The 144179-nt window shown below is 40.6% G+C and overlaps 1 protein-coding gene across 4 annotated transcripts; it reads right to left on the bottom strand.

Annotated features, from left to right (window-relative positions):
• Positions 1 to 24576: 24576 nt before the first annotated feature.
• On the bottom strand, positions 24577 to 140016 carry ZNF608 (zinc finger protein 608). Of its 4 annotated transcripts, none has more exons than XM_010590331.3 (10): positions 139728 to 140016; positions 135339 to 136433; positions 90931 to 91186; positions 38823 to 38910; positions 35864 to 38321; positions 33514 to 33931; positions 32765 to 32937; positions 30417 to 30570; positions 25557 to 25638; positions 24577 to 24994 (listed from the first exon to the last, which is right to left on the bottom strand). In XM_010590331.3, exons 2-10 carry the CDS (start codon positions 136242 to 136244, stop codon positions 24988 to 24990), a joined length of 4542 nt encoding a protein of 1513 aa, XP_010588633.1. In that variant the 5' UTR covers positions 136245 to 136433; positions 139728 to 140016; the 3' UTR covers positions 24577 to 24987. The 4 variants fall into 4 exon arrangements, with proteins under 4 accessions (XP_010588633.1, XP_003404520.2, XP_010588643.1 ...); XM_003404472.4 differs by lacking the exon at positions 139728 to 140016 and adding an exon at positions 137429 to 138330; XM_010590341.3 differs by lacking the exon at positions 135339 to 136433 and having other exon boundaries at positions 139728 to 140015.
• Between the last annotated feature and the right edge of the window lie 4163 nt (positions 140017 to 144179).

Below are 144179 nucleotides of genomic sequence, written 5' to 3'. Positions count from 1 at the left end.
GTAAGCAAACATAAAATAAATAAATATAATCACTTGTTGATGGCTCAGAGACAACAGTCAATATTAAGTCACATTAGGAGGCAGACCATAATGGCTTCAGCAAGCTCCCAAAATAAAGAATCAAGAAACCTTCCAGAAGAAGATAATTTCTTGGAATTACTGGAGGTAGAATTCAAAAGATTAATATACAGAGCTCTTAAAGGGATCAGGAAAGAGATCAGGCAAAATGTAGAACAAGCCAAGGAACACACAGACAAAGCAATAGAGGTACTTAAGAAGATTAGAGAAAAGCATAATGACAAATATAATAGGCTGAAGGAATCCATAGAGAGACAGCAAACAGAAATCCAAAGGATTAACAATAAAATTACAGAATTAGACAACTCAACAGAAAGTCATAGGAGCAGAATTGAGGCAATGGAAGTCAGAATTAGTGAGATTGGAGATAAAGTACTTGACACCAACTCATCTGAGGAAAAATCGGATAAAAAAATTTAAAAAAATGAAGAAACCCTAAGAATTATGTGGGACTTTATCAAAAAGGAAATTATGAATAATTGCAGCACCAGAATGGGGAGGGGGGGAGACAACGAAAAATACAGAGAGAATTGTTAACGATTTGTTGGCAGAAAACATCCCTGATATCCTGAAAGATGATACGATATCTATCCAAGTAGCTCATTGGACCGCATACAAGGTAGATCCCAAAAGAAAGTCAACAAGACATAATCAAACTTGTCAAAACCAAAGATAGAGTATTTCAAGAGCAGCTAGGGATAAACAAAAAGTCTTCTATGAAGGAGAGTCAATAACATTAAGCTGAGACTACTTAGCAGAAATCATGTGGGCAAGAAGGCAAAAAAATTGCCAGCCAAGAATTATATATCCAGCAAAACTGTCTCTCAAATAAGATTGATAAATTAGGGCATTCCCAGATAAACAGAAGTTAAAGGAATTTGGAAAAACAAAACCAAAATTATAAGAAATACTAAAGGGAGTCCTCCAGTTAGGAAATCAATAACATCAGATAACAACCCAAGACTAGAGCACAGGATAGAGCAACCAGATATCAAACCAAATAGAGAAATCACAAAAATAAATCAAACTAAAACACTGAAAGCAGAGAAACAGACACATCAAGCAATATGTAAAAGACGACGGCATTAAAAAAAAGAGAGAGACTAAATAATGTAGTAATAGATCTTTCATATGAAGAGGAAGTCAAGACAATATAAAGAAATAAAAGATTGGTTTAAATGGAAAAATAGAGGTAAATATTAAGGTTACTACAAGGGAAACTAACAATCCTACACATCAAAAAAAGTGAAACCAATTACATTCTACAAAAAAAATTTTAGATGGTCCTTTTCCAATAGAGCTTAAATTGACTTTCAGAGTTATATATCGATTGAAAATCCTATGCCTTTTTTCTACATGAACAAATACTGGAACATTTTGATTAAAGCAATTAACATGATAGCATTCTGCCCCAGCTAGCTGAAATCATAGAAATGGTAAAAGTAAAGTATATAAATATTGTATCATTCAAAATCCATTCAAATGGGCAAAAGGTCATATACAAGGAACAGGTGAAATAAAATATCTTAGAAGCCCTGGTGGTTCAATGGTTAAAACACTTGGCTGCTAACCAGTAGGTTGGTGGTTCGAGCCCACCAGGGGCTCCTTGGAAGAAAAGACCTGAAGATCTGCTCTTGTAGAGATTACAGCCTTGGAAATCTTATGGGCAGTTCTACTTTGCCCTATAGAGTCACTATGTGTCTGAATCAACTTGACAGCACATGACAACAACAGAGAAAGAAATAATATATTTCCTCTGGCCTAGCAAACTTCTCCCATTAAACTCCCTTCCAGAGCTGGCTGTATCTGTTCCCAAAGCTGACCCCTGACCATTCTGCACCCAGCCTCTCCCTGCACATCCTGGGGTGGTTACCTCAAACTGCACTTTCTTTACCCCTTGGTACCATGAGTAGATTGAAAGAGCTGGTAGGCAAACGAGTGAAATTAATAGCTATAATTTGCCCCTCCTCCACCCATAACCCGTATTCTCAGCTCTTTTTATACTATACCTCTCTACAAAGAACCTGCTGGCACCTACTTCTTTAATTTTTTCTACTACTTGCCTTTTCTAACACCTTCCAAGCATGTGATAAAGTTTTAGGATCATTTAAACAGACAGAAACTTCTTCCCCTTCAGAGTAAAAACAAAAGACTTACAATAGCTTATAAGACCCCAATAACATTCCTCCTCCACCACCCAACACACACTTAACATCTCTTGGACTTCATGAAACACGTATTTGTCGCACTGAGTGTATTCACTTCTCCTTTAAAAGACAAGAAAACAAATGAGAGTGATGCAAATCATTAGATGTGTTAAGCATAGATAATTATTTACCTGGGAGATATGTTAGAAAAAATAAGTAGAGCATATATGTGTGAACCTAGATAGAGGGGAATGGAAGACCCAAATAAATACTAAATATTAATGATGTACTTAATATACATGAGATGCACGAAGCACTGAATATTTATTGTATCCTAAATATACATGAGGATATGAGGCACTCAGTATCCACGAGGTCTCGTTTCAGCCACTCACGGGTGACACCCATGCAGAGTTCTACCTGCCCTCTGCCCTGGGGATGCAAATAAAGTCTAAAGCTGCTCCTGAGGTTAACGCTACAGCTCTTGGCCAAGCTCTGCAATGGCAAGCGCGTGTTGACTCCAGGCATCTTTCATTTTCCTTACCCTGTACTCTGGCCCCTGCATCACACAATCAGTGGAGAAGATTAGGGCAGCAGAAAGACACAGGACATACGAACATCATGTAACACAGAATTCAGGTGGTGTGGCCCTTCCATTTGCTCGTAGCCCAGTCTAAGTGTGTTAACTCATTCCATGTCTTTATACCTGTTTCTCACTGTATACATTAAATTAAATTGCTTCAATAAAGTGTGTGATATATGCAAGTTAATTCAGAATGTGAGCTTTCGGGTCCATGAGTGTAAGACTGCTTGCTTGACTATGTATTGATGGTACGGATGGAACTGTGCTTCCCCCAAAATATGTGTTGTAAATCCTAACAACCTCCAGGAGGGACAGTCCTAGGTCCTATAAGCCTGGCCCAGCTTTCCCAAGTCTGGCGTAGCCACATTTGGTTATTCCAAGGACAGAAATCCAACAGATTTGGGATATGAATTTGTAGTACAAACTAAGAGCCTGGGTCAGTTAGGTGATGGTAAAATATGGGCCAGAGTCAGCTCCATAGCAACCTAAGCCACGTTCCATTACAGGAGCAGGGAGGGCATGAGCAGGAAAAAGCAGGCAGTCTGTTAACCGAAGCAGAATAGAACAGCCCCATCAAAAAAGCAGAGGAGAGAGATTAATGTGAGATTTAGGGGTTTTCCAGATACTGTCACTGACTTGACTGTAATTCCCTTCCTATCCTTGGGTATTATGAGGCTGCCTCTTATACACTTTCAATAAACCTTCTTAGTAACTAAAGTGGTTTGAATGGGCCTTTGTTCCTGGTCATCATATTCCTTGGACACAGAGTGTGGTAAGACTGGCCAAAAAAAGCCAACATAGGGGCCAACTTAGCAACCTGTTCCCACTCCTAGGTAGCCCAGCCATGACTCCTTTAGCAAGGGCAGGTCCTGGCAATCATGTTTTTACTATACCTGAAGACTCTTCTGGCTCACTGGACCCAAGCTAGGCCACTTCCTTCCCCTCTCCTGGGAATTTAAAACTGGAACTGAAAGATGACAGCTCCATGTGTTTGGAGAATCTGAGAGACCAAGTGTGAAAACAGAGAAAGAATGAGGTAGTAGAGGGGAGAGAGCAGAGGCAAGAGGTCATGACGAATGAGAGAAAGAACAGAAAGAGAGAAGCTGCCAACATACCTGAAGCCTTCATAGGTCCCAGTGCCATCCGTCTTGAATCCTGTACACACTTCCCACCTTACTCCCGTAAGAAGCCCTCTATCCTTACATTAATGTTACCAGGTGGTGCAAACAGTTAAGATTTTGGCTGCTAACAGAAAGGTTGGTGGTTTGAGTTAACCCAGAGGTATCTTGAAAGAAAGGCCTGGCAATTGGCATCTAAAAATCAGCCATTGAAAACCTTATGGAGCACTGAAACACATGGAGTCACCATGAGTCAGTCAACTCAGCAGCAACTGGGTTACTGGTCCTTACATTAAATATGCCTGTTTTGCTTAAGTTTGTTTAAATAGGTTTCTGTCATTTACAACTTGCAAATCTTTGATGAAGACATGGTTGCACTGGTAAGTAGGAGCACAATGTGGGGCCTGGCTTGCATTCAGGAGTGGACAAATATCATGAAGATGCATCAGTGGCCCATGGGGCAGCATAAAGATGAGATTAGAGATTAGAAATATGTGGCCTTCTAGGAGATACTGCATTCATATTCAGTATTAATTCATCAATTTCCACCTCTGAAATGCTGAAAAGGAAGGCACTCTGGCTGACCTTGAGAATGTTGCTTGGTCACTGTGATGGCTAAGGTTGAGCGTCAACTTGTCTGGGCCATGATTCTCAGTGAGTTGGCAGTTATATATGGATATAGTTTGGCAGTTATGTAATGATATAATTTGTCAGTTATGTAATGATGTAGTTATCCTCCATTCTGTGATATAATGTAATCACATTGATGATGTGATCTGATGTGACCAGCCAATCAGTTGTAAGGGGAGTTTCCTCAGGGGTGTGACTTACATGCAATATATATGGATTTTCTGACAAAGCTCGCTGGCTTTTGCTTGCTCTGGATCCTGCATCTGGCTCACCATCATCTGACCTCCAGTTGTTGGGATTTGGTGACCTTCACAGCCTGTGAGACAGCACCCTGCTGTCTGACCTACTGCTTTGGGTTCGTCAGCCCCTGAAGTTACATGAGTCAGGAAAAGACTCCACCCCTGATGCCTGACTCAGTGACTTGGGACTTGCTAAACTGTATAACCGTATGGGGCATTTCCTTGCAATAAATCTCTCTCTGTGTCTTTCTCTCTGTTGCTGTCTCTATCACATATATCCCAGAACCCAGAGCCGATATATATATATGCTTCTCTGGTTTGTCTTCTCTATAGAACCCAGCCTAAGACACTCTCTTGGTCCTGAGAGTGGTTCTAGAGAAACAGAATTGTAAGGATGAGTTTTCTAAATTGGTGCTCAAGTCTGGTTAGTCTTAAAGATGTTGATAACTCTGCTTCCAACAGCAAAAAGGACACTACTAATTCATGGTGTGAGGTAGCAATAGAAACACACAAAATATCACTACTGATAAATCAAGTATTGATGAGAGTTGAGGCTCTGGGTGATTGCATGTTTGATAATTTTCTACAGTTTTGTCAGAATGAGAAGTATGAGAAAGTTGGTTGTTTGATCTTAGCTTCACTAGACAAAGTGGTAAAAGAAAGAGATGAGTTCTGGGTTTCAAAGTTACAGCTCAAGTGTTGCATAAATGACCTCAAAGTTGCCACATGTGCCATGAAAGAAAGCCTTGTTTCTTGTAGTAACAGAGCTGATATTGTAAAAAACCTAACCCAGAGTCTTATTATAATAGTGGCTGAATTACAACACAAACTCAATTCCCAACCTCCAGTGGTGTCTGAAGTTAAAGTGAGGGCATTGATTGGGAAGAAATGGGATCCTGAATCTTGGGATGGAGACATACGGGCAGATAATCAGGGAACTAGAAACATTGAGTCCCTAAATTCCGTTAATCACTCATGCCAGCATAACCAGTCCTTTCACTCCAGTCTGAAGAGTTTATTCCATCTTTTTCTGTTAAGCCATCCTCCCCATTAAAACCATTAGCCCTTCCACCACCAACTGATGAGATTAACACAGCTGTGTCTGAAGAGCCTTTGTCTGAGATACCACCAGGGGCAGTGTGTGAGTCATCACCTGGGGAGGTGTCTGAATCATTGCCTGGGGCATCACCTGAGGCAGATGCCTTATAAAACATTGCTGAGTGTTCCCAGAACACATCCCAACCACCCATTTTTGCTTCCAGACCTATAACTATACTGAAGCCCCAGTGAGCCCCAAAAGGTGAAGTCCAAAACGTGACCCAGGAAGAAGTACGCTACACTCCAAAAGAGCTGCTTGACTCTTCTAACATGTACAAACAGAAATTTGAAGAATATTTGTGGGAATGGCTATTAAGGGTGTGGGATAATGGTGTAAGGAACAAAAAGTTGGATCAGTCTGAGTTTATTGATATGGGTCCACTAAACAAAGATTGTTCATCTAATATTTCAGTTCAAGAGGTTAGGAAAGGATCTAATAGTTTATTTGGTTTGTCACTGAAGCATGAATTATGTGGTGGCCTGCACTAAATCAAGATGAAGTACCAGACCTGCTTGGAGTGCTGTAGAAGAAGATATCCAAAAAAAGGCTTAGGGAAATTGAAAGGTTGGAGTGGACTTATCAGGTTGGACCCACACACACACGTAGAGTGTCCAGAGGACACATCTTTTACCACAACGGTCAGGAACAAAACTGTGAGGGGAGTTCAAGGATCCTTGAAGACTGCTGTGATGTCTATTTTATATAAGTCAGATTTGACAGTGGGAACTGCCCTAACTGTATTAAGACACCTAACTACAATGGGGCTAATTGGATCCAGTGGTGGTAGGGGCCCATGACGGACGTAGCATTCAGTAAAGAAAGACAAGGTGGGCATGGTTACCATAATGAACAGCAGAGTCAAAGCAATAACCAGAATATCCTGTCTTGTATGGGTTTATAGCATTGGCTACTTAGTCATGGTGTCCCTAGGAGTGAAATAGTTCAGAAATCTACTAAATATTTACTAAATCTGAACAAGTGGAAGAATTCTGGGTCAAGAGAACAGCAGTCTAACTAAAATCGCTAGAGAGTCACAGCACCTCAATCAATTCCCAGACTTGAACAAGTTTAAAGACCCACACCTCTTGAATGAAAGTGAGGCCAGGTTACCTTGAGGAATGACCCCACTATACTGCCAAAAACTTATACTGTTAATCTTTCTCCCATCCTTTCCCAAAGGGAACTACAGCCTGCAGATAACTACTCTCCTTTTGAGAATCAGCTTTTGGCTTGTTAGGGGGGCCTTAGTAGAGACTGAACGTTTAACCATGGGCCACCAAGTCACTATGCAGCCTGAGGTCCCCATCATGAACTGGAAGGTGTCTTACCCACAGAGTCATAAAGTCAGACATGCACAGAAGCACCCCATCATTAAATGGGGTGGTATACAAAATCCGGCCCAAGCAGGACCTGAAGGTACAAGAAAAGTGCATAAGGAACTGCTCCAAATCTCCATGGTCTCCACTCCTGTCACATTACCTGCCCTTTCCCAGTCTGCACCTACGGCCTCATGGGAAGTTTCTTATGATCAGCTGACTGAAGAAGAGAAAACTTGTGCTTGGTTTACAGATGGTTCTGCATGATATGCAGTTACCACTTGAAGGTAGACAGAAGCAGAACTATGGCCACTTCCTGGGACCTCCCTGAAGGGCAGCATGAAAGGAAACACTGCAATGAGCAGAACTTCAGGTGCTGTACCTGGTTGTTCACTTTGCGTGGGAGAAAAATGGCCAGATGTGCAATTATATACTGATTCATGGGCTATGGCCAATGGTTTGGCTGGATGGCCAGGGACATGGAAGGAACATGACTGGAAAACTGGAGACAAGGAGGTATGGGCAAGAGGTATGTGGATAGACCTCTCTGAATGGGCCAAAGGAGTGAAGATATTTATCTCTCATGTGAATGCTCACCAAAGGTTGACCTTCGTAGGAGAGAATTTTAACAATCAAGTAGGTAAGATGACACATTCTGTGGAAACCAGCCATTCTCTTTCTCCAGCTACTCCCATCATTGCCCAGTGGGCTCATGAACAAAGGTGGCCATAGTGACAGAGATGGAGGTTATGCATGGCCTCAGCAACATGGACTCCACTCACCAAGGCTGACTTGGCTCCAGCCACTGCTGAGTGCCAAATCTACCAGCAACAGAGACCAGCACTGAGTCCCCTCTATCGCACATTCCTCGAGGCAATGACCCAGTGACCTCGTGTTAAATTGATTATATTGGACCACTTTATCATGGAAATGGCAGTGTTTTGTTTTTCCTGGAATAGACATTTACTGTGGACACAAATTTGCCTTCCCTGCACACAATTCTTCTGCCAAAACTACCATCCACGGATTTATAGAATGCCTTATCCAATACCATGGTATCCCACACAGCATAGCTTTGGATCAAGGGACTTGCTTCACAGCAAATGAAGTGTGGCAGTGGGCCCATGCTCATGGAATTCACTGGTTTTACCATGTTCCCTATCATCCTGAAGGACTTGGCTTGGTAAAACAATGGAATGGCTTTCTAAACACAATTATGGTGCCAGATAAGTAGTAATAATGACTTCTTCATTGAAAAGACCTTTTTTTCACCAACATGGATGGCAACTATACACATGGACCTCACCAGATGGAATGCTCAGGAATCAAGGCGACTGCATCTGTGGAAAGAGACGATGGAAAAGCTCAGTATCAACGGTCAGAACGAGGCTAGAGGCCGACTGTGGAGCTCGTATCAATTGCTCATATGCCAGTTCAAGTTGAAGCTGAAGAAGGTTAGAGCAAGTCCATGAGAGCCAGGGTATGATCTTGAGTATGCTCCACCTGAATTTAAACACCATCTCAAGAATAGGTTTGACACATTGAACACCAATGACCAAAGACCAGGTGAGTTGTGGAATGACATCAAGGACATCATATATGAAAAAAGCAAGAGGTCATTAAAAAGACAGGGAAGAAAGAAAAGACCAAAGTGGGTGTCAAAAGAGATTCTGAAACTTGCTCTTGAATGTCGAGGAGCTAAAGTGAAAGGAAGAAATGATGAAGTAAAAGAACTGAACAGAAGATTTCAAAAAGGGTGGCTCAAGAAGACAAAGTAAAGTGTTATAATAACATGTGCAAAGACCTGGATATAGAAAACCAAAAGGGAAGAAAACGCTCAACATTTGTCAAGCTGAAAGAACTGAAGAAAAATTCAAGCCTCGAGTTGCAATAGTGAAGGATTCTACAGGGAAAATATTAAACGACACAGGAAGCATCAAAAGAAGATGGAAGAAATACACAGAGTCACTATACCAAAAAGAATCGGTGGATGTCCTACCATTTCAGGAGATAGCATATAGTCAAGAACCAATGGTACTGAAGTAAGAAGTCCAAGATGCACTGAAGGCACTGGCAAAAAACAAGTCTCCAGGAACTGATGGAATACCAGTTGAGACTTTTCAACAAGCAGATACAGCACTGGAAGTACTCACTCATCTATGCCAAGAAATTTGGAAGACAGCTACCTGGCAAACCAACTGGAGGAGATCCATATTTATACCTATTTCCAAGAAAGATCATCCAACTGAAAGTGAAAATTATCAAACAATATTATTAATACCACACATAAGTAAAATTTTGCTGAAAATCATTCAAAAGCGGCTGTAGCAGTATATCAACAGGGAACTGCCAGAAATTCAACCCAGGCTCAGAAGAGGACGTGAAATGAGGGATATCATTGCTGATGTCAGATGGACCCTGGCTGAAAGCAGAGAATACCAGAAAGTTGTTTACCTGTGTTTTATTGACTATGCAAAAGCATTCAACTGTATGGATCATAACAAATTATGGATAACATTGCGAAGAATGGGGTGGGTATGGGGATGGAAATTCCAGAACACTTAATTGTGCTCACAAGGAACCTGCAGTAGTTTGAACAGAACAAGCGGGTACTGCATGGTTTAAAGTCAGGAAAGTTGTGTGTCAGGATTGTATCCTTTCGCCATTCTTTTTTAATCTGTATGTTGAGCAAATAATCCGAGAAGCTGTACATACGAAGAAGAATTGAGCATCAGGATTGGAGGAAGACTCATTAACAACCTGCGTTATGCAGATGACACAACCTTGGTTGCCGAAAGTGAAGAGAACTTGAAGCACTTACTCATGAAGGTCTAAGACCACAGCCTTTGGTGTGGATTACACCTCAGCATAAAGAGAACAAAAATCCTTACAACTGGACCAATAAGCTACATTATGATAACAGAGAAAAGATTGAAGTTGTCAAGGTTTCATTTTACTTGGATCCACAATCAACATCCGTGGAAGCAGCAGTCAAGATATCAAAAGATGCATTGCATTGGGCAAATCCGCTACAAAAGACCTCTTTAAAGTGTTGAAAAGCAAAGATGGCACCTTGAAAATTAAAGTGCGCCTCACCCTAGCCATGGTGTTTTCAATTGCCTTATATGCATGTGAAACCTGGATGATGAATAAGGGAGACTGAAGAAAAATTGATACCTTCGAAGTGGGTTGTTGGAGAAGAATATTGAATATACCAAGGACAGTCAAAAGAACGAATAAATCTGTCTTAGAAGAAGTACAACCAGAATGCTCCTTAGAAGCCAGGATGGCAAGACTATGTCTTAACTACTTTGAACATGTTGTCAGGAGGAATAAGCCTCTGGAGGAGGACATCATGCTTGGTGAAGTAGAAGGTCAGTGAAGAAGAGGAAGATTCTCAACAAGATGAATTGACACAGCAGCTGCAACAATGGGCTTAAGCCTAACAGTGATTGTGAGGACGGTGCAGGACCAGGCAGTGTTTCATTCTGTTGTATATAGGGTCACTATGTTAATTTTTTTTTATTTTTTTTTTATGAGTCAGAACCAACCCGATGGCACCTAACAATGACAGCAATGGGTGGCAACACCTTGCAGTGTTGGGGCAATATTTTCCAGGAAGTCGAATATGCTGTAAACCAGCATCCAATATATGATGCTCTTTCTCCCATACTCAAGATTTATGGGTCCAGGAATCAAGTGGTGGAAATGGAGTGACACCACTCACTATTACCTCTTGTGTCCTACTCACAAAATTATTGCTTCCTTTCCCTGTGACCCTATGCTCTGCAAATTTAGGGGTCTTAGTTACAATGGAAGGAATGCTCGCACTAGGAGATACAACATGGGTTCCTTTCAGCTGGAAATCAAAAATGCCTCCTGGCCATTTTGGATTCTTTGTGCCTCTGGATGAACAGACAAAGAATGGAGTGATTGATCCTGATTACCAAAGGGAAATCAGACTGATATTACATAATGGAGGTTAAGAAGAGTATGTGTGGAATACAGGAGGTCCCTTACGACATCTCTTAGTACTAACATGCCCCGTGATTAAAGTCAATGGAAAACCACAGCAGCCCAATTCTGACATGACTACCAACGACCCAGACCCTTCAGGGATGAAGATTTGGGTCACCCCACCAGGAAAGAACCACGATCAGCTGAGGTGCTTCCTGAGGGTGGAGGGAATACGGAATGGGTGTTGGAAGAAGGTCATTCTAAATACTAGTTACAACCGTGTGACCACTTGCAGAAATGACGACTGTAATTGTTATGAGTATTTCTTCCTTGTAAATCAAATATTTTTGTTTTCTTTGCTTATAAAACATATGATGTAAACAAGATTAGTTCATTTTCAGTTTTAAGCATGCTAGTTGTATCGTGTTAGGTGCAAGTATAACTTTGTAATTGTCTTTGCTTGGAGATTGTGTATGGTTTAAGAAGATGTGTACAGGTGCCAATTTGACAAGGGGTGGAGTGTGATGGTTAAGGTTGTGTGTCAACTCTGCTGGGCCATGATTCTCAGTAGTTTGGCAGTTATGTAATGATGTTGTTATCCTCCATTTTGTGATATAATTTAATTATCTCCATGATGTGACCTGATGCAATCAGCCAGTCAGTTGTAAGAGGAATTTCCTCAGGGGTATGGCCTTTTTCCAGTATATATATGGACATTCTGGCAAAGTTCTATGGCTTTTGCTCACCCTGGATCCTGAATCTAGCTCACCATTATCTGACCTCTGGTTTTTGGGATTCATCAACCTCTGCAACCCATAAGCTAGCAGCCTGTCATCTGACCTGCCAATCTTGGTTTCTTCAGTCCCTGCAGCTACATGAGTCAGGAGAAAGCCCTTGGCCAATGTCTAACCCACTGACTTTGGACTTGCAAACCTCTACAACCGCATGAGCCATTTCCTTGAGGTAAATCTCTTTCTCTCTCTATTTCTATATATACATGTATACACACACACATATATATATGTACATATATACGATTCACTGGTTTTGCTTCTCTAGAGAACCTAGCCTAAACAGATATTTACATGTATATACCACACCTCACCCCTAGACTCAGTCGTAGGAACACTCCCAGGCCCCATAAACAGTCACTTTAGATTTCAAAAACTGCATTGCCGGAGCGTTAGGAATCTCAAGACGCAAACTATATTTTGGACACTAAAAGGCATTGGGGGCTTCCCTCAGCTGTGTGGCACTATTCTACCACCGACTCTTTCCCTGCCACTCTCCTGATGATACTGACAGAGTCCGGGAAAGTGGAGGGAATGAGTCACTGCTTCTTTCTACTTCTAGGCACATCCACAGTTTCCCAGCAGCCCATTATGGCCAGAGCTCATAGACTTCTGGCTCAGAGGGTCTCCTTGACCTGCCTGCTGGGGCTCCTCAATGACTTATCCTGGCTTTGACCCTCATACTGGAGGCAGCCCTGACTCTGGGACTGTCTGGTCACCAAATGGTAGTCAGACAATCCATCTTTTATTGTACACCCTGTATATCTTATCACTGAGGATATGGTAAGAATTTGAGGGCAGACACAGAGGCACCTGGAGAATTCTGAGACTGAGCACATCAGGCTGGAAAGTTTATGAGCTTTTGATGCAGAGTGCGCAAAGTGAGTGCTCATCTTCACTTCAGATCTTCCTGGCAGTGATGGGTCTGCAGAGTTGTGCTTGGCTTAGTTCTGCAGAGGCATCCAGCTTATCCACAGACAAGAGGATTGTCCTTTCGGTTTACAAGGGCTTCACGGGGAGGGTCTTAGCTGCAGCGGTCAGAACCCCATCCCTAGGAAAGGCTTGGCTCTTAGTAGGTACTCGGGAAATATTTCCTGATTGAATTCTGCTTTATTCCTGTTCACCCAGCTTCTAAATTCCTTCTTTTGAAGGAATTTAACCCCACTCCAAGTATTTCCAGCCACTAGACCTTTTGGGGGTGTCCACTAATCTCCCTCCTCACCAAATCAGGGACCTCCATGTGGGACAGTCTAATTTGCCATCTTTCACCCTTAAGTATGTTACTCCTTTGCACACTAGAATCCAGGGAAGTTTGATGGACAGGCAGAAAAGCAAGGCTGCTAGTTTACCTTCCTCCCTACTATACCAGTTCTGCTCCCCTTTTTGAGCACAGAGAAGGGACAAAGGTAAAAAGGATTATGTCCTCACCCAAATGGAATACCTAGGGGCTACTTCCCTAGTCTTCCTCTTCCAGCAACAGCTAGACCGTTTTTCAGAGACCTGGTCTAAGACTCTTTCTCTACCTAAAGTCTTCAATAATTCTAAGTCAATGATCTCAGTCTAAAGCCTGGTTTTTCTTCCTGCTCACAGAATCATTCTTGTCCTAATGTGCGAAGATTCTCACTCTGCCGGTGGGTTAATCTGTCCTTTTTCTTTCCAATTTCAGTATACCAGTGCTGACACATGCCCTTTCTAACATTCTAGCCCTTCTCCCCCCTATAAAACAAAACAAACCAGTTGCTGTTAAGTCGATTCCAACCCATAGAGACCCTAGAGGACAGAGTAGAACTGCTGCAAAGGGTTTCCAAGGACCAGCTGGTGGATTTGAACTGCCGACTAGACAGTTTGGTTAGCAGTCATATTACTTAACCAGTGCGCCACACCCCTCTTAATTGTATCTATATTCCAGTAAAAATGGTCCTAAACGCTTTTTTTTTCTCTCTCTTTCTCTCTGAAGAGTGCAGGCTTCTTGCTTTAAGGATAAAGTATATTCCCTCTTTCTTATACATTGGGAGTTCTGGGGAACCTGGGCATGCGGATGGAAGTATGTAACTGTGTGTGTGTATTTGTTAGGAAATTGGGGTGGAGAGTAGCACGTTCTTTCCCCCCAGTAACTTCTCACTTGGCTGTGTGCTATGGAAGAGAGGGAAAAGAAATACAGTGGGTTTCTTAATTCCTTTGGATTTCTTTGCATGTTCTGTTTAACTCAGTGACATGAGTGCCTCACCACCCTAATTCTGCCTAGTCACCAGATTCCCTAAGGGAATATCAGTTACAGTGGAGGATCTTATTGAGTTCTGCTTGAGTATAAACAACTGCCAGCCCCCCACCCATACCCCACCCAAGATGCAGATTTACATGGCAAGAGAATTGGGCAGGATGCCAGAAGAATTTTTCAAGTCCCACACTGGCCTAAAGGAAAGGTTTATGTCTCTGACATTCATCTTCCCCTTCTTTCTTCCTAATAAACCCCTAGTTGTATGCCATGGTTCACCCCTCCCATGAATGAGTGAGGCCAGATTCTCAACCTTCCTAGCTGAGAAGGTAACAGCAATCTCATATATCTCTTGCCCACGATGGTTTAGGAGTGAGCATGTGACCCAGTTCTGGCCAAGGAGACATGAAAGCATCTGTGACAGAGGTGTCTGAGAAAGCTTTCTTCCCTCCTAACAGGGAGACACAAGAAGAGGCAGGCCTCTGCCCTAGACACGTGGGTGTCTCTGGATGTCTTAGTTATCTAGTGCTACTGTAACAGAAATACAAGTGGATGGCTTTAACAAAGAGACATTTATTCTCTTACAGTCTAGGCTAGAAGTCTGAATTCAGGGTGCCAGCTCCAGGGAAAGGCTTTCCTTCTCTTTCGGCTCTAGGGGAGGGTCCTTGTTATCAATCTTCCCCAGTTAAGGAGTTTCTCAGTGAAGGGACCACACGTCCAAAAGAAGTGCAATGCTCCCAGTACTACTTTTTTGGTGGTATGATGTCCTCATGTCTCTCTGCTCGCTTCTCTCTTTTATATCTCAAAAGAGATTGGTTTAAGACACAACTTAATCTTGTAGATTGAGTTCTGCCTTATTAACATAACTGCCTCTAATCCTGCTTCATTAACTTCATAGAGGTAGGATTTACAATACATAGGAAAATCACATCAGATGACAAAATGGTGGACAATCACACGATACTTGGAATCTTGGCCTAGCCACGTTGATACATGTTTTGGGGGGACACAATTCAATCCACGACACTGGATATGACTCCTGGAACTCCTGTGGCCATAAAACAGGAGATAAAGCAGGGGCGAACCGAGCAAAGAGTATTGCAGAGAAACAGAGCCTGGGCCTGAAGGGCTGTGTCTGGAACTCATGCTGCTCCTGGCTTTGGGTTATATGTGAGAATACATGTCCTTGTGGTTTAAGGCAGTTTGAGTCATAGTTTCTGTTCTGTTATCTGTAGCTAAAAACATCCAACCTTGTTAGCGATGTCCTTCCTCTCTGTCATCGTCCTGCTGAAAGGTCATCCCAGCTAGGCTGGTGATTCCTTCCCTCTGCCCTCCACCTGCTAATCACCACCCTAGAAATAAACCCTGGACAACTTTTGGATCTGATCAGGGATGATGGGGTGGGTGGTGGATCACCACCTCTGAAGAGTAGAGGAGAGATGGGGCCACCTTCTCCTTCTGACCTGCAGTTCTATAACGAGTGAAGTGGGCTTAGAATGCCTTAAGCCACTGTTCTCTGCTACCCTTATTAGGAAAAATTCCTGAATCAATTAGCATTTCCTGCTCCCAGCATACACCATCTGGAACACAGGCCTCTTGGAGGCCAAGAAAAATCTAGGCCATTCATTTTTTGAGGTTCCTGCCATGTAAAAATAAACAATTCCAATACAAGGTTACAAAAATTAGAGTGTAGCTTAAATGTTTACATTTTACAAACAAATATGTTTCACATAACCACCTCTCTGATCTCTCCTCCAAACGCACACAAAATGCATAAGTGAAGAATCTGGTAATGGGAAATGAGTTTCAAGTTGGAGTTTGAATGTCCTTTTCTAATCTTTTCAGAAATCTTCTGGGACGATAACCATAACCTCATTTGGAGATAATTGTAAGTCTAAATTTGAGACCCTTTTTGGATCACATGCTAATCTCTGCCAGAAGCAGAGATCCCCATCAGCCTCTGACTCTTAAACACCAATTTCCCCCAAGCCCCACCCTTGTATTCTGAGCATCTAGTTATCAGATGTATGAGGTAGAGTATTGAAGGTGACAAGGGCTGGTTTCTGTCTGGTTCATTGCTCTATCCTTGACACCTATAGTGCCTGGAACGCAGTTCTTAATATCAGACCTCAATACATTAAAAGCAAATTTCAGTTCAGTTAAATGATTTCTAGATGGGGATTTAAATCAGTAGATATATAACTTCTTAAATATTTAGCCCAGACCTAAAGTGGGCACAGCTCAGAGATTAAGCATCAAAATTAACAGGGATTTCAGTTTAGGCATTGAATTCACAGTTCACACACACAACTCAACATCGTTAATTAGGGCCTGTTGCACATTGGGGCACTGCAGTGGATGTTATTAAATTCAGCAAAGTCATACATACACACACAGAACTGTGTTTTTTTTTTTTTCTTAAAGAGCAAATGAGATAGGTAGTTTCAATTCATCTATTTAACACAGGAACGTAACATAAAACAGGATTTGTATAAGTTAGGGAAAGTGTGATACTAAGAATTTCAGACAAATTAATTCAATGTACATCACTGATCCAAATTAATTCAGACCGCAGCCTCATCTCACTGCTCTTCTCCAATTGTAGGGTGATTTTCTTTGTATTATTCAGAGTATCCTCCTCAGCTACTCAGTGATTTATAGATAGTGGTTCTATTTTTCTTTTTTTTGTTCCCTTAACTGTTCCATTGTGTTTATAGGACATATATTTAAAAAACGAAGACAAACCAAATAAGTAAAATTACTTGATGACAGTATTTTCCTAGATTAAAACATACACACATATCAAATATATGTGTGTATATATATAATTTGTCATTGTTAGTTGCCATTGAGTCAATTCTGACTTATGGTAAACCCCATGTGTGCAGAATGGAACTGCTCCATAGGGTTTTCAAGGCTGTGATCTTTTGGAAGCAGATTGCCAGGCCTGCCTTCTGAGAAGCCTCTGGGTGGGTTGGAACTGCCAACTTTCATCTAGTAGTCCAGAGCTGTGGATTAAGATTGTCTGTTAATTTGGCTGGACTATGATTCTCAGTGTTTATATGTGATCACTCTCATGATGGGATCTGTTAAAAGGGAATTTCCTTGGGCATGTGGCCTGCATCCGAACATAAGCAGACGTTCTGGCTTTTGCCTGCTCTGGGTCTTGCAGCTGGCTCCAGTTCATCTCTACTTCCGGTTCTTGGGACTTGAGCTAGCAGTTTACCTGCCAATCTTGGGATTTATCGATCTTCACAGCCTATGAGCAAGAGCACTGCTCTCTGACCTGCCGATCATGGGTTCACCACTCCCTGTGGCTACATGAATCAAGAGAAGCCTCTATTCTGATCCATGGACTTGGGACATTCCAGCCTATATAATTGCATGAGCTGTTTCCTTGATATAAATTCTCTCTATATTTATAAACTTTAATGGTTTTGCTTCTCTAGAGAACCCATTCAAGTGCTTAATGGCTTGCACCACCCAGGGACTCTGACTTTCTCTGCTATTATATATACATATATATACATAATTTCCAGAAGGCTTCAAATAATCCATTCCAGACAACATCCATGTGAAATCAACTGGTGGAAATTATTGTCATCCTCATTTTAAAGAGTGTTTCTGTTATTCTAGATGCTTTGCTGTGTTTAAAATGCTTCATTATAAAAGCGACTGTACAAGTTCATGTATCATATAGCAGTACTAGGGCAAAAATTGAACCCAACAATCTAGGAATCGACTTGACGGCAACAGGTTTGGTTTTATTGGGTATCTAATACTAGGCCAGAACTTTATCTCCCTGATCATATAGTTCTGGCCTTGATTTTTTTTTTTATATACATGTATAAACCATTTACTTTTTATATTCTTTTGTAGGGGAATCAGAATCAAGAATCTACTATGTAAAGTGAAGAATTCTAATGATGGGGACGATGACAAATGTAAGCTCCTTCATATTAGGGACTATGTTTTAATCATCCCCGGTGCCTCATAGAACAGTTTACAAATGGCAGAAACTCAATGTGTATTTGGATAAAAATGACATGGATACAACAAAAAGTAATTATCATCTGGCCTTAAAGCCCAAATGTAGGTATCCCTCTGTACAGAAAGCTGAGACATCCGTGAACTGCTAAACAATCTGGAGAATACACAATGATAGGATAGGTGATATTCATTTCCTAATGAGGAAGCGGAAAGGCTTGAGCCAGGTTTATAGGGGCATGGTAGGGGGAGAGGATGGGCATTGGGGGGTATCTTTTACCTATCTTGGTACCTGGTCCTGGAGTGAACACTAGGATTGTAACCAAAGTCAGTTTAGATTGAGCATGTAGAACAGTGCTTAGTTCACAGTACATGTTCAATAAATATTTATTATATAAATGAAACATGAGCTCACTAATGGGAATAGGTTGTTATACAGCTTTACATGCAATATCTTATTTAAGCCTATACTAATCCTATGTTCAATAATTGCTGTCTTACATTATAAATGTGCTATAGGTCAAACAGAATGTACAAACCCAAAGATATGAATGGATATCAAAACATCAGCACATAGTTTTTCCCTCCTCCAAGACTATACATGGTTGGAGTAGGTCCATTTAAAAAGTATAGGAAACAGGAAATATCTACTCTCAAAGAGTTTGTTTATAACTTAATTTCCTCAAGGGGATAATTAATCACTGCCTTTCATCCAGACGTCCCTATAGTTTGGGTTTAAGCCAATTCTCAATTTGTAGAAATGTTCCATTTCGGTAACTAATGGTGGTTTTGTGTGGAGGGGATGGCAGGTGGCAGGTCTATTCCATTGTTTTAAATAATGGGCACTGAAAACTAAAACCCTAGAAAAGTCTTCCTTTTTGTCTAGAAAGTAATCTAGGAAACAAATCTAATAATGTATACTGAGACATTTCCCAAACCAAGTGAACTTGGAATGGTAGGAGTAAATGTAAAAGAAAGAAAACCAACTTCATAAATCAGTAGGAAGATGGATTAATAGAGAACAATTCTGGTTCCCCAACTTTTCTGACTAGAGGACTAATGGTTGATTTAAAATGTTGAAGGTAAATGAATACTGTCCAAGTTTTTCAACAGTGGAAAGGGAGTTTAGAGTTAAGACTGCTGATCTAAGCATCAGAGGGTACCGAAGCCCTTATCCTGGCCTTAAACGGCACAAGGGGTGGAAAGATAGGAGGTCATGATTCTGTTCCTCAGGAAGAACTCTGTTGCAGAAGTGCCAAACAGCCTTCATTTTGCATGTCAACTTTGATCTATTAGCCACGGCTGCCTAGAGAGCTGAGCTAAGAAATTTGTGAGGTCTCACCCATGCTCAGCTGGAGAGAGAGAGAGCTGTAATGATTAGTGATGTCTCTCAGACTCAGGTAAGGGAGTTTGTCCTACTTGCCATTTCGTAGACAGTAGTGTGATGACAGGTGGGCCAGGGCCAGGCCACATTCTGATCAGACCAAACACCTGGACTTTGAACCTGCACATACCCGTGGGCATTGCCAGTACCTGTGTTCATGGCCCTGGAGATCTTTATTTTCTCCATATCACCCATTTGGTCACGTTTCCTGTATTTTTGAATGTATAAACTTAATTGGAAAAAAGAAAAAGCTTCATTGAAATGTAAAGGCATCTGCGAATCTCCCAGTTTATTCCTTGGCATGAAATAAATGGCTCTTCCTGTGGGAAGAGGATCTGAGTTCTACTCTCACAACTCACTTAAAAATTACCCATTTTCCAGTTTTACACTTGAAAGCCTTCATTCTGTGGGAAGATAGTATGTCTATTAGAGGGCTAGTGTGAGGATTTAAAACAACATACATGAAGCATATGTCATTGATTGGTGTTCTGGGAGCTGGCTTTAAATTGAATTAATTTTCAGTCTATGTTGTTGTTGTATGCTGTCAAGTTGATTTTGACTCATAGTGACCATGTATGACAGAGTATAACTGCCCCATATGGTTTCCTGGGCTGTATCCTTTATGGGGAAGGAGCCTTGGTGGTGCAATGGCTAAGTACTCAGCTGTTAACCTAAAGGTCAACAGTTTGAATCCACCAGCTGCTCCACTGGAGAAAAGACCTGGTGATTTGCTCCCATAAAGATTACAACCTAGGAAACCTTATGGGCAATCCTCTTCTGTCCTATAGGGTCGCTATGAGTTGGAATTGACTCAACAGCACACAACAACACAGAGGTCTTTACCGGAACAGATCACCAGGTCTTTCTCCAGCAGAGCCATTGGTGGGTTTGAACTGCCAACGTTTCAGTTAGCAGCTGAGTACTTAACCATTGTGCCACCAGGGCTCCTTTTATCAATGTATAAAGACTGTTAATTATCACGATAAAATCTGTATCATCCAATTCTCTTTAAAAAGCTGGAAGATCTGGCCCAGCTTTGACTACACTGGTCAAATAAGCATCTTCATTATATTTTCATGGGTTACCAGGAGCCGCTGATGGCTTTCTAACCTTCTAAAGCAATTGAAAGCAACAGAATTCAGCAGTCCAACTGTGGGACAGGGGTTAAGCAGCTCTAACTTTCATATGATCTGTTGGTTGTCAGAACTTGGCGGGGGGGTGCTCCTGGCATCTGGTGGGTAGTGAATGCACAGAATAGCCTCCCCACAAGAGAACTGTCCAGTCCAAATTGTCAACAGCGCCATGGTTGAGAACCCCTGCTTTAGAGAGTGATTTTTAAGAAACTTTAAAAAAAGAAATCTATGAGCAAGCACTGCTAATAGTCTGACTGAGGGGGTGTCGCTTCTTTTTCCCCCCTCTGAAAGTTAACCAAAAGTAAACACCATTTATGACACAGGCTTCTGCAGGAAGCAGGGATTGGATGACTGTGGTTAGTAACAAAAACAATAATAAATGCTTTTGCCTGTCTTGTCCCTTTTTCAGAGTCAGGGATGAGATGAAATGGTCAGTAATTATCATTCAAACTGCTGTTTTATCCTGTATCAATCAGAGCTATTCACTCTGGTTATTCAGAGACACTTGATCTGAAGCCATGCTAAATCAGGGTCAAAGCCAATATGAACATACAAGGCCTGCCTTTTTACCATGCAAGCAAGCGTTAATGACCTGGGCTAAACACCAATGGCAAGTTTCCATGAAAGAGCAATCTGAGATCCTAATCTAGGAATAAATGGTTCTATATGGAATCTATTACCTTGTTGTTAATATTCTGATTTCAGCGGGACCACAGCTGTAAACAACTCTTCACTCCCATTTCTGCAGGAAGTTAATTTGTACTGTGTCAGCACTGCAGGCTTTTTGCATATGTTCAGGACAAGCTGATATGAGCAGGCCTGAAATGAATAATGTTTGGTAAAATCAATAAACCCTATTATTAGTCACTAAGGGGCATGATTTTATGTCTATAAAAGTCAAACAATTAGAACTGTATTAATGGCAGATTCATCATAGTAATATAATGGAGCCAAGTATGCTTGTCTTTTGGGAATCTTTAATTTACCATTCGGTACTGACTACGTAGTCAGTCAGAGGAACGGCACACATAATATAAACAAGCTCTGGCCTTTGGCAATTCATGTTGTCATCAGCAAAGACAACACTAACAGTAAAAGGAAGAAACAAAACTTCGTTTAGTGATTAACGTAAACCAGTCATGAATAATGTTCCAGTAAAAGCCTAGGGAAAAATTCTTCAAATCGCATTGTACTTTTGTTCTTACGTTTTCTGTATTTATCAGCATTCCTGTTCATTACAGTAGCAGAGTTAAGCATGGTCTAATGCACCAGTTTATAACCCTATCTTATTTAGCCGCCTAACTGGAAGTGATTAAAGCCTGGTAAGTAATAAACATACATCCAGTCATTTTGCGGTTGTAGGTAAGGCTGGTTTCACTATGTATTACTAAAACAAGGACAATCGTCAGTAATTTACGGTATTTCCCACCCACCAAGAGGAACATAATTCCACTGGTGATGCTGTAAGCTGACCTCAGATCTGCTCCCCTGTTTCAACAATAAAGCCTGAGTACATCAGAGCCCTGGTGGCACAGTGGTTAAGAGCTTGGCTGCTAACCAAAAGGTCAGTAGTTCGAATTCATCAGCCGCTCCTTGGAAACCCTATTGGGCAGTTCTACTCTGTCCTCCTGGGACGCTGTCCGTGAGTCAAAATTGACTCAATGGCGACCAGTTTGTTTTTTTTTTTAATCAGTACATCAAGATGTGATCTAAGGACTGAGTAAATTTAATAGCTTTAAAAAAATGACAAGAAGAGTGTGAAATAGTCTTAAGTGTAAGAAAAAAACACCCTTTACAAAGCTGTTTATGAAATGCTACACATGGGTGAAATTTTTTAAAAACTTAAAAGTGTTAAGAATATGGACTAGACCTATAAGACAAGCAGCAAATGCAACAGTTTAAGGTGGTCTTTCGAAAGCTGGCAGAAGGAACATACCTTTTTGATGGCAAAATTCTATTCGTTTATGAAGGAAAGGCTTCTAAGTAAGAGAACTAATCAAATGATACTAAGACAAATCCTAGCAACTTAACTTTTTAGCAAACCAAGCCATAGAATGGTCACTAGTAACTGCAGTAAAAGCAGAGAAATTTACAGCTGGGATGAATTGTCGAAATCAACTAGTCTGAACTCACTAGTCACATTCCCACTTCAGAACTTTTGCACTTGCTTTTTCATCTGCCTGAAACATTCTTCCGCCATCTATGTGCATGGACCCTGTTAGGGGGGAATTCTGTCTCCCAAAAAGATATGTTGAAGTCCTAACCCCCGGTTACCTGTGAATGTGACTTCATTTGGAAATAGAGTTTTTGCAGGTGTAACTAGTTAACAGGAGGTCAGTTCGCAGTAGTGCGGGCCTTAATCCAACATGACTGGTGTCTTTATACAGAGAGAGGAGGCACAGACGGACAGACACGCACAGAGGGAAGACCGGTAACGATGGAGACCGAGATGAAGTTAAGCTGCCACAAGCTAAGGAGCATCTGGGGAGATCAGAAGCTGAGAGTGTCAAGAAAGGATCTTCCTCCAGAGCCTTCTGAGATAATGTGGCCTTGCCGGCACCCTGAATTTGGACTTCTAGTCTCCAGAAATGTGAGACAAGAATCTTTGTTGTTTTAAGCCACAGAACTCTGGTAATTTGTTACGGCAGCCCTAGGAAATGGACACGAACCCTTTTCCTCACCTCCTCTTACCAAGGCCTTCCCTGACCACTCTATTTACAGTTACAAACTCTCACACATTTTCTATCCCCTCCCCCTGCCTCATTTTCCTCCATAGCATTTATCAATTATGGAACATACTCTATATTTTATTTATATATTTTATTGTATGTTCACCCCACTCCCTTTGAGGACAGGAAGTTTTATCTGCTTTGTTCATTGCTATATATAACCAGGACTGAGTACGATGTCCAGCATAAAGTAGGCACTCAATAAAAATTGTTGGAATGGATGAATTAATGAAGCAGTTAATTTTGTGCATTTGGTATATGCTGGTAAACCAATTTAATGACAGATTAAATAAGTGGTTAATTGGTTAACTGACTTTTTACACTTTTTATCTATTGTCCTTACCATAAGATTTACATCTTTGGGATATCATAGAAACCTGTAACTCCCAATTTGTAGCAATAGACTGTTCCATGTTTGGATGTAAAAGTAGTAAGTACCCTGTGAATAGGTATACATTCACTGAAATAAGAAAAGTACCTGTGTATCATATCTTGTATATTGCACATTCATAATATTAAGAAACCCTTCTTTGAAAATTACGATCATCAGCCAGCTAAAAAAAACATGAGACAGACAAGAAGCCATTACAAAAAAAAAAAAAAAAAAAAAAACCTTTTTTAATTCTGATTGCCAAATTATTTAAGGCAGGTATAAAAAGGAAAGCATTCAATATACATTTTACATAAAATAAACTAGATTACAGCATAAAACAAGTAACCAGGCAATGGCATTAAAGTCTCTCTCTTCTAAAACCGGATAATTGTAAACATTAAAAAGAAAAGAAAAAAAAAAGACTGCAGGACTATTCAAGTAATAGAACAATCAGATGTTTCTGGTATGCGGGCTATTGGGTTATTTGCCATTCAAGATTATCAAAAAATGACACCTCATTATTCACAGATGCTCATTATTTCCCCCATTTTAATCTTTACATTATATACAGCACAGTTTTTGTGGTACTGGCAACCCCATGCCTTCCAAAAGTATATTTTCCACAATACACAAGAACAATGAAACAGTGACTACAGGAACATTTTAACACCAATGCGCTTTTAACAGGAGCCACCAAATTGACATCTAAATTGTACCAAAGTGTCATCATCACAGTTAGCCTTTCTGAGGGGCTTACAGGAAATATCTGAAGGGTATGCAAGGATCAGGCACACTGATACATAACATTATTTATTTACAATTTAAAAGGAAAAGGAAAAAAAAAGTAAACAGCCTTTTGTGGCTAACACTTTTCAACATGACAAATACATTTTTTATTTCCATTACTGAGTGGTTTGCGACTTGGCAGCAGACCCTGTGTGTGCGAGCCTGGTTACTGATACAAAAAGTAAAGAATATATATATATATATGTATATATACATATATGTATACGTATATATATATAAAACAGAAGTTTAATTACAGCAACATTTGTTACTCTGTGATAAAATCTGTAATTTACAAAAATGAAATGACTGGTTTTTGCCTGCCATTAAGGCATTTCAAAATTAACACCATGGAACTGATGTCTGTATAAAGCGCTTCCCCATGTGATCCAGTCACATGACAATGTACATTTCCAATCTTGTTACTCTCTGCAAAAGAAAAGAAAGCTTTAGCATAGGGTTCTATCAGCATTTAACACTGAAAACATGAAAACCATAAGACTGGTAGTTTTTTACTCCTATTCATTTTGTAAAGCGCAAGTCTATAGAATGTAAATAAACACAAGGAAATAATATAGTGTGAAACACAAATTATTTCCCTTTTCAAAACAATTTGTGGGCTAACACCAAAATAAATATCAAAGAATAAACATTATCTTTAGCATAATCAAAATAAATTTCTCTATCTGCAACTTTATTTTTAATAGAATAAAGCAAAGGAAGTCATGGTGAATTATATACAAAGCTGTGGGGATAATCTAAAAAACCTGATCAGTTGATTGCTAATTTACATTAGAGTCGAGGTTCATGGAATATAAATTATATATGAAGAGTAGTAGCATAGTAAGCAAATCCACTTCAGTGATACAAAACCTTAGGAGATAAATTTTTGCTCTAAAAAGAATATATACTTTGCTATTTTTTCCTGCCTATCCATCATCTCCATTAAAATACCTCTGTCTAGAAAATTTAAAATATAGAGGATATTTACCTTCTTTGTGCAGGAAACATTCCTGATGCAGATGCCTGGGCAGCCACCTGCTGAGAGGCAACTAGGGCAGCAGAGGTCAAGCCTAATGGGGGAAAAATGCAGGGTTTCTATGAGATTTAGAAAGATAAGAGTAGATACAGGCTCAGTGATGAAGGGCTGCAGATTCAAAAGTGGCAATTTGTCCTTTCCTAAACATGCACATGAAATGTTTCATGGAGCAAGGAAGGTGTACAAAATGCTTGGTCTACCTAATATCTATCTCCTTATCCAATTCATTGCAGTTTTCTTAACAGCTATTCAAAGAGAATACAGCACTCCATCTCTTGGGCTCTGCATGGTACTAAATAGTTCACATGCATTCCTGAATAGGAAGCTCAAGAGAAATAATAGATACCAGCTAACAAAGGGAATTAACAGTCGCAGTGAATTAAAGAAGTGACATGCTATTTGCTTAGAATACCATACTTTCATAATAACTTTTATCATTTTAACATTTTTTCCAGTGACTGAACATAATGCATCCCATAAGGTAAATGGAATCAGTGAATCAAATTTAGAAATAGTCTTAATTTTACCCTGGAAGAGAAAGGTAGCATGAATGAAACAGCTCCAAATGACATGAAGTTGCCTAATAGGAAATTCCTTTGAATTCTATAGAAAACAGTCCTGGGAAAAAAAATTTAAGAGGTGAATGCAAATCAAGGAAAGATTACTCTCTCCTATGTCATCTACTTGGATATACTCTATTTTCCCAGGGGCAACTTAAGACATTACAATAATAACATCTTGAACGTGACAAGATTTTCTCCATACGCACACATACTTTATTTATATATACATGGAACGTGTTACAAATAATACATAATTTCTTTTCCAAATTCTTCTCACACTCAATAACAAGTTGATTAGGAAACAAGGAGTGCTCTCTTTTAACAACATTATTTGACATCAAGTAGCAAGAATTAAACAAATACGTGGAACAAAAAATGTACAGATACATGTTGTTGTTAGGTGCCATCAAGTCAGTTCTGACTCATAGCGACCCTATGTACAACAGAATGAAACACTGCCCAGTCCTGGGCCATCCTCACAATCGTTGTTATGCTTAAGCCCATTCTTGCAGCCAGTGTGCCAATCCATCTCATTGAGGGTTATCCTCTTTTTCGCTGACCCTTTACTTTGCCAAATATGATGTAGTTCTCCAGGGACTGACCCCTCCTGACAACATGTCCATAGTATGTGAGACATAGTCTCGTCATCTTTGCTTCTAAGGAGCATTCTGGTCCTACTTCTTCCAAGACAGGTCTGTTCGTTCTTTTGGCAGTCCATGGTATATTCGATATTCTTCTCCAACACCAGAATTCAAAGGCATCAATTCTTCTTCCATCTTCCTTATTCATCGTCCAGCTTTCACATGCATAGGAGGTGACTGAAAACACCAAGACTTGGGTCAGGCACACCTTAGTCTTCAAGGTGACATCTTTGCTTTTCAACACTTTAAAGAGGCCTTTTGCAGCAGATTTGCCCAATGCAATGTGTCTTTTGATTTCTTGACTGCTGCTTCCACGGGTGTTGATTGTGAATCCAAGTAAAATGAAATCCCTGACAACTTCAATCTTTTCCCTATTTATCATGATGTCGCTTATTGGTCCAGTTATAAGGATTTTGACTTTCATCAGTAAGTGCTTCAAGACCTCTTCCCTTTCAGCAAGGAAGTTTGTGTCATCTGCATAACGCAGGTTGTTAACGAGTCTTCCTCCAATCCTGATGCCACATTCTTCTTTATATAGTCCAGCTTCTCAGATTATTTGCTCAGCATACAGACTGAATAGGTATGGTGAAAGGATACAACCCTGACGCACACTCTTCTGTTGACGCACACTCTTCTGTTCTGTTCGGACTACTGCCTCTTGATCTATGTACAGGTTCCTTATGAGCACAACTAACTGTTCTGGAATTCCCATTCTTCACAATGTTATCTGTAATTTGTTATGATCCACACAGTTGAATGCCTTTGCATAGTCAATAAAACACAGGTAAACATCTTTCTGGTATTCTCTGCTTTTAGTCAGGCTCTATCGGACATCAGCAATGATATCCCTGGTTCTGAATACTCTTCTGAATTCAGCTTGAATTTCTGGCTGCAGCCGCTTTTGAATGATCTTCAGCAAAATTTTCCTTGCGTGTGATATTAATGATATTGTTGGATAATTTTCACATTTGGTGGGATCACCTTTCTTGGGGATAGGCATAAATATAGATCTCTTCTAGTCGGTTGGCCAGGTAGCTGTCTTCCAAATTTCTTGGCATAGACAAGTGAGTACTTCCAGCGCTGCATCGGTTTGCCGAAACATCTCAATTGGTATTCTTTCAATTCTTGAAGACTTGTTTTTCACCAATGCCTTCAGTGCAGCTTGGACTTCTTTCTTCAGTACCATTGGTTCCTGCTCATATGGTACCTGCTAATGCCAACCAATTCTTTTTGGTATAGTGACTCTGTGTATTCCTTCTATCTTCTTTTGATGCTTCCTGAGCCGTTTAACATTTTCCCCATAGAATCCTTCAATTTTGCAACTTGAGGCTTCAATTTTGTCTTCAGTTCTTTCAGCTTGAGAAATGCAGGGTGTGTTCTTCCCTTTTGGTTTTCCATCTCGAAGGTCTTTGCACATGTCATTATAATACTTTGTCTTCTCGAGCCACCCTTTGAAATCTTCTGTTCAACTCTTTTACTTTATCATTTCCTCCTTTTGCTCTAGCTACTCTGTGTTCAAGAGCAAGTTTCAGAGTCTCTTCTGACATCCATTTTGGCCTTTTTCTTTCTTTCCTGTCTGTTTAATGATCTCTTGCTTTCCTCATGATGATGTCCTTGATGTCATTCCATAATTCATCTGGCCTTCGGTCATTAGTGTTCAACAAGTCAAATCTATTCTTGAGATGGCCTCTAAATTCAGGTGGGATAGACTCAAGGTCGTACTTTGGTTCTCGGTGACTCGTTCTAATTTTCTTCAGCTTCAGCTTGAACTTGCATTTGAGCAATTAATGGTCTGTTCCACAGTCCGTCCCTGGCCTTGTTCCGACTGAAGATATCGAGCTGTGTATTCCATCTGGCAAGGTCTGTGTGTATAGTCACTGTTTATGTTGGTGAAAAAAGGTATTTGCAGTGAAGAAGTCGTTGGTCTTGCAAAATTCTAACATGCAATCTCTGGCATCATTTCTATCACCAAGGCCATATTTGCTAACTACCAATCCTTCTTTGTTTCCAATTTTCGCATTCCAATCTCCAGTAATTAACAATGCATCCAGATTGTGTTTTCGATCAATTTCAGGCTGCAGAAGTTGGTAAAAATCTTCAATTTCTTCATCTTTGGTCTTAGCGGTTGGTGCATAAATTTAAGTAATAGTCATATAAACGGGTTTTCCTTGTAGGCCTATGGATATCATTCTATCACTGACAGTGTTGTACTTCAGGGTAGATCTTGAAATGTTCTTTTTGACGATGAATGCAACACCATTCCTCTTCAAGATGTTGTTCCCGACATAGTAGATAATATGATTGTCCTATTCAAAATGTCCAATACCAGTCCATTTCAGTTCATTAATGCCTAGGATATCAATATTTATGTGTTCTATTTCATTTTTTGAGGATTTCCAATTTTTGTACATTCCACATTCTGATTATAATGGATGTTTGCAGCTGTTTCTTCTCATTTTGAGTCATGCCACATCAGCAAATGAAGGTCCTGAAAGCTTGACTCCATCCACATCATTAAGGTCAACTCTACTTTGAGGAGGCAGCTCTTCCCCAGTCATCTTTTGAGTCCCTTCCAACCTGAGGGGCTCATCTGCCAGCACTACATCAGACAATGTTCTGCTGCTATTAAAAAGGTTTTCACTAGCAAAATCTTTTCAGAAGTAGACTGCCGGATCCTTCTTCCTAGTCTGTCTTTGTCTGGAAGCTCAGCTGAAACCTGTCCTCCATTAGTGACCCTGCTGGTATTTGAATACCAGTGGCATTGCTTCGAGCATCACAGCAACATACAAGCCCCCACAGTATGACAAACTGACAGACACGTGGGGGGTACAAATACATAGATTTGTCTAAACTCTCCACTTTCAAAGTACCTTCACAGTTATTACGTTACCTTATATTCACACAACAGGTGCAAAGGAACTTGCAAAGATCCTAGCGAGTGTATCTGGTGGTAACAAGAGTGCCACTATCCGTACTCTGTGAGGTGACAAAGCCAGGACAAATGGCACATGCTCAGCTAGTACACTATGAACTGAAGGCTCCCTCACGGGAATTTTGTGGCTTCTAAAAAAATGTTTCTCTTTTTCAATTCTCATCTTTAGTGGAGGAGTCATAGCAGTGAAGAGCCATGAAGAGTCCTTGAATTAGGTTGCAACAAGCGTTAAACTTAATCATGTCACTCCCAGTGCTTCTACAGGAAAAGAGCAAATTAAATTGCCAGCAGAAATCAGGACAAGTAATTTCACCTGACTCTCTCCATCCCTCCCTTTTTATCCTACAATTCCCTTGAAGTAGATATCTGATCTTCTGATTGTTACATTCACTGCCCTAGACACTGGCCACCATCTTTAGCCTGTGAGATAACAGTAAGCTATTGATAACATCAAGCAGTGACAATTATTAAGTAGTAGCTATTTCATGCCTCAGTAGAATACAAAGACGCAAGAATAGCCTTAGCTGTGTCCCTAGGACATATTGCTAAAAACCCTCCCCAGAGCAAAGTTTAACTCAAAACCTCGATATTTTTCTTTTAAGAGATTAAAGGCAGTTTTATCAACCATTTTCCAGAGCAGAATGAATGAAGGCAGAATCACAATAGACCTGCTGACCTTGAAAAGGGTCATATTGACCAGGGATGAGTGGGTAGCCCATGCCAACGTGGGTGTGGTGATGTGTATGCAGGTGCCGCTGGCCGAAGGGGGAATGGCGATCCCTTTCCCTTTCTGCTTCCCGTTCCCGCTCGGTGGTACCCTTTTCCACAGGCTGCAATAGAAAAAGAGAAAATTTCCCCTCTTTAATCATCTGAAAAGAGCCCTGCTGGCACAGTGGTTAAGCACTCTGCTACTAACTGAAAGGTCAGCAGTTGGAACCCAACAGCCTGCTCTGAGGAAGAAAGACGTGACAGCCTTGGAAACCCTATGGGGCAGTTCTACTCTGTCCTAGGGGTTGCTGTGAGTCAGAATGACTCGACAGCAACAGGTTTTTTTTTTTTTTTTTGGTTTAATCATTGAAAAACAACCAGTAAATGCTCGAAACTGCCTCTGTTCCTTTGATGATATTGGGTTAGTAATTAAAAAGTAGACCTATAAACACTTCAGATTTTTTATTAATTGAAGGTAATTTCAAAAGGCACACATTAATTTCAGTTGAAATTAGCCAACACTAAAGAACTGCTACACCCAAAGTGAACCACATGGAATCAATGTTTTTCCTCCAATGGCTGAAATAAGAGGACTTCTCTCTACACTCACTCATAAATGCAGGTTTAAAATCTACCCAGTTTCTTCCCAGAAGCAACATTTACACACAGATCAAGGAAAAGTAGTTTCTCCTGTTTCTTTAGGGTTAAGTTCTCTAGTTACATTTTCATTCGATTTACATTTTGTGGGGAGAATCTATCCTGTGGCTTTAAACATAAACTGTATCCATTTTAAGGAGCACTGGTGCCACAGTTGTTAAGAGTTCGGCTGCTAACCAAAGGTTGGCGGTTCAAATCCACCAGCAGCTCCTTGGAACATGATGGGGCAATTCTACTACGTCCTATAGGGTTACTACGAGCCAGAATTGACTTGACAGCAGTGGGGTTTGATATCCATTTTGTTCCACTGCAAATGTTCTAAAAAGTACAGGAACACCAGGGTTCTATAAAGTACAGGAACTCATTACCATTCACAAGAAATGCCTCAGGAGGCAATCCGGAATTACTAAAATTTTGAATGCTCATACAGAAGCTCCAGTTTTCTCAAATCACAATTTGGTTAAGGATGGTGTGTTTCCTATATGTTTCTACCCACTAGAACTTAAACAACCTTTCACTAAAGTTCTCTTTCTCATTTGAAAAAATCTTTGCCTCTGAAGGAGTACTCACTGAAACAAACTCATGAATCACCTTTTCTAGACTCTGTTATAGAGTTTTCAGTAGACTCATTCACATCACAGATCCTATATTCTAATTTATTCCAAAGTTCTCTTTTCTAGCCGAGAACTATCACATCCTTTTCTTGAGTTTCTCTTCACAACAGTCTCTAGGACTAGCAGTTGCTGTTTATGGGAAGAGAGCCATCTTTCACAAACACACAACATTTGCATTACTTCAGCTGAGTTATAGGAATGCGACAATGAGTCAAACAAAAAATAGCAGATGCAGCCACCACTCTTTAGCTAAGTGACTCACTCTTGCATTTGAACTCCACACTGTGCAAAACTCAAAATCTATGCCTGAGTAAAATTACCAGCTATTACATGGCATGGACCCTTAAGCATTGCTTGCAATGAGCTTGGAAACATGTGAATACCAAGGCTCAACAGAAGGAGCTGAACACTCAGATCTCTACAGACGCCAAGCCAACAACATCGATGAGCAGAGCAGGCTGGGCAGGTTTTACTTGTACACATGCTTATACTGATGGGGAGCATGACAAACTGCCTAGAGAGGGCTACCTGCTTCCATCAATTACTGCCACGTGATTTTGGACCAAATTTTATATTTTCTTAAGAGAAAGAAGAAATCTGAATTGGAATGTGAAATATCTGACTTTTAAAAGTTGTCTCAAAAGAAAGGGCATTTTAAAAGACTCAATTTGCCCAAGAGGTCAATACTTTGTGGCCTCTGAACTACTCTGTCACAAAATGCTATAGAGTTCTATGTTTTATCAATAATATCTTGGTGGTTTCTATAAATTTCATATCCACCTAACAAGCATCCTTCTGCGTATGCAAGGTATACTAGATTTTGCCACAGAGAAGCTTGCTGCCACACACGCCTTAACATTTTTCCCCCTCACATGTGAAAGCATCATACATTTGAACACTCCATTCTTTATGTATCAGGATAAAAATGGCAGTGAAATTGCAGCTGGGTTCCAAAAACCATTTATATTTCAAGATTGTTTTCTAGTTTGTCCCCTTTTCTGCCCCCAAACATGGCCCTTTTAAATAGCCACAAAAGGAGGCGTACGGCAGGAGACTTGCTGCGGTACTGGTTGGCGTGCTGCTGGAGCAAATCCAGTGCTTTCGATTCAGTGGTGGTTTTCGTGCTGATGCTAGGGCTGGTATTGACTTTCTCTGCCTCTTCTCTCCCTGACATCTTCCCATAAACAGGATAATGAAATCCTGGAGAGAGATAGGCTCCTGCAGATAAACAACAAATGCCACATCAAGTTATAGGCTCCATCTTTTAAAAAAAAAAGAAAAGAATCATTTGGATTACATGAATTTGGGATGAGAGTCAGAGATCTTAAAATAGAGGATTATGTTAAGAATGGGCTACATCATTGTTACATTTTATCTGGGCTCTCCGATTTTCTTTTCCCAGTGAATTCATCCTGATGAACGGAGGTTATAAACAGAATTGAGCTTACAGTCATTTCATACATTCATGTGTCCGCTTAAGTGAAAGGAATAGTAACTATAATGATTATGACAGTAAGTGCTTAGAATATTTTCATAGACAATAAAGTATCTGTCAGTCTAACAGCTATAGCAGACCATCAGAGACTCTGGAAACCATAGCTGAGAGCTGACAGTTCACTTAAAAAAAAAAAAAAATATATATATATATATGTTTCATCTTTGGAACTTTAAGTAGCATAAAAACAAGCAAAACAAATGGTATTCTTGAAACTTCCAATTTATCTGGAGTTCTTAATAGTTAATATTTGAACATAACCTCTTCCCTCCAATGTCATTAGAATCCACAACACGTACCAGGGTAGCTGTGCATTAGCACGGGAGAGACAGCGCGGTATGCAGGGTGGCTGGGGTCATACATCTGTGGGTAAGGATAAGCATGCAAGTACTGTATGTATGACTGATGCTGACTCATGGGTGAGGAGACAGCCACCCTTGTTCCCCGAGAGTCCTTCCAGTTCACAGGCGTCTTCCGGTCATCGTTTTTCAGCTTATTCTCTTCCATTGACTGAGAATCGGGACGCTTGGCCTCTTTAGGCTCCTCTTTGATGCTTGTTAATGATACAGGAAGGCTGGACACACCACTCTCTTTATTAGGAGTTTTCCTGGGGCTATCCTCTTTTAATTTTTTCTCTCTATCAAGTTCTTCTGACTTTTGCTGATCCAGGTATTTGGGCTGGTATACATAATGATGCCATGTCCTTGAATCTGGATCCTGATTAAAACAACAAGATTTGTTTAAAGTTTTAACATTTATATATGTGCTAGGCACTATGCTAATAAAAAAAAAAAACGAAACCCAGTGCCACCGAGTCGATTCCGACTCATAGCAACCCTATAGGACAGAGTAGAACTGCCCCATAGAGTTTCCAAGGAGTACCTCGGGGAGTCAAACTGCTGACCCTTTGGTTAGCAGCCATAGCACTTAACCACTATGTCACCAGGGTTTCCGCTATGCTAATAGCTTTGCTTATTTTTATTTCTCTCACAAGTTAGTAATGGCTGAAGTACACATTATTATTGATTGCTTTTACAGAAGAGGAAACCAAAGCTTTTATATCTTACACAGGTACAAAGAATTTTCAAAACTCAAACCCAAGCTAGAAATGGTAAATTTAAGTCATTATTATAGCCATTAACATCATTTAGAGAAAAAAAAAAAAAAAACCTTGGTTTCCTAATACATTTTCTTCATCTACTGCAGCTATGGCTTAATATATTGGCTCACTTTTCATTATGTACTAACATCTTAAACAAAACAAAATTTCAAATTAATGGCACACATTACAGCTTTAGAAAACAAAGCCATCTTTAAACCACAAAAGTTATATACTTCTTTTGCAACCCTGTGAAGCAACAGCCTGATTAAGGTACCCAGAAATGGAGAAACTGAGGATCCTAAACGGCCTTTGTGACTCCATTCCATTCACGGTATAAACCCCTTGGGTATACGGGTCCTAAGTGAACACTCGAAAGTTGGGTCTAAGCCCATGTGGCAGAAATGTGTGTGAGAAAAGGATTCTGTCACTCTGGCCCCCCAGGGAATAGCTAAGAATGGGGGGCAGGGGAGGGGGAGAGCTTAAGGGGAACCTGGAGATACCAGAACTAATGATCACAAGGCCACAGTGCATCAGAATGTCTGAACCCTGACAGGAAATGCTAGCACATGTGTGGTTCCACGGTGCATGATTTTCAGGTGTTTACACCTTCTCTTCACTTATGGACTATCTCGTTATCTGACATTTTGCATTTATAACAGTAGTAAAAAAATCTACTGTGACAATTTTGTACATTAACGACATACATCTGGCAGTAGCAAATGCCAAGGTACGAGAGTAACACTGGCTGATGGTTAAGGTTATGTGTCAACTTGGCTTGGCAGTTATGGAAAAATGTAGTCATCCTCCACTTTGGCGTAACGCCGATTCTGCATGACTGGTCTTTGGAACCTAACATTGTCAATAAGTGAGGAGAGGGATGTACACATTTAACTCTGGTTGGCTGACCACACAGGCTCTGGGATGACCATTAAGGTCCATGTTCCTGAACTGCCTCACCTTCCTCACAAACGCTCAGTGCTGAGCTTTACTTTGGGGCATTTTAGACAAAAGGTAAGACAGAAATCTAGGTCTCAGACACTAAGTGAAAGACATCTGGGCCCCAAATTTTAGTAAAAGGAGGATATGAGAAATGGGCATTTAGGGACCCAGTTTTAAAACTCCTAGAAGATGCTAAAAGAAATCTGGAAATCTGGTGTAAGAACACATATTTTAGAGATTAGACTCAGAATCTCAGTGTTACATGGGAACTCAGTGGCCATGTGGTTAAACGCCCTCGTTTCAGACTAAGTAGGGAATTAAGGGACCTAGTTAGAGTCACAGGGTCAAGTAAGGGCACGAAGCACAGGCCTGCAAACCTCATGCCCGTAGTTCCTTTTATTACACAACGTGACAGAAAGATGGTGAATCATTTACATTTTAGAGCGACCCAGTAACTCCTGAGAATCTCTAAAAATATTTTTCAAGAGAAGGGAACAAAACCTAATGCTGGCTCATTTCCTTTTTGCGACATCCAACCACAGCAAGCCCAGACATGTACAATGCTCAGACTGCTCTCTCCCTGGTGGGGCCACGCTCCACAATCTTACTTGTTTAAATCTCGAGGTTGGGTCTACACCTGTCTGCTTCATAGAGTCCATGACAGATTTCATTTCTACAGCCTCCTTAATAAGCTGGTGGTTTTCCATCTGCTTAGCTTTGAAGCTGTCGGCCTGAAGCTGCTGCTGGTGATTGGAGAGAAGCTGCGATTTACCTGTCTCCTCAGTTTTATTAGGCACTGATGGCCCTAGTTTAGAATGGTTTTTGTTAGGCTCCGGAGTAGAGGGAGCTTTTGAGATTGTGGCCGATGGCATGTTTTTCTGCTTACTGTCCTCCTTGCCCAGCTCCTTCAAAGGGAGATCACTTTTCCTTTCACAGTCTCCTCTCCCAGCCTGGGCCATTTTCTGCTCTGCCAGCCTCTGGTCCTCATAGTACTTCTCATACTGCTGTCTGTAGGCAGGGCTGGTGGCCATCAGGGACTTCTGGTCCATATAGAGCCCATAGGCATACTGGCCGTAATACAGGGACTGAGCCAGGGCAGGGTGTCTTTGTGTGATCACTGACTGGTGCTGAGGCTGTAAGGAGGCAGAATTATGGTCCACTTTCTTAGACTCTAACTGCTCTGCCCTGTCTTTCTTCTCAGCATCTTCCTCAGACTCCTTCTTGATCTTCATTCCCTGTGTACTCCCGCTGTTGCCAGCTGCAGGGGCGCCGACCTGTCCAGGGTGCATGTAACTTGGAGAATAATAAGGATCATACCCATGGTAATAGGGAGAATGGGACTCTTTCATTTGAGATGACTGGGCTGTAGTTGAAGAATGCCCTTTGATAACAACACCATCCTTACTAGAAATAATATCTGCTGGAGAACTGGCCTTTGACCTCATGCCCTCCGACCTGCTGTCAGAACCACCATCATCCACGGCATCAGATATATCCGAATAGGCAGGGCTGCTCGTCTTTGCCACTGAACTCTCTGTCCCATTTTGTGTCAACACATGCAGTGGGGCCATTGGCGCCTGCCCATTCACCAAAGTGCTGCATTCCATTCTTGAGGCGCTCCCTATTGAAGGGCTGGGGGCATTGTCTGTGAAAGTGTAAACCTTATCAGCTTCAGCTTTGATACTAGCCATTCGGCTCTCTTGAGACTCTGACAGTCCATTAGCCAGCCCTTCATTCTTGTTGAGATGGTCCTTTAAAAAATGTCCAGACAAATCTTTCCCAGTCCCCTTGGAGTCCTCTAGCTTCCCCAGCTTAGCATCCATTTTTGGGCTTGCCGTCTCTTTCCCTTCTTTGTCCTTTAGCTTTCGCTTCTCCTTTTTCTTTTTGTCTTTGAGTGACACAAGAGCTGGGTTTACAGTGATGGGCTCTCCCATAATTGTGGGCTTTGGCTGAATGGGTTTCAATGGAGGACTCTTTGGTGTCGCCTGAACAACAGTCGTCGTGAGGGAGGGCAGGCCGGGTATTGTCCCCGTGGTGGTGGTTGTAAAGGCTGCAGTAGGTATCGCAATTAACTGTGGGGGCGTGGGGGCTGGAGCAGGGGCAATAGGCCGGGCAGCTTTAAGTTTAGAAAGATTTTTGTCCATTTTGCAGTTGTTTGCTTTTTTGCCCTTTTCTTTTTCTCCCAAGTTTTTCTTGTCAATTAATCCTTCTGCCTCCAGTTTGGGCATTTCAGCAACCAAATTGCCATCTGCTGTAGAGCAACTGTCCAAAGTAGCCGCCATATTGGAGATTACCGGAAGGTTGTTCAGTTCACTGTTCAGGCCCTTCTTTTTGCCAGAATTCTTCCCAGCTTTAGAGCTGACAATAGAACCCAGGCCATTGCTCATAAGCTCTCTCTTTCCTTTTGGAGTCCCAGGGGGGTTCCCAGAGCCAGGGGATGCTGGTGTCTTCACCTGGTCATAAGTCGATACACTTGTGCTTGCCTCGCTGCATTCGAGGGCCACGTTACTCAATGCTTCCTCGCAGTCTGAGATCTTGTCCTCACTGTCAGGCTCGAACTCCAGCTTGTTTTCTGGGTCTAAGTGTGCGTGAGCCTGGTGGTACCTCAGGCCGTTAATGTGCTTGTACTTTTTGTTGCAGTTTGGGTGGGGACAATCAATTAACACTGGAGAAGAGCAGCCTTGGTCCAAAAAAGTAGTCTCTGGTTTTCCTTGAGGGGTGGTGGGAGTGCTTCGAGAATTTGTGCGGACACGCTTCCCAGGTTTGCTGTCCTCAGAGCTGGAGTTCAGGTCCAGCTCCATCGGAGGCTTGTTTTTCCTTTTGTTGGTGGAAGAGGGGCTGGCTTTGATGTCCTCGGCAGCACAATTTGGGGGGGTCCTTCGGCCACTGGCGTTGAGACTGCCCCGCCTCCCTTTCCCATTGGCGCCCCCTCTGTTCTTGTTCTGCAGCCCCCTGGACTCTGTGAAGCTGGCCTCCGAGCCCGGGGCAGCTGCAGCGGACCGTGCTCGCTTGCCTCTGCCCCGGCCCCCTCTCATCTCCAGGTCGCTTGTCGGTGACTCACAAAACCTAGGAAGCAAGTAACACAAGTTAAAAGGAGCATCTCTAAAAGGGCCAGGAGAAATCACAAAGTACACAATGCAGCAAAGAGCAGACAGGACCTCAATAGCTCGAGGGCTGGGCCCAGCCCAGGGAAGGACACCCTATTCTTCCATCCAGAATTTCCACACCTGCAAAAGACCAGGCTACCACCAGCTCCTATTCTTCCTCAGAATTCCAGAGAAAAACAGCTCAGATAGCTCGCTGTTCAAAGTTCTCTTTTGAGGAAAAAAAAAAGGACAACAAAGGAGGGAGAAGAGATCTCCTGCTATGAAAGAAACCCAGCATCTGCATTTTACTGTGTTCAGTCCTGAACTGCTCATTTCTCTTTTGTCTGGTTTCAATTACAAGCAGACTTTTATGTATTATTAATCTCTCTATATAGTTTCCTTGTAAAGAGAGAGTGGAGGAGGGAGAGAAGAAGGAAAGAGGAGGAAAAACAGAACCTGAAATAAAAGGCCTTGTGCCTACCTGGGAGGGGCCCAGTCGTGCTTGGTGCAGTCCAGCAGGGTCCCCACGTAAGTTTTATTCCTCCATGTAACATTGACCACTAGGACACCTGTGGGGGTAGGAAATAAAGAAAGACCACAGTTAGTACCTATTACTCTACTTCCGGTCTATTTATTTTCATCATCGTTATTATTTTTACCAGCAAAGTTCTATTCTCATTTGCTTTCAAAAGCTGTGGTTTGCATTCTTCCTCTTTCTGGTTTCAGTGACCTCAAGTTAAAACCCACAGGAAACAGGGTGTATGTGTGAGTGAGTGAGTGTGTGTGTGTGTGTGGACACGTGCATGTGCATGTGTGGTACAAAGGGGTGAGCCTGTGTGACAGTGTAATCAAGATACTGCTGACAGAAGGAAATGGTTTTTGCCATGTCCTGCTGTAAAACAGCAACACTCACCTCTTAATTTTTCTATTATTACACATAATTGCTTTCGTTTGGCAAGCAGCCAACATAAACTAAGCCCCAGTTACCAGGGCTTAAACCAGAAGGTGACTGAAAAGAATCAGTTTTGTTTCCAATTCAATAATATAATGGTGATTTTTATTTATTAAAAAAAATTATGCAGGGTCATAAAAATAGGAATAGAGGGGAAAGTGAGGGCTCAGACAGAGTCCGCATAGCAGACAGTCAGCTATGATTTCTCATTCCAAATCCCTCCTTGACCTCGTGAGACAAGAATCAGCCTTGGAATGGTATCTGTTTCACTGTTTGGTCTTGTTTCATATTAAGGACTCCTAAAATAACCTCTTAAGAAAATAAATATGCACAATAGATTTGCTCTTGAGGTTATCTTTAGAATCAACCTTAGTAAGCATTTGCCACAGAGGATTAGAAAAAAAAAAATCTCAAAACCAACACACTTGTTTCCTGCAAGCCTTTCTGCTTTTCCCAACTGCTTTGCAGACAATTTAATTTAGCACTGCATCTGTGAATTCCTAAACGTAAGTGCACTTAGTATACCAAATGTCACAGAGAACGAAATATAACATCCTCTTTATTTCTCTAGAGTACAAGTGCCATATTTAAAAAAAAAAAAAAAATCAATCCTTTAAAGCATACTTTAAAAGGGCCTAGATTTTGAGACATACATAAAATATTAGGGTAAGGAAATGAAATATTTAAGTGAGCCTTTGTTTTCTTTTCTGCACCGACCCACAATCTATCTTGGAAACGCCAGGGGACATTACTTAAAGTCCATTTCTAGTTAGTTTGCTTACTTGCCTTACCACTGCCATTTTGAATTTTATAGAAACCTGTATTGAGCTCCTTTATGGTAAGTGAAATCTCACAAGGTAGGCCTCATTTCCTTGGGAACATTTTAACAGCGGGTAAAATATTTGTGTGTTTGGGACTCAAGTACTGGGAAAGGAAGGATTTCTTTCAAAAGTCTCAAAAGAAGAGTTTAAAATTGTTTCCCATATGGCCTACGTAGCTTTTACTTAGGTGACAGCTGAATTCACTCACTGCTGCAATAGTCTAGCAGACAAAAAAAATCTAGGATGAAGCAAAGCAAGCATTTCCTCAAATCACCATTGATTCTACTGTAATTCCCTCAGGAAATTTTTTTTAACCGCTGAGTATAAAAACTCACATTGAGATGAGAATCAATGGTAATTAGGCATTTGGTCCAAATTTGCAGAAGACAGAACAATTGGAGGAAAGGATTCTTTATGAGCACATCCCGTCAGGAAAAGGGAGGGGGTGGAAGAGAAGGAGATGGGGAAGACAGAGCTGGTTTTCTCATCATCTGCTCTCTGGGGCACTGTGTGTGGTGTCAAAGACCTTTCCAGCTGTTTAAAATTCTTTAGCATGTCAGCTATATTTACAATCCAGAAATGTGTCTGTATTGCCAGGAGGTTACTGCATTTTAGCTTTAGATGCAATAGGCTGAATCACTGCGTTCCAGAGTCCCTGATGTAGCACAAATGTATAATTAAAATAGCATGAAAGGAAACATGAAAGAAACAACAAACCCTCCATTCTTGCTGTAATAAAATTAAAAACAGGAAAAGTCTGCACAGACACTTAACATTTGTCTGCAGTGAAAGGCTTTTGTTATTGCTTTTCCCCTAAGGGTTTCGCGTTTCCAGCAAAAGCTGGCCGCGGATTGGCCAGCGCCAGCAGCGAACGCTAGCCTCTGATTGGCTGGGCCGAGGGCAGCCGGCCGGGGCACCCGAGGCAGCGGCCTGGGATAAATGAGTTTCGCGGAGGAAAGAGGATGCAACCCTAGCCACCGGCCGGACGCGCGAGGGAGCCTGGCTCTGGCGGAGGTGGCGGAGATCGTGCGGGAAAGCCGGGGTTCACGGGCAGGAAGCGCCCCGCGGCGAACGCTGCCGGTGCTTGCTTTCTAGCTCTGTAAATCAACACTGGCTTGTTTGCACTAACAAGGCCCGTCACTGTGATGAAAGCGTGTTGTGTTTACCCACCGAGCCCCACACCACTGTGCGGCTCCAGATAACACTCCAGCGCATTCAGAACCCTCAGAACCGAACTCGTTGTCTCAGAACAGGATATAGAGAAGTCGGGGCTGGGTAGAAGGAAGGGACTCCGAAGCAAGCAATGAATCATTGGTTATAGAGGGCTGCACTTCGAAGCTGTCACAAAGGCGAAACTGAAGATGCAACTTCGACACTATAAAACTATTCACATCGCCTGCTACTATTTATGGAAGATACAAGAGCAGATTTCTTATCTAAGTACAAGTGATCTTTCTATTACTACTTTTGCCCTCTGTGGGAATAAAATCCTGTAAAGAAAAACCCATTTTCAACTTCAAACGCCCTAAAAAATAAGTCACCCTTATTTTCCAAGAAGCCCTCTGTATTTAAAGGGGCCCTGGTGGCTTAGTGGTTAAGAGCTCCGCTGCTAACCAACAGGTTGGCAGTTCAAATCCCCCAGCCGCTCCTTGGAAACCTATGGGGCAGTTCTACTCTGTCCTATAGGGTCACTTTGAGTCAGAATGAACTGGACGGCAATGGGTTCTGTATTTAAAATAGTCAAAGTAAACGCGCTACTCCAGGGGAGATTTTGAAGTTTCCATCAATCAGTGCTAATTCAATACATGCGTGTATGTCTATTTTTATTTACATGTACAGGCAGCTTCAGAATGCCGCAAAGCACTTAAATCTGCATAGAATTCACGTGCAGATAAACACATGGATATGTTTATATAACTAAATTTGCCTCTATATTGTTGGAATGAAGGCTTAAGGAATGTTTCTCATATAAACTACAAAGTGTATTGTTTCTTGGTAGGGAAGACTATGTTTAGAAAACATCGTATTGTGATGGGCCGTATAAAGGTGATGTTTTAGCTCTCAAAGATGTAAATGGTTTACCATTTCACTTTAGTCTCAAAATCTTGAACATCTTGTAACCTGTGGCCATAGAAAACAAACTATACCTTTTTTAAAGGAGTAAATGCTCAAAATGAAAATTAGTTCTTTAAAAGTACAAGTCTGAATTTATAAATCTGGGAATAAAGTTATACTTCTCTGTTATCTTGTGTAAATTGGAAATACATGTACATTTAGCCCAAAAAGATTTAATATTTTCTTTTAATGTGCGTTTATTCACTCAACCACCTAGCCTGTCAGATAAGGACACTCTATGCAAGTCCTTTTCATTTTTATATTCTCAAGTACTCCACCAAGTTTACTATCTTCCCCTCTCTACCCATGGAGATGATTCCCCGCCCCCGCCCCCCCCCCCAGAGAACTAGTGCCTGCCCTGTAACATTTTATATTTGAAAAAATATCTGGATATCTAATATTGAATATCACTAATAAAGTAAGAATACAGCTGACAACAGCAATGGACGGTTTGGGAGTGTGCTCTCCACACCGGGTTTTCTTCTTCGTATTGTTAACATTTGTCTCAGATACTGATACAGAATCTAAAATGCCTCATATGACATATTACCTGTTGTTGTTAGTTGCCAGTGAGTTTATTCCAACTCACGGCGACCCCATGTGTGCAGAGTAGAACTGCTCCGTAGGGTTTTCAAGGATGTAACTTTTTGGAAGGAGATCGCCAGGCCTTACTTCTGAGGTACCTCTGAGTGCATTTGAACTACCAACCTTTTCAGTTAGTAGTCCAGCGCTATGGAAAAAATATCGAAATTGTCAAGGATTTCATTTTATTTGGATCCACAATCAACGCCCATGGAAGCAGCAGTCAAGAAATCAAACGATGCATTGCATTGGACAAATCTGCTGCAAAAGACTTCTTTAAAAGGTTGAAATGCAAAGATTTCACTTTGAGGATTAAAGTACACCTGACCCAAGCCATATGCATGCAAAAGCTGGACAATGAATAAGGAAGACTGAAGAAGAATTGATGTCTTTGAATTACGGTGTTGGTGAAGAATACTGAGTATACCATGGATTGCCAAAAAGAACGAACAAATCTGTCTTAGAAGAAGTACAGCCAGAATGCTCCTTAGAAGCAAGGATGGTGAGACTTTGTCTCACATACTTTGGACATGTTATCAGGAGGGACCAGGCCCTGGAGAAGGACATCATGCTTAGTAAAGTAGAAGGTCATCAAAAAGGGGAAGATCCTCAACAAGATGGATTGACACAGTGGGTGCAACAATGGGCTCAAACACAGCAATGATTGTGAAGATGGCGCAGGACCAGGCAGTGTTTCATTCTGTTGTACATAGGGTCACTAAGAGTTGAAACAGACTTGAGGGCACCTAACATCAACAGTCCAGCGCCTAACCATTTATACCACCCAAGGGCTCCTGGACACATTACCTATAGGACACTTAATAAGAACACAATCTTTATCACATAGCCTCAGTCCATTACTTCTAAAAGGCAGAATAACCTAAGATCTCAAAAGTATTCCACAGTCACTATGTTCTAATTATTATTTCCTCTTGTCAATATATAGCAGTTAATTATTCCCATGGTCTGGCCTATCCTTGAGAAGCATTGGTGATGCAGTGGTTAATAAAGCACTCAGCTGCTAACTGATAGGTAGGCAGTTCTAACCCACCAGCTGCTCCATGGGAGAAAGATGTGGTAGTCTGCTTCCATAAAGGTTACATCCTTGGAAGCCCTAAGGGCAGTTCTAATCTGTCGTATAGGGTCTCCACGAATCAAGATCTACTTGGTAGCAATGGAATGGGTCCCATCCTCATCAAGAATTTACTGTACCCATATAGGGTAAACAGTAGGTACCTATGTGGCACTATGAAGTCCTCCTGTTTTGGCTGAAACTCAATCTAACCTCTATACTCCAGGAGTGAAATTTTCTAACAGTCATACATTATAATCCAAAAGTGGAAGTAGGGTTTTGCATATTACTCATACCTATAGAAAAAAAGTCCCCTTATTCCACCACATTAAATTACAGCCTGGACATGACATTCATACTGCCTATCCTGCTCACAGTCCCTGCTCTGTGGGTAGCCCTGGGTGACCAGGTCCTACACCATGTAATCCTAACCCTGGCTCCAGTTGACTGAGCCAGTGATGGGCACCGGAAGCAAAAGCAACCAAACAGGGACTTATGACCAAATAAACAAATTCAATGTTATTTCTTCTATGAATCCTCTCTAATCATGTACATATCATGCACACCACCAAAAGACCAACCATGCTGTTATGCACTGGACTGTGTCTCCCAAAGAGAAATGTGCAAATCTTAACCCCTATACCTGTAAATATGACCCTGTTGGAAATAGGTTTTTTTTTTTAAGTTATGTTAATGAAGTCATACCGGGGTAGGGTGGGTCCTAAACCTAATTATTTCTGAGTGAGTCCTTATAAACAGCAGAATAGTCACAGAGACACACAAGGGGAATAGATCATGAGGAACCATCTACAAGCCAAGGAATGCCAAGGAATACCCAGGGCTAGAGCTGATGCCCTGATTTGGACTTCTAGCCTCCTAAACTGTGAGAAAATAAATTTGTTTGTTAAAGCACCCACTTGTGGTATTTCTGTTTTAGCAGCACTAGGTAACTGAGACAGAAGGGCAAGAGAAAAAAGAAGGCTCTCTCTCTCTCTCTCTCTCTATTGGCTCTGGGGGAAGTTCCTTGTCTCTTTTCAGTTTCTGTTTCTTGGTTCCTTGGAGTTCTTATGTGGCGTGGCATCTATCTTCGCAGTTCCCCCATCTGTGCTTGCTTGCTCAATCTGCCCTTTTTATATCTCAAAAGGGATTAGTTTAAAACAAACCTTACACTAATACTGCCTCACTGACATAACAAAATCTATTCCCAAATGGGATTATAACCACAGGTATACCCAGTAAACCCAGTGCTGTCGAGTCGATTCTGACTCATAGCCACCCCAGGGTTTCCACAGGTATAGGGGTTAAAATTTACAATACATGTTTTGGGGGGGACACGATTCAATCCAAAATACCTTCTGACTGCCTAGGCTAGAGATGAGTACAGTAACCTTGGAGGACACAAGTTGAAGACAGCAGAGTCTCCATCTGGGACCCTAAAACTACAACGAGAACCCCGCCCACCAGGGATACCCAACTGAGTCTATTAGGTGAGCAACACATAAACTCTTCCTGTGTTTGAACATTGTGGAGACCATTTGTGTTACCCTAATCCTTAGTCCTTTTAACATTTTACTCTGCTCATAAAAACAGTACACCCATTTCTTCCAACAAGGCCATACCCTTGAAGTAGGAGAAGTATCTGCACCTACAGCACCTGTGAGCACGGTGCCTAGTATATGGTAAGAGTTCATTAAACGCTTGGTAACCAACTGGATGGTGACTGAAGAGAATCTAGGTTTGCATACTACTCAGTCATTTCTTTTTGCTATTTTCATACTTTCTCAATACGCATAATCTCCTACTAGTTTACAGATGACAGAAAGTCTCTGTGGAGAGATTTTGCTTTGAAAGATGTTATAAATATGGTCTGTGAATTATTATTTCTGGTATTTGTGAGGATGTTTCCTCAAGAACTGGGCAAATGCCTGATTTCCCAGTGGATCAGCATAACTCTGTTTGTACTACAGTTTAGAGACTGTTCCAGAGTGTTTGGAGTGCCTCATCCCTGGGACAGAAGTCTTTGCCAAGCATTACAAACACTGAATTTGGAATCAGAGGTAGTGTTTTTGAACTCTTATTCAGACTACCACATCTGGACAGACTGGGCATGATGCACTCAGACGGAAAACATAAGCCTCACTCTAATAACACGAAAATATAACCCATTAGCCATAATCCTTTTTTTTTTTTAAGTTTACACATTTCTTTCCTTTTATGCTTTTTTTTTCCTAGTAGAAACTTTAGTGACAATAAAAATGCCACCATATGCTGGTTTAGTGAGTACAGGATAAAGTTCTTACATCTCAGCTATCATATTACTCTTTATTTTTACTCTATGTGACTACTGTACCAGGTATGATTTATCACCATTTCTTTGTATACAGCTACCTTCCCCTCAATATTGTGTTATGGTTGTATTGTTTTATTCCCATCCCGGTACTTCCTAAAATGCTGAACGTTGAATAGTATACTTGTTCATTGTTCTAGCTTTAGAGCTTTTACCTTCAGATAGGTCTTTCTTCCAAGTACAAGGTTGAGTTTATAATTATTTGGGAAACGTTTTAATTGACAGCTAAAACTGCCCATAAAAAACTTGCCAGCCAAAAAGGAGAGAGACTTTTCTATTACCTATGCCAAGTATATATGGAGCACTATAACAAGAAAAGTAAACGTTGTCACATGACCAGAAAATGCAGTATTTTTTTAAAGAGCCCTACCGCTGGGCTGCATGTTTGAAGAGGCGCTTTAACCACATCCTGTAATCAAACCATCTGGAACACAGCGCTGCGATTAGTCACCCTGAACATTGGGCTTTATCTGAACAAATAGTGTACGGCAATGGAGCTCGGGAGATAGAGCAGTACTAACAAAGAGAAGTGTAATGAAACACTTTATGCCCTAGTATGCCGCCACCCCAGTCATAAACCCCAGAGACACACTGCTCTGGTGTTAATGTACTACTTTTTGAAAGCGCAGGGAGCTTAAAGATTAAAGGACTTAAGGGCTAAAAATTGCTGGTTTGGGTAGATCTTCTCTGTCGGTGGCTGGAATATGTTGGCATCACTCTACTCTATCTATGTTAATTATAACCTCTCAGATGATAGTTCAGCATTCCTATTAGGGTTTGGTGTTATTTTCAGGGCATTATGAACAGGGTTCTTTTACGGGAGGATAGTCATGATTCTTTATTGGCCAGAGGTTAATCTGAACACGAAGACATTCTTTTTGGTTCATCTCAACCCTCAACCCTACAAAATAACAAGAAAAAACAAAACCTTAATCCAAAGAAATACGCTACACCAGTACCAAAATGCAAAAAACAATGCCAAAACGCTGTTCTAATCTATGCTTTAAAAGGTGGTAGTCTTTCTTACTCTACCTGTGTTTATTTCTTTCGAAACAACATTTGATCATCAGGATTCAATCTATGGAGATCTCAAAAAAAAAAAAAAAAAAATTCTGAAAGGATTTTCTACCCTAACTACACTGAATAATACTTAAAAAAAAAAAGAAACATAGCTGAAGCAACCTTGTTTCCCCAGGGGCCTTATGGTTTAATACACAAAAGAACACAGAGCCACTTCCATCACTGTCACCTCCCCGAAGCCTTTGTTCTGAGGCCTGATGAGCTGTATTGATTTGGGAAAATCACTGAGCTTCTTGGAAAACTAGACTCTCGCTTATTCACTGCCATCTATTTCTTTCCCATGAAGACAGGTGGTCAATATCCAGTTGACTGGTCAGCTAAAAGAAGCTCTTCGGCTTTTCTTTTTCTTCCTTCCCTAGTAACATTATCCTTTTCCACTTCTAGAAAACACAATGGACTGTTAAGAAGTCTTGTGATTAAAGAGAAGGTTTTGTAACACACCACCAGGAACACTGAAATGTTGTCCCATACATTTGCACAGGCGCCTGCGGGTGTATCTGGATGTTGGCAGTGTTTTTACGAATCACCTCTTACACATGTTTAAGCCCTAATGAAAACTTTGATAATCCAAGATATGACTTAAAAATATATCAAATCAAAACAGATCATTAGAGCTTAATTAATGTTTACTGCAGGCAGAGATGCTTTACTTCTTTTAAAGATTAGCACATAAGTTTTAACAAGTTTCCTAGTTTTAAAATGTCATAGGTGCCATTACAGACATTTTGGAGAGAAAAAGGCATAATTAGAAGAAAAAAAAAAAAAGAGGTCTTTAGAAAGTAATTTTTAAAATGATCAGTAACACTACATTCTTTGAGTTATATAGCCATTCTCCCCCGCACCCCGAACTGCACATGTAGAAACTGTTGAATTGGTGTACAAACAGCAAAATAAATAAAATTTAGAGAAAAAAACTAACAACAACAACAAAAGAATCAATTGGGGATCTAGTTAAAATGTAGGTTCTGATTTGGTATATTGGGGGTGGAAATGCAAATTCTCAGGGGGGAGCTTGTTAGAAATTCAAGTTCTCAGCAGGGGTTCAAATGGGAAGGAACCAGCCCTGAAAATAACTCCAGGGAAAAGACACATGGAAGTAGGTTCAAAGAATGATGCAAAGTATTTACTACCACAAGCAGATCCCACCAGAGCAACACCAGTCTACCTGATAGGGAGGCTGAGAAGGCTTTCTTAATTCCACTACATTCAAGTGAAGAATAAATCTGCAACACCAAATAAAGAACAATAAGAACGTCAACAAGGGCAAACAATAGGAATGGCATTTTAAGGGCTGAAAAAGCCAACTGTAGGTTTTGCTCCAACTGCATATAAAGGACAGTGAGATATACTTCTGATCTTTGTACCAAAAAAAGGAGGGGACACGTTATAAAAGGTATACACACACTTAATTGAAAAGCTCTTCTCAGACACTGCCACGTTTGATTTCCATTTTTGTAGGAAAAAATGATCAGTAACAAAATTTTGCTGTAAATTAGGCAGGCATACATATTCCAAAGCAGCATTGTGCTTGATGGACTGAGACCATTCACATCTCAACATGCAATCCTTAACGCTAGCAGTTCCTATGCTAGTTTCTGCTAAGGTGTCCAGGGACCCTACTTGGGGACAGACAGGAGGACAGGTTTGGAATGTGACTAGCTCTCCAATGACAGTGTGTTGGGGGGCGTAAGACTTGAGGGGGGCAAGACCCCGGAGCTTGCTTAAGCAAGGGCAGCAAGCCAGACGCTTAAGTAGACTGCATCAAAAGCCACCCCCTATAATCCCCCAAGAAGGTTTTCAGGCTGTGGTCCATCAAGGCCCAGCCAGCACGCAGCAGGGCATGGTGATAAGCTCAAGTAAAAAACACAAGATGAAGGAGAGGGAAGACAGAGGGACAGGGAGTCAGAATAGAAAAAACACAAAGCCTTCTGAGACAGACATTTGGGGCAATGTAAATGCATAAAATGTATAGGCGCATGTAGGTGTCAAGTATCTATATGTACACACAGATACATTTGTATAAAGAGATTTCATTTCTTTTCTCTGATTAAGCTTTCCAGTAAGTAGTAACTGCTTTCCTTTGAGGCCTGGTAGCACAGAGATAACCAAAAGCAATGCTCTGATCCCTAGTGCCAAGTTCAAGGCTTTAATTTTCTCCTGGCTCCTTGATTAGGCACCTACTGGTTTATCTGAAATCTGAGGAGTTTAGACGATGATTTCTAGTGCTGGCATTCCCCCCGCCCCAAACACCACCCACCCCCCTCACGGCCTCACCCCCCACCTGCTTTGGAAGCACATTTTTCTCATTAGGGTAGCGGGATGATTTCTGTTTTCCCTAATTTCTTTCTCTCTTCATGGGAAGGCAAGGGTTCAATGCCAACTATAACAGAATTGACTCGCCTCCCCCAATCCAGCCTCACAAGATTTTATTATTAGCTTATTAGGAGATCATTTATTCTTCCTTTATATAAAACCACTCAAAAATTTGGAAAAGGCATTTTATAAGTGTTTACTGACCTCCTATGAGCCATAATAATGATATGGTTCTTATTACCTCCTAATACAAGGTTCCTCTTTTAAGGGTGTTACATTGGAAGACTGCTATGTACAAGGAAGCCCAGCCACAGAGCACACGGCCAGGCTCTCTCACAGTGAAGGGGAAGCAGCCTCCACTGACTCCCACTTTCAGACTCACATGTCACTGAAGATAAGCAACTGAAAGAATGCAGGCCTTTCAAATCATCGGTCCCAGTCGTTTCCTGCAGTTAATATTAATTACAGAGTCTTTTCAGCTAACAGCATTTCTACCCCAGCTCTCCACAATGCCATTACTTCAACTGGAAAAACAGATAAAGAGAACAACAAAACCAGACAAAAATAAACTATCTGGAAGGCAAAAACAACACAGGATACTCCCCAAAAAGAGATACTCTAAGGCTAATGGGAAGGGGGGAGAAGGATGTAAAATACTAAGAACTTGAAGTCATTTAACTGGTATCTGCCACTTCCCTATTTTCCGGTTCAGGCAGCCAGCCTGCTTCTTGCCAAATGCTACCTCCATGGAAGGAGCATGGTAGGGAGAGACAAGCAAGGGGGCAAAATAATCACTGAGATGAAGGAAACTAGAAGATGCAAAGGAAATGAAATATAAGAATGAAAGGCCTCGTACACCTTGGAGGGAGGGAGAAGGACAAGGAAAAGGCGGTATGGAGGTATCCATCCTCCCAACATTTCTAATCACCAGTCTTCCTCACAGGCCCACTGCCTCTTGTAGATCAGACACCAGTCTAGGTCGCAGGTGATTAGCAGAATTTCAGGTTTAAACGTTATTGAATTGCTTGTCGAAATACATGTAATACAACAAGAGATTATAGGGCTGTGTTTTAAAGTAATTTCTTATCATCCCCAGTCTTGAGATATAAGGAGGCAGTGGGAACCAATTGACAATTATGCTCCACATCAAAAAGCTGCTGCCGATCCATAAATCTCACTGGGATTGGAGAGCCAGCCTTCATATAAATTACGATGCTTTATTTAAAGTCAGAACGCTTATTTGCTTTTGTGCCAGCTCTGGGCCCTTTTCATCTCTAGCTCTGCCCGGCCCAGGAGAACACACATTCCTACAGCTCTGCTGGCCACCAGCTGTGTCTTCCATAAATCATAAAGCCTCTGAACAAGTCATTTTTTTTTACAAAGGCCAGCAGCATTTACTGGAGATGATCACCCTGCTATTATTCTACTTGTTGAAATTTAAAATAGCAATTTACAACAGCAGCTGAAAACAGGGAACTGGCTCTCTTAACTGTGTGTGTGTGTGTGTGTGTGTGTGTGTGTGTGAGAGAGAAAGAGAGAGAGAGGAAGAGAGTGTGTGTGTGTGTGTACAGAAGGGATCTGCATGTGTTTGACATGCCAAAGAGTACATTTTGTGTGTCAACAAAAAAACACCATCTTTGCAAATCTGAAGGGAGCCCCGGTGGCGCAGTGATTAAGAGCCCGGCTGCCAACTCAAATTGTCAGCAGTTCGAATCCACTAGCCACACCTTGGAAATCTTGTGGGGCAGTTCTGCTTTGTCCTATAGGGTCGCTATGAGTCGGAATTGACTCGAAAGTAACGGGTTTCTTTTTTTTTTTTTTTTTTTCAAACTGAAAGGGAAATAGGAATGCTGATAGAGAGAAACTAACCTCAGTGCTCTCACAGTGAAAGGTGAATGAGGTTTATGTCATTGGTAAAACACCCTGTTCTCACTGGGAGGCGGCCTGGCTCTGCAAGCAGAGTGGGAGGTAGTTCACACACTGGTAGTTGAAACCACATAATTATGGCTCAGGTTCAGAATGTAATAAGGAAAGCTGAAGAAATGAACTCTAATCAAGTTTAGTCTGCAGTCAATTTTACTTTGAGGACTAGGGAGGAAGAAAGAATAAGAGTCATCAATGGTCAAATGGAGCACCCAGACCATCTGAAGGAGTACCTGGGTGATGCAGAAGGTTCAGTGCTCAGCTGCTAAATGTGAGTGGAGGTTCTAGTCCACCAAGACACGCCTCAGAAGAAAGGTCTAACAATTTACTTCCAAAAAATCAGCCAGTGAAAACGCTAGGGAGCACAGTTCTACTCTGACACACATGCGGTTGCCATGAGTTGGATCAAATCAAAGCAACTGGATAAGCATCTGAAAACATGACTTTGGAGACAGAACCACCTGGTTCAAAGCCTGCTTTGTATCTGCTTCATCCTGAGCTGACCTAAACCTCCCTGAGCCTAGGTCTCTACATCTATAAAATACAGATAATAGGAATATTAAATAAGCTGTGATTTATGCAGAGCATTTAATAAGGGGACTGGCACAAAACAGTCACTCAGCAAATGTACTTTGTCTTCTTCATCTTTTTAAACTCTCCTATAACCTAGGTCACAAACTGAAGAATGGAAGCAGCTACCAAAATAGTAAGAATTCCACATCCAGAAATGTACCCAGAGGTAAGTTCACCTGCATTCCTTCCAGGTGCAGCAGTCTCAGATATGGGATCTGTACTATGTTGTTGGTGCTGCCATGTGCCATAGAATGGATTCTGACTCACAGTGACCCTACAGGACAGAGTAAAACTGCTCCATAGGGTTTCTTAGGCTGTAAATCTTTACAGGAGCAGGTCACTAGGGCTTTTCTCCAGAGAAGTGGCTGGTGGGTTCCAACTGCCGACTTTTTGGTTAGCGGCTGAGTGCTTAATCACTGCGCCACCAGGGCTCCTTACTTACTGTATAGATGTGGTTTATCCACCTTTTAGAGCTGAGAATTCTACCCTTAAGGGCTTTCATTAATTCTATAACCACCCAATTTCAACCAATACAAGTATCTTTCCTAACAGATTCACAGTTTGAAGCCAACGCTTCCTCATCTGACCACTAAATGGTAATCAAAGCCAATTGAGAAATGCAGTTCCAAATCACTGAAGCCTCCTCTGAACATTTTGAGAGTTAGGAAGCCTCCGTTCAAGTTTTCAGGAACAGCTAACTGAATGCCTGACATGTATAAATTATAAAAGGCAAAATTGAAGCTCCCCAATAAGGCGACAACAGAAACACTGCACGCAAGAAGGCTTTGGCGGACACAGATAGGCCAGAGCAGGTTAAAGACAAACTCATCTTTCCAGTTCCCATCTGAGCAGACCCGTTTTCTTGACAATGGTCACAGGCTGCCTTCCCACCCTCCTCCAAGCCACATTCCAAAGTTCTTATCTTTCAGGGAAGAAAAGGGCCCAACAGAGTTACAAGTATTTCAATAACGTGCTTAGAGACCAGCTCTTTACTGTAAACAAGCCTAATGAAGTGTGACTAATAGTGCTCTCCTAGAGCCCAGCGGAGGTAAAAGGGCCTTTGTTAGCACTTACTGGAGCAGAGTCGTCATCTTGCTGGAGCAGAACAAAACTTAGCCGGTTATTGATTGACCAGCCTCGCCTGGTGTCACTGCTTTACTGTTTCTATATAGTGTGTGTATAAATACATGTGTTTATACAGACACAGAGATGTTTTGCAGATACACACACCCCCACAATACACAACCACACGCAGCCGTCAAAGCTAACTTTTTGTGATATTTCTCTGCAAAGCAGAAGGCATGTTCAAGGCCTCTGAGTGAAATCTAATTCCTCTCTGCTATTTGTATCTCTCCTAGTACTCCACAGTACCTAAATAACACTTTCTCTCAACACTGTCAGGGTCAGGTGCCTCAATTTCAGAGACTGTAAACCCACAATCCCTATGGATATGTAACAGTTTCCAAAGTTATGATGATTTAACCTAACCTGGTTATGACATTCTAGAGGTGATTTACTTTTGTTTTTTAATAAATTCAAAATTGCGGATATCTCCTTTCCCGAAAGCAGGATTTCATCTACCGATTCTGAAATTTGGCTCCAAACGATAATCGCTAAATTATTCTCTGATGACTTCGATTCTCTTCTTCAGTTGTCCTAGTATTATCAATATACATGGCAGGAATATCTGGAATTGGCCCAGACTTCTTTTTTGGACAGACTGAGAAATTCAAGTCATAACCTGCTTTGCTTGGGAATCTAAGCGCAAATATCTGTATAAATTATTGACTGCTCTTTGGCCTCATCTGAAACATTAGCCCTCCAGGCTGATAAGTTCTGACCCCAGGTGGCACATCAACCGTCTCAGAAGAGGCAGCAACATTAGTGCTTTGCACTGGGGACTAAGGCGTGAGAGCCAATCAATCAAGCTCTCTGACAGCTTTTAGGGCCTCTGCGCATTAGGCCCAAGTCGAACTCCAAGACTTCTATTGTTCACATTATGCTCTTCTTCTCTGGTCTGATGAAGTTAGGGTTAAGTCCAAGGCTTCAGTCAGAGAGAAAGGCTATTGTTAGTAACTCAGTCTTTATTGACTCTGACCTGTAGGGCAGCTGACTTCAAGTCTTTTCCAGAAAGTAATGCACTGTTAATTGCCATTCATCATCAGGGTGTGTTTTATACACCTCTTTCCACTGAAAGAAGACCTGACTAAACATTCCAGTCTTTCCAGGTTGCCTTGTAATTCTCTCAACAGTTATACACACACACACACACACACACATACGTGTTCTGGCCAAAAACCTGAATTGTACCCACTGCACTCCCTCAATCACTAAATCTAATACCAATGTAAACATGGAATGTTTGGCTGGACAATGTTAACACTTGTGAACTGGTATAATCAAAAAAAACCAAACCCAGTGCCATCAAGTCGATACCAACTCATTGCGACCCTACAGGACAGAGTAGAACAGCCCTGTAGAGTTTCCAAGGAGTGCCTGGAGCATTTGAACTGCAGACCCTTTGGTTAGCAGCCGTAGCACTTAACCACTACGCCACCAGGGTTTCCGTGAATTGGTATATAGAGCATTAAAAAAAATTTTTTTCATGGCATATATCTGTGGGGATTAGTACACGAGGCAGGAAAATGCTTGATGGAGGAGTGAAGTAGAAACTATTATTTCCTTCTGATGGCCTCTGCTTAAAATCACTGAAGATCTTTTTCAGTTGAAACTCTTGAGAGCGGCAGTGAAAGGAGAAGACTGTTGGCTATATTTGTAAGCAGCCAGCAGCAGACTGCATGGCCTCAGGGTGAAGAGAACAAAATTCCATTCAGGCTTCATTTGAAGAACTCAGCACTCTGAAAGGGTGGCAGAATTATTGGTCCAAAGGCTTTCAGGGTTTCTTTGAAAGAGAAAACAGGAAAACCATTATCTCCTGTTACCCAAACAGGCCTCTCAGGGCAGGAAGAGGGGAAGGCAAGTGGCCCAGTAGAAGGTAAGCACAAGCAAGCCCAAACCTTATGTGTTTTTCACTGCATCAAGGTACCTAAGACCAGGTCTGCCACACGGAAGCACCAAGATGGTGTTGAACAACTGGCTAGAATCTGAATGCTTCCAAGGAGAAATCAGATGTCACATTTTGGAACTAGAATTCCTTGGATACTAAAACAATTACAAAAACCAAAGGGCTTGGTCTTTCACTTAGCTTTTGATTCAGACATTTTCTGCCACAAAATCCTTCGACATTAGCCAAGGGATTATCCTATTTTAGAAAATCCTGGCATAGAAATTAGTATATACGAACTAGTGCACTGTTCTAAACATGTAAGTGGAAAGCCATTTTTCAATTAAATTCTCTTCCCTTTGAGTGTTTGATACTGTATTGACCCTAAGATACGTGACCATAATACTAGATTTGATAAGCTTTCTGAAAAGGTCCTGGTTAAGAGAATAGTGCTTCCAATCCTGATAATGTTTCATGGTGCAGAAGATTACATTTTCTGGTGCCATTCAGTCCCACACAACTTTAATTAATATTAAAGATAATTAGATCAAGAAAAACTAAAATCTGCAATTAATCCTTTACCTTTAAAGTCCTGTTTTAAATTTTTTAGAAATCCCTAAGTTTTAACAGTCAAGAATGTGCGGTCATAGCACATTAAACTCATAATGGGCTACCAGGACCAAAAAATGAAAAGTATTCAAAACAAAAGTGAATGTATAACCTGTCTGTTATTATATAAAAGGACTTTCCCCTTGGTAGGCCCATTTCTTACAGCCCAGAAATAAGTTAGGAAAAGATTCAGAGAAAATCAATGAAAATATTCAAGGAGCTACTATAGAAATAAAATGCCCCAGTCAATAAAGAGGGGAGATGGAAGGAGACAAAATATTGCTAAAATTTTAAGCCTAAAGACAAACTGAACCTAAGATCTGCTCACTCACTCAATCTTGGTTTTAGCAGAATTTGGGACCTCCTCTGAAGCTTCAAAGACAATTCAAAACTAGTAAAATAAGCACTCTTTTACAGAATAGTAGTTAACATTTGTGTTGTAGTCCCCAGGGGGTAAAGGCAGAAAAGTATAGAGAACATTGATTGAGTGCTTTACTATGTGTTGTTCTCAAAAATAAGTGTTTTTATACAGACAATCTATTTTACTTATTCTTCATAGCCTATGGCGTGGGTTACTTTATTATTACTAGTTTACTGATGAGGAAATTAACTCTCTAAGAAAGCTTAACTGGCTTGCCCAGGGTTAGAAAGTCAGAGATTTGAATGCAGGCAGTCTGACTTCTGATGCCACACTCCTGAACACATTAGGTTAGGTTACATAAACCTGTTTATAAATAACACAATTTCATGAAGGGACTATAAATCCATGGATGAGGACCCACAAAGGTGACTAAGGTCATCTACATTATGTGTGCTGGTCACAAAATTATGATGCCAATGGCACGTGTCTTTTCCCAAATCCACATCCAGTGCCATCTCCTTGGCCACGGTGGGAGTATACACGACAAGGAGAACAGCAAACATGACAAATCAGGGCTTCCCACCCACCTCCAGAGAGCTGGTGTTAAACATTTATTTACCAGCACATGGATTACCTCACATAATGTCACTTGCCAAAGGAAAGAGTGCACTGGGAAAAGCATGGAACCTGGAAACTCTTCCAAATTTACACTATGTGTTTAACTGCTTAAGGGTACTCCTTGTATAGAACTCACTGCACACTACAGTTCTAACTTCTTATGATTTTAGTTCTTGCTTCAAAGGAGTCACGATTCACAATCCTAGACTTCTCCTTTTGTTTATGCACTCATATCTGATCGATCATCAAGGCATGCCTATTCTGACCTAGTAATTCCCGGAAGAAGCCCTGGTGGCACGGTGGTTAAGTGCTGCACTGTTTAACCGAAAGGTTGGCAGTTTGAACCCACCAGCAGCTCAGAGGGAGAAAGACGGGGCAGCCAGCTTCCATGAAGATTACAGGCTTGGAAACCCTATGGGGCAGTTCTACTCAGTCCTATAAGGTCGCTATGAGTCTGAATTGATTCAATGGCCATGGGTTTTGGTTTGTAGTAGTAGTTCCTGACTTCATCCCCTCCTGTTCATCCACTATCACTGCCCACATCCAGACCTGAGTTCATTTTCCACTGCACCATGTACCTCTCCCCTGCCTCACACTTCCAGGTGCCTTTAAATGTCCCTGGAATACCATACGTTGTTTTATACTTCCATGATTTTGCTGCTACCATCTGCATGGAGAGCCCTGCCCTGCTTTGCCTAGCTTAATCTTTTGAGTCTATGTGCAGGTGTCCTGAACTCCAGGAAGCTCTTCTCAAAAGCCCCTGCCTGCCCCTGTGGGTATATCTACCATAGGACTTACCACAATATTCAGGATGTCTGATTTTTACCCTCCAGCCTCTCTCGGTAGACTGAGCACTGTTTTCAAAGTGCCTGACAAAGAGTATGTGGTCAATAAATTTTTTTGAAGGCAAATAAAATATTAAAATGAATAAGAGTATAAAATAGCCCATGTATTCTAGTGATGCATACAAAGCAAAACATAAAAACGAAAACTGCAAAGCCTAAGTATCCATCACCTGATTCAGGTATCTCTTAAGTGAAGGCGCCCAGCTTGGAGGATTCTTTCCATTTTTTTTTAATAATTTGACTGCTAATACTGTAGGCATAAACAATTTGGCTTAATGTATCTTCTGTTTTTTACTAGAAATTTCTGTAAAATAAGTAATCTTATAAGTTAAAGAAATCAGGACTGTTTCTCTGGGGTTTTGAAAGCCACCCACTTTTATTGAATTACAGGGAAGTCCCTGGGTTATGAAGGCCTGACCTACATACATACAACCTGTAGTTATGAAGCAGCCTCCATAAAGCCTGTTTATCAAAAATTCAAGATACATACAAGAGTTTGTAATAACAAATGGGTCACTGTGTAACACTCGTCAAAACATTATTATTCCTGTATTCTTACGTTAAAGATGTTTTAGTGTATCTGGAAGTGTTTCTTTAATGTTTTTTATGCATAGAAAGGTACCCCCCAAAAAAAACCCCGTTGCTGTTGAGTCAATTCTGACTCATAGCGACCCTACAGGACAGAGTAGGACTGGCCCACAGAGTTTCCAAGGAGCGCCTGGTGAATGTGAACTGCTGACCTTTCGGTTAGCAGCCGTAGTTCTTCACCACCACACCACCAGGGTTTCCATAGAAAAGTACACTGTATACTAAGAAAAACTTTTGATTAACTAACGTTAGATACAAACCGTACCTACCTGTTTAGACTTACTGTACAAATTCACCTTAAAGACAGGCTTAGGAATGAAACTTGTTGGTAATCCGGGGACTGCCTGTATTACAAAAGCAAATGAGGTAAGGCAGTCCCAGGGTTATGAACGAGATCTGTTCCTAAGTGCGTCTTTAAGAATTTGTAGGTAAGTCAGAACAGGTGCATATTTAGCCTTACTTTAGTGCAACAGAAGGCTCAAAGCCCTTTCAATGATTTAAAAGGTGCATGTGCAGCAAGGGAAGGTGACTGATGAGGAATTTTTGGGGAGTAGGGGTTCGTTCGATCATATCAAAGTGAGGGCAAATTTACATAACATTAAAGGGCAAGCAGGAGTTGTCCATAAGTCAGACGTTGGTAACCTGGGGACTGACTGTACATTTGTCACTCATCTGATGTAGAAGCTCTAAACATAGACCATAACTGCCCAGACACAGCAGATCTGGGTTGTTGGCCTCTCCCACTACTCCTTGCAATCTAATGAACAGTCATATCCAACAAATCTCCTTCCAATAGCCTGCCAGTGGTTTTTCTCCCAGACTATGGGCCCCAAAAAGAGATTTGTCATTGCTTAAATAAATTTTACAGATGTAATGGATAAAGGCAATAAAGAAAACAGAGATTTTATAAAGCAAAGTTGACAGAGCAGAAAGCTATCTCTCCATAATGGGCACGTACGTCTGTGCGTACAAGGCTGCTTGTGTGTACCAAAGGGAAATAGACAATGAAGCTTAGAAAGCATGAAATGACAGCCTTCTTTGCCTTTCAGGGAACGTAAATTTTATTTGCTGGAAGTAAATCTTAAAAAGCCATGGTTTTCAATCTGCATGTGTGATCACCAGAAATTGGTTTCAAGGAGACATAAAATTATTTAACTTATTGCTCAGCAAAGCATATCCCAGGTAACATATTCATGATTATTTATAGTGAAAAACTTAATGTTCTAGGTGATGTTTTCCTGTTGTGATCCTTGTAGGTACAGGTTATTTCATCTGCCTTTTGGTTAATGTGCAGCTACCGAAAGTGGGTGCGTACATCAGTTCACCTTAGCAAGTGGCCCGTGAATTCTAACAGGGACTTTCTTGATGCCACCTGAAATATACAAAGACAACTTTCTCTTCCAATGTATTTTTTGATATCTCATGTTCTCCCAGTAATATAAACACAGTAGTTTCTTTTGAAATGCCAGGTCCTCAGGCTATTAGGAATCATGGACTTGGCTTCTAATATAAGGGAAGAAATATGGAAACCATGTCAATATTCTTGACTTCATAATGCACTAAAAGCATCTTTATTCCAGAAAATTGGTCATTCATTTTGCCTTGTCTCTTCACAACTCAACTGATCAAAATATAAATTGGGTTTGCTCTGTGTGTGTATGTGTGTTATAACCTGTTTAATAAATGGTGGCCTTTAAAGTTTAATCCTAGAGTTAATTAATCTAATTTTATGCTAAGGCATATTTTGAAATAGAAACTTGGAAAATATGTACAAATAACCACGGGCAGACAAATATTCTATAAATTACAATAAAAACTACTAGAAAAATTTTATAGTAATTGCCATTCCAAAAAAAGGCAACAATATAAGTACCAGTAATTGACACATGAGTAAACATGGTCACAATAGAAGCACCCTCAATGTCCTCTTGCAGAAGAGGTTATAGAGACGTAAACTTTCATTTATTTAATATGAATTAGCAATTCAATTCAATGTAAAAATGAATTGCCTGATCCCTGAGTGTAGGAGGTATTTAGGAGCAACCCTTCAAGATAACTTTTACTTAGACTATAATCATAGCCCCAGTTATGACTTAATATCGTTATGGGTTTGGGAGTGGGAGAGGATAAATATTTTTACAAGACATTTACACCAATAAAGCACTTTCCCAACTGCAGGTTGTCCTGCTATTTACATTCCGTCTGACCCCAGAGGAAAGCTGTACCAACAAGCGGTGAAACCGGGCCCTGGGGTGTGGGGCTGGCTCACTGCTGATTCCAGGATATATTCACTCCCTGACCACAGCTTTCCCCAGCCCCCTCAGGGTCATCTTTATTGTAAGGGCTTGCAGTCAGACACCAGCTAGTCTGATGAGCTGTCTGTCAGAAAGGATGCCCAAAGCAACATTAAAACTGTTGTCAATAACTGAAAGACGATTTGTAAGGATGAGGGCCTTTGTCCTTTCTAGGTTGGAATCTCAAATTACAGAGAACATGTTGGCAGGTTAATGAAAAGTACCGTCTCACTGCCTATAACAAATATTACAACATTGGGAATTGTACTTCTATTTGTTTGTTACTTTTACAAGTGAGTATAGAGCTATGTGACAAGCACTATTATAAATGCCTTACAAAAAATATTTGTGCATTTAATCCTCATAACAGCTCAGTGAGGTGGGTACTATATTAGCTCCATTTTACAAATGAGAAGCTGAGGCTCGAAAGCAGAAGTTACTGCCCAATGTATTATCCAGTATTCCCATGTAAAAAATACAAGAGTGTACATCGTGAAGACATAGAAGAGAGTGAAATACACTCCTGGCCCTCAACTCATGGGGTTTGTCCCTTACTTTACGGCTAAATACACATGACAAGGTACACGATTCACGCAATAAGCAGCATCGTATCATGTCTAGAATTTCCATAAAGCAAACAACTCCCCAATCATATAATCTTCAAGCAAAAAAGGATCTTGGGAGACCATTTATTCCAAGTTCACTCTCTTTATTGAGAAGGAAACTAAATCCCTGAGAGGTTAAATGACTGGTTCCAGGTCCCAGGCCTAAATAGAACAGAGCCAAAACCATACCCAGGTCTCTGACTGACTCCTCCTCCAGTGATCCTTTCCCTCCTCAAAGCAGCTTGCGGGCCAGGTTGGCAACCAGAACACCCACTGACTAGATCTCGTGCTTCTCCAATAAGCATGAGGTCCCTTCAAAACTCATCGTACAGCTGAGTGGCCTGACCAACAGCCAGGAGCCATTTGGGAAATTTGCCCCAGTGAGGCTAACACACATCTGAGCGATTAGAAGTTGCACTGAAGAGTAAGGGGTATCAAGGAAAGGCTTCCTTGAGAAAGGAGCCAGTTCAATGAGCAACAACCAAAGCCAAGTGGTAGCCACAGAGAAGCCAGGAATACCTCTTTTCATTTAATCAGTCCTAAACTTCTTGGCCCACCTAATGGCCTTTAAGGCAGCTAAACGTGAATGTCTCGATTTTATGGCACATAAAATGATTGAAAATAATAAATCAGAAGACTATCTGCTGGCAAGGGCATACTGCTAAAATACAACGCGTTTAGTGCAATGTGAAGAAAAAACGGCAGCTGACAAGAGTGCCTCCAGTGAATGTGACCCTGGACTTCCCAGGAAGCCTTGATAGGAAGAGAGGGGCAGGTGGTAGAAAGGAGCGAAGGCCTTGGTGACTCACCCCTCACCCCTCACTGTCTGTCTGAGGGAATGATGCACACCTCTGTGCTGACAGACATCACATTACAAAAAGGAGTTGGTTTACATCTGCGTCCCCAAGTGTTCCTCATTCACTGCTTTCCAAATGGATGAGATGCTCTCAGAATGGCCATCGGGCACCACGCCCTCTGGTCTAATGGTCTAACTGAGAAAGGCATGGCAAGAATGGTGAGTAAAACCCAATACCAAATCCTAACGAGGTGAGAAAGGGCAAACTTAGTAAAAGCAAATTCTACAAGCTTTAAGGTTATTGCTTTTTCTGAACACTGAGAATCGGGATTCCATTTTTGAAGGAAACATAGGGCAGGTTTCTTAACCTAGATCTCTGGATGGGATCTGTGAACCCTTCCCCCAAATACACACACACACACACACACACCCCTAGAAGATGATATATATGGGTTTCAAAACAAGGTCTGTCAGACTCTAGCGTTCTCCCAAACTCACCCAATGATAAAAATTCCCTTCCATGCTTGTTAAAAATACTGATTCCTAGGTCCTACTCCAAGCTAAAAGGTCAGCAGTTTGAATCCAGCAGGCACTCGATGGAAACCCTATGGGGCAGTTCTACTCTGTTCTATAGGGTCGCTATAGGTCAGAATCGACTCGATGGCAGTGGGTTTAGTTTTTTGGTTTTTTACTCCAAGCCTATGTCCAGAAGACCCTAGGGTTGTTTATTTTTAACATGAAGCTAAATTGACTTATCACAGCCACTAGGCTAGCAAGACTTTAAAGACAAACGTACGTAGTATGAAATAAGATATACACAAACCACGTTGAGCTCTTCCAGGAAAGAAATGGAGAATAACAATTCTGATTAATTACTTTCCAATATTCTGGAGGACGGAGTTGCAGGTAGGAGGTATTATGCTCTTCTTTTGGGAAAAGTCACCAAGGAGCCAGCAATGGGGCTGGGAATTTTTATCTGCCTTAGCCCTTTGACAGGAGTATTCATACAACACTTTTACTTGGTTTAAAGAATTATTTCGCCATACACACTAATCTCTCTGGCAAGAGGCAGAATTCTGCTGTGGCTACTCACAAAAGATGATGGAGTCTAGCAATCTTTTTTTCATTGAGTGGAACTAGGGCTTTTCAAAATATTAATATAATCTCACTTATTAAGATAAAATGATGTGCTAAAGCACTGCAAATTCTCACACTAGAGTCACAATCTATTTTCTTTTTTGGACAGGATCTACAAATAAGAATGTCTGTTTTCACATCATTGCCTAAAAAATATTATCATCTTGATACACTACAAAACTGTGTGCTCTTTTTACCAGAAGTGGAATAACTGACAGGTCACAGTGCAAGATAAAATAAATTATAGCTTATAGACCAGAGTAATAGCAAGGCTAGTGTCTACATTGTTCGGTGTAAGGTTCCTCTGCTGGGACCAAGCTCCTAACAGAAGGGGGTGTGCCTGAGGGTAACTTCTAACTCCACCTCATCACCCTATGTTAGAATTAAAGCCCTGTTTGGAAACACTGGTGGCGTAGGGGTTAAGTGCTACAACTGCTAACCAAGAGGTCGGCAGTTCAAATCCGCCAGGCGCTCCTTGGAAACTCTACAGGGCAGTTCTACTCCGTCCTATAGGGTCGCTATGAGTTGGAATCGACTGGCAGGCACTGGGTATTACCCTGTTCAAAGGCCTTTTCTTCTAAATGGAGAGAAGGGAAGAGAGAGAGAGAAAGCGCTTACTTCTCTACACTGCTCCATCACAAAAACCTCTTGTGAGGTCTTCAAAAATAACAATTCAGCAAGAAGTGACAGCAGAGCAACCACTGAGTCAGCCCTTATAAGTCCTTTTCAAAAAGCTGCTTTCAGGGAATCAATTTCCAATGTTGTTTCAGTTATTCTTAGATAGCAAACTTTCTACCCCCTCCCCTTCTCCTTTGGAAATTTGGTAACCATAGTTTCTGTATCCTGCTGAGACTTGATATGTAGAGCTGTATTCTACCTGCTATTAAGCTGCTGATAGCAGTGTTTCTGTTGCAATTTATGAGCAATGTCAGTTGAAGGCAGAGAGTATTGTACACACTATATTTTCCCAGCTGGAGATCTCCGTGAATGGAAAGCAAAAACATGAATACACACGCACTGTGGGCTTGAGGGAATGAAAAGACAGGGAAAAAAAGTCAGCAGGCTAAAATCAGGTGGGTGGTCTTGATTATAAACCAAGTAGATAATAAAATATTCAAAGGAAGCACTAACTAATGGTCAGGAAACAGAGATGCACAATATAAAGGGAAGCCCAGAAAGGTTTTTTTCTGCCTGCACATCTCTCGCCCAATGCCTAGGCTGGTAATGTGCCAAGACTTACCTTGCCACCTGGCGTTTTAAATAACTTGCCATATCCAAAGGGTCACTTGAAACCACAAAAACAAATCTCATTCCAAATTAAGTCCCTAATAAGTACGACAGCACACACTTGAGTTCAATGGGTCCAGTTTCCAACCTGCTCTTCTGAAGACCTCACCACACAGTACCTCAAAAATCCGTTTTGTCTCCTTTTCCTCTAGCAAAAATATTTTAGAGACAGAAGCTGGGTTTTATTTGCGTGGCTAACAAATGTACACACTGTATTTTGTCCTTGGGCTTCTATATTACAGACTGCCCAGAAAAGGTAGCGGCTCTCACAGAAGCCCGGCACTACAGAGAAAACCCATTGCCATCACGTGGATTCTGGCTCACAGTGACCCTACAGGACAGAGTAGAACTGCCCCACAGGGTTTCCAAGGAGTGGCTAGTGGATTCCAACTGCCAACCTTTTGGTTAGCAGCCACAGCTCTTAACCACAACCGCCAGGGCTCCCTGAAATGACCAAATAATGGACAAAAAAACTGCCCAGCAAACTTATTAAAAAGCAGAAAAACTTTTCTTTCCCTAAAAACTCTAGTGAGGAATACGACATAAAATGTTAATAGGCGTCTAATTAAATAAACTTGATTCAACAATTTCTCGGCTAAATAAAATGCAGAATTGGTTTGTCTATATCAGTGGTTCCCAATCCTACTGCACACTGAAATTGTGGGGGGAATTTTTTTTTTCTTTTTTTGAAATAACCATGCCACAACCTGACGCCTAGATGTTGTGATTCAGTTGATTTGGGTTCCAGGCCTAGTGTTTTTGAAGGAAGTGCTTCTAATATGTAACCCGTATTGAAAACCACTGGCGTATGCTCTTCCTTCACAGAAACAACGAATCTCTACAAGGACTGACCCAACTATGCCCTCAATTACATAACAGCGTACACTGACCGGGAAAACTGTCTGATTCTAACGGGAAAAATGTGTGCCAAATGGATAATTACAAAAAGCAAAAAGATCACTCACCTGTTTTCACTAGAACATGGCTTACGGTATTCCCCCAAACAACACTGGCGCTGATCATCAATCTGGGTGTTTCCTAGCTTCCTAGTCTGGGTTTAGTTTGTTTTTGATCCAGACACTCTATCTCACACTACCAACAAAATAAAATAAAAATACCAAGCCTGTTAAATTTACCAAGCCCAGAGCTAAAGCAGGGGAAAAGTAATTACCATTTAAATGGCAACATGAAGTTCTTTGAAGGAACAGCCTTTTGATGTCAGTGTCTCAAATGCTAAAAGGCAAAAATCTCAGATCTTAACATTATTCAGAGGAAGTCCGGAGAAGACAAATATACCTCCCCAAAAATCTCTTTCATCAAAAAGAAGTATGGGCCCAAGTGTTTATCAGAGGCTTGTAGTCAGTACATGGTGACGACAGTAACGTCCTATTATTAAATTAACGTGATGCTAAGAGAAAAAAGAAAAAAAAAAACATTGGGAGGAAAGGGAAGTCTAATGAACTGGCAATTCTTAAATTGCAGGAAAAAAAAAAAAGAGAGAGCCTGAGCAGATGCAATTAATCCATTTCAGGAACCTCCAGTATCTAGCGAAGGGGACTGCAAGTAATACCTAGGAGTACGGACACACCCCATCCCCACCATCAGTGTGAGCACGGCGTGTGCATCCTTTCAAACAGATTGAGCACAAAGCACGGAAGGCCCCTCATTACTAAACTCAGTCTCTGGGGAAACTTTCTCCTGCAAATGACCAGAAACACCAAGCAGAGTGACACTGGTTAACCAGCTGGTAGATTAAACAGGTTGTACATGACATAGGCACTATCATATGTTTACATTTATCCTTCAGTCACTAGAGATGGTCTCATACTTTTGATTTCTTTTCTAGTGGCTTACACAATGGGCACACAAACAGAATGCAATGAATTCTACTGACTGCCCATGGCTTTTCTCCTTCCTTCCTCCCTCCTTCCCTTCCCCCTTTCTTTCTTTCTTTTTAAATACGAAAACTGAATATCTCCACAAAACAAAAATCATGAAAATGAAATAGGGTGAAACGCAGACAAGTTTTCCACAGCTCCAAATTTTACAAAGACTTGACTGGGGCGGGGGGGAGGGGATTCAAGTTCAATGAGAATTTTTCATCAGCTTTGGTTTAATTATCTGTGATATGCACAGTCATTATAATACACAGTTGAGAATCTGCCATGTTCTATGATCAAATGTATCTCTAAATAGGCTGTTTATTTCAAGGATTTGTAATTTATGTAGTTTGTGATCATTTAACTACAGAAAGAAAGTAATTATAATTGTTCATTGAAATTGCATGATTGGACACCTTTTGATGCTTATATACACTTTGCTGAATCTGAAATTCTTTTTTTTCTTTTTAATTATTCAAAAGACAGTGCATGCCTGCAAAAAGAGGCTTCTCTGCTCGGAGGCAGCCCAGGTAAATTGTAAGAAAATCTGCCCATTGACCACAATACAGCAACAAGTGAAATACTTACTGAGCCAGGGCCATGTTCCCTAAACTTGCCTGATTTTCAGCAAGCACCTGTGGGGGCTTGCAGTCCCCCAACCATTCCTCCAGAGATTCTGGAGTGGTGCCCAGGAATCTGCATTTCACCAAGCACTACAGGTAAACTGTATCATCAGGTAAATCTGGGGAACTGCTAAATTAGACCTATCTGTGTCTGGCACTACATTCACTGGTTAGAAAACTTTGATGTGCATTACAATCACCCGGAGAGGAAGGGGCTTTTAAAAATGCCCAGGCCACCTTCCATCCCAATTTATACCATAACTGCTGGGAAGAGGACCCAAGCACTGTGGTTTAAGTTCTCCAGGTGATTCCAATGGACAGCCCTACATTTTCAGAGCTACTGTGGTGTTCTCAACCCTGACTGTTCATCTGAATAACCTGTAGGAAGTTGGGGGCGGGAGGGTAATGCCCACTTTCCATCTTAAATCAAATTTATGAATCAGCATATCTGGATGGGAGGCCTGGTCGATAGTACATTTTGAAAGCTCCCAATGTGCAGCCCAGATTGAGAACAACTGGGCTAGCAGAATCTAAGTTTAAGAAGAAGGTATTTAAGCAACTTAATAAGCTTTTATCCAAATACCCTTTCTCTGCAGAGCACATTGCTATGTTTGTTCAATCCAATAAGAAATTAAAAACAAAATATTCTCTACTTTCAAAAGACTGCAACTCAGCTAGCCGGGTAAATAACACACCTAGATGAACTAACTAAGAGACTATTACAAAGTTTTGGCAAGGGTAAAATTTATAGAACTCTGAATAAGTAAGTGTCGAGAGGAAAAACTAAAAGTGTTCTCAGCAAGTTTCCAGCTCAAGTCAACTAAAGTGCACAAACCTTTCAAAGATGTCCAGATCCTTGATGAAAAAGACTGAAGCTGACTTGGAATCATGAGTTTGAGAAAAATAAAAGGTCTGCTGGAAACTTCCAACCTAGCCAGTGCTTTACCTTTGAACAATGTTGTTTTCCTATAGAAAAATTCTAGAACACTTTCAATCCAAGCTCTCTTCAACAATTTTTAGGCCTAATATAGTCAGTGGCAGCTTACATAATAACATCAAAAACACATCTTTTCGACTTTTTTTTTTTTAAGCACTTTTATATTTACCAGTGGCACAACAGTTGAGCGCTAGGCTGCTAACCAAAAGGCTGGTGGTTTGAACCCACCCAGCGGCTCTACAGGACAAAGACCTGGCAATCTGCTTGCATAAAGATTACAGCCGAGGATACCCTATGAAGCAGCTGTAGTCTGTCACATCGGGTCACAATGAGTTAGAATTGACTGGACGGCACTCAACAATGTTTTACATTTATCACATTCATAACCCCATTTTACAGAGGTGGAAAGTAGGGTGCCAGGAGTTTAATGACTTCCTTAAAAGTCTCCTGTACCTAATAGAATTTATTCTATGAAAGTAGAGCCACCCTTTACTTAGCAATACCCTTAAGTAACAGGTAGATACCTGTTATTTAAGGAAAATTCATTTACTCAATACATTCTTATGCTTCCACCCCTCATGTACTAGGTACTCCTGGGTGCTTGAAACACAGTAGTGAACAAGACAGAGTCCATGCCCACAAGGACAAGACAAATAAAATCCAAACAATTTTAGGTAACAGTAAGTCCTCCAAGAAACTAAAGTAGGGTAAGGTTTAGGAAGTGATAGAGGAGAGGCTCCTTTGGGGATGGCAGTCAAGGAATGTCTTTCTCGGGAGGTAATAACTGAGTTGAGACCTGAAAAACTGAGGCAGCTAACCATGCAGACCATCTGGGAGAAGAGGGCTCCGGGCAGAGAGAATTGCTGAAGGAATGCCTCCAGGCAGCATGCAGTTCAGGCTGCAGAAGTAGGGGGGTAGAATTCCACAACCAGTCGCAGTTAACTCCAACTCACGGCAACCGCATGTGTGTCAAGAGTAGAACTGTGCTTCAGAGTGTTTTCATTGGCTGATTTGTCCAAAGGAGGTGACCAGGTCTTTCTTCTGAGGCAAATCTGGGTGAACTCAAACTTCCAACCTTCCAGTTAGCAGTAGTGCATGTTAACCATTTGTGCCACCCAGGGATGTAGCATTCTACTCATTCAGCAAAGCCATACTTGAAGAGTGGGATGTATTTACTGAGAACCTAGTGTGTCCTCCTCAGCTTTATATGAAGCCTAAGCGATGCCATCAAAGGCCTCCAGTGAATGTTAACATAGACTTAACCAGAACATCTCAAGAAGTTTGAGAGGTCAGTGCAAACAATAAACACGCTTGGAGTACAGGAAGGGAGAAGGGAATGGGGCACACGTAAATAAGGCAGGCATTTCTTTTTGGAGGTTTTCTTTTCCTTGTGTTAATCTTTTTGGTCTTAAACTTTTGGTTGACTTTTTAAGTTGTAGTTTTAACAAATATTAATGGAATGCATGTTGTGGTACCAATCACTTTTATCTGGATCACTATTAAGAGCAGAAAAAAAAAAGCTACTGTGCCTTTATACTGTTGGGTAAATATGGGCCTTTCTTTGAAGTGGGTAAAAAATGGTCATTCTGTAATACCTGGAATATTTTGTAACATATTCTCTTAGCAAAACAAACCTTAAAAAAAAGAACACTGTTTAAAATAGACTGGCTTGTATAAAAACTGGCTTGGATATCAGGAGACACATACAGGAATGTTCATAGGAACAACATTCGAAATATCAAAAAAGTGGCCACAATCCAAGCATCCGTGGGCACAAGAATGGATAGATAATAATGGTGTATTCAAATAACCTGGTGCAGAGAGAATGTGGACTGCAACTATGTGGATAGAGCTCAACGCCGAGCAGGAAAAAAAGTTGAGAAAATATACTGTATACGATCCATTTACATAAAGTTCGAAAACATGCAAAACTAAACAATGTATTATTTATGTAGGGATTCAGGAAGGATTGGGCGTGAGGGGTTTTCAAAAGTACTGAAACCAAATTTTCTATTTCCTAATCCGTGTGGCAGGAAATGTATGTTTATTTTTCATGTTGTTCTTTCTACCTTGCACATATGTTCAAAATACGATTTTGCATTTCTTTTCTAAAACTGATTTGGGAAAGCTCAAACTTTTTACCCAAATACAGCTCCTGCTGATTTCATATTTGTATACAAATTCCTTTTTTAAGCTTAAGTTTTACACCTTTCCTGCCATTTACTCAATATTTTGGTGAACACAGCCGAAGAAAAGGAAAGGTAATACCCCTCGATGAAGGGAAAACTCCTTAAAATGCATAGAAAATTGTGAATTAAAACAGTTTTCCTCTAAAAAGCCGTAAGCAACAGAAGCTTTTCCTGTCCTCTCTGACAGAACATAGTCTATGCTGTCCGCATCCAACTGAGACAACACAGGGTCTGCAGCAACACTCGCTCATAAGTGTGTACTTTACAGGAAACCGAGGATTAATTTTCCCAAGGCTCAGAGGCAAGTACTTCCAAAAAAGGGAAAAATAAAACTATTACAAATCCGTGCAAATCAAAATTCATAGAACAGTGGCAGGCAGCCAACTCAACTATTTCAGGTCTGCTATCCCATCTGGTTGGCCTGTTCACTGTCGGGAAATACAAGCAAATTGCTTCTTTTGCAACTAATTCTCGATAGGGCTCCTAAAAAACTAGACTTCACGATGCAACTTTAATAAGACAGAACAGCTAATTATGACCAATAAAGCAAAGCCTTCCAGCAGTTGCAGAGCCAAAAGCTGGCTCCAATGTCTCTCGGATGGACACAGAGCATGGATTCGCTCCTTCCCCAGCACTGCAGAAGGCCCGGGGCCAGGAAACATTCACACACCAGGAAGCAGACCTGTCCCGATTGCTTTCTGCATATGAACCCAAAGGCATTCTCATCCTGCTAGATTTTATTATCCCCAATATATGGTAATTAATTTACTGCAGCCTCTTAATTCATAAATGGCTCAAATAAAGCCTTACATGGCTTTTGGCAGCTAACCCTTAGTAAATTATGGTGACTAGAAGTTTGTTCAAATGCTGCCCATAAGTCAGCACCCTCAGCTTGCAAAGCTCAATTAGAGAGTTCTTAGTTTATCGTGTGCCTTAGAGCTTCAAAGAAGGCATTCTTCATGCAATTTTTCCATTGCCAAAAAAGGAAAGCTGGCAATGAAGCAATTCCTAGAATGTTGATCCAGGCATTAACAAGAAACTTTAAAACTTCAACTCTCAGTCCTAAAAGCCTCCACTTTGGGACACAATCTCAGTGAACTGTAATAGACTAAGATTAATCCAATCAGCAATGGAAATCTACCTAACAGTAAAAGTTCTGACCAAGAGGGCACAAATATAACCACCTACTTGGGTCTCTTTTGCTATATTCCTATTTGCAAGTACCATGTTACAAGTGTAAATATAGTCTAAATAGGATGGGAATTTAACTGGAGGCCCAAAAAAGGACATCTTGGAACTGCTGTTTCTACAATGGACCATTATCTCAGTTCATGCCCACATCTAGGACCGACAAGCAAAGTCAGGGGTACAGCCTGTCAGAGGTCTGAATTTGACCAGCATCTTCTGAAGTTATACATTAGCTGATGTGTGTTTTCTTTAAATGCTGTCTGTGTCAGACAGGGCTAAATGGAAGGTCTGCCCAGGGCTCATGGACCAAGAACATTCACTCTGTTGCTTCTCTTCTGGCAGGTAAGTGACTAGACTCTAGTTTTCCTCCCATGGGAGGTTCTGTGGTTGTCCTCAGATATGAAAAATGACTGGTATATTACCCCAGGAGTACACCATTATTAAGTCAGAGAAGTCCTGGACAACAAATCTCCATGCCTGTCTGCAAAAGAAGAATTTGGTCCTGCCAGTTCTGTAGACACCCCAGCTTTTCCTATTGCTGTGCCATCGACTTAGATGAAGGAGCAGAAAAACAATTCCACTGTGAGCTACTGCCAGGGAGGCCAAGGCTCTAAATCTCCCTGAAGCTGAAAACAAATTAGCAGCTTTGCCTGCATCAAGCTGGCCGTCTGAAAGGAGGCTCCGTCTCACTCCAGCATTACAGACCGTGTTCCTGTAAGATAACACTTTTAAGGATAAAAACGTTTCCTTCAGCTTACTGCCTGTCACCTTATTGACTCGTCTGACAGAAGAGGGTGTGACCCACACAACAGGTTCCCTCTGAGCACTGCTAACACCAGGGCTTGAGCAACATGGGGGAGAGGTACAGAAGGAGGGAGGGTTGTTTTTAGTCACTGCTTTTTAGGTTGAAGGACAAAGTCATGGGTGTTGTGAGGACAAAGTCATGGGTTAACTTGAACTCCTTTCTCTTCATCATTCATTCATTCAGGTAACATAAATTTAATGGCAGATGCCCAAGTGTTTGATACTGGGGATACGACAGTGAACAAGACAGACCAAAAAAGATCTTCTACGATCTTTAAGCTCAAGGAAGGAATAAGTACCCTTTATTCCTCTAAAGCAGGTGGACTAAAGGAAAAAACAACTTTCTCGGCTAGGAGGAAAAACTGGAAAATAATGTACTTGCATGAACTTTGGTTAAGTGAGCAGAGGGCTTCCACTGTTGAATACACCCTGCCCAAGGCGTTGGTTCTACCACAGAAAACAAGCAGTGGACCTTGGCTTTAAGAAGGTATCTTCAACACACCTGGTCCCTGATGTCTCAACTCCAGTTCAACTCTGACCTGTCTCTACTTGTGCTTTTTAGAGACGCAGGTATTAAAAGGTTGCTCTAGAAAGATGGGGATAAGAGTTTTGCTGCAAGCATTCAAAGGAATTTGTGAAAAAACAACTTGGTGAACAACTCATGTAAGCTGAGTAAGGCTGGAATGAACAGAGGTCAAAACCCAAACAATGATTTGGGGCAAGAAAGAGTCAATTTCAGTCCTAGAAGGGAATAGTGCTGACGTTAGGAAAGAGTCTGTCAAATCCAAAAGCTACTGAATTTCTTTCTTTTTTTTTTTAATAATGAATAAACAAACAAAAAGGTCATTTGGTGTCATCAGAAGTTTCATTTACATGCTGGCTGTTTTAAGTTCCCAAATTTATAGTCTGTCTGAAACAACACATAACTAATCTAGGCTAAATAAACCATGACAACAATAAAGTGAATAAGATGATCTCTCTATAGAAGTAAAATGATTATGATAGCACATTCCAAACTGAGTGAACTCATCTCAGTTTCAGGTCATAAAATAAATGGCAACCAAAAAACCAGAACTGTTGCCGTCAAATAGATTCCAACTCATAGCCACCCTATATAGCCAGAGTAGAGCTGCCCCATAGGGTTTCCAAGAAAAGGCTGGTGTATCTGAACTGCCAACCTTTTGGTTAATACTGAATGCTTAATCACTGCGCCACCAGAGCCCCAAAAGGAAACCAAAGGAACTTAAGGCTATGAGTTTTCTCATCTGTAAAATGGGGATAATATCATATAAACCCATTGCCACTGAATCGATTCCAACTCACAGTGACCCTATAGGACAGAGTAGAACTACCCCATAGGGCTTCCAAGGAGCAGCTGGTGGATTCAAACTGCCAATCTTTTGGTTAGCAGCCACCAGGGCTCCATAATATCATATAGTCATTTAAAAAAATAGGAAGATTAGGTCAAAGTTTATATAATGGAAAGCCAAACCCTCATCCATCTTCCCCCTTGGCTCTGAAAAAGTTAGTAGCCAGGAAAACAGAGAAGGTCTTTCTAGGGAAATTGATCAAAGCAAGAAAAAAGACATATAGAAATGCACAGCTGGGGGATGTCCTGGAGGATAAAACCACGGATCTCCCTATACTGAAGCCTACCATCAATAAGCTCCACCCAACGATGTGGAAATTCAAACCAGCTTCTTAGCACACATCACTCTTAGATAGACACAGATAGCCAAGGATCATCAGGCATTAGAGGAATGTCTCCAGAACAAAATCAGAAGTCAAAACAAACAAAAAAGAGTTTGGAGAAATCAGAAACAATGCTGAGAGAAAAAAGATACTACCATTCACGAGTAGACACTAGAATGGGCAGCTATAACAAAGGCAACATTCCAATAACAAAAAAGAGCTTCTAGAAACTAAAACACACACACACACATATATATATACACATATGAACAGAAATTTTTTCAGTGAAAAAAATTTTTTAGAAGGTCTAAAGAATAGTCCAGATTGGAGCAGACCAGAAGACTATGGAAGAGACTAAAAGATGAAATGTATAGAATACTTGATGTATACTTGAGCCAGGGCTTTGAACTTGCATTTCTAACAAGCTCCCAGGTGATGCTAATACTGCTGGTTAGGGACCAATTCTGAGAACTACTAGTAGAGCAGTCTCAAATTTCATTATATGTAAGAATCACCTGGGGGATCTTCTTAAACTATAGATTCTGATTCAGTGTATCTGGAATGGGAATGCAAAATTCTCAGCAGGGGTGCGAACCAGAACTAACTGGTTTGAAGCACTGATTTAATCACACTGGGAACCAATTTATAATTCTAGCAGGACAGTTTATGGTACATCAGTGGTGAGTAAAAAGAACACTAAGCGAACAAGAAATAAAACATTAACTCTAGAGAGAAAGTTGAATAAGAAATGAAACAATCATAGTACATGGCTGTGCTGTGAATAATACATTTAAAAACAAACAAACAAACCTGTTGCCATCCAGTCAATTTCAACTCATAGCAACCCTACAGGACAGAGTAGAACTGCTCCATTAGGTTTCGAAGGAGCACCTGGTAGATTCGAACTGCCGACCTTTTGGTTAGCAGCCATAGCTCTTAACCACTACGTCACCAGGGTTTCCATAAATAATATACAGTCACAATAATGTGAACACTGAATATCGACCTAACCAAAAACTACTTGCGGTAGACAGCTTCTAAGGTGGCTCCAATGATCCCCATCTCTTGGTATTTACACCCTTGTGAAATTCTCTCCCCTTGAGTGTGGGCTGGACTTACTGACTCACCTCTAATGAACGGAATAAATGGCAGAAGTGATGGGCTGTCCTTTCTAAGATGAGGTTATAAAAACACCGACTTCATCTTGGGCTTGCTCTCTCCTAGATCACATGTGCTAGGAAAGCTAGCTACCATGTTGTGAGCAGCCCTGTGAAGACAATCATGTGGCACAGCAAAAAACTCAGGCCCTCAGCCCAACAACCCGTAAGGAATTAAAGCCTGCCAACAACTACATAAGTGAGCTTTGAAGTGGATCTTTCTGTCCCAGTCAAGTCTTCAGATGACTATAGCACCAGTGACAGCTTCCCTGCAACCTCATTAGAGGGCCCGAGCTAAGCCGCTCTCAGATTTGTGACCCACAGAAACTGTGAGATGTTTGTTGTTTTAAGGTACTAAAAGTTTTGGAATGAGTTGTTAGCAACAGACAACTCACACATTTCTATACTGTTATATTAGGAATACGGGTGGTGGTAAAATATATCTGTGTTTGCAAGAAGGCTAGTTAAAAGAGCTAAATAATCCTCATCCACAATAAGAAGTTAATAGAAAATACTTAAAACTGAAAAAAATTGAGAAATAAGCATACAGACATGTATTTTCCAAACATGGAAAAAATACCAGCTGAAAGAGTAAAGCAGAAATTGTTGCTGTTGTTAGGTGCTGTTGAGTCCGTTCCGACTCATAGCGACCCTATGCACAACAGAATGAAACACTGCCTGGTCCTGGACCATCCCTACAATCGTTGATATGCTTGAGCTCATTGTTGCAGCCACTGTGTCAAGCCACCTCTTTGAGGGTCTTCCTCTAGCCTGCTGACCCTGTATTTTGCCAAGCATGATGTCCTCCAGGAACTGATCCCTCCTTGACATGTCCAAAGTACGTAAGACGCAGTCTCGCAATCCTTGCTTCAAAGGAGCATTCTGGTTGTACTTCTTCTAAGACAGATATGTTCCCTCTTTTGGCAGTTCATGGTATATTCAGTATTCTTCACCAAGGCCACAATTCAAAGGCATCAATTCTTTTTCAGTATTCCTTATTCACTGTCCTGCTTTCACATGCATATGATGCTATTGAAAATGCCATAGCTTGGGTCAGGTGCACTTTAGTCTCCAAGGTGACATTTTGCTTTTCAACACTTTAAAGAGGTCCTTTTTTTTGCAGCAGGTTTACCCAATGCAATCCATCTTTTGACTTCTTGACTGCTGCTTCCATGGCTGTTGATTGTGGATCCAAGTAAAATGAAATCCTTGACAACTTCAATCTTTTCTCCATTTAGCAGAAATTAGGTGAAGGGAAAGGTGGATAAGAAATTCCTGTTTTCCATTACGGGCCCCGTAAAACTGTAGCTTTTTAAACTACATGCACATATATCTTGAATATAAGTTAAAATGAGAATTAAACTACATTTATGTATTAACTCTCACGTACTCACTAAATTTTCCATCTCACGATAGTGTTTTGGGCATTGTAAGGAATCTAAGATATAGAAAAAATAGTGCTAGAAATAGACAGAACTTGCACAGGCATATTAGACTAGGAGTTCTAAAGCCTACTAATGAAATTGCTATGACTCTTAGAAATCTTATCAGATAAAGTCTTTAATGTGCTCATTCTTCCTTGGAGAGTATCGGAGCATAAAATAAATAGCCTACTCAGACTGGATCCTGTTTTACCTGCATTACTGCTAATAGTTCAATAAATGACTTGAGTAAATAGTCCTAAAAAATAGATCTATTTCTGGAGACTCAAGTCATGCCTACTGGTTCACCAGGACTTGACACTAATCTGGAGGGTTATTTAAGGGTCATGCTATCAAAGCTGACTCTTCGCTAAAAATCTGCTCAGCCTCCTTTGAGTCTGGAATGATTTCGGCATGAAGAACACCCTAGGATCGTCACACTCCTTTGCTACCCAAAGTTCAGAGATTATGTACTCCCAAACCCGCACTTTACACATGAGGAATGTGCGGCCCAGAGCCAAGGAAACACAGCTAGATGGTAAGAAAAGCGAGACTACAGCCCAGTCTCTTGATACCTAGACCAATGTTTTCTTCCAAGATTCTTGTTTTTCTTTGTACCTTATCAAGCTTTCCCAAAAGTCCAAAGGCATTTCTGAATTACCTAATATTATTCAGCTTATGTAAAATATGTTCAATTTACAGAGAACAGATGATAGGATAACGTCAGCAAAAGCAGAAGAAGCAGGAATGCCCAAAAGGAATATAAAGATCAATATCTATATATGTGTGTCCATGTGTCCATCTGTCTGTCTGTCTGTTTAGCCATCCATCTACCTATAGCACTTTGAGTCCACCCAGAGGCATCTCTGAAGAAAGGCCTAGCAGTCTGTTTCCAAAACATCAGCACTGAAAACCCTGTGGAGCACAGTTCTACTCTGACACACATGGAGTTGCCATGAGTCCAAATCAACTTGATGACAACTGGTTTGTTTTGGTTTATATCTATAAATTGGTAGGTGGAAAGTAGGTCTTGACAATAGAAATTAAATAGTCACACAGCCTTGTTTTTCCTTTTAATTGGTCCCTCTCTCTTCTCTTAAGACCAATATGCTACAGTAAACTCAAAATTATAGCAGTCACATTACACGTTTTAATTTGGTTTTTCTCACGGTTTAGTAGCAGGTTTTCTCTCAAAAACTTTATTTAGTAGTCGTCATCACAACTGGAATACCAACAATTCTTGGGGTTTCTGCAACAATACATTTTCTTTTCAATCTGCTAAATGGGTATCAGGATATTGCAGCCAAAAAGATAAAGGAGAATTTTTAATCAAACTATTACAGGTGCTTCTTATGCAAGCAAACCCTTCCAGAACTTCTTCACAAACACATGTGGTAGTAAGTGGAAAATGCAGCTTTTGTTTTGTTATCACAGGTTACTGCAAAGAGGTGCAACTTCTTGTATGCTCGTTTAGTCATATGCTGACACTCAAGATGCTTTTCAATATTCATGTAACCAAAAAAAATTAAAGAGAATTCCATAACACAATAGAAGGCTTTGGCTGCTTTCAAGATGTTTTAATATTTTCATTTTTGGTTCCAGTCCATCATATTTTGTTTACCAACTGGTCTGGCACTCCTGCTATTCCTTTGTCACTTTTCATTAATAATCACAATGAAACAAATGGAGGAATAACACCCAACACTGACCCATCACAAACTAAAGCTGCTAGCATTTGGGTGGGGTGGGGGGTAGTCAAAGAACAACACAAAATTAGGCCCCTAGACCAGAAAAAAACAAACAGTTGCCACGGAGTCGACTTCAACTCATAGCACCTCCACGTGTGTCAGAATAAAACTGTGCACCACAGGTTTTCAATGACTGATTTTTTGAAAGTAAATCACCAGGCCCTTCTTCCAAGGTACCTCTGGGTGGACTCGAACTTCCAACTTGTCAGTTAGCAGCTGAGTGCGTTAACCATCTGCAACACCAGGGAAATCCTAAAATATGCAAGTAATTTGCACTAAGTAAATGCACACAAGTTAAAGATTGCATACCCCCTGGCAGAATGTCTCCCTTTGGTAAAGTGTAAAGTGTAGTGTAAAGCCTACTAAATTGATCAGGAGAGATAAGGATGGAAGTCAAACATGAAACAAAACGTAGCTAGCCTGAACACAGACCCTCGGAGTTCTGACTTGGCTGCCAGGCCTCACTTCCCAGAGGAGGGGGCCCTGCACAATCCAGCTCATCTTATCTTCAAACCTTGAGCTGAGCACATGGGGGCAAAGCAACTCTATCCTTCCCAAGCCATCACTGAAGCTTCTGAAGTTGTATGGCTTTTAATTCTACTTTAGGTCTTGCCTTGATTTCTGTGCAAGTCATCATCTTCCCATACCTCACTTTCCCCACTATGAGGAAATAAGGATGGTGATGCTAACCACAGCCTCAAATAGTTAACAGTCACACTTGACATAAGAGTATTATGGTATTCTTATTTGAATACCATACCTGGAAATTTGCTATAGAAACTTGATAGACTAAAGCTCAGGAATGGTATGACTGATGCTATTTAAGAAGGCATTTAATTCAAAGCTAGGTATTAAGTGAGATGTCCTAGAGGGTACATACTTCAGCAATGCTCTAGTAAATAGTAACTGACTGGTGATTTTGAGGAATGCACTCCTGAACCATTGAAGATTAATGTAAAGTCAATATAATTTTAAGTAGCCCACTGCCTGCTATTTCTTTGAAAACTGACCCTCCATTCATTCCCAGCTAATCTCATTGGGTTATTTGTCCCACTATCAACTCAGAACTTACCACATTTTTTAAAACTCCCTGTGAATGTGATAATGCCTTTCAGCCTTAGTCACCCTACCAAGCAGGGGTCTTTCCAGAAGAGACAAGTTCAGCATGGAACTGGTGCTCTGCAATGAAGACTGTCACACTTTAGGTCTAGTCTCCTAACTTGTCCGCGTTTCAGTAGCCAAAGACTCAGTGAATTCAACCAGCTTGGTTTCACGCTGAGAGAGTGCCAGCCAGGCCAATACCTCCAATCTCAGTTATGGTTCTTCCATGCTTCCAGTATCCACCCCATATATGTTTATTTGGACAAGAAATAATGTCTTTATGTGTAAGGTGCAGGTAAGAAGCAGCTAACTGTGTGCACCTATCTGGAACTGGCTGGCTTTTCATATTCTGAAAAGTTACTCGGTCTTCTCACAAAACTGTGGAAAGCAGCCCTTGTTCCTTCCCTTTAAACAAGCTGGCCCATGTTGCTCAAGTGAAATAAGACACACTAAATGTTCTCAGTCAGCTCCTTCAACTTGGGTTACTTAAAAAGTTGCCTGTCAATGTGGATATCGAGAAGACACCTACACAACAACATACAAACTGTGCAGATGTGCACACAAGTCCCTGAAGAGCTGGCAGGGACAAGCTGCCCACTAAGCCAGAAGAACATGTAGTATCTAGGCCTCTCTGCTGCTTGGGGGTGGCTGGCCATGTTTTTTTTTCCCCCTTGCTATGAAATACATGGTTTTGAAGCACATTTGAGATGTTTTTATAAAAATATTTGGTGAATATTAAATTTTAAAAAGCATTTCACTCTATAAGCCAAACTGAATCCCTACATTTCAGTCAAAACCTCAAAATGACAGGAAAATGTTTGCCTTTTAGCATATTTTTAAAAATAACTGGTTATATTCATACACACATAAACACGCACACTCAAAACGGGGAAAGGCTGGTCATGTTAGGTAGAAGCTAGAAACCCGGAAAAGCCACACTCCGCAGTCATTTTATTTATACTGCACCTCAATTTCTCCACAAGAAAAATAGGGTTCCCCAAGCAAAAGTGGTTAATTATTCAGACACACCAAACGTGTCATGTGTCATGTAATGGAAACGGCCACATTTCTAATGCCCAAGCACTGAGAGACTATAAAAGTGCCTCAAATATATATGGAGTCCAAAGGTTTAATTATGAAGTGAATATATATATGTGTTGTATATAGAATTGTTCGATGTACTCTTCAGTTATAAGCACTTATCAAATGAGCAATAAGGGCCTTGCCTACCTCACAGCACTTTGTATCCATCCCCCTCTTGGGTCTCCTGACTAGTCTGTGTTCTACCAGACTTTGCTAGACACACTGAAATTGTGCCCATGAGCCTAATTCTCCAAACTTTTTTTGCTGAGGAGGACTAAACCAGTGATATGCATTCTCCCATATTATAGCTTATTTTCCTCTCACCAGGAAAAAATTAGCCAAACTTATGCGAGAACAGGAAAAGGGCTGGGGGTGGGGTATACATGGTAATGTTCTGGTAGATATTACTTTTTAAAACTACCTGGATAGCTAGCTTTTCCTCTTGCTGCAATGATACACAGAAAAAGACAGGCGGAAAGAGACTATGGGAGGAAGTAATGTTGGAAGCAGCGGGGGTGGCATGACAGAAGAGGGTATGCCAGGGAAAAACCTCCCAAGTGCCTGAATACGTCAAGTGACAAATTATACATTGTAAACACATATGAGATGCAAACATTTCCACACAGATCTTGTCCCTCGTCCTTCCTGATACTGAAAGGAGTAGAACCCAAAAGAAAGATGTCTGCAGTGACAGAAACATGCGTGGTTCAGATTCCTCCTAGTTCAGAATGGATGCTTGACAGGCTAATTTTCTCCCCTGGGTGTCTGAATTCCTCATATCTAAAGGTCTCTTTTAACTTCTTTCACTTGGGAAAAAGCTGTAAAATGTCATTCTAGACACAAGCAGAAGTGAAACCCAAACCTTTCCATCATCCAGAGCAAAGCCCTCTACCGAGACAGAGCCCCACCATGCGCTCCCTCGGGAGTATCACTTGCATACTTGCTTTCTCTTGCTGAACAATTTTGATTTTTATTGCAAGGAGAAGGTCTCATTCCCTTTCTATCTAGGGTAAGACTCTGGATCTGGAAATGGGCATTGCAAGCTTTATATTTGACCTACAATCTCATCTCTTTTGTCATCAAAATGTCGCCAAGTCCAAAGTTGTGGAGGGCGAGACAGATGCATTCATACAGCCAAGTGTCAACTGGTACAACACTTTGGCATCCGTTAAGCAATATGCATTCATGCACATTAAAACTGCTTGTATCCTAATGTAAACTGGTAATTACAGACCAATGTGCATTGCAGCACTATTCACCATAGCCAAAAGGTGGCAACAGCCTAAATGTCCATCAGCAGATGAATGGAAAAATAAAATGTGGTACATACATATGATGGAGTATTAGTCACAAAAAGAAACATGCTTCAACACAGATGAACCTTGAAAACATTATGCCGAGTGAAAAAGTTAGTTATAGAAGGACAAATATCACATGGTCCCACTTTTACGAAATATGTAGAATAGGCAATGTATCAAGACCAAAGCTTATTAGTGGTTACTAAGGGCAAATGGAAGGGAGGGGGGAAGGGGGACTCACTGCTTAGAGGACACTGATCTTTTGTTAAGGGTACTGGAAAAATGTGGAACTGAATAATGGTAACAGTTAAACAATATGATAAACATAATTAATGTCATTGGACTGTACATGCAGAAAATCTTGAAATGGCAAATACTGTTACATACACATTTACCACAATTAAAAAAAAAGGTTATGTCCTTTGACTCAGCCATTTAGTTTCCTAAGAAAAGTTCCTAGCACAATCTAATTCCAAATTCAAAAAACAAAACAAAAAACTTCATGTGCAAAGATGCACTTCACAGTGCTATTTATATTTTCCTAGAAAGTTGATAACAATCTTAAATATCCATCATCAGATGAATTTGAGTTAAATTTTGGTATGTCCAGTTAACGGAATATTTTATATTAGTGGAAATGCTTCTTAGAAAGAGCTTCGATAACGTCAGAAATGTGTATATGTTAGTATTAAGATTTTAAATATTGAAAACAACATTCAAAAGCATATCTACCAGATGATCTCTCGACTATGTCTTCCAAAATATATATATTAAAAAAGGTAAGAAAGAAGTAAACCAACATATTAAGTGGCTGTTGCAATAGTGGGATTATAGGTAATTTTTTCTTTTACTTTTTGTTTTTTCCCCTCAAATATTCTAAAATAGCCATATATTCCTTTCATAATCTGAAAATAAAAAGCATACTGAGGATGTGGAGGACTGAAGGAACAATGCAAGCCAAATATTTTTTCCCCCTCTTTGCACACACCAGTCTAATAATAGCTAAGTCAAAAGCCAAAATATAATCAGATAGGATTTATAGGAGATTTTTTAAAATCATCAACAAAGTCAATTTCTAGAACTACATTTTCCATATTGTCTACACCAAACTTAATTTAAAAGTTACATATTCCTGACTGGAAAACTACACTACTCAAATTTAAACAGGTATCAAGGCCATATCACTCTGTTCCACGAATTTATTCAACATTCAGCAAGTATGTATGGTGCACTTACATTGTGCCAGGCGCTGCGAAGCCAACAGTGAACAAAACAGATGGAATTTGTGCACTTAAGCTCACAGAATAGTGGGGCTGGAAGCAATGGTTTGTATACATCAACCCAGCTGCAGCTGAACCAATTACACCTGCCAAAATCAGATGATATAACTACAAAGAAATTCCTGTGGTTCCATCCTTTAATAAAACTTTGTCACGATGTCACATTTCACTCCTCTTTCTAAACAGCACTTTCTGAAGTGTAAGGGAACTTTTGAGCAGTAGATAGAAATCCAGAATACCTGGAGTAGGTGAGAACACCAAGGGCTGTGAAAGCCCAACTAGCCAGGGTTCAAACTCAAACCCCACCACTTGTCAGGTATGTTGCCTTGCACAGGTGAATCTCTTTCAAAGTCTCCCTTATTCAAATATATCTAATGATACTGAACTTACTTTGAATTTTGTTTTGAGGATTAAAGAAGATCATGGCCTGGTAAGTAAGCTTACTCAACACAGTGTAAATCAATCATTTCTTTTACTCATAAAATATACCAAAAAAAAAAACAAACTGTTGCTGTTGACTCAACTCCAACTGATAGCAATCCTATAGGACAGAGTTGCACTGCCCCATAGGGTTTCCAAGGCTGTAAATCTTTACAGAAGCAGACTGCCACATCTTTCTCTGGAGGAGAGACGTGGATTCAAACCACCGACCTTTTGGTTAGCAGTCAAGCGCTTCAACCACTGTGCCACCAGGTCTCCTAAATATACATGTTTACATATAAAACAACCAAGAATCAAGTAAGGACAAAGATGTAAAAGTCAATACAGTGAGGGGTCAGGAGAAAATGGGAATGATTACTAATGGGCATGAGTTTCTTTTCGGGTGATGAAAATGGTTGCCCAACTACGAATACACTATTGAACTGTACACTTTAAATAGGTGAATTGCATGGTATAGGAATTATATCTCAATAAAGCTATTAAAGAAAAAAAAAAGTCAGTGAAATACTTTAAACAATATACCCAGGTGGGCCAACAGCAACTCTTTGCAACCCATGTGACCATCTCCACAACAGGAAATATATCTTCAGTTCAAAGTCACCTTAGCAGTATGGCTCTTTCAAGACTTCCTTACCAACTACTTTTTTATAGGGAAAGGGTGAACAAGCAGACAGGACAAATCCACACATACAGATATTACAAAACAACTTCTTATATCTTTAACTATACTGAAGTCCTAAGAAAAGCTTAGTTTTAAATGTTTTGTATTCTGTATTCACATACAAGAATAAGTTTAGCCACAATATCAGCCAACCAAAAGGGGTAACAAAATGCTTTTACACTGAATTTTAAAACTTGTTGCTTTAGTACTTAATACCCAATGTCACCACCAAAATATACACAAATGACACAAAAGGACAAAGGTTTGGTCCAAAAACATTAAGCTGAAACTTGCCTAACTGCAGCTTATTTTTCACATTGACAAGAGGTAAAATAAATGGCTATGTTAGTGCTTTCCAGCAAAACACACAATCATTTATCATACCAAATTTGGGGCCCGTTACCTCAACAGGGAGATCCAAGAGTACAGCAAAACCCAAGAAAATAGCAAGGACAAGCTTTCCCTTGCTCCCTTCCTTTTTCTCTTCTTCATTCATTAAATCTTTATTGAGTGTCTACCCATACGCCTACGTGAAAACCAATCACCCATTTTTATTCTCTATATTTTTCTGTGAAGCTGGAAACATTAGTTTCATTAATCTTAAAAACAGAAAATACTTGATATGAGTTTTGCTGTTTATAACATATCCTTAAATCAATTTTATTTTTATTTAAAAAAAATTTATCACAGTACTTAGGACAAAGGTCATTAAGATGGTGCAACGATCCCACAAATATATGGATCTGATTTTCTATTTGGGTTGCTGTTTGCCTGTGAAAATGGGAAGCCCTTGTGCATTTTGGTACAGTGGTTCCTTGGAGCTACTCTGCCACCACTAGTGATTGGTCTCCCTAAACCATTCCATACTTTCATTGGCCACCCCTAGAACCAGAACTCACACTAGCTGGCCCAGGAAGGTAAGGGGGAAGTTCATGGCCAAGATACAGAGTGGTACTAACTTCAGTCCCTCCAGTTCCTCAAAACCTCTGTGGAGTTCATGTTGAGGATCAAAGCTTGGCCCTTTTTCTAATCAGAGCAATGATTAAATAACCGATGCTCACTTGCCAAACTCTCATACTGGGGCCGATTCATGTCCATTTAACATAGTACTGATGGGGAGCACACTTCCTTCACCACCTTCAAGTTCCCCATTACTGAGCAGTTGTCATCACTGACTTGGGGAGTACTGAAATGCAGAAGTGAAAGTGGTCATCTTACTATTCTTGTGAGTCAAGGCTGAATATATAAAATCACTGGGAATTATTTCAATCAATAGAAATATTTCAATTAGTTAAATACTGTACCAACTCCATGCTCAGTTACTGAAAACACAAAGTAAGCCTGGACTAATATTTAAGCTTTTCTCAAATGAGTCAGAAGTTGAAAAGAAATGTTCGTGTTAAGTAATAAGATGGTAAGTAAATGCTACAGAATAGGAATAGCCATCCCACACTTCAGTTCCATTGTCATTAATGCTGAATCTTTTGCTTTGAAATGAATTAGCTTGAAAGCCCCTATATTGCATGTTTAAACACTGCTCTTCCGTACTTAGGAGATAAAGGAAAAGTAGAAGAATTTAGGAATATCTCTGGTGGTTTTAAAAGAAAACCATTTACTTCTCCAGTAATTATCCTTAAATATTCATTCCCAAGACCACTTTTCTTTCCTTGGAAAATACATAGAACATCAGGTGAAGGAGCTCATATAAACAAGCATTTATTTTTCCTCTAACACATCTGGTGTTAGGTCTTCTCTTTAAAACTACATTCACTGTTGCAGGTTGGCTTTGTATGCTCTGAATGATTTTCTGAGTACCATCTTCTATTGGCTACGCTATTATTTTTTCTTAATGCTCCAGGTTGGTGAACTATTTCAAAGTAATTCAGTGGAGGCCACACAGAAATAAAACTATGTATCTGGCTCACTTGAGAAACCTATAGTAAGGTCCACACTATTGTAATACATTAGAAGAGTGGTACCAATTAGTTGTTCATTCATCCCCTCAAATCCTCTGTGGAGTTCATGTTGAGGATCAAAGCTGGAGCCTTCTTCTCATTAGCACAGTGATTAAACAACTACCCTCACCTGCCACTCTACAGCACCTTGACAGACACTAGTTACCCTGTGAGGTAAGGAAGGTGGGTATCTCTCACCTGTTTTATATTTTAAACGAGACAATAATTCATCTGACTTTCTTCAAGGGAAAAGGTCAAGCAATTTGCAAAGGGCTAGGACATCTGCTTTCTCCCCGAGACACTATTCTTAACTTTGTTTGCACATTAGACTTACTTGGGGAGCTCTGAAAATACACCAACACCACGTCACCAAACCAGACCAATTAAATGCCTGGAGGTGATGGTTGGACATCAGCATGTTTTTTTAAAATTACTCACGTGATTCAAAGGCACTGGCATAGTTAAGAACCACTGTCTTATAATCTAAAATGACATCATTAGCAAATAACAGCTTTCCTTCTCTCAATTCCTTTTCTTCAGTGGCTTTGCTTAACCAGTAGGAGCATTGAGGGACATGACAGAGTGGTGGTAAATGAAGGACATAATGCTGAATGATGGACACAGCTAAACCAAGTATGTTCTTGGTTCTAGCAAAAAAAAAAAGCCCAAAAAGCAACAAGAGTCAACGAAAATCAGACAGAAAATGCATCCACAAAAGCTAAAAAACCAACTTCAACACATATGTGTTTACACACATGGCTGGATACACCATTTTTTTCATCCCCCCCCCCCAAAGGAGAAAATTTTGAAACAAATAACTATACATAGGCATATGTGTCCCAAATGTCAGGAATGAAATGCTAAGGAAATTCGTTGCAACATCTGCGAGTAATTTTGTACAATACATCATTGCTCCTATGTGTTCACCTTAAAGAAAGATCAGAGTAGAATAACCAAACATCCAAATGCGGTCAGAGTTTTTCTCTCCTATTAAGCATGATCTGAAACCCACTAATTTTTTCCAGAGGGTGCTTCACTCGTAACACTTTATTTCTGAGTACAATTTGGTTCTTAGGCAACCAGGACTTCGTGTATTGGCAGTAAAGACACCAAAGGGAAAGAATGTGACTAAAGGAAACCTTCTCTAATGAGGAACTGCAAGTATAAGAAACAATTAAGTGTTAAGTTGGGATTTCAAATTCCAGTCTTGTAGTTCCCCACCACCACCCAAAGGAATAGGAAAAGTATTCAATATTCCCCCCAAAAGACTGCAGATATGGACACTTGAATTTTCTAGTATCTTAAAAAAAAAACTAAAACAAACCAAAAACACATACATGGCCTTCACACACACAATACGCACACAACTGCGCTAACATATTTCGCTTTGTGAAAAATAGTACTCATCATCTAATGCCTGCAAAACACAAATACCAGGGAAGTGATTTTATTCAATTCAATCTAAAGGACATTAATCAAAGGCAACTGACAGTTTTATAAGTGGCTTGACTTGAAGCTCTTTGTTAGTGAAACTTCACACTACAAAACTATTGAGGTTTTCCCCTCCCTTTTGCCCCAAATCCGTCTCTTTTAGCTCTGCCAAATAACTGGCTCCAAACGTGTTTGTTCTGTGTCTCTCTTTGTTTTCCACAAAAGGAAAAAATTAATGGTTAAGTGGGTTTAATTTTTAAATTGGTACAAAAACTTTAAACACGCTGTACTGAGAAAAAATGCAAATGGAGCACTCTTGAAAATGGTTGCACGTTAAACACACATCTTATGACCCAAGCCTTTGCTAGAACGAATTCTTAAACTCTGTGGAGGTCAGAAGTTTAGTTTATTCAGCAAGAATAACTCTATTAACGGCTCCAGCTCCTTCTTGTCACCACAGTAAACATCCACACATTCCAAATCTTGGAGAATGTGAGGCAGTAAAGACAAGGTTGTGGCTGCCAAGGGCTCTGCTACTGTGCCTGAAAACCATCTAAAGCTACTGGCCTGCTGCATGACTCTACGGAGCACCTCCCCAGAGATGACAATGAGAGCATATAAAAGCAGGTACACATGACTCAGGAGATTGATTTTTCAGTAAACAGGGTGGAGCCCTTTGCAGTGAGGCTTTACATATATCACCGCCAAATAATAATAATGAATAATAATACTTCAAAGTTATTTAAGCACATGGCCAATCAAACCCGTGCCGTCAAGTCGATTCCAACTTATAGAGACCCTATAGGCCAGAGTAGAACTGCCCCATAGGGTTTCCAAGGAGTGCCTGGTGGATTCGAACTGCTGACTTTTTGGTCAGCAGCCATAGCTCTTAACCACTACACCACCAAGGTTTCCAGCACATGTCCGGAGTACCAGAATTCCCCATCAACCCATGTACTGCAATAGTTTTGAAACACAGATTTTTCGAAATAAGCCCATCTTTAACTGGAGGCTAGGGTTGAAAGTCAAAATTAAGCACACTTCTAAGCAAAGTAAAGTGAGAAATAATCCAAGCCTTACAGCTGTCCCAGAGAGTCTGTGGCTAATTTTACAACATCTACCACCCAGTGTGGTGACACTGCAGGAACTCAATCCTATCCCACACTTGAATAAATAAAATCAAGACAAGCAATAAACTGACGGGCGCTAAGTCATGACTAAGAAATGGTAGGACAGTGCTCCACTCTAACAAGTCAATCATCCAAGTACAAGAAAATCTTACTTTCAAGTTTATTGAAGATTAACCCTATTCTTTCCAAAGCCTTTCCTTTTCCTGGAAATATGCACATCAACTAATGAACTGTGACCTTATTTAGGACTTAGCTCTTTTTCTATATTTTCTCACCAAGATACCAGTCTGAAACCCTTATCTACCTCTCAGATGTAGGGAAGACAACCAGGCACAACTCAAAGAGGGGTAATGAAGAGAGGCTGTTGCCCACACTGGGCCTTGCACTGCAGGGTGTCTGTACAGGGAAACAAAATGGGAAAAATTGAATTCCACCTCCTCTTCCTTCAGTTCCTCCCAATTTGGTTTCATGGTATTATTTCAAATGGCTTCCCATAAAGGAACCCTGGTGGCACAGTGGTTAAGAGCTATGGCTGCTAACCAAAAAGATCAGCAGTTTGAATCCACCAGCCACTCCTTGGAAACCCTATAGGGTGGTTCTACTCTGTCCTATAGGGTCACTATGAGTCAACAGTGGCTCAACAGCAATGATTTTTGTTTTCTTTCTTTTTTTTAATCCCCCAGAATATCTGAAGACCCAAATTAAAAAACAAAAATACCAAGGGGGGGGGCGGGGATAAAAAAAAAATTCTAAAGCCAAAAGCAAATTTAACTCTCCCTTCCACCTGAGCAAAAAAGAGGGCTCACCATGTCTGCTGCTTTCATTCCCTTCCTGTGCTTCCTTCCTGTAGAATACAGTCCTTTTGTTCTTTACTATCTAAGAATTTTTTAGTTACAAATATAGTATACAAACAAGCATATTGAATGTAATAGGTGGAATTAAAAGATTTGAATATGAATTTTTGGTTTTCTATCTTGAAATAGCTTGAGCTGTTCTCTGCCTTCTAACAATAATAGTTGCACCTGTCACCTAATTTTCATTCATTTTTTAAATAATTTTTATTGTGCTTTAAGTGAAAGTTTACAAACCAACTCAGTGTAATTTTCATTCTTTTTTATTCTCTCCTTTCATTCCCCAATTTCTCACATCCTTAACTACTTTCTCTCAACTACCACGTCCCCCAAACGCCCTCCAGGCACTTAGCATCTCCTATCCGCCAAGCCTCTTTTGCATATTTGTATCTTCTCCCTTTTATTTTCAATCCTCAATTTTTTTCCCCTTGATACAGAGGAAACTGAACAATGACTTCAAGTCTCAGATCCTTTTTATCATTTTCATCCTTGTCCTCACTCCTCTCCCAGTCGCATCTCTAGGGTTGGTGTCACCCAGTGTGGTCACCCTCCCCTTCCTCATGGATCTCTTTCCATACCAGACCATACACAATCCTCAGTAATGTTTTTTTGTACTGATGTTACTTGCGAATCATAATTCCCACGTAGCACTCCTTCTTTTCCTTTAATTACTACTTCACTCTCAAAAGGAATTATTGATATAGGTTCACAAATACTAACTACCACAATATTGTAGCTAAAGCCCCAGAAAATTAGATGAAATCAGTGACTATAAAAACATCAGCGGCAACAAAAACAACAGTGCATGAAGATGAGACCATGTCAATTGTGTAATAAATGACGGCTCTGACCAGAGCACATGAGAAGTTTCAAAGAGTAAATTAGCATAGAGTTTTAGCCTTGTAGGTATACTGATACATGTAAGCTGGACTTATGAAAAATGTTTTTGTTGTTATAACTAACTTCAAGGATAATTTCAGAGACAGTCATTTTGGTGTCACCTGCCCCCTCTGACAGTGTCACCCGGTACAGCCTGTACCCCCATGCTCCCCTGGTGACACCACTGTCCTCTCCCAAAATAACTATGATATTCTGGATTGTCATTTCCTTTACCTTGGAGACCAATCTAGCTTTAAGGGGGAAAAAATCTTTCCTCCGTGTCCTTCATTTTACTCTGTTCCCCTGGTGGACCCTGGCGTACCCTCTTCCTTATCTTTTCTACTGTCCTAGTTCCCCACGTAGCAGCACAGCTCTTTTTTTGGTCTGTAGTTTTCAATCACTCTTGGCCTCTGTTAATGACACTGGCCACTGAAACACATCGTACCTGATGATCATGTGCTATGACATGTGGCCAACCATGGTTTGGATCCACCATCAGTGTGGCATATGCTCTGATTTATTTTCCAACAGGAATGATAAATTAAACCTAACTCATTTCTCTCGCCCCTTGTTTCCCACGTGACTAATGGACTGCATTTGCCAGGTGGCTGGCTGAGTAAACGGGCAGGGAAGGGGCTGTGTTTCTACCACACCTTTCAGGGGAAAGAGTAACCCTCAGCCTGCTTCTCCCCATCCTTCATCATAGCACTTAAAGTGGGGAACCTCTTTCAGGGACACCTGATTCAGCCTGAATCTAAAAACAGCTATGAACAAGAGGCCAAACACAGTTTTTGTTCCAACAAAATCCACTTTTCTTTTCTCTCTGAATACCACAAAACAACTCCCCTCAAAGGTACACATAAATACAAGAAGGGTGAGGAAGGCATGGGGAAATAGATAAAAATAAATTGTATTTACCTTCTTCTGTTTCATGCCACACGATCCCTTCCAAATTCACACTGGTCCCAGGTTCACAGGGCCCAAGACACTCTGGCTCTGTCACTACTCCGACTTCACACGTATTGACACCCACAGAACGAGTCCGAACCAAAAGCTGTTCAACCGGTGCTGCAATATTGGATGAAGATGGGGAAAAGTAGGAGGGCAGAATCTGAGGCGTGAGACTGCTGGAAATCGGTGGTGGCGGCGCCGGCACTGTAAACAGGGGGTCAACCTGAAAAACAGACAGGCTTACTGCAGTGGTGCTGCATTCGATGGCTGCTTGTCAATGTCATCTGTTCACATCACTTCCAGAATATACCATCATTCCAAATTCCACTGGCAACTACAACTCATTTTGATTGTCTGAACAGTGCCAAAATGTAAAGTAGAATAGAAACGTGGAGTTTTACTTTTTCATGCCAAACAAAATAAACATTCCAGCTCTAGCTTCCTGAATTACAGGCAGGCCTTCAAAGAAGTCTTCTAAATTCACCAATGGCAACCTTTAGCCCAAAGAGACTTGAATGGAAATATGCCTTTGCAAAATTAAAAGGATTTCCCACTAGTGATGAAATCTTATTTTTAAAATTGTAACACATTTGCCAAAGTAAAAACTCCAATAAATGCCACATACATCTTACTGGACATTTAAGCACGAGAGATGGACTAAAATTGTATTCCAAGTGTTTTATAAACCATAATGAATTAAATCACTACTAATATATATTAAGTTACTCTGCTGAATATACAAAATACATAAACTCGATTACACACAGTGAATCACGTAACCTGGATATTATTAGCATGTATTAAGCAGTAACTCCTAATTAAATGCTCTATTGCAAAGTTTGGAAACCCTGGTGGTGTAGTGGTTATGAGCTACAACTGCTAACCAGAAGGTTGGCAGTTCAAATCCACTAGGCGCTCCTTGGAAACCCTATGGGGCAGTTCTACCCTGTCCTATAGGGTCGCTATGAGTCAGAATCGACTCAACAGCAATGGGTATGGGTTTATTGCAAAGTTTAGCAGAATTACTACTGGAAGAGAAATGTGTGTGCCCAGCACCAACAGAACTTGGTTTCTCCAATGCACAGGCCCCTTTAGTGGCCCAACTTTTAAAGATCCCTAAAGAGTCTGACCAAGGCTTAGCAGCTTTCTAAGCCTAGGAAACAGAAATGACAACCAAAGACCAGATCTTGTGATGCAATGATGTCTCCTTTGTACCCCCCTAATTTTTTTTTAAGGGGAGGGGGGTGGGGACCCTCAGGACAGCAGCAAAGGAGTTCTTCACCACAAAAATGGTGGGAGTCTGGCCATAATGAAATCTAAGGCTATACATGTACTAAAATACACAGATCACCAACCAATCTATTCATTCATTTGGCCTACTGTGAGGGCTGTTAATAACTGCCACTGAATAGCTTTGACCCGGCTGAAGGCTTATCAATTGTGAAAAAGCCAAATGCAAAGCATGTCTGCATCAGGACTCCAGATTACCTAGGCCCTCATGTTGCAGATAGACACGGCCTACATAAAAAGGACGACGTCCTGTGAGAAGGGCACACAGAAAGTCATTCTGGTAAAACATCATCTTGTCAGTTGTCTACATATTCCTAGTTAACCTTTGTAGGAAATCAACACTTCGCTACAAACATACAGCCTTAGTCATTTTGTTTTGTTTTTAAAGTGTATTTTAAGAGAAGTCATATGAGGAAGTGTACTCTACTCCTAGTTAAACAGCTGAAGCAGTCATCTGTGACAGCTCCTTGTTCATATGACTGTAGAAACTATTTCTACAGTTTGCATTTCACTAAAATGATAAACTGACGTTCACTTGCCTGAGTAATCCAAGATGCAACAGAACAGCCCTTCACCGATCTGCATGTTAAAGAAACTTAATTTCCTGCTCACAAAGCTGCCATAAAACTTCCTTTGCTCCATGCCTTTTATTGTTCTGCATTCTTGATCACATGGCCCAAGAAAGAAAAGCATTTAACAGCTCCAAATCCCAGATATGGTGATTTGTGCTTTCGTGTAAATGCCCCTTAATGTGGATCAAAGTTCACACTGATAGTTACTATTTTAAAACTGAGCTGACAAAAGGAGAATGAGGTTCTGAGGAAGGAAATTTAAAGGGGGGAAATCCAATGCTACCTCACAGTCTTTATCGCAATTAAAAGATGGTGAGAGATTAGAATCTTTTTCCAAAATTAAAGATGACTAAGGTAACATCAACCAGCTACTCTGCCCTTTTTTAGTTTTTTTTTTTTGCATGTTTCCAAACAACTTCTGTATCTGTAGAGTTAGTTGCAAACTGACTGCACTTTGATGTTACACACATAAACTGAAAATTTTCAGTATTCTGAAAATATTCTTTACATCACCTAATCGACAACAGATATTAATACCAAGAGAACGAGTATAGCTTCAATTGGATAAACAAGACAAGGGAATAGAATAAAATAAAAGAAGGAAAGAGGCCTAGCACCAGTTCTCTGATTTTGGAAATGAGCACAAAATGGGGCAAAGCATGCAGCAGAAGTCACTAAGATTTGGGCCCCAACTCTGTCCCTAACTAGCTTAGGACATCGAGAGAGCCATTTAACCTCTCAGAGGCCCATTTTCCTCAATTGGGAAATATATTCTTTGGCCTTCCAATATTGACGATAAATACCATCACAACAGGATTTCTAGAATAAATCCCTATTGTAATATAACTTTGTGAGTATATAGATATACATACACCTATATATTTGTGGGCACTCTGGTGGCACAGTGGTTAAGAGCTCAGGCTGCTAACCAAAAGCTCGGCAGTTCGAATCCACCAGCCACTCCTTGGAAACACTATGGGGCAGTTCTACTCTGTCCTATAGGGTTGCTATGAGTCAGAGAATTGACTCGACGGCAATGGGTTTGGATTTTTGGTTTACATATTAAGGGAATAATTAAGTGATTCCAAAGATCAAATATCTAAAGAATCGTGATGGCCTGAGGGAGGACCAGTAAGTACATTATCTGTGTTTATTTCCATGAACACAATCCAAATGTGTTTAGGTGATGATTATTTATAAAACCTTAGCAGGACCTTGGAGCTCTGTTCTCACATACTTTAAAATAAGGCTAAGATTCAGAGTTTGACTATAAATACTAACTTAATTGTACACAGACCTCCCGCAATGTAAAAATAGGCTCAAACTCTGAAACTTGATTGGTAATATATGGTTTTAAATGTTCAAATCTTTGACTTACACAAATCAATTTCTCTCTTAGTTTTTCCATTGCACTGGCTTCCTCATGAGAGCTCAGAACTGCCATTCCCACAGGCAAGTGGATCAGCACTCCTAACTGCTCCTTTGAACCTAAGCCAGGGATGAGGGGAGAAAAAGGAACCCTTCCCTCGCTGTGGGATTTCAGGATTCAGGATAGGGACTCAAGTCCAAAGCCCACCTGTGTGGTCTACTGCAGCCCCCTCTTTCCCAGAGGTCATCAAGTGGAAAGGGGGCTGGGGGTAAGTATGCTACTTTTGAAAACACTCCAATTTTTGACCATCATTAAAAAAAAAAATACGGAGTAGTCTGAATGACCGTTAGCTCTTAAAATAATAACTGGAGCAAGTGCTGTGCTGCGTACATACCCCTTGTGGCACCAACTGACAGTGCTGAGCTGCAGCCGCCTTCCCTTCAGCCTGACGGTGAGCTGCCTAGCAGAGGCAGTGAAGTTCAAGCCTCCTGCTTTTCTGGAGGCAGTCACAGAATATTTTAGCTAGAAGGACATTTGGCCTAACCTACTCATTCTAGAAAAAAAGGAGGTCCATTTTTGTGCAAAGGCAATAAGCTATCTGGTGGCAGCCCAGGTGAGCATAAAACAGTAGCATCCTATATGCGGAAAATGTACAGGAATTCAACACCAGAAGACAGAAAATGATGGGAGGGAAATAACTGAAACTGTGTGGCCAATTCTTCCTTGCTAGATAATGCCCCCAGTGGGAGATGTTCCCGCAAAAAAACATTTCCATTCTTCTGTGCATCTCATGATGTCTAACACAAAACCACATATACCAATGCAAGATTTTAAAGGATTTTCAATAGCTATTTGCCTTATACAAAAGATCAGTTCCACTGTACCCTGATTTCTCTGGTCACTGGTCCATACACTAAGCCATAATTTCTGCAAACCAATGAAGCTCATTAAGGCAGAGGGTGGGCAACAATTTCCACAAGGTCTTCCCGGGAGGAGGCAGCATACCAAGTACAGAACCTCTAATTGTTAGCACACAGGTATGGGTTCAAATCCTGGCCCGTCGGCACTTGCTGCGAGGGCCTAGAGCAAGTTACTTGGCTTCTTTAAGGTTCAGTGTCTGGACCTGGGAAATGGGAATAATAATGGGAATTATGAATACCTTCCTGTAACATCTATCTGGAATAAAAATGTAATAATAATGACAACTAGGAATAACTCCCTGGGAACAAAACTCCCTGGGAAGACTATTAATAATCATTACTCCCAGGTGGCTGCTGTGAGATATAATTCATGCACAGTAAATGCTCAGCACAGTGCTTAGCTCAGTAAACACAGACTTAAAAAAAAAAAAAAAAAAAGTCCTTGGTCTGATATTACAGCTCCCTAACCCTACACACCACCTTACAAATCTCCTTTTTATATCCTACTATACTTAACATAAATCTATAATCCCCTTCAAATGCATGGTTAACTGCAGTTAAAGTATGTTAAAAGTATAAGTAAAAGGGCTTAAACCTTAGAAGCTCAGCCTGGGGAAATAGTGCTTCTTTCATCCACTGACATCTGGCAGTAGTCAACCCACTTAATCCACCCCCATCTTACAGCAATCTCCATGAAGGTCCTGATTAGCCCAGTATTGCTGCACAATCTCATCCCACTAATCTTTTGTTGCACCTTTGTCTTGTATTGCTCTCCCAAAAGTCTCCTCCTACTCACCTAAACTCTATCACACATCCACCCAGTAAACAATTATTGCACACCTGCTGTGTGCTGCACACAGTACAACCTACTAGCCGAGCAAGAGTGTGAAAAAGCCGACCAGTCCCTACCCTCAGGGACTCACTGCTTAGTGGGCAACACCGTGGCACTCATCAACTAATCACGGAAATACAGCAAAATTGGAACTGTGAGAACAGCATTCATATGGCTGTCCACGGAGGCACAAGAGAAAAAAAGGGCAGGGGGAGGGGGGAAAGGAGGGATGCATGAGAATGGGGAAGGGATCAGTCTTTGGAGCTGGAGTCTAAGCTCTACCATAAGCTGCATAACCTTAGGCAAATCGCCGGATTTCTCTGGGACTCAGTGCCTAGATCTGTAAAATGGAAATAACACCTGGCGAAAGTGACCATATGAGATCATGCAAATAACCATAGAACAGGGCCTCGTACAGTTACAACAAATAATAGCTACCCCACTGTCAATATTAGAAACCCTCGTGGCGTAGTGGTTAAGAGCTATGGCTGCTAACGAAAAGGTCAGCAGTTTGAATCTACCAGGCGCTCCTTGGAAGCTCTACGGGGTGCTTCTACTCTGTCCTACAGGGTGGCTATGAGTCGGAATCAACTCAACAGCAGTGGGTTTATTGTCAACATTATTATCATTATTACAAATATATTTGAGACCTAAACTAAAATAAAATTGATAGACGGTTCAGTCCTGTAGGGACAAAAGCTAGGATTCACTACATTCAAAGACAATTCAAGAGGCAATTATGAATACCTTTTGCAGGAGGGGGAAAAACCCCTAATATAGTTTTAAAGAGATATTCCTCATTTACAAATAGGTGGGGGATTATTAGTCTAATAATACTGATAACTGGAATAAAAGATCAGAACTGAGAACTGACTGGTTTTAGCAATGTTCCCTTGTCAAAGCTCTTTTCCTGTCATCTTGATGGGACACTGATGTAACCCATTAGAGCCCAAAAGAGGAAAGCAGGAAAGCAGCCATCTCCAATGGAAAAAAAAGACCCATAAGTCTAACAGCTGGTGGTGGCAGCCTGTCAAACCGAGGAAAGTTAATGTCAAGAACAGACGCAGGGCAGTCTCTCACTGTTATTTTTGCATGATTATTCCCAGGTGTTGGTGCACGCCGAGCAGTAGCCTGGCTATTTATCACACCAGAGCGCCCAAGAGTATGGGAGTGGGGAAGCAGGGAGGATGGAGGGAGGCGGGGAAGAAAAGGTTATTTACACAGAGATAGCAGCGGCACTTAGGGTGTGTAATCAGAGGGCTGGAGGAAAAAAAAAAAATCTGCAGAGAGATTCTGGCAATATTTTCTCTGTTCACCTTATTTCAAGGGCTTCCTGAGTGCTGATTAATAAGGAAGGCTCCAAAGCTGGAGTGCTGTTTGTGGCAGCTTCTCATCACTCGAGCATCTGACTGTGTCAGTCGGTGATGGTTTTCAGTACCAGGAAACTGACAGCCAATGAGGGAGGCTCGCCAGGGCAGGACTGGTGGGTACTCCTGAGAGCACTCCTGTTCCACCCCACCCCAACAAAGAGCCACTCGGGTGGCTCTGCTGCATGAAACAGCTAGTACTGCCAGGCAGGAGGAGAAAGGGAGAATCCAGGGCTGAAGACAAGCCAGCCTTCCCCATGAACACATTCCCTCCCACGTTCCCGTGTCATGTCTAAATGCTGACAGGGGAGCTTGCCCCAGGTTTCTTCCATCTGTTGCCACGAATCTCCATACTTATCCTACTATTAACCCCTCAATCCTAGGATCCTCTGAACACCAACAATCTGAGTGGGAATGGTGTCTTAGTTTGCTCAGAGTCATTATTTTTACATTCTATGAGCACGCAGGGGCACTATTACTTAACGCTCACGTTTTCTCCATATCCTGGTATTTGGCTGTTTTATGAGATTGCCCACAGTCACCTTTTTAATTTAAAAAAGCATTAGACAGAGACTGCACACCAGTATAGGGGAAATCACAGCTCTTTAAAGGTGACCATGGCCGCAGTCTCTTACTTTGCATTTCCACCACCCTTGTTGCCTGACATCATAGCTTCATTAACAAAACCAAGGAAGCTTAAAAAAACTGCTTCCGTGAGCACTGATTTTTTCTTCAAAATTAACTGTCAAGGGTGAATTTCCATCTGTGACAGACAGACCTGAAACAACTGTATTTTGGTCATTTCTTAATCTGTGTCTCCTAAATGTGGTTGAGACTTTTCCTCTCAGAACCATGATCTAAATAATGTATACTTTACAGCCTGCTGTGGGAATAACATGAGCAAATTCTTACTAAGGGTCTCCTGTGTACCAGACACCGTACATATTCCAACCCTTTCATTCTCACAGTATCCTCATTTAACTGAGGCAGAAGCTGAAGATCTCAGAGGATGGCAACTTCTCCAAGGAGTTGAAATTCAAGGCCAGCCCTCTCTGATTTCAAAGCCCATAGGTATTCTCTTAAAAATAGTAACAACAGCAGCAGCTACTATTTTGCACAATGTAGAAGAGATTTACTGAGTACTTTATGTGCAAGCTCCACAGCAAGATTGTGAAGGGAGGTATTTTACAGATGAAGAAACGGAAACGTGGGACACTAACTTAAAAGACCACTTAAGATTGGTGGCCGAGCCAGAACTTGAATCTACAATGCTCTACCATCAAAAGCAAACCCTATCTAAATGTTAAAATAGAACAAGAGATGGAAAGAAACCTTTCTCCAAAGGTATTTTCTGACCCTTTTCTGTATGTTGGAAGCCACATATCTAAATCACCTTATTTTGTACATAGGTTGGAATAGGGCATCTCGGTACTTTCAAGCAAATACTGCAATTCCTTCAGAGACCTCATTTAAAAACCTCAGAAACCAAACCTCAGGTTTTATTTTGTGGTTGTCACTGCTGTTTTAAATCATCCAATCCTAAAGTCTACAACTAGGCACACTGACTGGGAATTATTATATCACCATTTCCATTTTTTCATCCCAGGTATGAAAACCACTCCAAAAACCAAAGCCAAACTCATCGTGACCCTCTAGGATAGAGTAGAACTGCCCCCACAGGGTATTCAAGGAGCAGCTGGTAGATTCGAACTGCCAACCTTTTGGTTAGCAGCTGAGCTCTTAACCACTCCACCACCAGGGCTCACACTGCCCTAAATAAAAAGCAAGCAAAGACATCTTAAAAAGTGCTGCTATAGGTTTAGTAGCTTGACCGGGTAAGACTCTGCCTGGGGATGCACCAGGGCTCTTGCCCCAAGTCCAACAGAGCCAAGACAGGTGCTGCCATTCCCAGCCAGGATCCCAGCCACGTTAAAACCACAGGCAGAATGCCAACCCTGAGTCTCTAAGGCGCTGCAGGGGGAGGTGTTCATTGACCATTAGCTTATCACCCTAGAAATGGCCAAATATGCAGACCCCAAAGCAGAGGCACACATGGGCCAACCACATGTGTAATGCATGCCAGAAACAACGGTGACTATTTTTAACTTTATCCTCTAGCAAAACAGAAGGTATTGCACATATAAAGACAGAGTAATTAAACCACTCTATTCAGTGTCTTAAAAAAATGTTTTTGTTTTGAATCTAAGCCAAATTCTCCCCTAGCAGACCCTCAATTGTGTAGCGTTCCATAGTCAAGTGACGCCGCTGGAGGTGGAAGAGGGGCCTCGGGACTCCAGCCCTGAGGACTCTCTCCACCACACCACATCGGTTGTCATACACTTAGCTTCATTTGTGTTCTTTGAAAAAAAAACCAGTCCTACTGCTGAAACACAGATACTTAAGCTGTTTTAAAAGTGCCGCTGACATCTTTCACTGCTCTGAGAGCTGGCTGTGCTTTAAATAGTAGCAGTAAATGATCAGTGTTTTCATATCTTACCCATAAGTGTTCTCTGATTTCCTCTCATCCTGCCTATTCCAAAGACACTCAAAAACACAAAAATAAGCCGCAAAGAAAGAAGACAGTGACAAAGGTATTAAAAAAGCCTGTCTTCTTGGATTAATCCTTTTCATTAGTCCCTTTACCTTGTACAAAGCTGAATTCCTCAAAAGTTCCAAGCAAATCCCTTTCTATCAATTAAATCTTTTTCCCAGCCCCTTAAAAGTGAGAGACTTTTAAAAACCTCAATGGTAAGCTCGGGATTTTTAATCCTGGATTTTGCAGTGTTGCAAATGTGTGGTGCACCTATATTAGTGAACAAGCCATTTCAAAACCACCTGAATACTGGATGTATCTTAGTAGATACTGCCCATAAATACACTGCCTGTTTTTAAAGGCCCCTTAATTTTTCCTTGTAAGGTAAAGAAACATTGAAGGCCTCACACTCTCACCCTTTTAGACATGGGCATGATTTAAGAAGGGAATGTGAAGGGGGTAAAAGGAAAGAAAAGCCTGTTTGGCGAAGAGAATCAGTTTACTCTCATTCCTCTCAACAGCAGTTTTTTTTTTCACCTCATATTAGTGAGTCTCACTTGTAACAACACAAATGAGTATTTTCAACTAAAAATTTAGACAACTGGATTACTAACACGGTACATGCTGGCTATAACAAACTAAATAATAAGGAAGTACCTGGGTCGCATGTGGAACTAAAAAAAGAATGAAAGTAAGGTCACGTTATGTGGACAGAGTCAAAAACCCCTTTTACAAAGCCACAGAAGGGGACATTTTTTTTACTCCCTGTCCATGGTACCATCTTGGTACCACCATGTACTCTCCTCCCTACAAAATCTTTAACAGTTTCCACAAAAATCCATCATATTTCTAATGAGACTTAGCATGGACTTCTTGTCCCTATTCCTTCCAAATACTGATTCAAAATACTGACCAATTTCAAGAAATTGAAATAATTTTCATGTCATACTGAATCGCAATAAATGACTCAGTAAAGTGCTCCATAGTTTATAACAGAAATGGAAGTGTGTTAAAAGAAAATCATAAAAGCTCCTACGGTCATCTATGTACCTATTTTCAAGGGCACTTTAAAGGACTCAGAAACCCTGGTGGCGTAGTGGCTAAGTGATACAGCTGCTAGCCAAAAGTTTGGCAGTTTGAATCCACCACGTGCTCCTTGGAAACTCTATGGGGCAGTTGCCCTCTAGGGTCACTGTGAGTCGAAATTGACTAGAGGGAAACAGGGTTTAAAGGACTCACATTCACTCTTACTACAGCTCTACAGAAAGGCAGGGGTGCGTTTTCTCATCAAATATTTGAAAATGGAAGTTTTCAGAGCTAAGTTAACTACAGAGTCAGAAGCAAAAGTAACAGACCATAGACTACCCTGGTGAGGTTTGCCATGTTCTCTGCCACATCTACACCATAACCCAAGCTTTAAAGAGTTCCTTCTCAGAGTCTCACAGAAAAGAGCTGCTCATAGGTCCAGAATTCTGTTTTCCCAACGGCAGACAGAGCAGATTTTAAAAGCCGATAGATCACCCTCCAGAATGCCTCCTCCTAGAAATTGTATCCATATGAGAACACACCAAGGAGGAGGGGATTATATGTCATCCTAAATCCTTCTGTGCTGCTTGAAGTTTAACATGATCATGTCTACTTTTAGAAGGGGGGACCTTAATATTTTTATAAAACGATGCTAAGCCATTCTGCTTTAGAACAAAAGTAAACATAAGCTAAGGCAGAGGAGAGAGGGTACACGATTGAATATTATTTCAACCTCAACGAGCGAGTCGGGGATGGTGTAAGGGCCTAGTTTGTGTGACAGGAGGACATGTTAATCCCATACCCTCCTCCTCCCCCACAAAGTTTGCTACTTAAAGCCACCTCACTGTTGGGGAAGTCATTCCCTCAGGCAGCAAACTTTCAGCAAGTGACCGTATATACGCTCCTAACAGAGCCCCATGCTGGCAGAGGAGACAAACAGTGGCTGCAGTGCAGCATGTGGCCTGGGCTGGATGGTCAGTTAAGCCCAAGGCATTGTGGGAACACCAAGGGGGTGGGGCAGGGAGTGTTCACAGATGGATGAAGAGATCAGAGTGTGGGCAGAGCTGAGTGGCTCTGCAAGTCACTTTTTTTTTAAGGGGCTCAAAACTTAGGGGGTCAGGAAGAATGGGAAGAGGTGAGGCTGGAGAATCAGGCAGTTCACAAAGAGCCCAGGCCAGCCTAAGAATATGAGGTTTTACTGTGAGGTCAGAAGAGAGCACTGAGGATTTTTAAATAGGGAAATGAGAGGATCAGATTTTCATTTGGTGAAAAGCACACTGGAAACTGTGAGGAAAACAGATTGGGGGGGGGGTGGGGTGGAGATTGTAAGAAGAAAAACTACTTAGGAAGCCATTACAGTACTCAAAAGAAGAGAAGGCAGTCTTGGTAGGGATGGAGAGGAAAGGCTGACTGGAGGTGGGGGAAGGTGAACTCAAAGATAAGTCTCAGGTTTCCATTATGGTTGGTTATGTTGTCATTCCCTGTGATGGGTAGTGGAGGTAGCGGGTGGGCAGAGGAATACCTGTGAGGAAATGTCTGTCAGGAAGCTCTAGGATTAAGAATGTCTGGAACTCGAGAAATATCTAAAGAAGAGTCACTGGCATAGAGAAAACTTCATTTTCTCAGTGAAGCCAGGGGAGCAAATGAGATGGCTCAGGGAAAATGTAAGGAGTATGAAGAGGGCAGAACCCTGCAGTCCTCAACATTTATGAGGCAGAAAGAGGAAAACAGTAGCTGTTGAAGTCACAGCAAACTGGAGTGTAGAGTGACAGAAACCAAAGGAAAGAGGAGCTCTGAGATCAGGGTGGTCTCACAGGTCTGGTGTCCAACTCCAGGGTGAAGGCAAGAAGAGACAGTGCCTGCCCTTGAGAAGTTGTTGGCCCAATGTCCCTTCCTAACTTCCACCTTCCAGAAAAACAGGGCTTCTAGCCTACTTAAAGGCTGCTGATGCCCAAAATATCCCATAATTTCACCCCAGCAGCTGTTGGGGACCCAATAGTGCAGCCCCTACACCTCCCAGAAACCTTCCATTTCTAGGCTTGGAGCAATGAGCATTTACAGGGGAAGAATACCAAGGGCAGCTTACCCTGCTCTGGGTTTCTCTTGAGCCAGTCTAGTTCAGGGATCAGCAAAACAAGGGCCCGTGGGCCAAATCCAGCCCATTGCCAGTTTACGTAAGGCCTGCAAGCTAAGAATGTTTTTTTTTTTTTTTTCACAAATGAACTCTTGCAATCAGTCGACTGGATGATAGCAAACACTACCTTTGAATTCATTTAAGTGAAATGTTACTCTTCCTTCCCCCCCCAAAAAAGAATCCATTATTTTCATTGTTGTTGTTGTTGTGTGCCCTCAAGTGGATTCCTACTCATAGCGATCCCACAGGACAGAGTAGAACTCCCCGATACGGTTTTCTGGGCAGTAATCTTTATGGGAGCAGGTCACCAGGCCTTTCCCCCTCAGGGCAGCTGGTGAGTTCAAACCACCAAACTTTCAGTTAGCAGCCAAGCGTTTTACCTACTGCGCCACAAGGGCTCCTTTTTTCTTTTCATCAGTAGACCTGTATTACAAAAAAATATACACTCAATTATCACCGTAATTTAAATTTTATCAATAAAAACTGTGAAAATCTGCTTTCTCTCATTATATAAGTACTACATAATATCCTTGATTTTGCCTCTTTGCCCATGAGGTATAAAAAAATTTACTGTTGGCACTTTACAGAAAAGGTTTGCTGACCCCTGTTCTAGTTAATGGGAAATGCTTGTATTTTTAATAGTGTGCTTAGGTTTACCTTGGACTTTACATGTTGGCAGTTGGGGAAAGGGGACGGGAGTGTGCTGGAAGAGGGCAGAAAGGAAGACAAAATAAAGAGGGTAGAAGAGAAGTATAGGGAACAAGAAGTACAAATAAAGATCTGTTTCTGAGTAAGGGGGAAAGAAAACAAATTAATATACCCACTACTCCTAGCTTTCCTAATAAAACCCAGAAGCCATGATCCAGGAGAGACATGAGAAGCTATGTATCAGTTGCTAACTTAAAGAATCATAACTTAAATCATTCAATAAATATTTACTGAACACCTTTTGATTATGCCAACCATTGTCCTAGGCACTAATATAATGATAATAAACACAGACAAGATCGCTGCCTTCGTAGTGCTTACAGACAAATGAATTTTCATATAAATATTATAAATAATGTATGGACTATATATAAATATAGATCATTTGTTGACTATATATACATACATTCCTTCAGGAATAGAAAAAAACAGGCATCTTGTGTAATTGCAGCGTGTTTTTCGTAATACTTGTAATCTTGAAAGCAGAATGCTTAGTTTTAATTTCTCTCACAAGTGAATGAATTAACTGTAACAATTACTGTTCTCAAACACATTTTGTTGGAGACTGGAAATGAATCAGGCACTCCCAGAAATTTGAAAATTTTTCATCCAGAAGTTTAGTCATAGATGGGACAACTAAAACCACCAATTCCAGCAGAAGTTACTTCTCAGAGCATAATGGCAGACAAGTCAGTATCACATAATGGCAGACAAGTCAGTAGCACTTGCCCACTTATGCTTCTGAGCTGGGTAAGATAGTGTAATAGGTAAAAGTGCCGTCTCTGTGTTTGACTCTCAGATTGAGTACTTACTAGCTACATAATCTTGAACAATTCACAGAGCTTTTCTAAGCCTCAATTTTTCTACCTATAAAGTGGGGATCCCAGGATAAACTGTTGTACTTAACGTAGTAGGCACATTAAATGAGACAATCCGTATAAACCCCTATTACATCCATCACAAAACTGTGCTACAAAGGTTGTCGACTATTGTTGTCCCCAGCATGCACTGTTCCCACAAACCTCAATAAAATATGTTTATAAACCCATTGCTGTCAAGTCGATTCCGACAGGTCTTGTTTAATTTGTCACGTGGCTAAGCCAACATATTAAAAATAATGCCACAGAGGTCTCTGAAAATCAGAGGATAGTTCTCAAATTAAATAAAAATTAAAATACTCAAAATATCTGGGGATGGATTTATAATTGAAAATTCACTTATTTAGAACTGGTCATATAACAAGATTTCATTTAGGGAAAATAATTATCTTCTCATTTTCCAAAAGCTGGTGTCCTGGGAGGAATCCTAGTATAAGAATGAGGCCAGGACCTTCAAATGTCAGCATCCACAAAATGGAATTAAGAATGCTTGCCCTAGCTATTTTATAAAAAAAAAAAATAGGGGTACTTAAATAATGAAATGAAATAAACTTGGTGAAAATGGTCTCAAAAGAATACACAAATGTAAATTAAAATGAATATTATTATCATCCATTTATACTAGCAAGGAAACCTGGTGGCACAGTGGTTAAAGTGATCGACTACTAAGCGAAAGGTTGGTGGGGCTCAAAACCACCAGCAGCTCCATGGGAGAAAGATGTGGCAGTCTCCTATAGAGATTTACAGCCTTGAAACCCTTGGAAGGCCTATGGGGTTGCTATTAGTTGGAATCAACTCAACAGAAGTGAGTTTGGGTTTTGGGTGTTGCTTATACTAGCACAGTCACTGATCCAATCTAGGTATTCACTACTGAAAGCCAAAAAGGAATGGGGACGGATGGGGAGGAGGGGGATACAGTCACACTATTTAGCACTCATATTTCCAGACTATTTATTCATTTTTACATATGCCTTTTATTTCAGAACAGATTTTATACAGCTATAACTGAATATTAAGACTAATAATTGGGCAGTGACTTACCCAATCTCATACCTATCGAGTAGTACCTGTTTTAAATCTTGGTCACACAGAATCATATCAGATCAGCTCCAAAATCAACATGTGACCACAACTTTTATTGTGGATACTGTGACCCGTTTGAGATTTCTTAACCAATGAATAAGAAATTTTGTATGATGTGATGATGACAATGGGTGACATATTCTATACACTAATATCAAACTGTAAGCAATCTGTGGGTGAGGAAGCTTCCCATAATTATATCAAAATATATATTTCTATCATGTTCTCCCTTAATGTTAAAATAATTTCCAGTTAATCTTGATAAACACCTGCACAGACTTAGCATTAGACTAAGCTAAATTTAAATCAAGCTGATTTGAATCATGATTTAAATCATCAGTCAAGAAGAACTGGTATCATTTTAAAATTAAAGAATGCATACTTATTTTTGCCAAAATTGTAATACATTTCATAAAAGAAGTTCTGTCAAAGTATGTAGACATGTACAGACTCTTTAAAGAAAATATACACATATATAAACTTTTTAAAGAAAATATTATTTAAAGGTGGTGTAAAAAACTCTTAAAATATTCCAGCTATTTTTATTTTTAATATCATCCAGCCCTTACACGTGCATACATATTCTGCATAATCAAAACCATACTCAATACCTTTTAATGCAATTTTTTCATATTTTCCAGCTGCATTAGACACTCTAATGCAGTTGTTTTATGTATTATAACTAAATGAAGCATCCATTTAAATCACTGAAAGACTATCTTCTGAAGTTAATAATGGATTTTTCCCACAGTACATTAAGATCTAATAACTATAACCAAAACAACTTATGTTTCAAATGTTTTGTTAAATAAAAAAAAAGGGGAGGGTTATGTCCTTCAATCACAAATCATTTTACAATAAGCAGCTTAAGTACTTCTGTTCATCAATGTTAACACATCAATTATCGTTTAGTCCTTGACTATGGTGCTAATTTTAACTACAGCCCTAAAATTTACTAGGGGAAAAGAAGGGCTTATGTCAAAGGCAACTCTCAGGCAGTTAAGGAATAAAGTTGGTGCCTAGAATTGAGGACACAAGTGAGAAAATACATTGGAGAAATGGTTTGACATAAACATCACACATTATATTAAGAGCACATCTATTAAGCATTTATTAACCAACAACTTAAAGTATTTTTAATAATAACTGAGCATCCTGAGGTCTTATGTGACTTCTGTTTTGTGTTTTGTTTTGGTAGAAACCAAAAAAACCAAACCCGTTGCCATCGAGTCGATTCGAACTCATAGCAACCCTACAGGACAGAGTAGAACTGCCCCATAGGGTTTCCAAGGAGTGGCTGGTGGATTCAAACTGCCAAACTTTTGATTAGCAGCCATAGCTCCTTTTTTGGTAGAGGAGGGTGGGATTTGTTCTGGAAAGCTGGTGTGAGGTGTATTCTCCTGCATTCTTGTATTCTAGAACGCTAATAACTCTTAATTATAACAATGTATTAAAACCCCAATTCCAAACATTGCCATGTAACGTAATTTTATTCTGAATAGAAGTTGTAAATGTATTTAACCTCCGGCGTATTTTATAAACTTCTCTTAATAGCAATTTAATTTCTTTTTAATCCAAGTTAAAAACCCAGTTTTAAAAATATTGACAAATAACTCTGATTTAGGCATCTCTTTAAAATCTAATAATATTATATCTCAAAAATTAAGTGAAGATTAATTAACTAATGTTAGCAAAAAGGCTTTGTTTGAGGGGCTCTGGGGCAATGTAGCCCAAGGATATTGCAAAATTACAGAATGATAAGAGGCACAACGACCTTGGAAATTATTTTGTCCTCTTTAAAAAAAAAGTTTTATAGATTAAGTTAGCTCAGGCCTCAAGAGTTTGTGACAGAAAAGGGGCCAAGGCTCAGTGGAGATTCCCAATCAAGGCCCAGTGTGTGGGCAACATGTCACCTGGTTTCATTTCTGCAGCACCCGCAGTTCCAGGGAGATAGGGGGCTTTGGGTGTGTCTGTGACCAACATTGTGTCTCCATTATGGGTACTGAAAGAAGACTACAGATACGATTTCTGTGGGGTTACCTCTTCCTCTTATAAAACCTTCTTGCTTCCTCTTACCCTTCTATAAAGCAGAATCTTACCTTGATGCAGGGGTTCAATATGTACTATGACCAAATAGTCAGCACAATCTCACAGTTCTAGAAGGCCTACCCTTGCCATGTCACAATCTGACTACAGGCCCACATGCTGAGAACTTCTCCCTCACTGGCTTCTTCTTTCAGAGTATGGCCCCCAGAAACTTCATTTTGGAGTGAGTAGCGAAGGCAAAAATGTAACCTGGCATCCCAACCTGCACGTCTTCCCATCGAGAGTGGGTAATCTTTCTCTGCCTATCATTCTCTGAAAGTCTTGTTAGAGGAACAACAACAACAACAAAAAAGACTCTTTTATGTGCATTAGAAAGTCTAATATTTTGTCAAACAGAAATGAAAAATAAACCTAATCTAAGCTGTCACAGAATCATGAAATGCCTCTGGCAGTTCTATCAAAGTATGTAGACATGTATGGACTCTTTAAAGAAATGAAACTGCAGTTTATCAAGTGTGATTTATAAGCAACAATGATTTAGCTGGTAGATAACACTGCTGTCTAATCATTAATAGTCAGACAACAGCCATGTGAACACATCAATTATGGGCCACTGCCAAAAGCCCTTGAGATCTTGGAGATTAACAGCCAATCCTCTGTTTTACAAGCTCACATCAAAAAGAATATTAATAAGAGGAGGGGCAATGTGAAAGCTTGTCAGTAATTCCGCCACTAAAACAAGGCTCCCCCCCCCCCCGGTTGAATTGGCCCAAGAAAGAAGCTGGCATCAGCTACAAAGTGTAATGCTGCCAATTTCTTGGAAAATGTTTTCCGCCAACATATGGGAACTTGTAAGGGTCTGCACAGGGGCGGATTATCCAATAAGCAAAGTAAGCACAGGCTTACTTGTGCTTACTTACTAATCTGTAGTGAACAATTTCACATATTTTCACCACATCAAAGATTCTGCTTCTAGGTATGGCTGGCAGCTCTGTCTCTCCCAACCCCACAGCGATTTCCTACAGAATGAAAACCTCTTTTCAAATTTACACTCCCTGACGGGCGGATGACTCAGTAAGCAAGGTAAGCATGGCTTACTTGTACTTACTTACTAACCTGTAGTGAACAATTTCACATGGGTTTCACTTTGATGTGGTGCGGTGAAACCCATGTGAAATTGTTCACTACAAATTATTAAGGAAGCAGAAGTAAGCCCATGCTTACCTTGCTTATCGGATAATCCACCGTTGGGTCTGCAAAACTGCTATTTGATGACTAAAGATAGGAGAGCCTTCTCCACGTCCCTTCTTTAAAGCTGGAATGAAACAAATGGAGGCATGATCGAATTCTTTTTAAATTCACATACCTGATAGATATGTACGACTTTTTCCTGTAGCCTCAAAATCAGACATTTTTTTAAAACATCACATATACCTATTTCTAATACTTCTGTCATCCACCAATATTTAATTTACTAACCTGCCCATTCATGAGTTTCTTTAAATTAACATGGCTTTTTCCAATGTGTAACAAAAACATGTGGTCTCTAGTTTAAGTACTTAAATTCCTTCTTCCCAACAATCTCAGGAAAACAGATATAAGTCTCACTGCTATTTCGGCAATTAGGATTAAACCAGCTCTCACAGCCCATATATAGCAAGCATTTGCAAACGTATAAGCCATGGGCACAGCATTCATTTCAGTTATATCAGTATTTAACATCCGTGCCAGTGAGGACTGCTGTATTTTTGTAAATGATCAGATTAAACCAAACAGCTGGCAACCGACGGTGTACTGGGGTTCCAGCAGGCTCCCTAATACATGAACATAAGCCACACTACACAATGTGTGGCCTGGGATTCCCCCGCTACTCAGAGACTTGTGTGCGTTTACATTTGTGGAACATTCTATATTTACAAAGTGTTTTCCTATTATTTCACTTGTTGTTCATCATTTCAAAATCAGCATGGGGTGGTAGGAAAAACATTAGGGGAGGAAGAAGAAACATGGGATTCTCCTTGCTTCTCAGTAGTTAAGCTGTTTAGCCCCTAAGCAAGTCACTTAATTCAAGGGCTTGTTGACAAGCAATTGTTAAATCAAAGATGCTTTACCTGGGGTTCAAAGACTTTGTGGAGTCTGGGAAACCCTGTAATTACAGAAGCTAAGGTCTCTGTACATATGTGCACTTTTTCTTTTCCCCCTGGAGACAGGGTCCATAAATGCTCAATTAAAGCCAAACCTAAAAAAATCAGAGTTAAGAAGCACTGAGCCTATGGTAAACTCAAGGGCAGGAGTTATGGCTCTTTTTCATTATAGTGAGCACTCAATATCCATTTGTTAAACTATAAAGGTACTGCATTAGAGCTAAACCTCAGTTTCCTCACCTGTAAAATCAGAGCCATCACATGTACTCTGATGACCTTTGGAGGCTGTCATAAAACCAAACAGGATATCACTTTGGAAATACTTAAATACAGAACAAAAAGTGTTACTCAGTTCAACAACTTGGGCAGCCAGATGCCAGGCACTGTACAGTTATAAAAAATGACTGAGTGCACTTTTGATATTAGAAAGGGAATAGCCTTCCAGGAAACAATTTACCTGAGGAACTTAGGGAGAGGGGGGAAATGGGGTGGGGGGGGTCTCTAAAAGCACATCTCTAAAGGAAACTGCACCCAGAGGCTTTGTGATGCCATACAGAAGCTCACTCCAAAAGATGTCAGATTTCTTATTAAAGGTCATCATCACCTTTCATGATACCTCTGATAAACAGATTCTCTTTTTCTGCCACATTTCCAAGTAGCAAAAGTTCTCTTAATGTCCAAAAAGACATCTTACTAGAGATTCTAGAAGAATCACAACTGAGCCATGACTATCTAACATAGCTACACTAGAACTCTTTCAGCTGAAACAGACTTTCACCAAAAAATGTATCATTTCAATCTATTACATGTATATTGGCAACTGTGTTTTTCGTAGGAATTTATTTTAATAACATGTTGGGTTTAATGAGTAACTTCAAGGCAAAAATCAAACCACTGTTCATTTTAACAAGTTATGACTATTAATGACATGTGATTGTGTTCATTTATTATACACCAAAGTTTTCAGAATGAGCTGTGTTCCAAATCCTTACACAAATTTCAGCAGAGATTAAAAAAATAAAAACCCAAACTCATTGCTGTTGAGACGATTCTGACTCATAGGGACTTTATAGGACAGAGGAGACCTGCCCCACAGAGTTTCCAAGGCTGTAATCTTTATAGAAGCCAACTGCCACGTCTTTCTACTGCTGAGCAGCTGGTGGGTTAGAACTATCCACTTTTTGGTTATCAGTCAAGCACTCCACCAGAGCTCCTTCCTGCAGAGATAAAGGGGTCAAATTCACCCCTCAGTTTCTAAGATCTTATTAGGCTCAAAACTCCTGGGCTGCCACCCCCTTTTTCTTTTCCCAAATTAGATAGTTAACTTGGTATAAACCAGGGCTTCAAACTGGTTCCACCTGGTTTGGACCCCTGCTGGCAACGTGCATTTCTAATAAGTTCCCAGAAAGTTATATATAACAATCACCCGGGGGCAGGGGTCTTGTTAAAACGCAGATTCTGATTCAGTATACCTAGGGTGGAAATGCAAATTATCAGCAGGAAATTTGTTAGAAATTCAAATTCTCAGCAAGGGTTCAAACTGGTTCCTTCAGGGTCAAACAACTTTCCCAAGGTCACACCTAAGCTATAAATTATAATATATACTTCTTTCTTACTTCAATAATGAAAGGCATTTTTATAAAAGGGAGCCTTGCATTTTAGCTCTGAGGATTTTCTGGGTAACAAAGAAGTCATCAGACAAAAAATCTGCCAGGAAGTAGGATACCATTGCAATCTGTTATTCTGACACAGTATAGCCCTTCTGGGTAAAGCATCTTTATCTTTATTCTTTAAAATTCAACAGGCAAGGGGAGGTCAGCACAACTGGACTAAACTAATAGCAAAGAAGTTTCCCGAATAAACTGAATGCTTCGAAGGCGAGTGTAGCAAGGGCAGGGGGTTGGGGACCATGATCTCAGGGGACATCTAAGTCAATTGGCCTAATGAAATCTATTAAAAAAACATTCTGCATCCCACTTTGAAAAGTGGCGTCTGGGGTCTTAAATGCTAGCAAGCAGCCACCTAAGATGCATCAATTGGTCTCAACCCACCTGGATCAAAGGAGAATGAAGAACACCAAGGACACAAGGCGATTACGAGCCCAAGAGACAGAAAGGGCCACATGAACCAGAGACTACACCATCCTGAGACCAGAAGAACTAGATGGTGCCCGTCTACAACCAATGACTACCTTGACAGGGAACACCAGCAGAGAACCCCTGAGGGAGCAGGACAGCAGCGGGATGCAGACCCCAAATTCTCATAAAAAGACCAGACTTAATGGTCTGACTGAGACTAGAAGGACCCTGGTGGTCATGGCCCCCAGACCTTCTGTTGGCCCAGGACTGGAAACATTCCCGAAGCCAACTCTTCAGACATGGATTGGACTGGACAGTGGGTTGGAGAGGGATGCTGGTGAGGAGTGAGCTTCTCGGATCAGGTGGACACTTGAGACTATGTTGGCATCTCCTGCCTGGAGGGGAGATGAGAGGGTGGAGGGGGTTAGAAGCTGGTGAAATGGACATGAAAAGAGAGTGGAGGGAGAGTAATTGGGAGTGTGTAGCAAGGTGTATATGGGTTTTTGTGTCAGAGACTGACTTGATTTGTAAACTTTCACTTAAAGCACAATAAAAATTATTTAAAAAAAAATTCAACAGGCATTCTCCACCAGACCTGGGGAAGCAAGTACAACAGGACCTTATTACATACATGACAGTGCTTTTAAAAATTTTAAAAACCCATAAACGCAAGATATACGAAAATCCAGGTAATTCCCAGCAATGTTTTTGCCTGTGATCTCCACATGGAAGACAAAAGTTGTGGACCCAATGGAGCCAGCCTCGAGGCCCTCCTGTGCTCTTCAACTCAACTAAAGAGAATCATTGCAACAAATGTTTACTGAGAATTTCTACTATCAGGGACAGTGTCAGGTTCTGGAGAGACAAAATATAAGTAAGATGAATCAAGTTCCTCAAGAACCTCAGCTGGAAGAGAAAACACACATTCACAGAAAACTGAAACAAAACAGGAAATATAAAAGACAAGTGTCTCCAGGAGCTTGGCTAAGAGTAGAGGAAAACCATCCAGAGATGGATTATCCAATAAGCAAGGTACGCAGGGCTTACTTGTGCATACTTACTAGTCTGTAGAGCACAATTTCACCTGTTTTTCAATGTGGTAAAAAAGCCCATGCGTACCCTCTTTACTGGTTATTCTGCCCCGAGTGAAACTTCTGAGAACTGAGACTTGACGGGTCTGCCTTATCTCTCCATGTCTTGCAAGTTTTCCACCTTTGACAGGGTGCAGTCTTAACTACTTTTCTTTCTTTCACTCATTTTAGTGGAAAATTTGAGTTTTCCCTCTCTGACAGATTTTCACCTTACACAGGTCCCAGATTTTGCAGGTTTTACTACAAACTCTTTTAGTCCTGGGAGGACATTCAGAAAAGGTAGTCCAAAAAGAAACTAAGTCCCAGAGACAGTGGCTTTTTCCCAGAGTCATCAGGGTAGTCATCAAAGCCAAAGCATCAAATGGGACCCAATCTCCCATTTTCCAGTTCCAGAGGTTCTCCCCGTGAATCAGGATTCTGATGCAGGCAAAAATCGAACCGAAGGGCCTGCAACAGGGAACAATCCACCTGCAACAGGGAACAATCTACCTGAAGACCACATGCAGTCAGCAGGACTTGGCCAGCTACGGAGAACAATCTTCTTGAAGACCTTATGCAGCCAACAGCAGCAGAACTTATCGGCTATGCTCCACTGACTAAGAGGGCCCGATAGCAAAGCGGCAATTTTCTGAAGCTCACTGGACCAGAAGAGGTGACCTCCACAGATTAGACCTACAGCAGTAATACTTACAACTGCATACTTTATACACTCTCAAAACATTTCTTCCTGCCTCCGCGGCAATTATCTACATGCTACTAAACCAAAAAAGCTAACTAAGCAAAGCCATGGCTCATCTTTACTACTTAAGCAGTTTATTTGTGCAGGGATGCCTCTGCCCAAGGATCCAGAAAACACCAGTAAGAGTATTTACCTGGCTATAAATATTCCTGGGGCTGAAGCTGCAAATTATCAGTCCTTCCTGCTCCACCCCCCATTTGACCAAGTACATTAATTAGCCACTGGTAAAACATTAATGAAGTCATGTGTAAAGCAAGTGCTGTGGAAATTCTTCTATAAAGAAGAACCTTTAAAAAAAAAAAAAAAGTGAATCCTAATAACCACTCCTAACATCTGCCTTTTGAAAGAAAAAAAGAGAGAGGTCTTCAAAATAAATATCTGAAGCAATGAAGGAGACTGCTCTAGAGCTAAGAATCAGAATAAGGGGTAAGGGACCTGGGAATGATTATTTGGGGAAAGGACAAAAATTACACATTCTTCAGGTCATTCAGATGCACAGCTCTGGTTAAGAAACAACGCTTAAATGAAAGGTTCAAGGATTTTAGATACTGGATCAAAATTATTATGCAAGTATGACCCCAAAAGCAAGTAAGGTGAAAATAGCTCTCACCTTTCTGTTGAAGACCATAAATATAGTCAACTACCGTAAAGGAAAAAAAAAGTTTAATAATCTTGGAGTAAGAAAGGTCTTCCTAAACTGACACAAAACACAGAAGCCATAAACAGAAGTAAATTATAAATCTGACAACACAATTTAAGTTATTTGTGCAGGAAAAAAAAAAAAAACCTAGCATAAACAGAACCAAAAGACAAACGAAGAAATGGGAAAAATATTTGCAAAATACATGAAAAGGGCTAGTTTAATTAATATACACTGAAACACTGTAAAATCAGTAAGAAATAGCTGACATCTTACTAGAAAATTAGACAAAGGTCATAAGTGATCACTGTGTAAGAAAATAAAGAAATACAATGGTTTATAAACTAGTAAAATACAAAATAAAATAATGGGTTACTATCAGATTAGCATAGATTAAATTATAATTCACAGTATTAAGTAAACTATAGGAACACAGGCATTTCACGTTCCACCATTGGTGGAAACGCAGTCAAGTTGGGGAACAACTAAATTTGGAAACGTATGTGTGCAAAGATGATCACGGGAACGTTTTTAGTAATTGGAAAAAAAAAAAGACTGAAAACAACTTAAAACTTATTTGTAGAGGACCACTTAAAAAATTATAGAATCAACAGAACAGGGACATTGGAACATATGATCTTCAGGACACACAGCTACATGAAAAAAGAAAGGTGCAGATCAGTTTCTTTAATATGCTCTGATTTGTATAAGGAGACAAGAAATATAAATATATATGCTTGAACATATGGAGACTATTTCGGGAAGGATACATCAAACTGTTAAAAAGTGGTTGACTCTGGGGAGCAGGCTGGGGTTTAAAGGGGAAGTAAAACCTACTTTCCATTATATAACACTTTAGTACAGTTTAAACTTTTACAGATTCATGTTCTCTTTTTAATTTATTTTTTAAAGTCGATTACAAAGTATTTTTTTAAATGTAACTAGTTTCTCAGAGCTGTGGGCCAGTTTCCAATGCAGGAGGCATGCTAAACCCAGGGAGTATGCAAGGGATCCACTGGGGTATAAGAAAAAGAAAAAAAATAAGACTGGAATTTCTATTTATATTATTCCGTCACCATTTTCAATTTCTACTGTTTACATTTTAGTAACGATGGGCTATATTAAGCAGTAAAATATATGTGTGTGCATGTGCCCATGCGTGCACACGTGTACAACTAGAAACACCTGGAAAACATTTGCTCTGGGGAAATGCTCTCTTTTAACGTCTTCTGAAGAAGGTACCATTCTATCCACTCTGAAAAAGCCTGTTAATATTTATGATCTCGGAACTGAAATCAGTTGGTATTACGCACACAAGGTAACACTTCCATTTCCCCTAACCACTTCTAAACAAGACAACACGCTCCCCATGCCTATTTCAGGGCACCTTATTCCCTCTCTCTTTCTGGTAATATCAGCTTTTCTCTCTCTCCGGTATCATTCCCATCAGCATACAAACAGGCTACTAGAGTTTCCGGCTTAAAAGAAAAAAAAAATAGACATTAAAGCCTAGGTATAGCAGATGATATAGATATTCCCTAATTTCACACTGTGCCTTAATAAAAAAGGGTGCTATACTCATTGTGTTGTTTTCCTCATCTCTCACTCAAAATTCAAGCACTCCAGTTAGGTTTTCCTCCATTCCCATGCCACTTTTTTTAAGGTAACCAATGGCCTCCATTTTTCCAAATTCAACAGTCAGTGCTGAATCCTCATCTCAACTGACTTCTCAGTAGCATCTGACACAGCTGATCAGCATGTACTCCTCCTTCCTGGAATAATTTCTTCACTTGCTTTCCGGAAACACCAGACTGTCCTGGGTGCTCTGTGTTCTTCTCCATCACTGGGCCCTAGACATTTTCTAACTAGGTAACCTCTTCCAGCGCCATGACATTAAAGTCCAAATCTATGTCTCCAGCCCCAGCCAACCATTGAGTATCACCACTTAGCAGCCTCGGGGTGTATCAAAAGTGTGTCAGACCCTACAAAGACCAAAAAACGAGTGTATGATCACATATGGATGGGTATAGACATATAGGTATATGGGTAGCTACAGATGTATATGTATGCGAGAACAAATAGAAGTATCTACATGTAAGTGTAAATACAGATATGTGCGTGCAGGCACATATATTCATTAAAAACACAACTACAGATACTCCTCAAAAAAAATCCTCAGACATAATAAAATACCTTTCGAGATCAGTTTTCTAGGTTTGAAGGCTTAGGACCATAGTCTCATGGGACAACTCAGTCAATTGGCATAATATAGTTCACAAAGTCCAAGTTCTGCATTGTAATGAAGTGAGTAGCATCAGGGATCTTAAAATCTTGTGAGCAACCATCTAAGAGACAACTATTGGTCTCTACTTGTCAGGAGCAAAAGAATAAGAAGGTAATCAAAATCTCAGAGAAGAAACAAATCTACAAGGCTGACAGTCTACACGAGCCACGACCTCATCAACCCAGAGACTAAAAGAACCAGATGGTGCCCGCTACCACCACTGACCATTCTGACCAGGTTCAGCTGGTCCCAGATAGAATGGGAGAAAAATGTAGAACAAAAATCAAATTCTTTAAAAAAGATTGGAATAACTGGACCAGTTGAGATCAAAGAACTCCCTGAGACTATCACCTTAAGACACTCTTTAAATTTTGAATTGAAACTATCCCTTGAGATCACCTTTTAGCAAAATAGCAAAGTGGCACACAAAATAAAGGATATTACCCTCACAGGTAATTGATGCTCTCCTAAAAAAACCATCTGTATGAAACTTAAAGGTCAACATTTACTCTAAAGCAAAGATGAGAAGATAAGGGGGCAGGGAAACTAGAGTACTGGAAATGGAACAACCAGAACACAACTAAAGAGAATGTTGACACATTGTGAAAAACATAATGCCACTGAACAACTTGTGTGTAAGTTGCCAAACGGGAACCTAACTTGCGATGTAAACTTTCACCAAAAACACAACAAAATACTATTTAAAAAAAAAAAAAAAAGATTGTATCAGAGCTCATGAATTGGCCCACCTCAAAAATCCTAGGTGTCATTCTTAATTCTCATTCTCTAATGACTCCATATCCAAGTCTTGTCCTCTCTACCTAATGCAATGTGACCACTTCTCACCACTTCCATGATGACCAAAGTAGTCCATCGTCTCACTTGGACTACCGAAACTGCCTTGTAAGTGACTTCCCTCTTCCTCCTCTTGTCCTTCTATAGTCAATTTTCCACACAAGAGTCAAGAGTAAGCTTTTAAAAACAAACCAAATCATGCCACTTCCTTGCTCAAAATTCTGTAAAGGTTTCTCAGCATATTCAGACTCAAATCCAAACTCCCTGCCACAGCTTGCAAGATCCTGTATGATCTGGCCTGTGCCCAACTCTCAATCCAATCTGGACATGGTTTGTCCAGAACACATTCCATGTGTGTTATCTGAGTGGATTTAACAGCATGTGTAGTCAGCCAAGACACACACTGAAAAGCATGTCCAGAAAAAAAATGCAAACGTCCAATCAATTGGGAGTTCAGGCATTGGTTCCATTCTTAATTCCATTGCAGTTGCTGAATCTGCTTTTTCTCTCCCATCTTAAGTTTATACTTGACACAGCTTCTAACCTATAATAGGGCTTCAAAACCATAGCTACATCAGACCTTGCTTCACCCTCATTCCTTACACCCCATTCCTAGCTTTAAAAGTTTTAAGAAATGTCAACAGAAAAGATTCTCAACAAGTAAGCAAATCTACCCCATTTTCCCAGTGAACTTCCTCTCCATTGCATCTTAAGATGTGCCAGGATTTCCAACAGAAAGAATGAACAATAGTGTGCTCTGCCAGCCCCGAAATCCTATCCTATCCCTAACTCAGGGAAATAAAGAGTTCCACCAACCAACAGTTCTTCAGCACAAAGTGTGGGGAGCTCTGGCCTACAGTGAATTGAGAGAAATCGAGAGGTACGCTGATGCTTCTGTCATCTATTCTATTTCTGACCGTGGTGCCTGGGGTTCCAATAGCCTTGACCTTGACAGTTGCCCACACAGCATCTTTTTCAGCTGTGCACACTATTTCTATTTCTCAAATCCGTTTTATCAGATATATCTGAACTTTAAAGAAAAACACAACTTACATGGAAGTATGCACACGCACACATAAAAAAACCAGTTGCTCAATCAAGTTGATTCAGACTTCTGGCAACTTTCAGTTAGTAGCTGAGCATTTAACTGTTGCACCACTCAGAGAGTTTCACACACACACACACACACACACACATATATAAAAACCAAAAAACCAAACCCAGTGCCGTCGAGTCAATTCCACATATATATATACATATATATACATATATATACACACATATAAATATGGAAAGCAGAAATACATGAAATTTACTCTGCTCTCAAGTCTAACTCAAACCCTAATGATAATACAAATTCTGAGAGTCTCATTTGCCTGTTAGGTCTCTACCTGAATTTCACTTCTTAAATTTGCCCTAAGTCGCTTAAAATGTTCACTGTGAAATCAGAAAAACAGACCCTATTTCAACCTGAGAAGACCCAGTGACACAGTGGCTGCAACAATGGGCTCAGACATAGCAACGGCTGTTAGAATGGCGCAGGACCGGGAAGTGCTTCCTTCTGTTGTACACAGGGTCACTGTGAGTCGGAACTGACTCAACGGCACCTATGAACATATAGAACATATAAGAAGGTAAAAGAAAGCTATTTTTAAAAGGAATTTCAGCAAGGGGATCAAAGCAAAGACCACCTCTACTTCAGGGAGGATGGCCTTTTGTTTACCTTGCTCTTCCACGGTAGAGAAAATAATAGTCTCATAGACCTACACTTACACCTCCTCAGGAAGGCCTTTATCTTGGCCTACCTACCTGACACAGGTTTTCCATAATCTGAAAATCACTCTACCAACATGGCTGATCTAATGCATATCTTCCCTACAATGCAGGGCAACCTCACGATAACCTCCTTGTGCCTTTTAAAATGCTAAGGGCTCAAAAATCAGACAAAAAAGTAACTGATTATGTGGCAAATGTAATACATATAAATTTATGTCATTTTTCTACATTTCTGTATTATAAAATGTGTTTACATAGAACTCTTTGGGCGTATTTCCACTCATGTGAAAGACAAAGTCTCCACACTGCTTGCCTTGTGGACCACTGCATATAAACCCCACCCACTCCACTAAAAAAAAGCTCACCCCACCAATAGCCCTGTGGCCTCTCCTTCTCCTGTCCTACTGCTTCTTACATGATAATTTACTCTTCTTTCCCCCATTTCTCTCCATAATTCCAGGTAACACAAATAAAGTTCACTAGAGATCCCTGTTAGCCTACCAACCTCAAAGCATTAAAGGCATGATTCTTTACTACCCCAAGACGTAGGTACACTGCATCCCCATTACAGAACCTGTTACGGTCAAGTCGATTCCAACTCATAGCGACCCTATAGGACAGAGTAGAACTGCCGCATAGAGTTTCCAAGGAGCACCTGGTGGGTTCAAACTGCCTACCTTTTGGTTAGTAGCCAGAGCGCTTAACCACTACTTTACCAAGGCTTCCGCCAACTACAGAATGTGGCCGATTTCTTTCTCTTATGCTCTGATTTGCATAGGAAGAAGCCAGAGGAAAAACAGAGTCCTGAGTAGCTTTAAGAGCACCAGCTCAGATTACTGTACTGTTCCAGTAATGCCATCCAACAAGAGAACTGTGAAGAATAAAGGGATACTAACAAGGAGGCTCATCCTTAGGTAGCAATAATCACCATCTAACTGCCCGTTTCTGCAAACTTAAGCCCTCTTTGAGCTTCACAGCTGCGGTTTTGGAAGAGCAGGCTGGCCCAGGCCACAGAGAGCACCATGGCCAGGGAAGACCTGCCAATGAAGTCCTGGACAAACTGGTATTTGCAGTAACATTTGGTGAGGTAACTACCAATGCTCCTTAGCCAAGAATAGTCAGTGACAAAAAGTGGTGCCACAGCACACTTGAGAGAAACTTATTCCAAGGCCAGGAAAGGCCAAACACACACATACTAGGAAACACTTGTGAACAGAACATACTAAAAATCATTTAAAAAAAAACCCACTGACGTACAAATTCATTCTCTGCTATATCCATTTGTTTACGAAGACTATTGTAATAAATTAAGCTTTTCCTTGACTATATATACATATAAAGGTCTATGTGTATTTTTAAATATATATTTGTGTTTATAGATATGTAATGTACATACATGCTATATTTAGTGATTTATGGCTACTTTTCATTCTTTTTTGTTGTTTAATTGTTGTTTCCCGCCCTCCCTGGAAGGGTACTTTGAAATCGTTCCAGTTTTTACAATTAAACCTAACCATCTGGACAAAAATCTTCACATTCACTAAATTAGTCACAGATTTTGTGGGTAAGCTGAGAAAGTAAATGCTATGCTCACTGCTAGGATTTAAACCACATCTACCACAGCAAAACACACTCTCTCTCCAATAATCTCTCCAATTATGCACGCACATTCAGGCTTAAATAACACGGAGGCAACTACACCTCAATGCGCAGGATATTTTTATAGTATTATTCTCTAGATTCTGAACTGAGTTACAACAGAGCCAAAGTGAAATTCTTCAAAAACCTTTCAGAATTTACTTTACTGACAAAAGGTAAAAACAGTGCCTATTTTTCCACCACCATTTACTTCCTATGAATCAGCATAGGCTTGATGGCAACTAGCAACAACTACTGGTGTGTGCTGGGAAGCTGCTCACAAAGTTCAGAGGTAATTTGAAGAGGTCTGTATTTATGCGCTGAAATGCATAAAAATGTGATTTAAATACACTGGGTATATTTTCTGTATTTTTCAAGCACTGCACTGAAGTCTTCGAACCTCTTCAGATTGCATTGTACGTGTCAGAAAAGGAAAATTCAACATGTTTAGGATTCAGGGTACTTAGGGGGCTGAAATCCAACAAGGGCAAGTGATTTAGTGTTGTCATCCAATCACCGGTAAATAACTGCAGCTATTACAGAACTTCCATCAGTCTAAAACTGGACAGGGCTATCTACCGGAAGTAGCTCTGCAGCTGTAGTAACTCCAGGCAAATGGAAAACACTAGTTTCTACAAGGAAATAATGTGCCTGAATTTATAGCAGGCTTATGGATTCATATGCTAGCCTTTCAAAGGAGACTTTAAGCCTTTAATATGAGCTAAGATCGAAAGTATTAGACTTTGGTGTAAGCAGGTCTATAAAAGTAATTTTCAGAGAGTCTTAGAAAGGTTAACATTTTTCCTTTCACATTTTACATGTGCAAAAAAAAGGATCCACTTAAATAGTATATAAAAGAATAGAGAGGAGGAGCAAGAGACAAGAGAAGCCCTTGTTAATATGAAATTTTAAGGTAGAGGAAGCTCAGTGCCCTTTGTTCTTTATGCTACACTGGGTTCACATGGACCACACAGATGATATATTTAGGTGGTGCATTTTTAAAGCCCAGAGCCATATTCACATCTCAAAGGCCCTGACGTTTTGGTAAAAAGCGTTCTTTTCAGGGAGGATTAAAACTGTAAAGAGATTTCAAGCTTCCAAAGCCTCCAGCCTGTCATAAATATTAACATGAGCCATGGTTTTTATCTTTGCACATTGTTTTTATTTTGCTAAGTAAATCTAGGTTGAACACATATTGACATTCAAACAACAGCCAAAGAAATCAAATTTAGGTGAGCACTTACAGGATTCATTTCACCTATTTGGTAAATTACTGCATGGTTTTTTGTTTGCTTGTTTTTTAACTTATGTAAATTTTAAAACTTATTTATACAAATTTAATCTACTTAGTGGCTATGACAGGGCTAAGTTTTATGAGATTTAAAAGTTTGAAGTTTAAAAAATTATGTTGGATGCTCCTAGAAATGAAATCAATTCTCTTTCCTCACTAATACCAGAAATACTAATAGAAAAAAAAAAAACATAAGAAATGAACAACAGCACATTAAAAAGTCACCAGTTTGACAAGACAGAAAACATTTAGGCCTAACATTTTATACCTTCTTTGCTTCCCATTCTATAATCCTGTTGCTCACCACCTCCCAAAAGAAATAGATCTGTAAAATGAAGATACCGGCCATGACCTGGGCTCAGAAATCATGCCATTTCAGAAGGTTCATAACACTAAAATAATAGTACCAGAACTTAAAGGGGAAAAAAACAGAACAAAACAAGATCACCTTAAGTCAATTAACATATCAAAAATTTCAATTTATCAGCTATGAATTAAGTAGCAAACAAATGATTTTAATGTTACAGAAGGAATGGGCTTTTTCATGGCCCAAAAATAAAAATTACAAAGACATTGCAGAAATAACACAAGTATCCTGAGTTATCAGAAAGGGTGACAATTTACACAAAAAAAGAGCAGTGAGATCAAGGGTTCATTCCCCCAAGAATATAAAAATAGAAACAGTGAACTGTGGAGTGTTTAGAATGATACTTCTAGAAGACAACACTCTACTAGTGATTTCCTTAAGCCTATTTATTCCTAAAAGGATTAGAAGGACAAACTACAACTACAATGGGCATAAATACCATTATTATGATTCTGGTCTTCTACTGTTAAATACAGTCTAGTCCTTAAAAGTGGGCTTAAAAAAATAAAAGCACCCTGAAATTCAGTCGGCTGGTCAACAGCTCTTCGCCCAAAAACTGCTGTGCCATTTTACTACCACTGCTGGACAGGTCTGCTCTATTCAGTAACACAGCCACTAACTAATGAAATAATGAGAAATTTCTACATTGCTGTTGTTCGCTGCCATCGAGTTGATTCAGACTCATAGGAACCCCATGTGTTATAGACTAGTATAGCTCCATGGGGTTTTCTTGGCTGTAATCTTTTACAGAGGGAGCCGTGGTGGTACAATGGTTAAGCACTCAACTGCTAACCCAGACAAAAGGTCAACGGTTCCAATCCACCAGCAGCTCCTCAGGAGAAAAGGCCTAAAGATCTGTGCCCATAAAGATTTCAGCCTAGGAAACCCTACGGGCAGTTCTACTCCGATCTATACAGTTGCTATGAGTTGGGATCAACTCGATGGCACACAACAACAATCTTTACAAAAACAGATCACTAGCCCTATATTCTGTGGTACCACTGGGTGGGAACAAACCGCCAGTCTTCAGGTTGGCAGATGATGGCAAACCTCTTGTGCCACCTCGGCTCCTTGAAAATGTTTATAAAAACCAAAACCAAACCCACTGTCATCCAGTCGATTCTGACTCATAGCAACCTAAAAGCTGTCCAAATTATTCAAGAGAATGTATGATCTAGGGCCACTTCAACAAAGGTTCTTCACTACCCACCCCACTTCCCACATTTTTTTTTCTACTTTTTACATCACACCTCCTCCCACCATCCTTATTTGGAACAGAGAGGAAAATTAAGCAGCAGCCTTTGCTCCTCTCTCAGCTAGAAGAACCTTAAATTTTTAGCTTCTTGACCACGCAGCAAAAAAATGACAACCTACTTCCCTTCCACGTACCCACCCACCCCCCTTACAAGCTAAAAAGTACAGTTGGCTGGGCAGTTCTCACCATTAAACAATTCATTCTTTTTTTGTCTCCTTTGTGAAAAGGGTAAGAAACATCGGAGCCTGTTCACAAAATATAACGCTAGGCATTCAATTCCTGTACCTTAAGGCCTCATTCTTTCACCTCCTGGTCCATAGGATTTGGTGACCGAATAGGTCTTAATCTGTAAACAAATGGTTTTGCTCCACAATTAAACCATTCATTCTTTTTTTTTTTTTTTAACTGCTTGGCGGCTGCCCAACCCAGAGACTTCTAGGTTCTTCCATTATTTAGCGCTCTCAATGGTTAAAAGGCAATAAGCTCATTTGGAGTTTATAAAACTATGCACCATCAACAAAAGCACGTAATGCTTCCAAGATGCACAGTGGCTTCTACATGCACAATGGGGAGCTGTGTGTAGTCTCCCCCAAAACAAAAATGTCCAGCCCCAATTAAGCACCCTGGGGGCCTTCAAAGCAGTTATGCTAAGTTGCAAATACAGCAAGATCCACTTGAACTCCAACTGTCTGTGTGCTTTTCCTCCTGAAGCAGGGAAAAAGCCAGGCCAGGCTGACCTCATTAAAGGGTAATTAGTGAACCCTGGGACTTGAGGGGCTACCACAATCGTGCCTATTGTGAGCACTTCACTATAGGGCCGCTACTTTTTTTTTTTTTTTTATAACCCAGGAGGTCTCTGCAATCTGTAAGGCCCATATTTTAAATTTTTAAGGATTTCAATCTGGGTATTTTTCTACTAACAATCATTGAGTAAGAAGAAAGGAAGCAATCCAGAAAGCACTCCAAAGTCTTTTGTAGAATTCTGGCATTGTTAAAAATAAGTTTTTAAAGATTTTGTTTGAAGTAAGTGAAATAAATGCTCCACCTCCTGGCTACAGAGTTTGAAAACGAAAAACTAAACCAAACCCGTTGCCTTCGATGTAGAGTCAATTCAATTCCGACTCCAAAGCGACTTTGTAGAACACAGTAGAGCTATCCCATAGAGTTTCTAGGGCTGTAAATCTTCACAGGAGCAAGGATTGAAAATAGTACACAAAAGAATGACATTATAAATCAATCACTATAGAGTTTTTATGATTATATGTGACAATGATGTTGGGGGGAAAAAAACAATTGGTGCACCCATTTACATGAGAAGATGTTATTCTCAAACTAATACAGAGTAATGTGATCAGGGAAACCACTTTATCATGGAGAAAATCCTTCACACCTCTTTAAAGCCTATTATTTCTGTTGATATCAATCTGTCAAGATGCTGACTGAACTCTACTACAAAATGCACCAGTAAATATACTTTAACTTGAGTATCACCTTTCCACATAAAATAAGCCTGAGATCCACTGTCTCGGTATCATAATCCTCCAGCACTTGAGAACATAGTTTTTAGACAAGTAATAAATGTAGTCTTAACGACTTTTTCAGCAACCAAGACTTAAACAACTCTAATATTTACATATTTCAGGTGGGTCAACATCTTCACATACAATCAATGAAAAAGAGAAAATAGAGTTGGAATGATTATCTTCTTCAAAGTGGAACCATCCCAAAACCCTAAAAGAAGCGCATCCCCTTCACCGCGGATTATGTAGGGGAAAAGGGACTACTGAAGACATAGGGGAGTCCCTTGGTGGCACAAATTGACTACTGACCAAAAGGTTGGCAGTTCAAGCCATGAAAACCCTATGGAGAAGTTCTACTCCACACATATGGGTCGGAATCTACTCACAGCTACTGGTTTAAAGTCAAAGAACTCGTGGCACTTCAAGGGTGTGCTGTAAGGACCTATACACATTAATGCACACAGTGACATCTTTAACGCTGCCCTTATATTTGTCAAGCCAATTAATTATTCAATTCTTTTACTTGGATTTACAACTTTTTTGCATATCAAGCAAAAAATTTAAAAGTGTGCACAAAAGTCTTTGTGTTTTTAGCCAAGTATGTTTAAGCTATATTTAGAACTAAACTTGTGAGCATTTGTGTTATATTAAAACTGCATGGGGCCCCTCCGTTAAACTAGGCCAAACCTTGTTTTGTTTATTTTAGAAATACTACAAAACTTATTTGCATAACTTAAACATATGTAACACATTTTGAAAAATCTCAAAAAGATGGAAAAGGCTTATTAGGGAGGAGGAAACCCCCAACATAGCTGTTCGGTTTTTTTTTTTTTAAATATGCCCAGTATATGAGGCTTTAAGGAAAAATGTAAATCCTGGAAGTCATTCCAAATAGTTGGAAACTCTTCCTCTTAAAGTAAATCCACAGGCTCAAAAAATAAATATTCAAGAGCATTAATTTGTTTCTAGATGTGTGCGTGCAAGTAAAACAGCAGTCATAATGTGGAAATTTCAGTCACATTTTGCAACTAATTGGAAGCAGATTAGAATTCTGCCTCAGGGGAACGTTGTCAAACTAGAAGCGGGAGCAAATGAAGAAAGAGGTGAAGGCGTCGTGAAGAGCTGACAGATTTACAGTGCTCAGGGCCATAAACGGGTCCTGGGCGGGAAGGAGGGCGCGGCCCCGGCTACGCGCCCCCGACACACCGCCGGGAGCGCGCAGCCCTGCCCTGGACGCCAGCGGCCACGCCCCCGGTGACCCTGCGCTTTCCAGCTGTACCATTGCAGCAAACAAACGGGCTTTCTGGAGACACCAGTGGTACCGATAAGATATAAGACTTGCAGACTGCTAAACTGGATGATACAGAAGTCAAAGGGAGAAACGGTTTCTTTATTTTTAAAGTAGGGGGAGGGGAAAGAAAAAGAGCTGATCGTGGAGGCTAATACAGCAATGGAGTAACGGAAACAGCTGCTGGCTTTCTACTTCAGTGTCTGGCATCTGCTGCGGCATCATGGGAAAGGCTGGTGAAGGATTTGGGCAAGGAATGTAAATGGAGACAATTGGCCAAATGGAGTTTGATGCGGAAAGGCTCAGTTGCTCCGTTATAAAATCTTGCTTTTCCCTTTGGGGAGCAGAAGCAAACAATATTACTTAACTCAAATTCCACCTCCGGAGCAGCTTAAAGATTTGGGAATGCGAATTTCTTTTCATTCGGTTATTTAAGATGTGAAACAACACGTGGGATAAAGTCTAGTTGTTGGAGCAGCCTCCATTTGTCAAAGTGTTCAGCTCACCTTTCACGTATCTTCACAAAAAAAGTTATATTGAAGCACTTTCCTGTGTATTTCACGTCATTTGGAAAAATTTTTTTTTTTTTTTTTTTAAACCCGTCACCACTGCTTACTTCCAAACTGGCTCAAGGGACAATTTCTATTTGTTGTGTCTATTTTCCCCTTCGCTGCTAAGATTCAGTTCTAATTTCATTCCATCACAAAAGAGTTGGCAAAGAAATAAAATGCAGAAACACATAACTAAAGTGTTGCTGCGATAGTCATAAGCCTATAATAAAGCACAGATTTGATAGCATTATCCATGTACTGTGGTGAACCACACACAAATAAACAGTTCTCCATGAAGAATGAAAACCCAAGGCTCCAGTCTTTCCAATTCAAACATTATTGTTGCTTTTAACATGAGCCATCCATAAAATCAGCCAAGGAGGTGACAGGAAATCCAAAAGCAATCTGGTCTGGCTATGTACACTTTGCAAAAAAAAAGTTAGAAGATGCTTTCCAACTCATCCTCATGCTGTTTTAGGTGAAGAATGGGGAGAACTGTAAAAACTAGGCATAGAAACAAATAATACTTTTATCCTAACTGAATTCTTGTCATTCATGACTGGTGTAGCAAACAAAAAAAGGGAAATGGGGAAAGCTTGCTGACCTAACTAGGAATAACTTAAACACAACCTTTGAACCATCAGTGACTAATGTGAAAGACAAAAGGTTGTACCCAAAGCAACCAGAAGTCCAGATGTGCTTTCCTGAGAAACCAAACCCAGAGTTTTCTTTAATCAAAAGAATGGAACAGTGACTTCTAGGAGTTTAGGAAAGTGTGACCAATTGGAACTTAGTCTTCTCTGTTGCTAATTGAAGCATATAAAAGAATCTATTTCTTAAAACATAGTACAAACACTTTGTTTTGTTTTGTTTTTAATTCACTGCCACATGACGAAAACCAGAATCAAGTTGACTGGTAGAAGATCAGTACAACCAAAGAACAAGCTATTATTTCAAACTGTCAAGGGAAGGCAGTAAAATTGCTACCAGGTCTCCTTAAGTTACCCTTCAATAAAAGGAAGCCATCAGGGAAATAAGAGGAAAAGAAAACACATCAAAACCTTAAAAGTTCCTTTAAGTAAAATTATACGTCTGTGGCACCATGCCATCTGCTCTCCGGTTAACACAATAAGCCAAGTCCACAACCTAAATATCTGCTTTCTAAAATCACTATGTACAACACAAAATGTAATCAATATATTTTTATTTGCTTCTTTAAACTGTAAAAGCTGCATTCACATGGCATTATTGGAATATGCCTAAATGTCCCTGTAGGCACATTTTTCTTAAGTTGCTAGCTGACAATGAGGATTCCCAGGAGGCAAAAAGCTCAGTGGTTGAGCTAGGATAGTCACAGTGAATAATAATCAAACTGGGGCTAGCGGAGAGGGGGGCAAAGGGAGGGATGAGAAAGAAAAGGAAATAGCATTGAAAAATCAACAGTAGTATTTAGTAATCATTTCTAACCCATTTCTTCTACTAGAAACATTCTTCACTTTGAATTCACTATTATAATTCCTTTTTTTTGTTTGTTTTTAATTTTCATTTAGCTTCACTGGGGTGGGTGCCTTCTGAATACCAGATGAGGTCCACATAGTTCAAGGCCCACAGTAACCTATGCAAATGTAAGAAGTATTTGCTTTGTGATCATTTCGGTTTTTCAGGCAAAACCCGTAACTTCTTTTAATACATTACCAAAGATATTTCTTACCCATATTTAGCAAATATGCAGAAGTTAGCTTTAGGAGCAAAGTGCCAGTCTCACCCTCTAGAATATCCTCTGAGCTCTCAGAATAACATTACAACAGCCCAACTGCTGGTCAATCTACTAGGAAGAGTTTTAACGATCTTTCACCCAGTTGCAAAGCCTTTGTTCCGATTGCCAAAACCTTTTGCTTAAATAAAAAGAGCAAGTAGACGCTAGTGAAACTTCAGCCCAGAGAGAGAATTAGAGACTCAGGAGCTCATTTACCACGCAGCAGATTAGAACTTAAAATCAACAGTGACATCTTATTTAATAAAGATATGAAAGCCCATACTAACTAAATACCCCCAACCAATTCCCAAGCGAGCATCTAAATATGCAATTACAGCATTTATATACACACATCTATGAAATGCCAGAGTTAGAGGGCACCAGTATGATTCTTATACTATTAATCTATAATGATGACCCAAGTCATTCCTGTGGCAGGGATCACACCTATTCTCTTTCCCCTAAAATCTTAAATGAAGTAGAGACAAAGAGGGTACTATTATCATTAACTGAGAACAATCCTAGTGAAGGAAGGTTTATTTCCACTAAGACGTCAATAACAGGGTTAGCCCAGGATTTCCTTATTCTGGCTTCCATTTTTAAACAGGAGAGCTATACAAGTAATTTAGGAATAAACTCTTTAGTATTCAAACAAAACCCTTCATGTTCAGATCACTGGCAAGTTCAGAGTACTGGCAATGAAAACTATGTTGTGCTAGAGTAATTACCATGAAAAAACTTCCAGTGCTTAATATTAAAGAATAAAATAACATGATCCTTCCACCTCCTCTACACCTCTAGAGTGTGTTCAACATGGCAATTATCTTCGTTCATGAAGCAGAGTTTAAACTGCATTGAAACTCAATTACACCCATGACTTTTTTTAAACATACACTTCAAAAGGCAGGTTTCATCACATTCAAATCACTGAGCAAAAATCTCTTACCTAACTTACAAAAAATATATAGTACCCACACTCACATGCAACATCTTCAGGTATAAAAATGACTCCTTTTTAGGTTTTGGACCCATTTTTCCACTAAATTAAAACAGAGGGATGACTGAGCAATGACGAAAGACAAAGATCCCATCTAATAAAAAGTCCTAGAACTGTCACGATTTTAAAAAGCCAGATCACACACTTGTTAACAAAAAACACATTACTTTGTTACTTTTAAGAATGCAAAGGAACTAGGAGTAGTAGATTTATGATTTAAGTGCTTGTGGCTAAAATAGCTTTCCAATTATCAAGGGCCTCTTAGGAAGAGCAAAAATGCATTATGTGTTAATGACCACAACCAGGGGTCCCTTCTCGACTCTTTTGTCAGAACCGGAGCAGATCCTCCCCGCAGCTTCACCATTAACATGTCTGTTTCCTGTCAGCCCACTCAGAGATAATGTCATTTATCTCAGGGAGGCACAAGCCCAGTCATTAGCTTCAATAAAAGACCTCAAACAAAGGCCGGATAATGTTTTACCCAGGGCTCTTACTAAATCCAGAACCACGAATTTTAGCGTTTAGAAGTCAGGGACTGAAAAGTTATTGCTGAAAGAGTATTTTCCTCATTATCAACAATCTTACACTACAGCTCTGAGCAAGAAGAGCAAGGTCTATATATAGTAAACACCAGTCCAAGGCACTAGCACATACAATTAGATTAACTGATAAGCGCTGACCAGAGTTAGCCTGTGAGAGCTCTTTCCCCCCCTTGCCTCCAGGGGAAAAACTGACAGAATAATTCAGGTACTGACTAAATAGTTAGATCTTTGAAGAACTGACCCCTCATTGTGATTGCCTGCAGGAACTGAATAACCATTATGAAGTGTTCAATGGCTTGGCTTCTGGAAATCTTTTAAATAAAAGTGGAACTGGTTAAAATAAACGTAGGAACATGTGTTTTCGCAGTGTTGCTCATATTACTGCAATCTGAAGTTTCTGTGAAGTTCCAGGTGAACTTTTTTAAATTAAAAAAAACATACACACACAGACACAGTCAAAATTGGAGCAAATCTCCACCATTCAATCCCTGCTTTTCATGCTGAAAACGAAGAACAGATGGTACTTTCCATGTTGTTTGAATCTGGTTATTGAACACCTCTGTGGTTAGGGAGATTTCTGCTTAGCACTTTGGACATACATTTCATTTACTAACTATAAAATGCTGCTTAGGAAAAGTAAGTCTTTATAACACTCTAATTAAAACAACCTTGCAGCCAAGCAATTTCACTTGAAGAGCATTCTTAACCTCATGACATTTAGGCAATCAATCCCTTCCCCCCTCCCTTTTTTTTTTTTACAGACTATTGACAAAGTTATTAAAAGTTGCTAAACATTGCTTATCTCCTTATACACCATCTTGATCAGTTGTGTGTGTATGTGTTTTTAATCTCTTCAGGAAACCCAAAAGATTTTAAATGCTAGACAAAGAAAAAAAATTCAGTTATAGGCCTGTTCACACAAATACTCCAAGTTCCATGCGTTCTCACAGAAAACTTCCTTGGGGAAAGGGCATCCCCTCTGCACCCACCTCAAAAAGCCCTGTCACCCTCCAAGGAAACCTATAGAAAAGTAAGGAGCTGGATCAATGCTGACTGGGAGCCACCCTTAGTTACCAAAGATTTTAACAGCTAAATCCCTTATGTAGCTTTCAAAACAGTTTGCTGTCGGACAACAATGGACTTTGTTCTTTAATTATAGCAAGTGACCTTTCTGCCCTTTTACTTCATAGTAGATAAACTGCACTCACTAAGCTGAGTTTGTAGGAGGCACTATATTTTTTTAAAAAAGCATATCAACAACCAGAAAACTCATTAATCAAAATATGTTCTTAAGCTGCTCACACTCACTTAGAAAATGCACCAGAATTCCCTAGTGAAGTGTATAAACACTTCTGTAAGAGAAAAAAAAAAAAAAATGAAATGAATGATATCCTTTACACATGGGTTCATCTGCAGATAGCAGCTTTAGGATGTCAAGGACCATCTCAATGAAAGTAATATGATATTAATGAAATAAGCCTTTTCTTCAGAGTATTTACTGAGTAATTAGAACCATAAGACACAACTGTTAAGACCTCCCGTGCCTTCGTTTCTACTTAAGTATCAGCCGTTTCTTAAGAATTTTTCTATGTATTTTCAAGTTTTCCCACAATCAAATAAACCCATGTACTCTATATAACTGTTTAGCCCAGCTGAATGCCTCCATGTCTGATGTAAGACTGCTAAGGAGGATACATGAAGAAGCGCCTCAATACAAGGCTATTAGGCTTCAAAAGAAAGGAGGGGGGAGGAGGAGAAGCAGGTTTTAACAACCAAAAGCCAACCCATCAAATCTACTTATTCAGACATGTCACTGGTGGCTTAACCACAAAACAGGCTATAGAAATATAGCTCAAACATCTTAGAATTATGGCATGTTTTGATTTTGTTCACGTATTAAGGGAGTGGCAACTTTTACAACATACTTGTGGTTTCCACATAAAGGAGTAGAACACTCATTGATTTAATTAAGTTTCATAAGGTCCAATTTATCATGTTTTACATGACTTTGTGTAGCGAAGAAACAGAGCAAACAGACCAAAAATAGACATTTAAGCATGCTGTGAAAATTAACCAGTGACAGCTAGTCTTATGAGTCTCCTGTGAACCTTCCAACAGGGAAAAAAAGAAATGCACACACACATACAGGTTTTTGGTTTTCACATTTGGCCCTTCATAAGCCACATCTGATTGCTGAAAATTAGTCATCTTCTCTTTTAAGGCACTTACTCTTCATAAACCCGGAAAGTCAAGAAAGGTTTAAATTAAAACACTGCATAATATGCCCAAAAGAAACCTTTCTTAAAGACGCCTCCTGTTGAAATATTTTGTCAGGTAAAGCTTGTTCTACTAAATCTTTACTTCCTGATAGGTATTCTCACATCATTAGGAAGTATTTTCTAAACTAAGGTCTAATTTTACACAACCCTGAGTTAGTGGAATTAGTTACTTCCTTGGGTGGCATTCAGACAAGGACATTTCTGTGTGCCAAGAATAAAAGCATTCTTAAGAGAAGCCTTTTGGGGATTTGGGGGGCGGGGGGTGTTAGGGAGAGGAGTCCTAAGGAATACTGTTTAAAATCCTGAGGCAACGCCCAACAGAGAATGGTCAAGCCTGTGGGATTCAAGGCCCTCGATGCCATCCCCAAAGGCCGCCTGTACCAACACCAAAGGCTGTTGTTGGAAGTGCAGCTTCCTCTGGCCACAGGGGCCAGGAGCAAATCTAAAGGCAACGCGCTAGTCCACTCCCTCTCCCCTCCTCCACCCCAGACCCACCATGACTTGTTTGCTCTTCATTTATGTAATTCATATTATTACATGTATACTGCTCGGACTGAAGATGAGTTTCATGTATATGAATAATTTAATTCTTCCATTCTTCACCTAGTTTCCTCTGTGGCTGGAACGTGAAAAGGACACAAAAACTGAAGAACCGACACCATGCTCTAATCTCAGTTGCCATGACAGCAGCCTTTGAAATACTGAAATGTTCCGATTGCCAGCTAAACAAAATTGTTGAATGTGAACATTTGGCTGGAAGATTAAAAGGCTAAGGAGAATGCAAAAGGGCAGTACCTCCCACATTCCAGGCAGCCAGTGAATCCAATCAAATGGCCCTGACTCCTTAACCACAGCCATTGTGCGCACTGGATTAGGGCAATTCATCTAGATAGTTAAAGCAGATTAGAACTGCAATTTGAAGACGATTGGCAACAAAAAGTAAATGCCCTACTGTACTAAGTTAATAAAAAGACTTCAGAATGCCTTTTAACAGAAATTATGTGGAACTATACATTTAAACATAAAAATTGAAACGTGGGATTTTTAAAAATTCTTTTAAGCTCATCAATTAAAATACTGTCTGACCAAGGGGGTATGCACAAAAGAAGAGTTCAGAGGCTTTCGGACTTTCTGCTTTATCTCTACCTTAATTGTTACCTTCATAAACTTCTAAAATCACGATATCAAAACTTTATTCCTGTACTCCAACTTAAGATCTGAACACAAATACATACATATGTATGTGTATATATATAGAGAGCGAGAACTGTAAATAATTTTACTCAGAAATAACTACCCAAACACATTATTGCCGCTTATAATTCTGATCAAGTCAGAAAGAGCAAAAATCAAATTATTTAATAAGCATATTTCCAAATAACCACGCCACAAACCACATCAGGATATAAATTTTGCTTCTGCAAGGCACAACCTGTAGAATTAATCTAAGGGGTAATTTTATAGAAACATCAGTCACACCCCCAGCTCTCTTCCGACCTGTCTGGTGGACAGAGCACTTTCTGTTCCCAGGCATTACTCAATGCACAGCAATAACTAGACCAGTAAGACAGGCCTCCATCCCTGAGCAACAAAACACTGGAACAGTTTATCAAAGGCAGTGTCTAACTATAGACTAAAGATTTTAAAGTAATGGCAAAGATGGCAGGAAGGGTTCAGATTGCTCAAACGCAACACATAATTCTAGCGTTCCACTTTACTATTACCACTCACATCCCCTTGGGTTATGTTTTCACATTTCAGGAACACCAAGTCTATTTCGCTTTTCTTGCCAACCTTTCAGCTCCCCAGGCAAACCAGAAACCCAAGCTATCTAGCCCCAGAGTGATCCAAAGAGTGATAACGCTCTTAAATCTCCAGCTAAGAACTGGGCGAGGGAACAAGTGTAGAACCCTAGCAGCCACCAAAAGCATTCCAATCTTTACGCACAGTTTTGAAACCAATGACCCAAGGACACCAAGGTTGGGGTTTGACTCGGGACCAATAACAGGAACCCATCCAAGGGTATCCTTTGACAGAGCTATTTTGGAGAAAGAAGTGGGTCGAGGATAGGCTGAAGCTGGAGTGCAGACAAGAATCCTCCACGTACCTCTCCAGGGAGGGAATGTGAACCCTGCACCTAAGGACACATTACCAGAAATACTAGGATGTGTAAATTAAAACAGAAGACAGTTATCCTCAGGGGAGAAACCAGGACAAGAGTCAAGCGGGTCCATGAGCAGGTTTTCTATTAAAAGCATACCACATCTAGCTGACTGGCCTGGCTGCCCATGTGCAGAGCAAAAGGGACTTGTCCTAAGAGCACTCAGTCCCTCCCACCTGGGGACTCAAAACACTAACACCACAAAGCAGCAGCAGCAGAAGTAGAAGCAAGAGCCAAACACTGCACACAAGGAAGCTCTCCCATACCAAATTTTAATGTAAAGGATACATATAACAGAAATTTCACAGAGAACCAGAAAGCAGGAGTAAGAAATGTAAGGCACACAGAGGCACACCCCCCAACACACCCACACAAATGCACACAAAGAGGAAAGTGGGAGATCTAGGAAGGCGATTTTATCCTACCTTCTCAGTTTTCAGTTTCTTGATTCGCCTGTGGCTCTCTTCCTCCTCCTCTTCCTTCTTTACCAACATAGAGTTTCCCATGAGCCCTGAATCCGGGGAACTTTTGCTAACTTCCCCTGCAGCGCCGACGCTGCCACTCCCAGTGCCCCCGCAGTGGAAGGGGCTCGTGCCACCTCCATTGCTCTTGGCCCCAAAGCCATAGAGGTGCCCCCCGGAGGGGGCCTGGCCGCCACTGCCATTCTGGTGGCCCTGAAGCAGGTCGTGCTTGTCCTTCCTGGATTTCCCCGCATCCTTATCCCGTTTGGCTCCTCGGCTGCTCTGGCTTTTACCTGGCTTCTCCTCTTTGCTTTTCCCACAGGAGGCTGCCCCCGCGGTGACAGCGGAGGTGCCGGTGCTGGTACTATTGCTGTTTGGGTTGCCGCCGCCGCCACTGCTCACACTTTGACCCAGTGCTGAATTCATGCCAGTTGCCTCTCCAGGGCGCCCTTGGACTTCCTGCCTCTTGCCAGTGCTGCTGATCTCGGGAATCCCATACAAGGCAGCAGAAGGCAGAGATTTATTAGCATCCTTAGAAGTTTTACTCCTTTTCACTTTTGATTTGCTGGTCTCTTTGTGTGAATTCCCCTGGGGAGCAGAGGGCTGAACAGAAGCAAATTTTAGGCCATCAGCTAAGGCTGTGGTAGTACCTGCCCCACTGGAGGCCAGACCTCCACAATCCTTAGAGTTGCTGCTGCTAGTGGTGTTGGTGGAATTATTCATCTCAAATTTCTGTCTGTCCTTCTCCAAATCAGCGTCCAAATCAATTATTAAATTTCCAACCCCGATTTCCCAATCATCGCCACTGTCATAAGTATCAACCGTATTTGGATCCACACCTTTTCCTGCAGTAGAAATGTTCACTGACATCCTGAAGATGAGCTCTCTAGAATAAAAATCCGATGAACTTTCCTTTGGAGATGAGGGGACATTCGTTTAGCTCCGCTGGGCTCTCTTAAAGAAAAAAAAAAAAAAGAATCTTCTAATCTTCCTCTTCTTTTTCCTGCCCCAGGAATGTGTCCAGGGATTTTACACCCTTCAGTCCAGGTCCACCTTTTCCTGTGAAGGGGGGAAAAGTCGAATATTTCTTGTCTGGGTGTTACCAGAATAAAAAACGATTAATACTGGGGAGTCAGTAAGGGGTACAGGGAAGGATGAGGAGTAAAGTGGCTCATGTATTGTCTCCACAGTCCAATATCAGGTTTAAAGGAAAATAACCAAACCCCAAAAACATACCCATGGCAGTAAGCATCTTACAGTAGCTAAAAAGAAAATCCCTTTATCAACAACACAAAGAGAATCACTTTTTAAAAAGCATTAAACTGTCTAAGGACCTGATTCAAGTTCAAAGAGGTTTAAAAAAAAAGAGTTTAGGATTTTTATCTAGCACATGTGATATCTCAACCCCAGAAACACAGCCTGAATACTTAGAAGACAGTGAGGAACACGGTTTTAAACATCCCTAAACATCTCCTAGATCTTGCCATTTAAAAGACCAGACCATGGAAGTTCTCTAAGGCTAGTTTTGAAAATGCCGCTGCCTAAATTTTCCTTATTTCTAATTTTATTACTTCTTACAAATTGTCTGGGCAATCTGGTTTTTGTTCCCAGTAAGGAACAGAAAAAACGACCAGTATACCCCCACCACATACACACAACTCCCTCCCATCCTCTTTTCCCCATACAGTTTACAAAGATTTTGAAATACACACACGTCTTTAAGAGCATTTCTCTGTGGAAAAGACAGTGTTAAATAAAAGGTTAAACATCTGCCTTTTGAGAGAAAAAAAAAATACATCTAAACAATTCTACCATATTCCTAGGTCACAGAATTGCTCAGTCTGTTAAATATGGTGCTGACTGTACAGGAAACTGATTAAGACATACACTTTAAGTGATCTGCGCCAAGGTGGCCTCAATGACCGCAAATGAGCGTGTGTTTGACAAAGATCAGTTAAAACGGTTTTTAAAGGGATCAGCCCCCTTTTAACAGTTGATTGTCAAGAAAAAAATAATAATAAATATACATACGCACACACACAGACATCGCTTACCTTTAATCCTTTATCATATTTTAATTAGGCCAGCAAATCAAAATGCCTTTCCCACTCCACTCGGCAAACAAGCCTGTGCCTCATTTTACTTAAACACCAAATGATCAAGAAGGAAGAAACCAAATAACACATCTCAGCCAGAATAATCACTCGATAACATTATTCCACCTCCCCACCCCCCTTTTGGCAAACAGATCAGGAGTCCTTTTCTCCTTAAAAAAATGTGTCACTGTACAGCTGGAAGATAATGTTTCACATTCACAACAGAAGCACCAAGGGCTTTTTTTCCTCTTAACAAGCATCGAGAATAATAGTTTTAAAAAAGAGAGAGAGCTTAGAGAAAAAAGTTTTCCCAACTTCTCATTCCGCCTTCAGTTCCAGACTTCAGAGTCACCGTGATCAGTAAGTAATGATCCCATGTAGCAAACCTACAGGCGTCCGCTAGTAACAAGACAGAATGTGCTAACATCGGGATAAATTAGTGAAAGGGAAGAAAGAAGAAGCAGAAAGGACTGAAAATCTGGGCTGGATTCCGCCTGCTAGTCGGGAAGTGGCATTTTTCCGCCCGTCCAGACAGATTTGATTTCTTGAACTAACTTAAGAGAAAAGGAGGGGGAAGGAGGACGGGAGGAGGAGGAAAAGGAAGAAAGGGTGGTATGAGAAGCTGGGTAAGAGGAGAAAAAGAAAGGTGTGGAGGGGGAGGGGAGCAGTGATAAACCAGTTATAACAGCATTCGCTCGGGGCGGGGGTCGTTGGGGTGGGGAGAATAACGGCGTTTAAATTGGTTCAGTTTTCTAACCCTAAAGGATGTGATGTTTTCCTGTCTTATGTTGTTATAAAAAAAAGGAACCGAGTTCCTAGCATAGTCCCGGAGGGGAAAAAAATTCGCGGTCGCTCAAGCCAATCAGGTCATGTGGTAATTCGATAATTAGAGTAAAAAAAAAAAAAAAAAAAAGATTTTTTTTTTTAAGGCGACCTTTTTCAGGACAGATTTTCCCCCTGATAGTCGCAGCAAACGGTGCGTCTCCCTCTTATTTATTTTTCTCTCCTTGTCTCGCCCTCCCCCTCCTGTGTTTAGTCAGATGGCCTCGGAGCTTGGCTTAGTATTTTTAATTAGCTGGCGTTTGGAAGCTAAAAGCTGTAATGAATTGTTGATGGATTGGAAGTGGAGAGTCGCTTTGCTGGAAATGTCGGGGCTGGGAGAGGGGGATGGGCGAGTTAGCAACAACCAACCATCTAAAAGGAGCGATTTTGTTACAGTGCAAGCCTTTCACATCACGTGAGGATCAAGGGCTCAACTGGTTGTCGTGAGAACAAAAATGGTGACAAGCGTATCAAGAAAATACTGATCTGGTCTTTAAAAAAAAGCTGAAGGTCTCTCCCCTCCCCTTGCACACAGCCCCCCCCCCACCTCCGCCTCCCCCCTACAGTGGGCACAGCTACAAGTTATGAATGTGAAACATTTCTCGGAGATCTAGGATCTCGGAAGTTAGGAGGGAGTGAAATGTAATGAACACAAGAGCAAAGCAGATGTTTTAAAGAAACACCTTATAAACCTTTCCTCAACTTATCTCCAATTTGTCGGCTTTCCCAGGGGCTTGGGACTGGGACGCCTGTGGGGGAGGGGGGTACCTCCGAGCCACTTGGATTTTAGGGACCCCTCATGTATTACACAAAGAAAAACATTTTGCTAGCTCCCATCCAGATCCTGTAATAAACACACCATTGTTACTATTTGTGGGTTTGTTTGGGTTGGGTGGGGCTTCCCCCCCCCATGGTGTTTTCGCTACTAGCTTTTTTAAGGAGGTGGAAAATGGTAATTATAACCATTACATGTCATGGGTGGCTATTCCCTTATTTAATATTAAATTATTGGACACTAGGCTGTGACAGGCGACGGAAATCGGCTTGTTCTGCCCCTGCCCCCATTTCCCTGGTTCGGTTTGGAAGGGGGTCTGCCCTCCAAGGATAGCAGAGGGAGGTGGTGAGGTGAGCTGGAGAATGGACACTGCAGAGCAGGATATGTAATTGTGTCACTTTTATTCTCCTTTGGATTAAAGCCCAAGAGGTAATTTACTCTAAGTTACCCCGAGTGCCCAGTCAAGCTTAATTTGTGTGAAGAAGTTACAAATACTTCACCCTCCACTGAATTAAATTCACCCTTCTTGGGTTGTTGTTCTAAATGCAAAAGCCAAACCCTGTAACTAGTTCCTCATTTCAATGCATAAAACTCGCACATTCCCCTGCATGAAGTCCCCGCTAAGTGCTATATAGAGACACACCACGCAACCGTACTTACGGTCTGTATTGGATCGAGTTGACCTTTTCCTTCTAACTGCATTGAATGTGTTTGGTTGCAGCCGCTTTATTTTGGAAATTATAATCTCTTCAACAAATTTATTATTAAAGAAGATGGACCATCAAATGTCACAGACCGTCCCGTGTATTTTTTATAAAAGCAAAAATAAAAATAAAATAAAAAAGAAAACAGAAGTCCCCCTGGTGCACACACACAACAAGCTTGTTCTGCAACACTGAAATCAGGACTGAAACACAACACACACACAGAGGGAGTGGAGCAAAAGGAGCTCTCAGCGTCTATACCTGAAAGGGACTTTTCTTTGTTCCCAATGCCCTTTCGCACCGGGCCAATCAGAGAGCAGCTTTTATGAAACTGGGCTCTCTGATTGGGTGGCTGCTTTCTCTTGGCTACTGTAGGGGGTTGAGATATACACACGTATAAAACACACAGTGAGAGCGGGTGGGGGTGCGATGGGGGGTGGTTGTGGAGACAAAGCGTTTTATTTTGCAACCAGATTGGGGTTGAGGAACCTCCTGCAGTAAGAGAAAGGAAAGAAAAAAAAAATAGTGCGCCTGTTTCAATTACTACATCATTCACATGAAACACTTATTTATTAAAACAAATCTCAAACAGGCTGCGAGGAGAGGATGTCGGTAAATACAAGTTTGATTGTGTTATCTTGGGGGAAATAATGTATGTGATCGCTCGGTGGCAGAGGGAAGCCAAATGAGACACTAGCGCGTTGCGAGGAGAAAAGACAGGCTAGCAGTGTGGAAATGACTGGGAGCGTTTTGCTGGCTTTCCTTCCTCGTTCCAAGGACTCGGCAGCGCAACTCCCAGGACTGATTTTCTGTACTGCAGCTCCTGGCTTTCAACCCTCCCCCACCACTTTGCCCTTCCTGCAATTTTTTCCCCCTCTCTGTCTCTCTTTTTTTACTCACTGATTAAATAAGAAAAATCGATCTGGGGGTAAAGGCGGTGGTGAGGAAACAAGTAACCCTTTTGTTTCCAGTCTTCTGGTCTACCAGCACTGAAGTGTGAACGCTGGCAACCATCTAGCCACCACCGTGTGAACTGTTCTTCCCTGGTATTAGAAAAAAATCTTTTCCACCTGGTCTTTGCGGCGCCAAAAAATAAAATAAGCTTCCAGGTAACCATATTAACACCTCGGGCTAGCCTCATTTTCCAAAAATCCATTTGTGGAAATAAATACACTAGAAAGATTAACCCCTTAAACAAACCCACTCCGTATTTTTAAACTGATCGTCAGAGTTCCCCTTCCCCCAAATCTGTAACCCTGTCTTCAGCGGTTGCAAGTCCTCTGAATGCTACATCTGTCAATCCGCAAGAATACGGAAATATTTTAGAATTCGTTGAATTTATTGTAGGACAAATACCAGCAAGTTAATGGGACTCTGAGGTCAGAGGATAAGAGAGGTTAATATAAGTTCGGCGTTGCACTGTAACAGCTAATATTTTTAAGGTATTTATATAGATAGTCTTTAGAACATGTTTTATTTTTAATTTTTCATTGTTGTTTTTTCCTTTATTTTTAGGTACCATAATATAGATATTCTGAAGCCAAAGGACACTCTGAATCCAATCAAAAACACCATTATGCCAAATTTTAAGAATCTGACATACTGGAATTGTAATTTCTGCATGACAATTACAATTTAAGAATGTGTCTTAACTGAGTCAAAGAAACATAAACATGGATTAGTACTATCAGAAGATAGCTTATGATCTAAACATTCAGTGATGACTTTGTAGATCAATATAAATATTTATGTCACATGTTTTAAGTAATGGCTATTGACTCATGTTTTAGCTTTCAATATATTAGTCCATAAAAACATTGCCAATTAGTTGTTTCACAACCCCAGATGAACTATATTAGATGCTGCAACTAATAAACAGCAGTTTCCACCCTTTACTGAGGTATATAAACTGGAGGAATGCAATCTATATTAGTGCTTAGATCTCCATAAATCAATTCGTATTCAAATCAAAGCTGTACATTAACAAATGAAATGGGGCAAATTAGATATCTGATATCCATTTATCCTCCTTTTTAGCTTTGATGTTTTGTGTTTTTGAGTGTACAGATTTTACAATTTGCCTATGTCCCATTAATAATAAGACAACACCATGTGGTGATTTTAAAATTTTCTTCTTTTAGAAGAGTGGTTCCGCCTAAGACCAGATCACTCTTGAGCACTTTTGTGTCCCTGGGGTGTCAACTACATTTCAGCCTTTGGGAGCCCACGGCTACCCCATATGCTATAACAGTTTGGAAAAACCAATGGTCAGCTCTTAAAAACAATAGGATTTCAAAGGGCATAGAAAATTGGAGAAGAGTGTGAGCACTCCTCAAACACACTCGCTTCTTAGCAAAAGCAAATCACAGAGTCCGCAGCACAGTTTTAGTACAACTCTAAACAAATTTATGCTTCCTCATTCTGAAATAATCTGTTCTAATCTTAAACCTTTTTAATGAGCTCCACTAGCCAAAAATGAAGATTTAGGCAGAAATGAACCACATGCTTAACCCACAACATATTGATAAATTTAAGCACGTTCCTTCCATTCCAAACAGCCATACTCCATTTACACCCCACCCCCATCTCCTCCCCTCAAAGTTATTCCAGGAGACTTTTGAATAAACCGGTGTTGTTATGCTGGCTTTGCTCCTGTTTGTTTTGTTTGACAAAGGGGCCAATCAAGAGAGATCAGAGGGCTATCTGCTAATTGATGACTGAAACTAAGGTGATTAACTACCAGCTTTGAAAATCAGAGCTACTCTGCTCATAGAGCTGGGAAGCTCTACTTTATTTGTTGAGGAAGAAGTTTTATCTTAATGTTTTATCTGTGTAACAGGAAACACTCTTTTCTCCATACTAATTTAAAAAAAAAAAAAAATTCTGTTGAGGTCAAGTGGATTCCAACTCATAGTGACCTTACAGGACAGAGTAGAACTGCCCCATGGGGTTTCCAAGGAGTGCCTGGTGGATTTGAACTGGCAACCTTTTGGTTGGCAGATGAACTAGTAACCACTACGCCACCAGGGTTTCTAGATACTTGATGATACCAGTGCACTCTTGTATAATTGTGTGCACTTCGTAATTTTACATTTTAGTGCATATCTACTCAGAAATGTGGTAGACGAAAAAAGTCTGAAAACGAGTCTTTGAGGAATTGAGGGGCAGGAGGAGCATGAGAATGGTCAGTTAAAGGGAGTCATCTCACCTCCAATAACCACTACCACCTCTTCCCTGGGTCCCACGATCAAGTGCTATGTTACTTACAAAGTATTAAGAAGGTCCTCCTTTTTCAGGGCAGACTAGCTCAATGCTGGGGCAGGGGGTGGGATGGGGGGGTGGGTTCAAGCTGTAACAATGTATGATGGCCTTTCTTTGGTGCCTACTTTTTTTAATTTGGGGTATATTCAAAATCAGAAATAATTTCTTGGGTTTCAGTTAACATGGAAGGGAGTCTATACCTAATCCTAGCTTTTCTAAATTCTGTGCCAACATCAGCTTGGAGAGCTACTGAAGACCAAGGGGAAAAAAAGTAGAAAGCAAAGTAACGAACAATAAGGCTTACCTGGAATAAAAGAAAAGGAACTTAATTTAGACATAATGAGAAACTTACTTGCTACCCAAGAAGATTGTGGAGAAAGATTAATACCTGTGAGTTGGAATTGTCTAGACGATGACTGGCTTTTTGGAGTTGTTTAAGAACAGGCCTGCCTCAAGGCAGGGGAGCAGGTGACCTGTCCTGTTTTCTAGGGAATGTAGAGTTGCTGATTTATTAAACACCCACACAAACACTAGAAGGCCTTCAATCCTTTCACCTACAGGCAAAGTCCTAGCTTCCTGCCCTGATAAAGGACTTCTGGAGAAAACTCTTTCTCTGCATTTTTAAGTTCCTGTAGAGTACTTTTAACAATATCCATCTCTAGATAACTGTCACCCGAAAGAGACCAACAGTGCCCTTGGTCAAACATTTGCCACTTTTCATTATCCTGAAATTTCACTAAACCAAGATAAAGCTCTTAGATGTAGGTTACAGTAGAGACCAGACACACTGAAATATTTCAGGTCTTTCCCAAGTGTTTCTAGGGAAGAAAGATACCAGTGGTATTCATCCTGTTACAGAAGACTAGTGGACATTTCCAGTAGATGTGTTGTGGATATGGACATTTATATACTTTGTATAAACACCCTTGTGTTAACTTTTCAGGTCATTTCTATGCCCTATAATTTAGCTCACCTTCAACTTAAACTCCTTGGAAGTTTTATAAAGGGACTCTGGAGCCAACGGAGGGAAAAGAATGACTGTCTTGACAGATCTCTGTGTCACAGTTTAGCTTATACAAATTGAGCTGATATGAACTTTACATGGTCTGATTTAAGGCTACTATGATTTTAATAGTAAACAAATCTA

Source organism: Loxodonta africana, chromosome 2, assembly GCF_030014295.1.
Source record: "Loxodonta africana isolate mLoxAfr1 chromosome 2, mLoxAfr1.hap2, whole genome shotgun sequence".
Lineage (NCBI taxonomy): Eukaryota > Metazoa > Chordata > Mammalia > Proboscidea > Elephantidae > Loxodonta > Loxodonta africana.
This window is presented reverse-complemented; position numbering and strand designations above follow the sequence as displayed.

Bases quoted from the DNA above. Each gene is read 5' to 3' on its own strand.
- ZNF608 (XM_010590331.3), bottom strand. From the start codon at position 136,244: ATGTCAGTGAACATTTCTACTGCAGGAAAAGGTGTGGATCCAAATACG. The intron at 38,322-38,822 runs GTAGGCACAAGG...CTTGCTTCCTAG, and splicing joins CACGACTGGGCCCCTCCCAG to GTTTTGTGAGTCACCGACAA. The intron at 32,938-33,513 runs GTACGTGTTGTG...GTTTATCTGCAG, and splicing joins GCTAATGCACAGCTACCCTG to GAGCCTATCTCTCTCCAGGA.